At 43.5% G+C, this 137,500-nt stretch overlaps 4 protein-coding genes across 4 annotated transcripts in view; 2 read left to right on the top strand and 2 right to left on the bottom strand.

Moving 5' to 3' along the window:
- Positions 1-32,331: 32,331 nt before the first annotated feature.
- Positions 32,332-54,656, bottom strand: zc3h4 (zinc finger CCCH-type containing 4). Its single transcript, XM_083773785.1, is given in 15 exon segments — positions 32,332-34,918; positions 37,772-38,035; positions 38,672-39,015; positions 39,811-40,277; positions 41,395-41,504; positions 41,826-41,937; positions 42,082-42,186; positions 42,189-42,191; positions 42,863-42,948; positions 43,315-43,423; positions 45,926-46,080; positions 47,058-47,277; positions 47,783-47,896; positions 48,130-48,433; positions 54,374-54,656. Coding segments are annotated over 15 exon segments (4,197 nt in total). The 5' UTR covers positions 54,454-54,656; the 3' UTR covers positions 32,332-33,194.
- Positions 54,657-58,886: 4,230 nt separating this feature from the next.
- Positions 58,887-78,330, top strand: sae1 (SUMO1 activating enzyme subunit 1). The gene is made up of 9 exons (XM_083772564.1): positions 58,887-59,074; positions 59,808-59,919; positions 60,851-61,024; positions 66,301-66,446; positions 66,985-67,084; positions 69,486-69,591; positions 73,949-74,093; positions 74,363-74,432; positions 77,810-78,330. Exons 1-9 carry the CDS (start codon positions 58,983-58,985, stop codon positions 77,900-77,902), a joined length of 1,038 nt encoding a protein of 345 aa, XP_083628690.1. The 5' UTR covers positions 58,887-58,982; the 3' UTR covers positions 77,903-78,330.
- Positions 78,331-81,608: 3,278 nt separating this feature from the next.
- Positions 81,609-99,260, bottom strand: bbc3 (BCL2 binding component 3). The gene is made up of 5 exons (XM_083774101.1): positions 98,941-99,260; positions 97,423-97,539; positions 97,081-97,315; positions 87,714-87,928; positions 81,609-84,718 (listed from the first exon to the last, which is right to left on the bottom strand). Exons 1-5 carry the CDS (start codon positions 99,160-99,162, stop codon positions 84,626-84,628), a joined length of 882 nt encoding a protein of 293 aa, XP_083630227.1. The 5' UTR covers positions 99,163-99,260; the 3' UTR covers positions 81,609-84,625.
- Positions 99,261-118,734: 19,474 nt separating this feature from the next.
- Positions 118,735-137,500, top strand: part of ccdc9 (coiled-coil domain containing 9) — a 34,204-nt gene continuing 15,438 nt past the window's right edge. Inside the window, exons 1-10 of the mRNA XM_083773721.1 lie at positions 118,735-118,843; positions 119,602-119,664; positions 120,588-120,692; positions 124,406-124,555; positions 129,156-129,343; positions 130,562-130,919; positions 131,973-132,056; positions 132,881-133,045; positions 134,072-134,256; positions 134,757-134,818. Of these exons, the coding sequence (XP_083629847.1) occupies positions 119,662-119,664; positions 120,588-120,692; positions 124,406-124,555; positions 129,156-129,343; positions 130,562-130,919; positions 131,973-132,056; positions 132,881-133,045; positions 134,072-134,256; positions 134,757-134,818 (1,300 nt within the window). The 5' untranslated portion in view covers positions 118,735-118,843; positions 119,602-119,661. The remainder of the gene's footprint in view (positions 118,844-119,601; positions 119,665-120,587; positions 120,693-124,405; positions 124,556-129,155; positions 129,344-130,561; positions 130,920-131,972; positions 132,057-132,880; positions 133,046-134,071; positions 134,257-134,756; positions 134,819-137,500) is intronic.

Here is a 137,500-nt window from a genome sequence, read left to right as displayed (position 1 = left end):
GTGTGTGTGTGTGTGTGTGTGTGTGTGTGTGTGTGTGTGTGTGTGTGTGTGTGTGTGTGTGTGTGTGTGTGTGTGTGTGTGTGTGTGTGTGTGTGTGTGTTTGCGCGTGTGTGCGTGTGTGCGTGCGTGTGTGTGCGTACGTCCCTGTGCGACTTGTGTGAGAGAGAGTCAGCAGTGTGTGTGAGTGATCTCTCTGACATGACCACATTAAGGTTTATGCCACTGGAGTGGGGTTTGTCTGAGCAACCGAAATATTGTATGTAATGGGAAGAAGAAGAAGAAGATTGCATGCAGCATATATGGCATACCATAATTGCAATAGAAGCTGTATATCTGTCTGTGTGTTCCTCCCTTCATACATAGTTTTTAAGTGTCTTTATTTTGACACTTGCTTTGGCAACGTAAACATAATGTTTCCCATAAAGCTAATTTAAATTTAATTTGATAGTTAACTGTCCTGCCCAACCCAACCCAAAGAACTACACAGTTCGTTGTCACCCTCAGCGTTGGTGCTGCTAGTCCTATACAACCCATTTACCACATTCACATGGTGGCCATTTTGCCCATATACGTCAAGAAAGTATGATCTTATGACCGCACAACCACAGGAAGTATAGACGAAAACATGCTGGGAGGGAAAGGAACACGCAGCCGCAGAGCGTAAAGGGGACAGGCGGACACTAGGGAGTGCATCCAGATCTGACCTTTCCCTTCTTTGTTTGGAGGTTATGTAACAGCCTCTCTCAACAAGGTGTCATTAATCTGTCCCCATGCAGGACACAGAGAGAGAGAGACGACACACCATTCAACAAGGACTTCATTGTTTTTGCCTTGTGTTCCCTTATCTCTTTTCCCACTAAATCCGATCAAAATGTCCCATGATTGTTTCAAAGTGTTACTGAGTGTTAATGTTTCACTTTGCTGATGCTATATGATCCATATAGTGAATCACAGTGAATTACAATGAGCATCAAAAGCCACAGCACTCTGATAAGAAAGTCACATGCTTGGTTGGAGAATATCATGTCGGTATCTAAAACTAAATATCTTTGGAAGACGTGAGAACTACTGACTTAGAAGACATTTTATATCAGCATTAGGTCTTAATAAAATCATTGAAATTTAAATCAGCACCTCCTTAGCCATGATTTGACCCCTTGCTACAGAACTCTTGGCCTACACACTACACTACGGTGCTTCAGGCAGCAAGCAGTGGTTGGTGTATACAGTACTGTATGTGTGTGTGTGTGTGTGTGTGTGTGTGTGTGTGTGTGTGTGTGTGTGTGTGTGTGTGTGTGTGTGTGTGTGTGTGTGTGTGTGTGTGTGTGTGTGTGTGTGCGTGTGTGTATCTATGTACTGGGGCACATTAACCGGCAGTGAAAGTCATGGCCGCGTGACAGCTGAGACCCGGGATTGAGCGAGTGACCTCATAGCCTGGAATTCCTGGGAATCCATGAGTATATACAACTCTACATGTGGTTCCGTTTAGAGGCCTGTGATTGGAGCGCACACTGCAGGGACGGCCGGCGGAGGGTAGGGGGCAAGCTGAAAGAAAAGAGAGAAGAGAGAAGCGGCGGAGAAAGAGAGGGTGAAAAAAGGTGTGTGTGTGTGTGTGTGTGTGTGTGTGTGTGTGTGTGTGTGCGTGTGTGTGCGTGCGTGCGTGCGTGCGTGCGTGCGTGCGTGCGTGCGTGCGTGCATGTCTGTGTGCGTGTGCTTGCGTGTGTGTGTGTTTGCGTGCGTGCGTGCGGGAGGAGTGATAGAAAGAGCCCATGCAAGAGAGGGCATAGTTAAAGGTATATTCAGTGATTTCACTCAAAAAACCTTAGGTTTCGTTTTTGGCTGGGACCTAAGCCTTTCGTCCAATCAGGATAGAGAGTCAAAAACGAAACCTAAGGTTTTTTGACCCCCAGGGGTTAACTGGGGACAGGGAGGAACTCCTATGGTCAGCACACTCTATAGTAGAGAGGATTATCACAACAAAACAAAAAAATAAGTGATATTTGAATTAAGTGAAATCACTGAATATACCTTTAATATTATGTACAGATGTAACAAAATTCCTAAATAAGAGGGAGGTTGAAAGAAAGATGGTTGTTAGGCTCAGATATGAGTGAGAAAGACATGAGAACTGATGACATAAGAGAGCGACAGGAAATTAGGTGTGTTGTGTTCCTGTGACACCTTGACTCACTGTGACTCACCAATGTCCTTAAGGTGTCACCATTGTGTTACCATTCAACTGTATCTTTAAAATCCTGAGTGTTCATAAATGTACAAATGGAACCAAATGGACTCTGGCCATTTAGTTACATTTGTATGTACACTCGCACGCAGTTATAGCACTTGGGAGCTTGCCGTGTGTGTTTTATTTACTTCAAATTTGGCTAAAAGTGCTACAACACATACAGTATAGCTTTTGTTACTGTTGTAATATTATATCATTCAGCAGCAGAACAGTTAAGTTTTAAAGCTATTAGAAGACAGGAGTCAGCTCCCTGCATTAATGAGAATAAAAACAGCTCAATCAAGTTTTGGGAAGGAACTGCAAACCTGTGATAAGTCCTTGAAATCTATGGTTTATTTTTTAATTAATTTTTATTTATAAATAGCATGTGCCAAGAGTTATTTCTTCTCTGGAACATTACTTTGATACTAGACAGTGGATATTTTACTAGTCAGACAATCGCCCATGTTTGAATAGGTTTCCATGGACAAATGATTCAGACTCAAGCTATTTATATGGTTTTCTTTGTGGATTTGTGATGAGAAAATAAATAGAAACTGCATTGCAATGCAAGTCATTTTCACCCGCTGAAGAAAGTGACGCCACTGTTTTATAATTATATAACAATATTCTTATTTTTATCTCTTTATTGTTTCCCTCTTGCCTTTCGCAGACAAAATAACCCGCTGTCTCAACTTTTATGACTTTTAATTTTGACCCACAGGGTCAAATTAAAAGTCTCTGGGCTTTTATAGAAAATACTCTCAGTTTTTCCACCAGACTTAGTTTCCAGTGAGTGTGGACTGTGGAAAGCATAACAATGAGTGATGTAACAGAGGCGATTGATGACAGAGCAAGAGAGAGAGAGAATGGGCGTCTCTAAATGTGTCAAATCTGCCTCGAAATATTGTAATGCTGCATTCAATGTGAGCAGATAGCACAGCACACGCACGCACACACACAAACAGCACATGCACACACATGCACGCACGCACGCACGCACGCACGCACGCACGCACGCACACACGCACACACACACACACACACACACACACATACACACACACACAATACATAACATTGAAACAGACGAGCCTCTTTCTGACCACGTTTCCTAATGTGTTCCTTCTCTCCCCCACCCCTCCTACATTCCTGGTCAAACGTTCCTTTCCCTTCTCCTCTCTTCCTCGTTCCCTCTCTCACCCCCCCTCCCTTTTTTCTCCTAAGGGCCGATGTGTCTGCCATTGCATCCTCCCTCAGTTTCCAGAATCTCCACATTTATACCCCCCCATACGCCTCCTCATGTGCTTCTGCAGTGGCCTCCCTTCCTCTTTCCTCTGCTCCCTCCTTCCTCCTGGGCTCCTGCCTTTCAAGGCCCAGAGGCTTGGCTCAGAGGGTCAGGGCCCGGCCCGGGGCAAGCAAGAACAAACACACAGAAATAGACGACCGACAACAGTGAAAGAGAGGAAGGGAGTGGAGGGGGGGGGGGGGGGGAGGTTGTGAGACGACAACAGGCCGTGCCAAACCTGATGGCCGGATGGTTGGGCTTCCACTTATCACCAGGCAGGGACTAGGACGTTGATTCTTTAACGAGCTAGGACACTGTGTTTGTGAGCAATGTGTGCGTGTATATGTGTTTGTGAGCAATGTGTGTGTGTGTGTGTGTGTGTGTGTGTGTGTGTGCGTGTGTGTGTGTGTGTGTGTGTGTGTGTGTGTGTGTGTGTGTGTGTGCGTGTGTGCCTCTGTGCGTGCTCGCATGCTGCGTGTGCATGTGCGTCCATGGGCACATGTATGTGTGGGTTGGTGAGATTTACTGCCATGGCCAAAGTGTGACAGAATAAACCTGGGAAACTCTACGGCTGAACACCAAGACAAACACACATTCAACTCACGCCTCATTGACACCCTGGATGGCTTCCAGCAGTGTGTGTGTGTGTGTGTGTGTGTGTGTGTGTGTGTGTGTGTGTGTGTGTGTGTGTGTGTGTGTGTGTGTGTGTGTGTGTGAGTGTGTGTGTGCGTGCGTGCGTGCATGCTTTATCAGTAAATAGAGAACCATACACTCAATGTAGTTCAAAATGTCTCCTCAGGGTATCACTTGGAGCTCCATTGAGTGTTCTGTGCATTTATACCTATACTCTGTTATGTGTAGTCAGGAGTCCGGTTGAGTCTATTGAGAACAACTATTTGTTCGCATATATGCTCAATGCAACGGTGTGTGTGTGTGTGTGTGTGTGTGTGTGTGTGTGTGTGTGTGTGTGTGTGTGTGTGTGTGTGTGTGTGTGTGTGTGTGTGTGTGTGTGTGTGTGTGTGTGTGCGTGCGATGTATTTGCAAAAGCAGCAAGTTCCTAAGCCTCTCTGGGAAACCAGGCAGCTGGAAGTCTTGAATCTCTTGCCAGTGTTTACCTCAGTAAAAGAGGAAAGCACTGTGGGGTGTGTGTGTGTGTGTGTGTGTGTGTGTGTGTGTGTGTGTGTGTGTGTGTGTGTGTGTGTGTGTGCGTGCGTGCGTGCGTGCGTGCGTGCGTGCGTGCGTGCGTGCGTGCCTGCGTGCCTGTGCGTGTGCATTCTTAAGCAACACTTGGAAACCGGTCTCTTGCCAGTGGTTACCGCACTAAAACCTAAGCAGAGATGTGAGATCATATGTATGTGTCTGCACATATGCTATGCATACATGTCAGTGTATGTGTGCGCGTGGTTGATCGTGTGTGTGTGTGTGTGTGTGTGTGTGTGTGTGTGTGTGTGTGTGTGTGCTTGCGTGTGTGCATGCGTGTGTATGAGCATACACTTTAAGAGAACGTGTACCTGGACGTGTGCCAGACGCAGGCGGTCGACGCCAGTTTGAGTCCAGCGGGGTAAATCTGTCCTACGGACTGGTCAGTCTGTTCCACAACAGGATGGAGATGTTGATGTTGTGCAGTTTGGGATCCGAGAGTAACGGAGGTTACCAGAGTTCACACTACCTCATGTGCTTTCACAATCACTTCAAATCATTCCCACATGTATGTATATAGGCCCATTGATTGTCAGCTAGATTATCTATTGTTTAACATTTCTTTAAGTCAAGGGCTCTGGTGGTGCGTGGTGGCTAATTCACACTGCAGTGACAGAGGAATGACTGGTGTTAGGGTTAGACTCTGGTTATGGACTTCGTCTTGTCCGTAAACTCAGTATAGTATAGATTTGCCCATGTGGGAACAACATGAGCATTATAGAAACAGGTATCAGTTACTTAGCTGCAAGGAAAATAAATGTATTCTGTTTTCTTCATATATGTGCTATGTGTGTGTGTGTGTGTGTGTGTGTGTGTGTGTGTGTGTGTGTGTGTGTGTGTGTGTGTGTGTGTGTGTGTGTGTGTGTGTGTGTGTGTGTTCTCGTATTTGTTACCTACTTAGGACCTTTACCCGTAAAAACAGCTTCCATATTAGGGCCGTTTGACAAGTTAGGACCAAAATCATGGTCCTTATACGTCTGACCACTGCAACAGATAGAGGGTGCCATTTTACCATGCCTGGTGTTGAAATCTTTTTTTTTTTTGATGGTCCTAAGAAGGAGGCATTTTTACATTTGAGATCGCCCCCTCTGGCCAACTCATGTAATTGCAGGTGTGTGTGTGTGTGTGTAGAACAAAAAGTGAATTTTGAGTGTAAATAATCCATCACATGGCTATTTTCACTACTACATTACAACATAAAAGGTTTTATATATATATATATATATATATATATATATATATATATATATATATATATAAATTGGCATACAAGGTTTCTGCCCGACAGCAGCCAGGGACAAATTAGCCATTGGGGCCGTGGCCCAGGGGCCCTTGGCCCTCAGGGGACCTTGGCCCTCAGGGGACCTTGGCCCCCAGGGGCCCTTGGCTCTCAGGGGACCTTGGCCCTCAGGGGACCTTGGCCCTCAGGGGCCCTTGGCTCTCAGGGGACCTTGGCCCCCAGGGGCCCTTGGCCCCCAGGGGCCCTTGGCTCTCAGGGGACCTTGGCCCTCAGGGGCCCTTGGCTCTCAGGGGACCTTGGCCCCCAGGGGCCCTTGGCTCTCAGGGGACCTTGGCCCTCAGGGGACCTTGGCTACCTTGGCCCTCAGGGGCCCTTGGCCCTCAGGGGACCTTGGCCCTCAGGGGCCCTTGGCTCTCAGGGTCCCTTCGGGGAAATTAGACCGTGAGGTACTAGGTTTGACACCCTGAAGGTCTCCTGGGGCCCTTCATTGGCTGTTGATTTTGTTCAATTTAGGTTAAAAGGATGATTAAAAACACGAAAATGTCGCGCGCACGCTCGCTATGGGGGCCCTGCAAATACTACCAGCCCAGGGGCCCTCGTGGGGGTTAATCCGTCCCTGACAGTAGCAATATGTTACACTCCGTTTAAATGTTGTTTTACTGCTCAGTGCAGCAGAGTACTCTTTTTACTGCCTTGCTTAGATTGGTCAGTTCTTGATTGAATGTTTGTGATTGGTGCTCTTTTTATTTGGTCAGTGTCATGTCAGTATCATGGTCAGTGTCATGTCAGTATCATGGTCAGTATCATGTCAGTGTCATGGTCAGTATCATGTCAGTATCATGGTCAGTGTCATGTCAGTATCATGGTCAGTGTCATGTCAGTGTCATGGTCAGTGTCATGTCAGTATCATGGTCAGTGTCATGTCAATATCATGGTCAGTGTCATGTCAATATCATGGTCAGTGTCATGGTCAGTGTCATGTCAGTGTCATGGTCAGTGTCATGCCTGTATCATGTCAGTGTCATGTCAGTGTCATGGTCAGTATCATGTCAGTATCATGCCAGTGTCATGTCAGTATCATGGTCAGTGTCATGGTCAGTATCATGTCAGTGTCATGGTCAGTGTCATGTCAGTATCATGGTCAGTATCATGTCAGTGTCATGTCAGTATCATAGTCAATGTCATGGTCAGTATCATGGTCAGTATCATGTCAGTGTCATGTCAGTATCATGGTCAGTGTCATGTCAGTATCATGGTCAGTATCATGTCAGTGTCATGGTCGGTGTCATGGTCAGTGTCATGTCAGTGTCATGGTCAGTGTCATGTCAGTATCATGGTCAGTGTCATGTCAGTATCATGGTCAGTGTCATGTCAGTGTCATGGTCAGTGTCATGTCAGTATCATGGTCAGTGTCATGTCAGTATCATGGTCAGTATCATGGTCAGTATCATGTCAGTGTCATGTCAGTATCATGGTCAGTGTCATGTCAGTATCATGGTCAGTATCATGTCAGTGTCATGGTCGGTGTCATGGTCAGTGTCATGTCAGTGTCATGGTCAGTATCATGTCAGTATCATGGTCAGTGTCATGTCAGTATCATGGTCAGTGTCATGTCAGTGTCATGGTCAGTGTCATGTCAGTATCATGGTCAGTGTCATGTCAGTATCATGGTCAGTATCATGGTCAGTGTCATGTCAGTATCATGGTCAGTATCATGTCAGTGTCATGGTCGGTGTCATGGTCAGTGTCATGTCAGTGTCATGGTCAGTATCATGTCAGTATCATGGTCAGTGTCATGTCAGTATCATGGTCAGTGTCATGTCAGTATCATGGTCAGTGTCATGTCAGTGTCATAGGGCCGATTCATACTCCTATTTTACCGCTGTTTCGGCGCTGTAGTGCCGAAATGATTTCGGCTCGTCAGAAATTTTCAGTAGCACCGAAGAGCCGACTTTAGGACGGTACCCGCCCCCCCGAACCTCAAATGACGTCAAATTGTAGGCTCTACAGAGCCGAACCGACTTTTATTCGGCTCTAAAATAGGAGTATGAATCGGCCCATAGTCAGTGTCATGCCTGTATCATGGTCAGTGTCATGTTAGCCTGATCTAAGTAGAGACATTTCTGGTCTAGAGGGGCGGGTCGCGCCTCAGAAATGCGCGCACCCTGATTGGATCTCATCGATCTGTCCGTCACCCCCGGCCCCTCCTCTCCCCCCTAGTGCAGCGCTACGTCACATCATTTAGAGCGACGCCCACCCGGAAGGGTTGACTCCCACTTTTAGACTGGTTCAGCCCACGGCTTTTTCCAGGCTTTCATCTTTCGCGCAGACGAAATGAAAGCCTGGGTATCGAGGCTAGTGTCATGTCAGTGTCATGTCAGTATCATGGTCAGTGTCATGGTCAGTATCATGGTCAGTATCATGACAGTGTCATGTCAGTATCATGGTCAGTATCATGTCAGTGTCATGGTCAGTGTCATGTCAGTATCATGGTCAGTGTCATGTCAGTGTCATGTCAGTATCATGGTCAGTGTCATGGTCAGTATCATGGTCAGTATCATGTCAGTGTCATGTCAGTATCATGGTCAGTATCATGTCAGTGTCATGGTCAGTGTCATGTCAGTATCATGTCAGTGTCACGTCAGTATCATGGTCAGTGTCATGGTCAGTATCATGTCAGTGTCATGGTCAGTATTATGTCAGTATCATGGTCAGTATCATGTCAGTGTCAAGGTCAGTGTCATGTCAGTATCATGGTCAGTATCATGTCAGTATCATGGTCAGTATCATGTCAGTGTCATGGTCAGTATCATGTCAGTATCATGGTCAGTGTCATGTCAGTATCATGGTCAGTATCATGTCAGTGTCATGTCAGTACCATGGTCAGTATCATGGTCAGTATCATGTCAGTGTCATGGTCGGTGTCATGGTCAGTGTCATGTCAGTGTCATGGTCAGTATCATGTCAGTATCATGGTCAGTGTCATGTCAGTATCATGGTCAGTGTCATGTCAGTATCATGGTCAGTGTCATGTCAGTGTCATAGGGCCGATTCATACTCCTATTTTACCGCTGTTTCGGCGCTGTAGTGCCGAAATGATTTCGGCTCGTCAGAAATTTTCAGTAGCACCGAAGAGCCGACTTTAGGACGGTACCCGCCCCCCCGAACCTCAAATGACGTCAAATTGTAGGCTCTACAGAGCCGAACCGACTTTTATTCGGCTCTAAAATAGGAGTATGAATCGGCCCATAGTCAGTGTCATGCCTGTATCATGGTCAGTGTCATGTTAGCCTGATCTAAGTAGAGACATTTCTGGTCTAGAGGGGCGGGTCGCGCCTCAGAAATGCGCGCACCCTGATTGGATCTCATCGATCTGTCCGTCACCCCCGGCCCCTCCTCTCCCCCCTAGTGCAGCGCTACGTCACATCATTTAGAGCGACGCCCACCCGGAAGGGTTGACTCCCACTTTTAGACTGGTTCAGCCCACGGCTTTTTCCAGGCTTTCATCTTTCGCGCAGACGAAATGAAAGCCTGGGTATCGAGGCTAGTGTCATGTCAGTGTCATGTCAGTATCATGGTCAGTGTCATGGTCAGTATCATGGTCAGTATCATGACAGTGTCATGTCAGTATCATGGTCAGTATCATGTCAGTGTCATGGTCAGTGTCATGTCAGTATCATGGTCAGTGTCATGTCAGTGTCATGTCAGTATCATGGTCAGTGTCATGGTCAGTATCATGGTCAGTATCATGTCAGTGTCATGTCAGTATCATGGTCAGTATCATGTCAGTGTCATGGTCAGTGTCATGTCAGTATCATGTCAGTGTCACGTCAGTATCATGGTCAGTGTCATGGTCAGTATCATGTCAGTGTCATGGTCAGTATTATGTCAGTATCATGGTCAGTATCATGTCAGTGTCAAGGTCAGTGTCATGTCAGTATCATGGTCAGTATCATGTCAGTATCATGGTCAGTATCATGTCAGTGTCATGGTCAGTATCATGTCAGTATCATGGTCAGTATCATGTCAGTGTCATGGTCAGTGTCATGTCAGTATCATGGTCAGTGTCATGTCAGTGTCATGTCAGTATCATGGTCAGTGTCATGGTCAGTATCATGGTCAGTATCATGTCAGTGTCATGTCAGTATCATGGTCAGTATCATGTCAGTGTCATGGTCAGTGTCATGTCAGTATCATGTCAGTGTCACGTCAGTATCATGGTCAGTGTCATGGTCAGTATCATGTCAGTGTCATGGTCAGTATTATGTCAGTATCATGGTCAGTATCATGTCAGTGTCAAGGTCAGTGTCATGTCAGTATCATGGTCAGTATCATGTCAGTATCATGGTCAGTATCATGTCAGTGTCATGGTCAGTATCATGTCAGTATCATGGTCAGTGTCATGTCAGTATCATGGTCAGTATCATGTCAGTGTCATGTCAGTACCATGGTCAGTATCATGGTCAGTATCATGTCAGTGTCATGGTCAGTATCATGGTCAGTATCATGGTCAGTGTCATGTCAGTATCATGTCAGTATCATGGTCAGTATCATGTCAGTGTCATGGTCAGTATCATGGTCAGTATCATGGTCAGTGTCATGTCAGTATCATGTCAGTATCATGGTCAGTATCATGTCAGTGTCATGGTTAGTATCATGGTCAGTATCATGGTCAGTGTCATGTTAGTATCATGGTCAGTATCATGTCAGTGTCATGGTCAGTATCATGTCAGTATCATGGTCAGTATCATGTCAGTGTCATGGTCAGTGTCATGTCAGTGTCATGGTCAGTATCATGTCAGTGTCAAGGTCAGTGTCATGTCAGTATCATGGCTAAAATGTAATAAAAACTCAATCAGCTCATATATTATAAAGACATCATTGCATTATGAAGTCTTATTACAGTATGAGTCGCCTATGTGGAGGTTCTTAATGTAACACATTATTACATTATAGAAAAATCTATTAAGTTATGTGCTCGTCTTTTAATTCAATTATGAGCTGATTATTACATTATAAGTTGCTACACACCCTTTAAAAATTGCCTTGAAAATACATTTAAGATTTGTGGACTGTCGGAATGGTGGGACTAAAATGTGTCGGAATGGGGGGATGTCGGAATGGCAACATGTCGGAATGGGGGCATGTCGGAATGGGGGGATGTCGGAATGGCAGCATGTAGGAATGGAGGGATGCACCCGCTCTAGATAACCTCCTAGATATTCACCCCCAACTTACTGAACAATATAAATATCAGATCCTACTAGAGACCATCTTCAGCACTCAGGTGCTAACAAATTGGCCAGATTCAGCATGCAAGACCATATTCCACTGCTTGTGACCAACTTTTTATTTTATTTTTCTTTTAAAAGCTTTTCAGGGGAGGAGACATTACATTATTTATCTGAGCATGTACATACGAAATCACAATAACTTACAGGAGTAAATGGTTTTTTTTTTAGAACACAAATTGTCCTTGTTGTTGACAACATTTTTTGTCTCTTCCTCCGATAGTGGCGGTTCTGTGGTTGCTAAGCAACCCAGTCCGCTTCTTAACCCCCCCACCTTACCTCCAGGATCGCACAGACTTTTTTGGAAAAGGGAGACACATGATGTACATAATGCATATGTTACACACTTATTTTTAGCCATATTCCACTGCTCTCTGAGCACTTCAAGAACGATATGGCCTACCAAGGCTGCTAGTTCAGAGTGAAATTGTCACATTATTGAATTCCCCTATTATTCGCATTAGTAATGTTAAGGCCTTGGATGATTTTCCCTTATCCATGTTCTGGTGGGAATGTTGCTGTGCTTAGAGGGCCCTAATGGCAAAAACATGTTGTAATGAGGATATCCTTAACTCTGTCCAACATAGTTCTTATGTTGATAATTGCCTTTAAAATTCCCCTTCATCCAAGTCCCTAATTGACAAAAATGAGACCCCTACTTGCTGATTTTTTTATGGGTTTGACATCAGATAATGGGCTAGCAATGACAGCTAACATTAGGCCTCCAACGGAACTTCTCTACTGACATACTGAGTTATAAGAACAAGTCCATTATTTACCATCAGCCTACAATGAGGAACATTTAAAAAAAAAATAGTGTCAAGCCATTATGATCCTCTGGGCTATATGACTCCTTTCACATCTTGTGTAAAGATCATAGTGCAGGATTTATGGAACCAGGAAAGAGGATGGGATAACTTCATTGAAACGAATAGCTTGTTGTTGGAGAAATGGCACGCATGGGAAATGGAGCTGCAAAAACTCCCTGACATTAACTTTGCTCATTATCTGTCCCCCTCTATCAATGCAGCCACTTCAGAATCCCACCTGCTTGTGCCTCGGAGTGTATCTATGGTTCTGTAGCCTACCTTCATACTACAGACAAACATCACCACACACACTCTCCAGTTAGAACTTTAAAACCTCACACTGCATATATGTAACTCAGAGTGTACAAATAGGCCCTCCTCATTCCTACAATAGCAACATATAACAAATGCAGGTAAATGCAAGGTTATCAATTCTCCTGTATAATATAGCCTACTGTATACTTTAGGAGCTATGTTTATTTAAAGTTTTTATTTTTCACAGCCAAAAATCCAGGACGGACACAACATATGATAAAAAAAACATATATCGGACAAAGATTGGCTCTGGGAACATCAAAATTCATTAACTAGACACCTTAAGGATTATAAAAAGATAGGTTAGAAAAATATATCTTATATTTAACAATAGGGGTGCCTTGGATGAAAAAAGTATTTATAGGGGTGTCTTGACCCAAAAAGGTTTGGGAACCCCTGGTCTAGATATGATGGCTTTTAGAAACACGTCATACCAACTGGTTGCTGGTCCTAAGAAGAACCATGGGGGAGGGTCAGTCCACACACACTCGGTCCTAACCCTCAAAGACCCAGAGTTGCTTTTTAGCAACTATTTTATTTTATTACTAATTTTTTTTTTTTTTTTCTGTTCTTTTTTCACCTAAACGTCATCAGTGATGTTCATTGCAATGCCATTTCAATGCCATTGGTCATGATATTTGCATTTAAATACCCCCCACAGAGGCTGCAATTCACACAAATAAAAAATGTCTGAACTTTGTGCAATTTTGAACATTTTTTAACCTAAGACTTTTGACCTTTACCCTAATAAAAGTAGGTAAAATAATTGTAATATATGTTTTTTTGTGATCATTAGAATGTCTAGAACATGTTTTATTCATTATTGTGAAAGATATCCTCAAAATGTAAATTATTAATTTATTATATTATATTATATAATTATTATACATTTTTCATCAAACTTTATTTTTTTATTTTTTTTAACATCTTTTTTAGTCTTAGTCCTAGTATTACAAAGTAGTAGTAAGGTTGAAATCTATTTTTTGCAAGTAGAAATTAATGCGGGTGTTAGAGGGCTAAGAAGAATCAAACGGAAGGCTACCACATCAGTCCACACACACTCGGTCCTAAGAAGAACCATGGGGGAGGGTAACACATCAGTCCACACACACTCGGTCCTAAGAAGAACAGAGCTTTTTTTAGTACTACTCCATTAGTTCCTCTTTAACCCTCTAAGACCTGCATTCATTTCTACTTGCAAAAAATAGATTTCAACCTTACTACTACTTTGTACTACTAGGACTAAGACTAAAAAATATGTTTAAAAAAATAAAATAAAATAGTTTGATGAAAAAATAATAATAATTACATTTGGTGGATATCTTTCACAATAATGAATAAAACATGTTCTAGACATTCTAATGATCACAAAAAACATATATTACAATTATTGTACCTACTTTTATTAGGGTAAAGGTCAAAAGTTAGGTTACTTAGGTTAAAAAATGTCCAGACAGTCCAGACATTTTTAATTTGTGTGAATTTCAGCCTCTGTGGGGGGTATTTATATGCAAATATCATGACCAATGGCATTGAAATGGCAGTGCAATGAACATAACTGATGACGTTTAGGTGAAAAAAGAACAGAAAAATATATATATAGTAATTAATTAAAATAAAATTGTTGCTAAAAAGCAACGCTGGGTCTTAGAGGGTTAAACATTTTAGTCTGGTTTTTATTTGTTGAAGAAATTGTCAAAATATTTAGTCTTAGTCATCACAGCTTAGTCTTCATTTGGTTTTCTTCAGTGAAAAAAGGTAGTCGACAAAACATTTTTCATCATAGTTCTAGTCGCCGAAATCAACACTGGCAGCTAATCTCTGCTCCACCAACAGCCATGACAGCTTCTGATGATTTAACAGTGTACTAGATCTAGTATTGCAGTTCAGGGCAAGGCGAGCTGCCTTATTCTGGGCTATTTGTAATTTACGCAGGTCCTTTTTAGCAGCATTGGACCACACAACTGGACAATAGTCAAGGTGGGATATCACTAGTGCCTGGATGACCAGGACAGCAGATGTTGGAGTTAAAAACTCAGCACATCTCCTAATCATGGACAAACCCCCTCCCATTTATTAGTTATGTTTTGAATACGAGTAGACCATGTTAGATGACTGTCTAATGTAACCCCAAGTAGTTTTGTTTCATCTACCATGCTAGATTGCTCAGATTCAGATTCAATTTGGGTTTTGACTTGAGCATATGCTGTGATCCAAATACAATGGATTTAGTCTTTGAGATGTTCAGGACCATCCTATTGTTCACCACCCACTCTGATATGTTCTGTAGTTCCTTGTTAAGAGCTACAGACAGATCTTCCACATTAGTGGCAGACATATACAAAGTAGTGTCGTCAGAATACATGGCTATATTGGCCCTGTCTAAGACCAGTGGCATGTCATTTGTAAATATAGTGAACAACAAAGGACCTAAGCAACTTCCTTGTGGAATTCCACTGTGAATGTTTAGTGTCTGATAGACTCCCATTATAGTATACTCCCTGTGATAAATAGCTTTTTATCCACCTTAGTGCAGATAAGGTAAAACCATAACATGAAAGTTTGTCAAGCAATAGATTGTGATCAATAATATCAAACGCGGGACTAAAATCTAACAGTACAGACCCCACTAGTCTCTTAGAATCCACATTCATTAGACAGTCATCTATTAACTGTGTCAGTGCTGTACATGTAGAAAGCCCATCTCTATAGGCGTGTTGAAAGTCAGTATTCAATACAATCTCAGAGAAATATGATTGAATTTGGTTAAATACATATTTTTCCATTAATTTAGCAAGAACTGGCAGAATGCTAATAGGGCGGCTGTTAACTTTTGTGATGTTTGTTTTAGAATCTTTTGGTATTGGAATAACTTTAGCTTCCTTCCATATTTGTGGACACCCCCCCCCCACATCAAGCTTTGGTTAAAAATGTGGGTAATTGGATTAGTTACCAGGTGTACAGCGCGCTCCAGTAACGAGGTTATCCAGGCCTGCAGACTTCTCACTGTGTATTGAAAGTAACAGTTTCTCCACCACCTCAGAGCTGATGGGTTCAAAACTAAACATACAGGACTTATTATTCATAATTCTGTCTGATATAGAGGAAACACAATGCACATCATAACAAGACATATCCTTTCTTAACCTTTCTACTTTGCTGGTGAAAAAGTTGTTAAAGTATTGAGCTATGTCATATGGCTTATTGATAAAAGCCCCATCCACCTCAATGAAGGAGCCCCTACCCAGAGCATTGTTAAAAGTTTTCCACAGCATTTTACTGTCCGATTTGATTTAATTTATCCTTGTTTGATAATAACATTTCTTTTTTCTTCCTATTCATTTTTGTAACATTATTTCTTGATTTACAGTAGATCTGCCAGTCAGCCAGACTGCCAGATTCACTTGCCTTTTTGTTAGCAGTATTTCTTAAAGCCATGCAGTCTTTAAATTCATTATCAATCCAAGGTGCTCTTACAGATTTAACAGTATGTTTTCTAACTGGAGCATGCTTGTCAGCTATTGACAGAAATAACTGCATAAACAAATTCAAAGCTATCTCTGGATTTTCCTCTTCACCTACAGTATGCCATGGTATGTTTTCAAGTTATGTCACTAATCATCAGGTCATCTATCCTCTTTACTGGAATATCATTTAAAATATAAAAAGCCACACCCCCACCATGAATATTTCTGTCTCTCCTGTAGATATTAAACCCATGTACCATTAATTCCTTATCACATGTTTCATCTAAATGTGTCAGATATGGCAAGTATGTGAACATTGTTAGACATCAGCAGACTCTCAATTTCATATACTTTGTTGCGTAGACTGCAGATATTAATATGTGCAATCTTTAACCCTTTCTTTGGTAGATTGATTGACATTCAGTCGTCTGACTGCATATCCATAGGTTAGTGTTCACCACCGACCCATAGGCCTCTACTAAAAGAGCCAGGGGGTCACCTTTGAGTCCCTGTAGAGTTGTCCATTTATATACAGCCTATCGACTGACAATCAATCAATCAGATTTATTGTTACTTCCACAAATATACACTGGGCATACAGGGGAGCAAAATACCGTTCTCCATGGCTCATGGTGCTTCACATTTAAAAACAATAGACACATTAAAAAGGGGCAAGGCCTTATTAAAAGAACATTAAGAAGGTAAAAGGAGCAGACAACATTGGCAGGAAAAAGTGCTGATGCATTCAAAGTGCATGTGTGTAAGGTGCTATTCATCCCTCCTTGGGGGCAATATGTGGCGAGTGTTCAGTGTCCTGATAGTTTGGGGGAAGAAACTGTTGGTCAGCCTGCTGGTGCTTCCTCCTAGGCTCTTGAACCTCCTACCAGATGGCAGGAGTTCAAGTAGATGTTGGGAGGGGTCGGTTATAATATTCATGGCCTTCCTGACACAACGGTCCGTGTATATGTCAGCTATGGGGGGAGGGGGACACCTGTGATCTTCTCCACTGCTCTCACTATCCTCTGTAGGGACTTGCGGTCGGCATCTGTGCAATTCCCATACCAGGCTGTGATGCAGTACGTCAGGACGCTCTCGATGGTTCCTCTATAGAAGGATGTCATGATAGAGGGGGGGGGGAGTTCACTTTCTTCAGGCTTCGCAAGAAATACAGGCGTTTCTGGGCTTTCTTAGTGATGGCTGAGGTGTTAGTGGACCACTTTAGGTCGTCAGCAATGTGCACCCCCAGGAACTTGGTACTTTTGACCCTTTCCACAGCAGCACCGTTGATGGTAAGTGGGCTGAGCACAGTGGGGCCTCTAATGACCATCTCCTTGGTCTTGTCCACATTCAGGGACAGGTTGTTGTCATTACACCACATGGCCAGTTTCTCCACCTCCTCTCTGTATTGTGTCTCATCGCCGTTCGTGACTAGACCCACCACTGTCGTGTCCTCAGCTAATTTGATGAACTGGTTGGAGCTGGACCTGGCAGAACAGTCGTGGGTCAATAAGGTGAACAGGAGTGGACTGAGCACACAGCCCTGGGGGGAGCCAGTACTCAGTGTGATGGTGCTGGAGCTATGTCCTCCTATTTTGACTGACTGCGGCCTGCAGGTGAGGAAGTCCAAAATCCAGTTACAGAGAGGCGTGTTGAGACCCAGTGTGCTCAGCTTCCCTATCAGCTGCTGGGGGATGATTGTGTTAAAAGCGGAGCTGAAGTCAATGAACAGCATTCTGACGTATGTGTTTCTCTTGTCCAGGTGTGTAAGGGCCAAGTGCAGGGCAGTAGACACAGCATCGTCAGTGGACCTGTTGGCCCGGTATGCATACTGATGGGGGTCCATGTTGGGGGGCAGGGCTCTTTTGATGTTCTCCAAGACCAGCCTCTCAAAGCACTTGATAATGATGGGTGTCAGTGCTATGGGGCGATAGTCATTTAGGCAAGATACAGGGCACTTTTTTGGGACTGGAATGATGGTGGCAGATTTGAGGCATTTTGGGACAACAGCCTGACGCAGGGATGTGTTAAAAATGTCTGTGAGGACATACTTCAGCTGCTCCGCACAGTCTCTGAGTACCCGCCCAGATATATTGTCTGGCCCTGCAGCCTTTCGGCGGTTAATCTGTGACAAGACTCTCCTCACACTGGTAGGGGTGAGACACAGAACCTGTTCACCAGACTGTGGCACGGCTTTCTGAGCAGGGGTGTTGTTTGTGGCCTCAAATCGTGCATAGAAGTCATTCAGCTGGTTTGGGAGGGAGGGGTCACTGTCACAGACCTGTGGGGGAGGTTTATAGCCTGTGATGGCTTGGATCCCCTGCCACAAGCGACGTGTGTCACTGGTTTCAGTGAAGTTGTTATGTATCCTCCTGGAGTGCTGTTTCTTCGCTTTCTTGATTCCCCGAGACAGGTCGTTCCTAGCCATGTTCAGGGCTACCGAGTCCCCTGACCTGAAGGCTGCATCTCGAGTCCTCAACAGAGAGCGAACCTCTCCCGTCATCCACGGTTTCTGGTTGGAGCGCACAGTAATTGTTTTGGTGGTTGTTACATCATCCGTACATTTGCTGATGTAGTCCATCACGACCTCTGTATACTCCTGCAGGTCCGTCTGATGATTGTAGGTAGCTGCTTCTCTGAAGATGTTCCAGTCTGTGGTTTCCATGCAGTCCTGTAGGGCTGATGTGCTCCCTTCTGGCCACACTCTAATCTGCTTCTTGACTGGTTTCACCAGTTTCACCCGAGGTCTGTATGTGGGTGTGAGCATGATAGAGATGTGGTCAGAGGAGCCCAGTTTAAGAAGGGGAAATGCCCTGTATGCCACTGTATGCCAATGCCACTTTATGATCCAGGGCCCAGTTTTCTCTCATTATTGGTCGCAGTATTTTCCTTCTGTTATTGATCTCTGCTGGAAAGTGTTCATTTAGCCAAAGAGAGCTCCCTTTCAGTTTATTACCTCTGCTCTTCACCAATTCTTTCTGTTTGTAATGCTCAAAACAAGCTATTATTGGACGTGCTTTTCCATCCACAGGTCTGCCCATTCTGTGAACCCTAGAGAAGCTTATGTCTCTCACCACCTCAGGGGACATTTCGAGGTTGTTGGTCATAAAGTGTCTTACAGTTTCTTGAGGGTTGGCAGCGGCATTATCCTCTGCAATGCCAGCGAATATCAGATTATCTCTCATCGATCTGCACTGCATATCCAATAATGTCTCTTTCATTCTCTTGTTATCCACAGTGTTGGAGGTTACAGATTGTTGTACCTTTTCTACCACACCTTTAAGGAAGGTATTTTCCTTCCTCAGGTCCTCAATCTGCTTTTGACTGAACTCCATGCTGGTTCTCAGCTCACGGAGGTCATGTTGTAATGCGTCCAGCATATCCAACTTGCTCAGTCTGGCATTGATTGATTCAAACACTGATGCATCCACCTCCATGACACCACCCGACTCACTCACACTCTCCGACCCAGGTTGATGGGATCGGAGTTGTTTCTTTGGCAAAGGTTTATGAGCTACCTTTTCAGCTGCCCCTTTGTCACCACCTTTAGGCATCCCACAGCAGGTTGGAGGGTTTGCACAGTGTAGGCCTCAGATAGGCCCTGGCTTCAGCAGGAGAGGCTTCAGGTAGGCCTCAAACAGAATCCACCAAATATCACCTCAAGCAGTTGTCGATCCACAGCCACTTGTTGCCTTAATCCACTTGACTGCTAATATCAATATATTAAAATATATATTGACAAAGAATCTTTAAAAACAGTATAAATATCTTTAAAAATTAAGCAACAGAACATCCCTTGGGTGCAGCAAACAGGAAGTCACAAGTCCCATCACGTGTACAGTACTATACAGCACAAATTGGTACTTATTTGATTGTGATTAAGTAAACTAAAGCTGTTTTTATTTGTATCACATTAAAAACGGGTGATTCATTCTATATCAGGGGTGCCCAAACCTTTTTCACTGAGGGCCACATACAGAAAAATATAGGAAGGGCTGGGCCACTCACTAGAGATGAGGTATATCGCCTCACCTGTCGTGTATTAAAGCAGGGTTTCCTGCACAATGTTGTTGGCATGGCGCTGCAACATGCTTGAAATAAATCGCGCCATGACAAGCTGCCCAAAAAAATAAAAATAAATAAAGAAGGGGGCTATTGAATCATGGTGGCTATTGAATCATGGTGTGTGTGTGTGATATGATATGTCCAGTACCTCCCCCAGTGCCACCCCAGTGTCTGCCCAGTAGCTCCCCAGTACCTCCCCAGTGTCCCCTGAGTACCTCCCCAGTGTCCCCTGAGTGCCTCCCCAGTGTCCCCTGAGTGCCTCCCCAGTGTCCCCTGAGCTGTGTCCCCTGAGTGCCTCCCCAGTGTCCCCTGAGTACCTCCCCAGTGTCCCCTGAGTGCCTCCCCAGTGTCCCCCTGAGTATCTCCCCAGTGTCCCCCTGAGTACCTCCCCAGTGTCCCCCTGAGTATCTCCCCAGTGTCCCCCTGAGTATCTCCCCAGTGTCCCCCTGAGTGCCTCCCCAGTGTCCCCCTGAGTGCCTCCCCAGTGTCCCCTGAGTATCTCCCCAGTGTCCCCCGAGTATCTCCCCAGTGTCCCCCGAGTGCCTCCCCAGTGTCCCCCGAGTGCCTCCCCAGTGTCCCCTGAGTGTGTCCCCTGAGTGCCTCCCCAGTGTGCCCCTGAGTGCCTCCCCAGTGGCTGCAGTTTCTCCCCAGTGCCCCCCCCCAGTGCCTCCCCAGTGTGCCCCTGAGTGCCTCCCAGTGCCTCCCCAGTGTCCCCCCAGTGCCCCCCCAGTGTGCCCCTGAGTGCCTCCCCAGTGTGCCCCTGAGTGCCTCCCAGTGCCTCCCCAGTTCATTGTAATTCAGTTCAAAGTTATGTCATCAAATACCCTGACACAAATGGACCAAATGAGGATTAGACCATTCGGACCAGAGTATATATTGCATTGACCTACATATCTGCGACTGCCATTATTTGACAACCTTGCATCCCTCTTTTTGGTATATCAATGACGTTATAGTTGACATGCCTTGTAGATCAGCTGTTTACATTCAGAGTGCAACACCCAGGGGACAGTGTTGTACAATCCCAGCTCGCTACTGCCAGTGTCCCCTGAGTATCTCCCCAGTGTCCCCCGAGTATCTCCCCAGTGTCCCCCGAGTATCTCCCCAGTGTCCCCCGAGTATCTCCCCAGTGTCCCCCGAGTGCCTCCCCAGTGTCCCCTGAGTGTGTTCCCTGAGTGCCTCCCCAGTGTGCCCCTGAGTGCCTCCCCAGTGGCTGCAGTTTCTCCCCAGTGCCCCCCCCCAGTGCCTCCCCAGTGTGCCCCTGAGTGCCTCCCAGTGCCTCCCCAGTGTCCCCCCAGTGCCCCCCCAGTGTGCCCCTGAGTGCCTCCCCAGTGTGCCCCTGAGTGCCTCCCCAGTGTGCCCCTGAGTGCCTCCCAGTGCCTCCCAGTGCCTCCCAGTGCCTCCCCAGTGCCTCCCCAGTGCATATAGAGATGGTCCTAACAAGTAGGGTAAAAATGTGGTAATTTATTTTTTAATTTTTAATTTAATCTGAGGTGATTATATTAAAATAGATTTTTTTCCACATCCAGGAGTGTATTTTATATGTTTCTACTATGTCTAGAAATAATAGACCAATAATTACTTACCTACTTAGGACCTCGTAGCTGGTCCTAAGAAGGTAACAAATACAAGTATGTGTGTGTGTGTGTGTGTGTGTGTGTGTGTGTGTGTGTGTGTGTGATTTGATGTACTGTATGTACCTGTGTAATGTCATAATAAGAGAAAAAGTACAATAAACATATTGAGAAAACAAAATATTTTCCCTCATTAATTAAAAGGTCGAGAAAAGAGCTTAATTTGTGGCTGAAATCTTGGGGAAATGTGGCTTGGGGAAATTGAGACTTGCCTTCCTCTCTGTCAACAACTACTCTTGAGTTGGCCTAAGGTACTCACAGTTAAATACTCAATGTTAATTCTACTCAGAGAGTACAAATGGAATTACAAAGTTACAAATGCATGGAATTAACACTGTCGAGAATTTTACTCAGGGACAAATTAGCCAGTGGGGCCGTGGCCCAGGGGCCCTTTGGGGAAATTGGACCGTGAGGTAATAGGTTTGACGCCCTGAAAAGGGCTCCTGGGGGGCAAATATTACCGGCCCAGGCGCCCTCATGGGGGTTAATCCGTCCCTGATTTTACTGTGTACTCACACCCACAGGTCCTCTCCTCATACTCCAAGTGAGATTGGTATTTCTACCAGCCAGAAAACGCCAAAGTGTTTTAGGTAAAGTGATTTAAGTAAAGTGTTGTACAGTAAATATCACATATACACCATAGTTTGACTTTGACAGGAGTTACCCAAGATCACCCATGTGTCAGACTCAGAATTAAGATAGAACACAAGGATAAGTCTACTGGATCAGAAGGAGTTTATAATTAAAAAAAAAGACTACCCATGTAAACAAAGATTAACGAAACAGGACCACACATGAACACCAGCAGGAGAGCATAATCAAGTAACTCTCTATTCAATCAATGAATGTATATTAAACAAATAGAACAACAGCAAATAGAAACCAGTTATGCAACATGAGATATTAACAACATTTAAGACAGACAGACAGACAGACAGACAGACAGACAGACAGACTGACTGACTGACTGACTGACTGACTGACTGACTGACTGACTGACTGACTGACTGACTGACTGACTGACTGACTGACTGACTGGGGCTTGGCATGGGGCCAAGTGAAGACGGCAGACCGTATTGAAGTCGTGTTTCCCTTTTACAAGAATACGGCACATTGTTTATAAATTTAGCAAAGCAATCCATCTTGGAGTTGACATTGGAGTGTCCCTCCCTGTCCAATATAGAAGCTAAAGAGGAAGACCGCTATAGGGGTTACGCAAACAGTGGGACAGTGATCAAGGCTAGTACACATACTTGCAGTAATGTGATTTACTTTCATTCATTTGCACACTGACAGTGATTTGCTTATCTTGTAAAGTGTCATCATCCTATCACTGTCCTTCATAAAGTGATCCAGAGTTCTGAGAACATGAATAATTGCCAATTGAACAATGAATCAGTACAATGAATTAATTTGCCAAAACAAATATTGGACTTACATTGACTCACTGATAACAGACAGGATCAGAGGTACAGTAACTATGTCTGGTACTATTACAGAAAGTTAGAGTGGGCGGTGGGAAAACCTGGGTTTCTGTGGAAAGTTGGAAACCCAGCTTGCAGAGTGAGACGGGATATGTGATGTCGTTGGTGTTATCACACGGGCTCCTCCCTTTACACATGTTTCTTTAACTATAGGAAACAGAGTACAGATTACAGATAATGTTGAGACGAAGGGAACAGAACACACACAGTGTGTGTGACATGGAAGAAATGACGAGGAATTGTGGAAGTGGGGACAGTCTGTGATCGTAATTCTTTGATAAAGGAAATTAAGGGATATATTAAAAAAAAAGAAAAGTATTACAAATAAATATATTTTAATTTTAATTTAAGGGTATCATTTATTGATTTTCAATATTTCAATAGCTTAATAGAGATGAGAGTCAGAGAAGTCAAATTTAGCCTACTGAGGAGGTGAGGGTATCAAAGATGGACATGTATATGACAAGAGGGAGAAAAGGGAAATGGAGAGGAGAGAGAAGGGGGGACACAGTCCTTCCCAGGAGCAGTGCACATGACAAGAGGGAGAAAAGGGAAATGGAGAGGAGAGAGAAGGGGGGACACAGTCCTTCCCAGGAGGGAGAAAAGGGAAATGGAGAGGAGAGAGAAGGGGGGACACAGTCCTTCCCAGGAGGGAGAAAAGGGAAATGGAGAGGAGAGAGAAGGGGGGACACAGTCCTTCCCAGGAGGGAGAAAAGGGAAATGGAGAGGAGAGAGAAGGGGGGACACAGTCCTTCCCAGGAGGAGAGAGAAGGGGGGACACAGTCCTTCCCAGGAGGAGAGAGAAGGGGGGACACAGTCCTTCCCAGGAGGAGAGAGAAGGGGGGACACAGTCCTTCCCAGGAGGGAGAAAAGGGAGATGGAGAGGAGAGAGAAGGGGGGACACAGTCCTTCCCAGGAGGGAGAAAAGGGAAATGGAGAGGAGAGAGAAGGGGGGACACAGTCCTTCCCAGGAGGGAGAAAAGGGAAGAGGAGAGGAGAGAGAAGGGGGGACACAGTCCTTCCCAGGAGGGAGAAAAGGGAGATGGAGAGGAGAGAGAAGGGGGGACACAGTCCTTCCCAGGAGGGAGAAAAGGGAAATGGAGAGGAGAGAGAAGGGGGGACACAGTCCTTCCCAGGAGGGAGAAAAGGGAAATGGAGAGGAGAGAGAAGGGGGGACACAGTCCTTCCCAGGAGGGAGAAAAGGGAGATGGAGAGGAGAGAGAAGGGGGGACACAGTCCTTCCCAGGAGGGAGAAAAGGGTAGAGGAGAGGAGAGAGATTGGGGGACACAGTCCTTCCCAGGAGGAGAGAGAAGAGGGGACACAGTCCTTCCCAGGAGCAGTGCAGTGATGGGTGGAATTCTTTCAGCATGGGGACAGGAAATGGGGGCGGAAGGGGTTGAAGACTTCATGTACTTTGTGTGTGTGTGAATTTGCAGCATTTGCAAGCCAAGGCCACGTGGGAATAGCAAATGTGAAAATCCCAGATATTTAGCATAACACACACAGAGCATATCATTAAAAGTTCTTAAACGCACACGCACACACACCAGGCCCGGCGCCACGGTGGGGCAAAGGGGGTGTTTGCCCCCCTAAATCAACCTCTTTGCCCCCTTAGATCAAATAGTTACAGACAAAACAATGGTACATTTCCAGGCATTCAATTAAATTCCATTTCTTGAAAGCCCTCTATAGATATGGCGCATTGTCTTCATGTCCAATACCTGCCCCCGATTGCCCCCTCTGTCATTTCATCCTGGCGCCGGGCCTGACACACACACACACACACACACACACACACACACACACACACACACACACACACACACACACACACACACACAATCAGTCATAATTGACCCCATGTGCGTCAGACAGACAGACAGTGGGACGGGTTGACTCAATCCAGAGCCATGCTCTGCTGTACTGTTATGGATATGAGTGATCATAATGCTGTGAGGTCTCATTGTACATGGAGGGGTTACAGAGGCCCTGCCTGGGGCTCTATCAGACATTTACAGAAACACACAAACACAAGCTGTCAACTGTGTGTGTGAGGGGCCAGCACTGTCCTATAGAGGGACACACGCACGCACACACACAGTCACACGCTGACGCACGCACGCACACACACACACACACACACACACACACACACACACACACACACACACACACACACACACACACACACACACACACACACACACACACACACACACACACACACACACACACACACACACCAGAAGCACCAGAAGCATGTGGACACCACAAAGAGCCCTGTCACATGTAGAACAGATACATACCAACACAGTGATGTCAGTTTGTTCATCCTACTATACACTGAACAGCTATTCAACACAACTGCTACAGCTGAAGGCCAGCAGCTATCTGTTCTCAAACTATCATCGCAAACGGAGATATATGTGCATCATCCAGATTGTTGAAAAGTGCTTTAGATCTTTAACCCATTCTGACCTGAGATCAGATTCTAAAAATGCCTATTACATCCTGACAGTTTCATTATTAACCCATTCTGACCTGAGATCAGATTCTAAAAGTGTCTTCGATTTTTCAAAAATAGCAGACCTACAAGCTCGTATCGCGCCACTCGGTGGCGCGATATGAGCTTGTAGATCTGCTATTTTTAAATAGCTAAAGCACGACCCGATGCTAACACCAAAATGGGTGCCCGTTCAGAATGGGTTAATTTAATTTGGTCTGGATAATGTAATAATAACTGCAACTGTCCAAATACTGATCTGATCTGGTTCTGTATAAACTGTATCTTTTGTGTTTTAAATGAAATCTATACTTTGAGTACAACTTTCATGGGTGTATAGGCTACTGTGGATGGGATGACATAATACTATTATCTCAAAAATACCAATTGTCCCAGAAGTGTTTTAGTACACTGTTAAGACAAAGGAGCAAAAATATGATAAAGCTGTGTCTAAGACAAAACAGATAAAATAAAATAAAGAATGATCAGACCGTACAATTCTATCAGGTCAAGCACAGTTCCTACATTCCACTGACATGAATACGAAATGCTACCCCCTTAGATAGCGTTTCTGTAGACTTAGATAGCATTTGATAGACTTATAGCATGTTATGTAGACAGCACTATAATTGCATTGTATGTAGTCATAGCACGCCATAGTACATATGTATAGCATAGTAGTATATATGTATAGTTTATATGTATAGTAGTTCATTATATAGATATTCCACTGTTACTTTCTTAGCTTACGCATGTTTCATGATAAATGCTTTTATGTGATGTATTCCCATGCTTTTTTGTTCCTGCTTAATGTAAATCGCTCTGGATTAAGAGCGTCTGCTAAATGCCTAAATTGTAAATTGTAAATTGTATGTTTTCACCCTGGTCAAATAGTACGCTATTTTCCAATGCTTTTTCTTCTTCTTCTTCTTCTTCTTCTTCTTCTTCTTCTTCTACTAGGGGCCAACAGTGGCCGACGGCCGTACAAGTCCCACAAAGGTTAGACTAATTATTGATTTTACTTACACCAAGTGAAAGTGAAATTCAACTCCTTTTACAGCAAACATTTTGATTCATTTAGATGGAGGACGTGCAGCTGCAGATATATATACAACTAAAGCTGGGTGTGTTTAATTTGGGTGTTATTTTGTGCACCATATAACACTCAATTATGGGTCTGTTTAACACTAAATTAAACAGACACTCCAATGATGGTGTCAGCATCATGTTATGCTTTAGATATTGAAAAATAGCAGATCTACAAGCTCATATCGCGCCACCGAGTGGCGCGATACGAGCTTGTAGGTCTGCTATTTTTGAAAAATCGAAGAGCGACTGACATTTTTAGAATCTGATCTCAGGTCAGAATGGGTTCATCAGACCAGTGTGTGTCCGGCGGAAACCTTGTATGAATCTGATCTCAGGTCAGAATGGGTTAAAAGAAATTGCATAATGAGAGACAGACAGATGTTAGAGAAATAACCTACAAATGGAATAAGAGAGAAGCTATTGAGAGAGGCCTGTAGAGAGTGGCATGGGTAGAACCAAAAACACCAGTGGCTAAGCAGCACTATAGTAGTAATCTGAGAGCAGCTCTTCATAATCCACTACCAGTCAGAACAAATTTCCATTATTTCCCAACTTCCTTTTCATTAAGTGCAGTGGGTGGGAATCTTTTAGGTTATAATGACTTTTTAGACGGAGTGTTTTCTTTTTTTTTTTTCACTTAATTTTTATTGAAGGAAAAAACACACACAACTGACAAGACAATACGGAAAGAAAAAAGACAAAAAGTAAACGGGAAAAAAAGGCTGCATTTCTCATATTACAAAAAACTTTCAATTAAATCCAATTGCAATATCGCTAGGCTGAGAGAAGAAATTCCACTTTTCCCACTTTTTATAGAATTTATCCTCTTGTAGTCTAAGTATGAATGTTAGTTTTTCCATAGAATACAGTTCCTCAATAATGTCCATCCATTGATCTTTCGTTGGTGGGTCCTGCTGGCACCAGCGTCGTGTGATTGCTATTTTACTTGCTGCTAAGAGGATCTTGATTAAATATTTATCATGTGTTAGAAACTCTTCAGGGATATTTCCCAACAGTAGAAAAGAAACAGACAGAGGTATCTCAAAACACAGAATGGTCTCCAAGGTGGAATGGATGTCCTGCCAGTATTTCTGAATTTTAGGACAAGACCAGAAAATATGAGCGTGGCCCGCTCCCTTGTGGCCACACTGTCTCCAGCAAGGCTGATCTGTTTTCAGTTGTCTCGATTTAATTTTGGGGGTAATAAAAAATCTCATTAGGTTCTTCCAACAGAATTCTCTCCACATTCTTGAATTGGTGGATGTAATTTGTGTATTGCACATGTTTGCCCATTAGACGGAGTGTTTTCAAGGATAATGAGAGAGAGAGAGAGAGAGAGAGAGAGAGAGAGAGAGAGAGAGAGAGAGAGAGAGAGGGTGGGATGAGTGAACAAGAATGACTCAGACCAAGAGGCCCCAAATCTGGAGAGATGAGGGTGTGTGGGTGGGAGAAGGAAAAGTCAGTATCTTCAGAATTCACACAGGGTGCCCCCATCCGTCTACAAGCAGTACTGTAGGTACAGTACAGTGGCCCTCTCCAAATCCTAGCTAGCCCATGTCAGCCTTAAGAAGATTATCTTTTCTATATATACACTCGCCACAGAGAACCTGTCTGAACACAAAGCAGATTACTGGCAGAAGATACAACACTCACACAATTACAGGCCAATGTGAAAAGGGTGATAGCCTAGTAGAAAAGTGCGTGAACGAGCCAATTAGGTTGGAATATGACATATCAGACAGATCCATCTTGAACACATGACTATAGAGATAGTGTGTAACGATGTGCAGGATTTTTTGGACAGAATCTGGAGGAGTAATATCACAAAATGTGTTTATCAAAAGTCGGCGTCCTGGTGGCGCTATAACAGGCCGGAAATTTTGGGGCAGAGGTTCATGTTGGCATCCAGGGAGTATGTGCAAAATGTGGCATGGACCGGGTTAACGGTGCCAGAGATTAGCTGTTCACAGACGGACGGACGGACACACGGACGGACGGACGGACGGACGGACGGAGTGCAAAACATACTCTCTCCCCATGCCTTCGGCCTGGTGGAGACAAAAATAGTGTATGTGCAGTGTGTGGGTGTAAGAGTGGAAGATATGTTCAAGATATTAAAAAAAACATCCATGCACAATTATTTTACTCTTCAGAGAAGAGTTGCGTTTTCTTTCTTTATTTCATATTTTTTATAGAGGGACAGATAGTAGGCTGAGGGAGAGAGAGATGGGGGGGGGGTGACATGCAGTAGGGGCCGTCGGGATCGGGAGTTGAACCCGCGGCACACTGCCAGACTCGGGCTACCGGCCAAGGTGCCTGGACCGCTGAGCCACGGCCCAGGCCAAGGTGCCTGGACCGCTGAGCCACGGCCCAGGCCAAGGTGCCTGGACCGCTGAGCCACGGCCCAGGCCCTTAAGGTGCCTGGACCGCTGAGCCACGGCCCAGGCCAAGGTGCCTGGACCGCTGAGCCACGGCCCAGGCCCTTAAGGTGTCTGGACCGCTGAGCCACGGCCCAGGCCAAGGTGCCTGGACCGCTGAGCCACGGCCCAGGCCCTTAAGGTGCCTGGACCGCTGAGCCAGGGCCCAGGCCAAGGTGCCTGGACCGCTGAGCCACGGCCCAGGCCAAGGTGCCTGGACCGCTGAGCCACGGCCCAGGCCAAGGTGCCTGGACCGCTGAGCCACGGCCCAGGCCCTTAAGGTGCCTGGACCGCTGAGCCACGGCCCAGGCCAAGGTGCCTGGACCGCTGAGCCACGGCCCAGGCCCTTAAGGTGCCTGGACCGCTGAGCCAGGGCCCAGGCCAAGGTGCCTGGACCGCTGAGCCACGGCCCAGGCCAAGGTGTCTGGACCGCTGAGCCACGGCCCAGGCCGCCAGTTGCGTTTTCTATTTGGATTTTGCACAATAGGGGACAATAATATTTAGCGGGGTCAGGTCTATGGCTCTATGGTCAGGTCTATGGCTCTATGCCAGACATACTTGCTGTGGAAAGTGAAATGGTGTCACTGGGTCGCCTACATTAGAGTCTATGACAACCAGATGGTTGAAGGTTTGCATCCATGAACTTATTGGACTATCTATTCTAGAGGACATATCTACGCAAGTACAATAAATGAGCAAGGCAGTTAACCACAGTACTGCCCAGTTGCTAACAGTAAAAATGGAAGTCGTATGGGAAGCTCATAGGAGTTAATAGGTATATCATAGTATAGTTGCGACCGAAGGCATCCTTCCTCTTCGATATGTCCCTTTTGACTGATACCTGTGCATTTAAACTCTAGACGGGCCTGCCCCAAAGTTATTTGTGCAGCCGCAGCTGGCAGCCAGCGAAAACTAGAGTTCTCAACAGGCCCGAAAATGAAGGCCCGGCCCGGCCTGGGCCCTCATCAAACCCTGTACACTCAAGACACTGACTGCCCGTGCCCCCGCTGCCACCCTTAGATCTCCATATATTGTTCTGACATTCCATATGTTGATCTGACCTCATCAAACCCTGTACACTCAAGACATGCTCCATATTTGTCCAGTACACGTGACCTTGCCCTTTAGGGCGAGGTCGCTTCTATGCCCTCAGGCGTCTTACTGGTATACTGTCGGTATAGTATAGCATACTGTAGGTATAGTATGGTTAATAGTATAGCTATAGCAGTGTGAATGGATGGATGTATTGTAATGGAAAAAGTTACTAGCTTACTGTTCTTAAGATAAAATAAATTCTGATAAAGTGAGGCAAAACTGTGATTATGAGACTTGCTTCAACACATGTTTTATGTTGTTGTCACAGTTCACTGACTCACTGCCAGTCAGCTCTGTCCAGAGACACTGCTGATCAGTGATGACCAGAGAATAAGCCACTGCTGTTGTCATCATCAAGGACCATGTCTTCAGAATCAACTCAATGTGAAACTCAATTCATTATTTTAGTCACCAGTTTCACCGCCACAAAAACAACGTGGGTACTGTACAGTGTTTCCCCTGGACAGTCTGTGTATATAAGATTACCTGAGTGAGTCACAAGGAGTGTGTTAGTTACAGTACATGTTAAGACAGTGGGGAGGGGGGAGAGTGTGTGTGTGTGATGTGAGCGCACGCGCACACACACACACACACACACACACACACACACACACACACACACACACAATGACTATTTAGAAACTGGGTGAATGACTACTTCGACTGGTCGCTCTGGAGCCAGTGTTGTAGGATGGGAGAAGATCAGGAATTGAGTCACACACAGGGAGCATGGCATGACTGGAAACTGCTAAAACAGGTTATGTGAATGATGTCTTGTCCACATACACCCCCACCAAGACTCCAAGCGTAGCATCATTTGAAAGTCCAAAGCTAAAATCACCACCAATACATATCGCACCACTTAACACGAGAGAAAAAAGAAGAAAGAAACTCTCACATTTACCTTGAAGTGGTTGATCATGTATTGCTTTTATTTAGATACTTTCACAACCTCACCTATAGTGTACAATTAGAAAACGCAACCCTTCTCCACAGAGAAGTCAGATTTACAAAGGGCGAACACGGCCCTCCCAAGAAATCAAACAAAAACAATAAAACAAAGGAACAATAAATTGTACATTTTTTTTATTTGACTTACAGGCCTTTCTTTCCCCTTCCAAGTCCTTACGGGATTGAGTTAATAGTAGATGTTAGTTTGAATCTTTATACAAGTCTTTTTCTGCTTTCTTTACACTGATATAGGTTGCTGTATCCCAAGAGGTGAACGAGAGTAATAACATTATTCCTATAATAAAAAACAAATAATTTCAAAAGGTCAAGTGAGTGAACATATTAACCAGAGTATAAAAAAATAAATTAGAACAATATTTTACGTGAGATGGACAGAGCACGCCGGTAGCTTCTCAACCAGCTGAATGACTTCAACTGGTCGTACAATCTACGCCTTGAACTTATTAAAGCAGGATAAGGAATGGACAAAATAATCATTTTCTGAGAAAAGTTTATCATTTTGTCACTGGAGACTGGGGGCTTAAACTTCTCAGAATCATGAGAAATTAACCATTCCGAATTCCCACATTCCTCTTCATCTCAAGTGTGCAATTAGAAGCATTTTTGCAGTTGCATAGTAGCTAGTACTACCTAGTAGCTATACATATCAAATGGAGTGTTTAGCCTGATTTCATTGTACGGCCGACAATAACGGAGTTTCGGGTCAGCTGGAAGAATGTCTCATCTTTCACTATGATGGCCCCCCGACAATAAGCTTGCCAATTCTTACATGAGAGATTTGAAAACACCACTCAACTGAAAACTTTTGTAAGGCTTTATTTGAAGAGAATTCTACTATAATCCATGATAAACTTATAAAGCCAAAGGGTGAATGAACTGCACATCACTAAGATTAAAGACTTGGAGGACCAATTGGTCATTCATTTTGAGGAAAATACATTCCTTCATGAAGCATCAAATTCTGTAAGTGTACAGTAGATGAAAGTCCCAACAGGTTCGACTTAGTCCTACAGCTAAATTGCGGATCTGCCTTTTCCCAGCTTGATGCATATAACCCATTCTGACCTGAGATCAGATTCTAAAAATGTCAGTCGTTCTTCGATTTTTTTCAAAAATAGCAGACCTACAAGCTCGTATCGCGCCACTCGGTGGCGCGATACGAGCTTGTAGATCTGCTATTTTTCAATAGCTAAAGCACGACATGATGCCGACACCAAAATGGGTGCCCGGTCAGAATGGGTTAATGACAGCCTATGCTGACTGGCATATAAGAGCACACACAAGGTTGAGAGTATTTTATGGGATTTTTCTGAGGTATGAACAATGAACATTAAACAAACCAACAAAATGAACATTAAAACGTTAAATATTCCTCAGAGTTCATCCTCAGAGTAAACAGTCTGACGGCACAAATGAGTAAAACAACTTAAAACAGTTTAAGTAAAGCAGAGAGTTAATTTTTTTTTTAATGTCTAATTATTTCCACAGGAAGATGATGCATGGCAGTGTGTGCATGCTGATGTGATTTATTAGAGTAGACAAAAAAAAAGATTCAGAACGGCAGTTCAGACCGCGACAATACGTAGGACTCAAGATGAATATTGCAAAATAAAAGAGAAGCAAATGAAAAAGTCAAGTGCATCATTGTCGGGAAAAACATGAACGCGTGAAATTGATGAAAAGCTATGAAGAGATGGCTAGCTAAAGGTTCAATGCATTTCTGCTGCCTGTATAGTTGTAGCAATTAAGCATGGAGATGATTAAGAGAAATCATTTATATATATACATCTTTCGGTTTCCTTTAAAATAGATATTTGTCATCCAACCCTCCCACCCACAAAACCTAACTCTTTTATAGAATCTGCTCTGCAACACTGTCGTAGGTTATGTGTATGTCTGTATGAGATGTGTGTGTAGGTGTGCGAATGACGTCATCAAAAAACGTTCATTAAGGTTCGTTTTGAACCAGTCCGACAGGCAGGTTGTTGCCTCAGTGCGCTCTTCATCTCCCTCCTCTTCCTCATTGTTCGGAAATTCTAAAACCACACGCCTGACCGACCTGCAACATGGACGGGCTGCGAACTGGGCTGGCACAGTCAGGGGTCACTGACAGAACGGTGACGCGGTGGGATCAAAGCCCTTGAAAACCTCCTTCAGTGAGGCATTGTCCTGTTCCACGGTGGCCTGGTCGGGCTGAGCCGGGCTGCTGCCCCCGAACGGACTGCCTGTCCCGCTGGGCTTGGCGGCCTGTTTCACCATAGTGAACAGAGAAGACACGGGCAGGTTGTGGACCCCGGCAGGCGCCTGGTCTGGAGTGACTCCAGGGGGGCCCTGAGCCCCGGCCGCGGAGGCCCCAGCTACAGCAGGCCCGACTTGAGGTGCAGTGTTAGGTGACGGTGCAGGCTTGGGCCGCGGCCTGTTGTAGCTGTTGTATCGATCTGTTGCTTGCTCTCCGCTTTTCTCTGGCTCTGGCTGATCCAGTGCAGACTTCCGCACAAACAGGGGCTCTTTAGACTTGGGTTTGACTGTTGTGGTATCAGCAGGCTTGGAATCAGCACTGGATGAACCAGGAGAACCATTACTAGTACCAGGACTGTCTGGTTTGTTAGTCCGTGGATCATATAGACTGATGCCACTTAGAACGCTTGCACCCCCTGGCGCCCCTGCCCCAACTCCACGACCTGCCCCACCTGAGGAGAGCAGTCTGGGGTCATAGGGTGCAATTGTTGCAGAAGAGCTGCTGGAGGTCGACGCCGGAGGGGTAGAGGAGAGAGGAGGGCTAGGCGAGGGTTCTGAAGGCTGCTTCAGAGCTGATTTCTGAGGCTGCAGACGGGGGTCGATGGGGGGCTTACGGGCCATGCGTGGGTCAACTGGCTTATCTACAGGTGCAGGTGGCACCGAGGGAGGAGGACCCAGTAATGATAAAGGAGGAGGCGGCGTGGGGAGGAGGGGGGTTGAGGACGTTTGAGACGGGCTCGAGTTAACCGTCTTCAAGATTCGCGAGAGCAGCTCAAAGTCCGGGATAGCAGAGGCTGAGGGGGCGGCAGGAGTGGGAGGATCGAGGGAGGGAGCTGGAGGGAGGACAGCGGGGGGAGGCTGGGTGTGAGGGAGCGCCGTGTGGAGCTGCTGCTGGGCGCGTGAGAGACGTGGGTCGAGGGATGAGATGGGAGGGATGCCCGGTGGGAGCGGCAGGAGGTCCTGCTTGGGCATGGGGAGCGGAAGGAGGTCCTCGGGTGACCAGGTGATGTTCTTGGCGAAGGCTGGGACATGGAGCATGATGTCTTTTTTGATGTGGCTGAACTGTTGGAGCCGGCAACGGGGGTCTCTCAGAGCCATGCCCATCAGAGGGTCTAAGGGGATGGGCACGGGCTTGTCCCTCAGAACCCTCTCCGTCTCCTCTTCCTCAACTGCGGGTGTCGTGAGCGGCGGTGGTTTGTAGACTAGTGGAGGTTCCGCTTTAGAAGCAGCAGGAGGGATTACAGTGGAGGCGGAGGAACCAACTGGGACTGCGGCCGCGGCTAGCCGGGCCCGTCTGGGGTCAGCTGGGGGCCCGGTGGATGACGGGGTTGGGGACAAGTGGACAGAGTCCGACGTTTGGCCAGATTCAGATGCCCGGGAGAGCCGTGGGTCCCGGCCCAAGCGGGGGTCCGCGGGCCGGGGCGGGGGGTGAGCGGGAGACGCCTTCTGCAGACGAGGGTCGCGAGGGTCACTGGGTGGGCCTTCAGGTTTGGGAGGCGGCTTACTCTGCTGCCGTAGTGTCTTCAGGATGGAAGTCACACTGCTACCGCCATCCTCATCCTCACTGGAGTACCAGTTCCCTGAGTCGCCTGGGATACAACCAGAGAGAAACATTCACTATTAGTTGTTGGCTATAGTAGTTGTCATTGTCTCATATCTTACTCTACGGCCTCAGAGTGTCAATGTGTCCACAATGATTCTATATGCTGCCATTATCAAATCACAGCACATGTCCATGAACATCAGCGACTATGCAGGGTCCAGTGCAGCGGAAAGCCAAAGTAAATGGTAGGAGTTAGAGTAGATGCATGGTGAGCTGGGACTATTAATGAAAAAGAGACATCTGACTGTTCTAAGTTTGTCTATTCTGCCAACTGCAGGTGGGTCAAATATTTTAACCCATTCTGACCGGGCACCCATTTTGGTGTTGGCATCATGTTATGCTTTAGCTATTGATAAATAGCAGATCTACAAGCTCATATCGCGCCACCGAGTGGCGCGATACGAGCTTGTAGGTCTGCTATTTTTGAAAAATCGAAGAACGACTGACATTTCTAGAATCTGATCTCAGGTCAGAATGGGTTCATCAGACCAGTGTGTGTCCGGCGGAAACCTCGTATGAATCTGATCTCAGGTCAGAATGGGTTAAGCAATGATTTTACTGTAAATGTACACAAAGCACAACTAAGCGACAAATGCTACCTTTTGTTCACTTGAGAACAAGACTCATTGTTGTCGTCGTGACTCTTCCTGATATAAACTCTTTATATTGTTATTATTATATTATAATAAGCTGTTGGGAGCCAGTAGTCTGGTGTCTGGGACACAGTTACACAACCAAAGGGATGTTTACATTACAGAGGTCAGCAAAACCAGTCACAGGCCAGTCAAGACGTGTTTCCTGCTAACAAAGCGATATGTATAGATTTAAAGCAGAACTACCCAATAGAAATGAAAGTAATACCCAACAATGGCCAGCTGTAACAATGTACAGACACACAAAACAATTACAAATACAATATTATGTTGTGTGAATTTACCAATACACACAGATGTCTAGGTTATGTTGCAGTTGCACACCTGCATGTGCATGAGACACATACACAGACAGTAAAATCCTTTGGTTTTATTTAACTCAGGTGACTGTATAAATAAGTTAAATTAAAAGGATTTTACGGCATATACACAGACAAAAAACAACATTCATCAGACCATGAGTCAACATATCCGTGAAACAGCCCATGAAGGTCCCTGCTGTTTCAACAAACTATGACTGGGATCCGCGGGTTGGATGCTGGCAAATCTGTACTACTTACTCAGAATTCTTATAAAACTGCTAATAACAGGACACATGGTGCCCTCTAGGCCGCACACAGAAGCCTGTGAACATAGACATTCCGTGCATAGATGTATCACGCAATGGTAGGCCTCAGGCCTGGTATGGTAGGCCTCAGGTCTACCATTCTGAATGTACCACGCAATGGTAGGCCTCAGGCCTGGTATGGTAGGCCTCAGGTCTACCATTCTGAAATTAAGTTTTATATTTGGACTGCTGGACAGCTGGCAGTAGACTCTCTTTACTCTTAAAAAAAGAAGATATATATATATATATATATACAGTATATATATCATTTTTGTTTGTTTTTTAAAGGGATTGTGACATTTAAAACACATTTATGTAGATATTTTGGCTTTTCTTGACATCAATTTCACCAAAAAAAACGAAGTTTGAACATTCAGTGTATTCTCTGCTGTCTGGACTTTTGTGAATAATTATGCAAAAATGTCTCATCTGGTTGGACGGCAGGCATATACGTAGATCCCTGCTAAACCTCCACCCCCTCCCCTCTGCTCCCTGCCTACCCTCTCTTCTCCGCCCCTCTCCTCTCCGCTTCCTCATTGTGACCACGACTTTGTTTCTTTGTAATACTTACTAATAATGGCTTCTAGAGAAAAATCAATCTGTTCTGTTGTTGGCTGTGTCAATCAACACAAGTCCTTACACTGGATACCAACTGGCCTAGATGACTCTTTTATTTTTGACGGTGACGTTCCTACTAAGTTGTCAAAGAAGCGCATCTTGGGTTGACAGGAAAGGGGGAATTACCGACATCTACAGGCTAAAAGAATGTGTTTTTCCATGGCTTCTCAGGATGCAGATTACACATACACAAAAACTCCTGGCAAGAAATACTGGAGTGGAGTTGAGTGTTCAAACTTTTTAGACACGTTTGAAGGACCATGGCCAAGACTTTTAATGTTGTTAAAATTATGTTATAAATAATTTCATAATACCTTTAAGAGTAAAGAGATCCTACTGTCAGCTGTCCAAATATTATTACATAAAATTTCAGAATGGCCTGAGGCCTACCATACCAGGCCTCAGGCCTACCATTGCGTGGCACATCTATGCACGGAATGTCTATGTTCACAGGCTTCTGTAGAGGGCATCTGAGCATGTGCTACAACGTCACCACACCTCTTACACCATGTGTCCTTTGGGAAACCGGGCCAATAACTGCTCCTGTTTTTCATTATGGCATCAATCAAGTAAACTGAACTTTCAAACATTTATGCATGGACCTGATAGGAGTCAATGGGTTCAAGTTACGTCCAACTTCTCAAAATGGTAAACTAAACTTTCAAACATTTATGACTGGACCTGATAGGAGGCAATGGGTTCAACTTAAATTCAACTTCTCAAAATTGTGGTTGTGATAATACATGTTTATATCCATGATATTGAGTGAAGTTTGGGATTTAAAGAAAAACAACACAGAGCCTTTCAGGCCCGGTTTGAGGCTGGGTCATCTATACCAGTGAATCTCAAAGTGGGGTCCAGCTAAATGACTGTACAGATATTTATGGTGGTCTGTGGCCTATAACGCATACAGGAATGGGGTTCCTCGAGTGAAAAAGGTCTGTGGAACACCGATCTATACCTTCGGTGTCTCTGCTCTTCTCGGTCCCGCCCTCGGCCAGCCTGCGCGCCTCCTCCTGCTGTTTCTGCTGGATCCTCATGAACAGAACACGTTGGGCAGGAGGCAGGAAGTCAGGAACAGACATCCCTCCCTGACTGGCAGAGCCGCCATTTGCAGAACCATCTGGGCCTCCTGAAGGCTCCAATTTGACTGGATATTGACCGCCGCCGCCACCTCCTCCTCCTGGCCCTCCATCCATTCCCCCATAGCCCTGGTAGCTGTCAGCTGGGAAGGAAGAGAGAATCATGATACTGTTCTAGCTTCATTTTCTCACCGGCACAAACTATGTTTCCCCAAAGATAAGAAGTATTGGAAAATACATCTTAAGATATTACCTATCAGCTCCCCTTAAAGGGACACTTCACCCTTTTTGCAAAAACATATATGTTAATGACGTTTAGAAGCTTTAGAACACTTTCCTGGAGATCTTTATGTGTGTAATATGTGGTTTTAGATATTTTAGATTGTAGCAGTGAGCCTGTTGTCTCTGATGTCATGGACACTGGGCTCACTACCTTCCTGGACTACATGTTGTCTCAGTAAGACAGCTCTCCCCCTATCCACAAGGAGGAGCAGTGCACCAAAGAATTATGGGAATTGTAGTCCAGGAAGGTAGTGAGACCAGTGTCCATGACATCAGAGACAACAGGCTCACTGCTACAATCTAAAATAACTAAAACCACATATTACACACATAAATACCCCCAGGAAAGTGATCTAAAGCTTCTAAACGTCATTAACATAAATTTTTTTGCAAAAAGGGTGAAGTGTCCCTTTAACATGCCTCCATATGTTCATGTTTAGATTTCCGCTCCTTCAGCCACATATCATTTAATTACATTGATAAAGCTTTATTCTCACCTTCCTCCATCTTGACATTTCCTTCCATATTCATGCCCTGCTGCTGCTGCTGCTGGTTGAAGAAGTTTTCAAAGAAGTTTCCTCCACCCGGGGGACAACCTGGTGGCATCATGCCTCCATGAGGTTGCCCGTCGGGACCAAAGCCTCCCATCATAGGCGGTGCCCCGGGGCCCATGTTAGGTGGCCCCTGGTTCATTCCCATGCCCGGGGGGCCCATGTTCTGCATGTCCGGGGACATCATGCCCGGGGGTCCCGGTGGGCCAGGAAAGCGGGGCGGCGGTCCCCCAGGGGGGGCTTGGGGCCCGGGTGAGCCATCCCCACTCTGGTTTGTAGAGGGAGTCTGACTTCTGTGACGACAGGAGAATTTGAATTAATTATAACAATAGAGGTTTAATGATTGTACTATCAATATCCCACTCTCTGGTGTTCCCTTCAATGGCATCCCGTTTCTGCCCGCACCCAGTCCAAAACACAGGTTGCCTACAAGGCAACCAAGGGTATGCCACCCCCTTACCTTCAGGACATGATCAAACCCCACACCCCTTAATGCAGCTGAAGCCACTTTCATAAAACACCCTGGCCAACACTCCACAAGTATTAAGGTCCCAAGTTGTGTAATAAACACCCCCTCACAGTCAGGCCTGCAGCCATTCTCCATTCACCACAGCAACCTGAAAACGCTCTTCTTCAGACTCTACCTCAACCCCTGACACTTCTCTTTCCTTGTAGCCTTTTGAGGGGCGCTAGCCCCTCCTATATACAGGTTTAATGTTTGTTTTTAGTTCAATGTTTGTTCTAAAAATGCCATTGACAATGAAGGGAAAATGTACATCATCTTGTCCCTAACACAAACATTAAACCCCATTAACAATAAAGAGAATTTAATGTTTGTTTGACACCATTTGTTTTACATCATCATTACATCACCTAATCATAGCAACATCAGTTAGACTTTAATATATTAGCGCCCCTCACTTCACACGGGTGTGATTTCTTCACACCTATTTTGATCTATGGTAATAATATGAATGCAGCTATACTCATGGTTAAGGCCTAAATTTTGGCAAAATGTATTAATTTAATACTTTTGAATGACCTGTGGAACCCTTGTAATAATAGATAACATAACGATCTCTCACCTGGCAGACAGTTTCTGTGCCAGCTGTCCAGTCGGCTGGACTTTGATCTCAAACAACGAGGGAATCTTCTTTCCTCCACCTCCTCCTCCTCCACCACCACCACAGGGAGGTGGGGGGCCCATAGGTGGAGGAGGACCGTTTGGGTTGGGGGGACCTCCTTGGTAGGGACTCCCATCAGGGCCAGGTGGAGGGGGACCCTGACAGGGATTGGGACCAGGCATAGGTCCCTGAGGGCCCTGGTTTGGTACGGCTGGAGCTCCAAATTCACCAAATTCCCCAAATTCCCCCCCAACGGGTGCACTGAACTCCCCAGGGCCAGTGCTGGCATCTGAGGGACCAGGTCGAGGAGGGGTGGGGAGGAGGCCGACTCCTGGAGGGGGTTTAGGGAGCGGGTTAATACCCTGCTTCTTCAATTCCTCCACCTCCTTCTCATCCTCTGCTCCAGCCTCTGCATCCTCCGCCAGCATCTGTGTCATAGACAGAAACTCATACAGTTCACTTACAAATATAAAATGAATGTAGCCACAAGAAATACATGTGAAATCATAAATCTAAATAATTATTGTAAAATAATGGATGTCGAGATTGATTTCTCATTGGAGAGGTAAGGGTATTGAGAACATATTTATAAATCTTTAATACTTAACCACATCGTAAATCCTATATATTTAGTTAAACGGGCTCCACCAGGGGTCTATACTATTTTCGCCAAATATTATGACAAGCCCAGAAATGGGCATTGGGGTTCATGTGGTTAAAACACTGCAATTCATTGGAGTGACTGAGGACAGCACTGAGGGCAGAAGTGGGCCTTTATATGGCACATCCCTGGCGTCCAGTCACGTGACTCACGTCCCTTCCTTCCTGGCACCAACCAAGGAAGCTCTTAGAAGGAAGTGAAGTGGTCACGTGACTGGGCTGCGCCATGACGCTTTCATGGACACTTTCACGGGAGCCAAACTACACCCGGAAGTTCGGCAGAATGCACTGGAGCCAATGAGAGCTCAGTGACCAGCTCATGAACAAACATTATTTATTTACTTTTGTAAAGTGATCGCTTCTGGAAAATAAAATAATATATATAACACGTTATTTTAGGCTGTCTTATTTTTTGATGTGCATACTACTTAATGTGATTTATTTTTTCAAAGAGCAGAGAGCAGCCCAGGCAGAAAACTTACTATGTGCTCTTCTATAAATACCTCAATAAAAATAAATAGTTATTAAGTCGAAAAACAACCATTCGGAAAAAACGTGTGATATCACTTATGTCTTCTTTCATATTCCTGAACCAATTATATGACAAAGCTCGCAATCGTTCATGTATAATGTTTGTTATGAGCTGGTCCAGCCAGCTCCATTCACTGCCATGTATTCATTGCACTACCGGTGTGAGTTTGGCTCCCATGAAAGTGTCCATGAAAGTGTCATGGCGCAGCACAGTCACGTGACTCAAGTCCCTTCCTTCCTGGCACCAACACGGAAGCTTTCCCTCACTTGAGAGCATAATGCCCCAGAGCCGAAGAAGGCGTCTATTGGTTAGAACACTGTATTGTGCAGGATTCAACCTCCTTGACATCCTACCTTGTTGAGTAGTTCTTGAGTGTCGTCATTGAGGGAATCGTGGGAGAACATGCACTCGTCCCCGTTGACGCAGTTCCCGGTGGTGTGGAACAGCTTACAGGGGAAGTCGCGTAGCAAGGGGAGTCAAGGATCTCATTCAACACAAAGTTACAAAGTTGAAATTTCGCCTTTTTGTGGTTGTCCTAGTTTGATGCTTGATTTGTGTCACACAACAGGCTAGGTCTGTCTAGGTAATTGAAATGTGGGTAAGTAACACAAACACATAGCTCCTAAGCCCTTGTAATACCATCACCAAATACTTGTTGATTACTTTCGATCTATACTTTGAAGTGGCATGTCCCTTTTCCCCATTTCTATAAGTAGTGCAAACATCTGAAATGCATACAAAACGTTTCTTTGAGTTGAAGGACAATAGATGCAGTAAAGGATATCATGCATGTAGGGGCAGTTCTCAGCCCGGGCACAGTACCCAGTGATGTAAAACTTGCACAGCTCCTTCTTCCTGGGAAGCTCAATGTCATGGCTGAAGTTGCAGTGGTCCCCCTGGTGGTTGAAAGAGGTCATAACAAAGAAAATGCATTTAGGAGGTTTTCTAACAAAACATGAAATAAATAAATAAAAGATTTTTCTTTTTCTTCTGTGTTGTTAGTTCTTCAGTATCTTATGTAGTGACTTGTTTTGTCTTACCCAGGTACACCGGCCCTCGATGTAGTACTTGCAGATGGCCTTGCCCTTCTTGTCCTGGTGCTTCTCATTATTCCTCCTCCCACCTCCTCTTCCTCCTCCTCCTCCTCCTCCTCCCCCTCCTCCTCCTCCTCCTCCTCCTCCCATTCCTTCTCCATCCATGCCTCCTCCACCACCACCACCACCTTCCTAAAACACACACACACACACACACACACACACACACACACACACACACACACACACACACACACACACACACACACACGCAAGGAGGAACAGAGGGGAAAGAAAGAAATAATATAATAATATATAATATATACAATGAGTAATTTTATCCAGCAGGTAATCAAATTTGTATGGAATGACAATAAAACTCCTTGAACCAAAAAGTGAATAGTGGCTGGGTTGCAGTCAGAGACATTGACATTCAATAGGAAATGCTCAGAGTGCTTACGTTTTGGAAAAGTAGACCAGTTTAATTCATATAAGGAACGGTCTGACATATTTTGTTTGCTTTATGATCCAATAAAAAGCAAAAGCTTTTGCACACCTGCAGGCGACAGGAGAGGGTACGGTGCCCGAGAATGAAAAAGGAACAAACACCCGCACACTGTCCTCAAATGCTATCTTTATGTACATAATGTTAGCCTGATGAAGGCCGCACAGGCTGGAACGTTGCCGTTTCCCTATTTAAGTTGGTTCACTGCATTTTGAAGACAGTGTGCGGGTGTTTGTTCCCTTTTCTTTGCTTTATGATCCAAAACACATCAGAGAGCCTTACCCCATTGTCCATGTCTCCATTGTTGTCTTCATCATTCATCCCTCCTCCATGGTCTCCTCTTCCTCTCCCTCGGTTGCGTTTACCGCCTCGGTTCATGCCCCGCCCCCCTTTACCCCGGCCCCGCCCGCGGCCACCTTTACCGCCTGGAGTGAAGGGAATAAGAGGAGAGGATCCATGAACACGTCAATGTGTACAATTCAGAGTACAAACTTGCATCAGGTTTGTTGTGTCATTCAGTTAACAGACAGCGTCCTCCAGACCACAGTGTGACATATCTTTAATATAGAACAGACCACAATGACATGGGACTGTTGGGACAGTGACGTGACTTCTGGGTGGAAGATTGGACCAGTAGTTAGTTTCAAGTGATTTCTCTATACTTGCTCACACATGGAGAACACAGTCATATCTGAAATGGAACTATTAAGCAAGAAAGAAAGTTGTGAGCTCACCTCTCCCTCGCTCCTTGAACTTCCTGAACTGGTTGACATCATTATAGTCGTCATATTCATCATCTCCCATGTTCTTGTCGAACTTGTTGTCGTAGTCTTCTTCGCCACCCTGGAAAAATACATTTAATCATGTGTGATTATTATCACCTTTTAAAACAATTTGTGTAGATTATTAGCAAAGTAACTCATTTGTTGTTGGGTTTTTTTTTTGCTAAAATTGCACTGAGGGCCCAGGCCGTAGCGTAACGGTCTGGGCACCGGACTGGTGATCCAGTCGCGGTGTGCCGCGGGTTCGACTCCCGGACCCGACACGGCCTTTACCGCATGTCATCCCCCCCATCTCTCTCCCGTTTCCTGTCAGCCTACTTTCTATCCCTTAAAAAATCAATAAAGGCGTAAGCCGCAAAAAAATATCTTAAAAAAAAAAAAAAAAAATTGCACTGAGACGGCTCAGCTATCGAACTACTACCAGTTTGTTGATGATAATATGTATTATTGTGTACATTTTGTATGCTATGTTGATTAATTGAATACATACAGTAGGATCACAATGTCCCCAGGACTTTTTTGTGCTATCCTTTTAGATTTAACCCATTCTGACCGGGCACCCATTTTGGTGTTGGCATCATGTTATGCTTTAGCTATTGAAAAATAGCAGATCTACAAGCTCATATCGCGCCACCGAGTGGCGCGATACGAGCTTGTAGGTCTGCTATTTTTGAAAAAAATCGAAGAACGACTGACATTTTTAGAATCTGATCTCAGATCAGAATGGGTTAATCAGACCAGTGTGTGTCCAGTGGAAACCTCGTATGAATCTGATCTCAGGTCAGAATGGGTTAATGTCTTACTGTAACGTAATGTGCAGTCTACATTTCGGACTACTAGTTGCCATAGTTTGTAGACTTATCTCCAACAAGCTGATAGTACCTAAATACAGTGCTCACTGCTCACCTCAATGTCATCTCCCCCATAGTACCCCCCATAGTAGTGAAATACAGTGCTCACTGCTCACCTCAATGTCATCTCCCCCATAGTACCCCCCATAGTACTGAAATACAGTGCTCACTGCTCACCTCAATGTCATCTCCCCCATAGTACCCCCCATAGTACTGAAATACAGTGCTCACTGCTCACCTCAATGTCATCTCCCCCATAGTACCCCCCATAGTACTGAAATACAGTGCTCACTGCTCACCTCAATGTCATCTCCCCCATAGATAAATACAGTCCCCATAGATAAATACAGTGCTCACTGCTCACCTCAATGTCATCTCCCCCATAGTACCCCCCATAGTACTGAAATACAGTGCTCACTGCTCACCTCAATGTCATCTCCCCCATAGTACCCCCCATAGTACTGAAATACAGTGCTCACTGCTCACCTCAATGTCATCTCCCCCATAGATAAATACAGTCCCCATAGATAAATACAGTGCTCACTGCTCACCTCAATGTCGTCTCCCCCATAGTACCCCCCATAGAACTGAAATACAGTGCTCACTGCTCACCTCAATGTCATCTCCCCCATAGTACCCCCCATAGAACTGAAATACAGTGCTCACTGCTCACCTCAATGTCATCTCCCCCATAGTACCCCCCATAGTACTGAAATACAGTGCTCACTGCTCACCTCAATGTCATCTCCCCCATAGTACCCCCCATAGAACTGAAATACAGTGCTCACTGCTCACCTCAATGTCATCTCCCCCATAGTACCCCCCATAGAACTGAAATACAGTGCTCACTGCTCACCTCAATGTCATCTCCCCCATAGTACCCCCCATAGTACTGAAATACAGTGCTCACTGCTCACCTCAATGTCATCTCCCCCATAGTACCCCCCATAGTACTGAAATACAGTGCTCACTGCTCACCTCAATGTCATCTCCCCCATAGTACCCCCCATAGAACTGAAATACAGTGCTCACTGCTCACCTCAATGTCATCTCCCCCATAGTACCCCCCATAGAACTGAAATACAGTGCTCACTGCTCACCTCAATGTCATCTCCCCCATAGTACCCCCCATAGTACTGAAATACAGTGCTCACTGCTCACCTCAATGTCATCTCCCCCATAGTACCCCCCATAGAACTGAAATACAGTGCTCACTGCTCACCTCAATGTCATCTCCCCCATAGTACCCCCCATAGTACTGAAATACAGTGCTCACTGCTCACCTCAATGTCATCTCCCCCATAGTACCCCCCATAGAACTGAAATACAGTGCTCACTGCTCACCTCAATGTCATCTCCCCCATAGTACCCCCCATAGTACTGAAATACAGTGCTCACTGCTCACCTCAATGTCGTCTCCCCCATAGTACCCCCCATAGAACTGAAATACAGTGCTCACTGCTCACCTCAATGTCATCTCCCCCATAGTACCCCCCATAGAGTACTGAAATACAGTGCTCACTGCTCACCTCAATGTCGTCTCCCCCATAGTACCCCCCATAGAACTGAAATACAGTGCTCACTGCTCACCTCAATGTCATCTCCCCCATAGTACCCCCCATAGAACTGAAATACAGTGCTCACTGCTCACCTCAATGTCGTCTCCCCCATAGTACCCCCCATAGAACTGAAACACAGTGCTCACTGCTCACCTCAATGTCGTCTCCCCCATAGCCGTCCCCGTCATCATTGTCTCCTCCCATCATCTTTCCTCCGCCCCGCCCCCCTCGTCCTCTGCCTCCCCGCCCTCTCCTCCCTCCCCTCATCCCGCCACGGCCTCTCTGGTTCTTCATACGACCTCTGCCCCCTGCACGACAGAGAGATATAGAGAGAGAGAAACATTGTAAAAACTGCTGTGAGAAAAGTCCAGGTGTGCCTGAAGATTTCATTGCCAACACAAGTTAGTGCAATATACAACTATACAAAAAGTTATTATTTCTTTTTTTTCAGTCCTTTCACAATACAGAGGCAAATTCTATACATTCAAAAATATATTTTAACCCTATTTTCCTCCCTATTATATGCATGTCATTATAGGATCTACAAGCTCACAGTGCATTGCATCTCTACATATAGTGACCTGGTACTGTAGAGTGTAGATAGGCAAAACAAAATTGGCATTAGTAAATATAAATAAATGAATTTTCATTTAGTGATGAGTGAACATGTTTTAGGTATTATTTTTGCATGGATATGAATAGATTTTGACTTGACTTTGAAAAGCACCTGTACCACAAGTAAGACGCGCAAACGCGGGAAGCGAACGCAGCTCGTGTGTGTGTGTGGTTGTGTGTGTGTGTGTGTGTGTGTGTGCTACAGCTGCGCCCTGTGTGTGTGTGGGTGTGTGTGCTACAGCTGCGCCCTCTGGTGGCGGGCGGGTGGTGTCACAGCGGGACAGACACAGACACACACACAGACATGATCTGCAGGGTCTCATAGTTAATGCTCATTGCGTTCGCAATGAGATGCAGTGAAATTTGGGTTGCTATTGATTTCATTTACTTTTATGCTCTTTTAATCAGTTCACAAAGGTGGAGTGACGTTTTGTGTAAAGAAAGGTTTGCTATTGCACTATGTGCAATGTCTTTCATTTTCTACAGTGCCTGTTAACTCTTTAGCAAGCTGTGTATAGTTAACAGACTGCACAAGCTTAGTATCTATGTACACAGCAGCACATAACATATCAGACACTCCCAGTGTTCAGTTACACAGCTTTAAGTATATAAGTATATTATAGTCAAACATTACCAAAGGTTTTGGGGGGACCAACTGTCCTAGACCCACCTCGGCCTCGAGGACCTCCACCTCCTTCCTTGGACTTGCGGTACTGATTCAGCTCCTTGGCAAAGTCATCATCGTAATCATCTCCTCCCATAGTATTCTCCTCCTCCTCTTCTCCTCCTCCCTCAAAGTTCTCTTCTTCATACTCGTCATAGCCTCCATAGCTCTGCTTGTCCATCTTCCTGTAGTTGCCCTTCTTGGAGCTTCCATAGCCCCCGTGAGACTGGAGACCACAGAGAAAAGGACAGTTAAGTCTAGGCCGGATGCTGTGCTATGCTCTTGGAATGAGATACAATGACTAGGGCCGAAGCACTTTCGCATGCATCACAGAAGGAGCATTGTCAACTTACTACAATCGGGTAGAAAAACGAAACAATTGCCCGAGAGAGTAGACCACTACAATTTAGGCACACCACATACATAGAAATAGTCATCCAAATCTAACAGTAGAATATCTGTACAATTAAACTATACATATACAATACACTATAGAATGCTATGACTACATAATAGGCTATCTAAATTACATATTTTAGCCTTTGCATATGCCTGCCAAGGTCGTCAAGGCTAGGGCACTACTGTACTATGAAGTAGTCTGGTTTCCAGGACTGGAGTTGAAAGGAAATAATTTAAAGATGCTGCTGTTACATAGAGAAGGGGACAGACAGTAAGATACTGACACTATGTATTTAACAGTGTATGGAAATTGGCATCCTGTCTTAACTCACAGGGGGAGGATACGAAGGACTGTATTCTCTGCTGTACTTCGGTCTCTTCTCACTGGGACTGTAGTCAGAATCATCACTGAAGTCTGATCGGTCGTCATCAGAGGACGCATGGCGCTGGAACACAGGAGAGGCAAAGAAACATACAAAATATTTAGGTTGAAGAAGTGTGAAGTCTACTATTTGGTCTTTGAGATGTTCTTATCTAGAACAATTTTGAATAAATGCATGCATGTAAATGCAAGTAATTGCACAGCCCCAGACAGACAATACAGAAAACCCAACAGTAATAAAGAGAAATGTATTAACACCACAAAACATAATCATATCGTGGGCGGCACTCAGCTTACTTTGTGTTTCGATTTACGCCTCTTCTTGGACCTCCTCTTCTCCTTCTCTCGCTCCCTTTCTTTCTTCCTCTTCCTTTTGCGGCGGTGGGCCTTCTCCTCATCTGAGCCTGTGCTGGCGTGGCGCTCCCTGCTCCGCCGCGACTTCTCCCCCACCACCTCCTCTGCTCCTACACCACCTCCCCCTCCTGCATCGCCTTCCTCCTCTCCACCTGCTGTGCCTGTGGTACCTGGTGCCACCTCCGCCTCGACCACCTCCGCCCCGTCATCCGACAACTCACCCTCCTCCAGTTCACCATCCTCTTTTCTGTGGATGCGAAGAAAGACCAAATGGGGACATTATGGACCATGCAATTACATGGAGTGGCATTTGATTTGAATGTAAACTATGCATTTTCATCATTCATCTCATTTGAGCTCCTCTAACGTGGCCGCTCTTAATTATTCATAATTCAGCAAAATGTTTCTAATGCATGTTCTCAACATTATAAAGCACATTAACCTTTTGCATCTGTGTGAAAGGTGTTATGTAGAGGAACATGGAAGTTTGTTATTATTTTTTCATATTTGCAAAGCAACTAAGAGAATGTAGAATGATTTTAGACTCTAGAACACTTTTCAAAAGAGTGTTATAAGGTCATGTAGTCTTGAATATAGAATGTTATTATTTTTTATTTATTTGTAAGCTAGGTGAAATGTTATGAGGCGATGCAGTCTTCGGTCAGAAATTAGGGGAAAACTGAAAGTGTACTATGTCATGGTCATTCTTTGTTTTGTTTATAGTGGCATTGTTTCAGACAGATTTGTGCATTAACAAACCAATGATAAGTCAAGTACCAAAATACTTTAAGCTGAGAAAGTAGGAAAAACAATTACGTTTTAGACACCATTAAGGTGTCTTATGAGCCTAGCCTTTGGATTTTTACTGAAGCTCCCCTCTTCATTTTCATAACCATGACCCATCTTGTTATTGAGTGCTTGTGGAACGGACAGCACAACAGAAAATGAATAATGTGCCATTACTGGGGCCAAACGTTTTGAGTCTTACAAGACAACGTGAGCAAAACCCACATGCTCCTAATTGACATGGATCACATGTTGGCCCGGCATCATGCCATGTGGTGAAGAGAAGGCTATAGGGACTGGTGGGTGTGACTACAGTCTGTTCATAGCGGGACACATTGTATAGAGGATGGGACATTCGGGAGGGGAGGGGGGAAGAGAATTAAGAACAAAAACACAGAAAATCAGATAGAAGGTGCTGTTAAGTACATCAAATGAATATCTGACAAAAAATATAGTTTGTCAGACAGAAACCTTGTATCTCCATTTTTCAACTTTTTGTTTCATAAATGAATACTACATACTACAGTCTCACACAAAAGTAGCAAAAATAGCCGATCTACATATAGATATGCTATTTTTGCAATGTTTTAAAGTTACAGTGGTTAAATCTAGCTCTGTGGGTTTTATAAATATTGAACCAACCATTTGTGGGTCACGAGTACAATTTTCTAATTTAAGATATTTTCAAAGATTCAAAAATCAATCAACAATGCTCAGAAATAAAATAAGGGCAGAATGTTTCAAATGAAATTTACAAAATCAAAGAAATTGCATATTTTCTTTTTTTAAGTAGTGATCACAGATCGCGATGCGACATGTTGTGAGCTTGTATATCGGCTATTTTCACTGGTTTGGGTCCCGGGAATGAATTAAATTTCTCTTTTGGGTCTCGACTCTCGAGTTAAAAGGATTGGGAACCACAGGTAAGACATTGCCTGTGTTGACTAAATACTGCACAACATTACGCTTGTGTCACTGTTTTGTGTGCTTGAGATAACATACACAGCTACTATCCTTGCAGACTGCTGCGTTTTTTCGGGAAAATGGCGGAAAGAATCCGAAAAATGCAGCAGTCTGCAGGGACATTTAATCTCCTGTAGGCCAGTGGTTCCCAAACCTTTTCGTGTCAAGGACCCCCAAATCAACATTTATTAGGCCACAGACCCCCCATTTGAAAACATGCCAGTGACCCCAATAAGGGAGGATTTTTACTAGCAGTGATTCCGAAACATATTAATTTCATGGACCCCCCAGTTTCACACGCATTATGCTAAGGACCAACGATTTAATGGCATTTCTATCTCTGGTAACCCAATTTATATTGTAAAACCACTGTTAATTTAACTGAGTTACAGACCCATAAGGGTCCATTTGGTTCCTAACTATCTCTAATTGAGCTACTGTAGGTACCCCCTGGAACTCCCTCAAGTACCCCTAGGGGTCCCCGGACTCCACTTTGGGAACCACTGCTGTAGGCTATTTTTGCCAGAGGGTAGTGGAAGGTTTAGCCGCAATTTGCCAATCTAGATTGTTTTATAATGGGATGAATCTAGAGTTGCAATACCCTCCATTGACTCCCCACTCATCCAATTTGCGTTTGCGATCTGCTCTCACTAACTCACCAACATTGCAGCTGTAGTCCACGCTTAAATTATCCTTTCAATCTGCCGAGCTTGTTTTTCATAAAAATCCACTGTAGACATATTATGAGCTACTTTCTGTCAAGACATCCTCTGCAGGTGATTCTTTGAAGTGTTGCAGTTTGGAAGCACTCGTTTTTGTTAACGGGTGGCACTGCTGCCTCCTGTATTATGTGCAATTTCGAAACAGGTGGTACGCAAGGCCGTTCAGTGACTTACGACGAGTGCTTCCAAACTCCAGCACTTAGAAAAAGAATCACCTGCACAGGATTTCTTGACAGAAAGTAGCTCATAACATGTCTACGGTGGATTGTTATGAAAAACAAGCTCGGCAGATTGAAAGAGGATAATTCAAGCTTGGCCTAGAGCTGCAATGTTGGTGAGTTTAATGTCGTTTAAGACAAGCAGATCGCAAACGCAAATTGGATGAGTGGGGAGTCAATGGAGGGTACTGCAACTCTAGATTCATCCCATTATAAAAAAAATCTAGAGTTGCAAATTGCGGCTAGTGGAAGGTTCTAAATTCAGTAACAATGCAAAGATAATGACCAATGGTATAATTTGCCATTTCTGAATGACTAGACCCCAACCCTCCAAAACACAAGCATAAACCCTAGTAGGCAGCATACAGTACAAGCAACAACTGAAAATTGCCACAAGCAAGGCCTAGGTGTGAGCATTCTTCTTGTTGTTCGATTTGCAATGATAACTATTCACTTCCAGTATTTGACTATCCAAATAAAGACCAGAGCACATTGTGTACTGCAGCCAATGCACACAAGAACTACAGCAGGCAAGGCGGTGGGGAGAGTCAAACTGTTAGGCCTCACATGTCAACTGTATGTTGAAGATACTACAGTAACTACACTGACTGTACACGACATCCTCAAACACAACAGGCCTCACATGTCAACTGTATGTTGAAGATACTACAGTAACTACACTGTACACGACATCCTCAAACACAACAACTCCCTGTCAAAGTGGAAAGTAATTAAGCCGATCTTATCTACAAAGTTATACAGTAGAGAAAATGTCAATCTAAAGGGTAAACACAGCCAGGGCATCAATGCATCGTTTTTATCTCACCAAAACTGCAATATTGCCTAATGTGTATTTAATTCCCTGAATAGAACAAATACATATAATTATGTTAATGTTTTTGTAGTTAACTTAAGATATACCATTTAAAAAAATAAAAATAAAAGATCTCACTATCTGCCTGTCCAAATGCACTTGTCTAGACTTGCATTTTCTCTTTACTGTTCAAGTTCAATAGTTATTGACATGTCCCATCCAGGGCCATTCAATATGTTATGGCTGCTGGTACATTTTCCTGAAGAAACTGTAATGAATAAAGCAGACAGTTTTATGTTCCGCTTCTCAAACAAGAATGCCTTGTTAATAACTCTGTCAATGTCAATAGACAGAATAAAACATGACATATAAGGTATTATATTGGCTATTGTGAAAACGATCACGTTCTAGCCAGCCACTTATCTCCTACAATGCTGTACCAGTACAGCCTTGAGAGACTACATGCTGACATGTCCTTCACCAATAAAGGAATTCTGTGTTGATAAGGATGGAGTGTTCAGTCATACTGGGGGGGGCTGTATAGAAAGAGGCCACGATGGGTGGGTAGAGGCTGCAACGAGGCTAGGACTCGTGAACAAAGGCTCTACTGACACAGCTGTTGACTGTTGGCCTCGCTGTGGATATAGTGACCCATACACACTCACACTATCAATACAGACTTCAACCACACCTGTGACAGCCTACACTGAGCTTGGAGATGTCAAGTGTTGTATAGGTGAAATTAGATAGATAAATCTGCAAGATTATCACCCTGAACTGGGGGAAAATAGATATGTACAGAGAAAGGTGTAATTTACTCACAGGTGACTTGTTATTACGCCAACATAACTAGATAGATGCTGCTATCAACTGAACTTGTAGAATTCTGAGACTATGAGTATGAGCTATCCTGACCTTAGAAGTATGGCAAACAATCTTCCCATTTTAAGCCATTAATATTGAACCACAGAAATAATAAACAGTTACATGCATTAAGTGCACCACTACAAATGTCAACTATGTGAACGTTAAAAGCTACAAAATAACAAAATAATCTTCTGATCGATTACCAAGTGGGACTGTTCCAAAAATATTTACCATGCATTAAGGGGCAATAGTTAGCTGGATGAATCAATAATTAAGGACTGTTTACAACTCAAGGGCCCGGATTAAAGTGATGGGGAATACTTACTGTGAGAGGCTTTCTTCACATTTTGCACTTAAAACCATTGTCAAAGGTTTTCCTTACGTTAGGCTAGGGGGACACAAGTGGGGTTTTAGGGATTTGAGAGTGGGGCCAACTGGTAAACAGGGGAACACAAAATTGCTAACCGGGGACTTTGGAAAGGGAAACTTTGTGTTCAACTTGAAACTCTTCTGGGATGCTTTGCAAACGTTGAAGCACACTTTGGGGACTGTTGTGGGTGTTTTGACATAAGTCCGTGGAAAAATGCACACGGATATATATATATATATATATATATATAAAAAAAGGATAACTTAGCATTAAAATAAAAAACTTTGCGTGCTGAATCGAGGTTAAGCAAACGATCAAAAAGTACGACGTAGATCGTAAAAACGATACTTTAGTTGTGTGGGGGGGAATCCAGAATAACGGTAGTCGTTTATATACAGTAAACGATTAATGGCGAGCGCAAAGATAACATATTGTCGGTGCGTAGTGAGATGAGGCTAACTAATGACAGGAGCGTTGGCTAACGTTCGCTTATCATCGTCAACATAATGTGACGAACTGATCGATCCAACTTCGCGTCTCGATTTGAACTGGACATTAATTACAATTATTTACTCAAAGTTGCGTTTTGATTGTTGTCCTTTTCCACAGCTGTATAGCTATAGGTCAAACGACTGTTAGCTTAGCTTAGCTTGTCCTTTGCCAGCTGTAGTTATTAGCTAAGCTAACCAACAAGCTAATGGTGCTAAGTTAGCTACCCGGCCGGAAAAAGGCCCTTCTTTACTTAGGCAAATGCAAAAAAAAAAAAGAGGAAATAATTCGCCCCTATGTAGTGTTGTTTTGAATTTGAACCCTGTCGTAACAACAAGCCAATCTAACTAAATTAAACACGGCCGTTAATCAATTAGTTACCGATTGATAAGGATGTTCACACAATTAAAACGACGTGTCGGTCATTAACGTAGTTGATTAAAGTTTGTCTTGTCAGGTCAGTGAGACCAAGGCTTTTCTTCTCTTGTAGTGCGAAGTTTGCGAACGTGTCACTCGACAAAAAAAAACGTTTGTTTTCAACAGAAAAAAGCGTACACACTCCTCAATTGAAAAGGAGTTATTATTTTTAAATAATGTTATTTTGTGTCGCCATCGAGTGTTTTTTTTTCTTTCTCTCTCAGCTGGAAATGCGTTGTTTTTGTCGCTCGACCACTATTAAATGAAGCATTTCTTTCGCCTGTGTCGATTTGGTCCATGGATGTTTGCAACGTTAATAAAATTGGGGAAATAAATGTCCCAGCTTGTATTTGAGAGCTCCCAGATGTCGTTGTCGTGTCAACATGGCGTTCGTTCGTTACCTCTTGTTACTTGTTTTCCAGAAAAGGCGAGTTTAATCCCTTTGAAAGAAAAAAAATGAAAAAGGACCCCCGGGCTTTGTGTAAAAAAGCACAGGACAGATACATAATTTCATTGAAATGATTGTAGAGAATTACTCGACCTTTCGTCAGTCAGAAGACTGTTGTGTTCGTGGTTGGTAGTTGGGGAGTTTGGATGGACAGTCATGCTTTCCACAGCCATTTTCCTCTAGCTTACATTTAAGGTGCCAAAAAATTACAACTCGACACTGGATTCTACTGGCTTATGCGTCACTTCACTTGGATCTACTGGTTATTTTGGATTTAGGACGAAGTTTCAGTTCATAGCAGTCACTTCTCCACTAACAGTTGTAAGAGAAATATGATGAAATTGGCTCCTGACGTTCTCCGTCCTACAGTAGCGATGTGAAATGAAGACTAGTGTACTTAAAATGGCGGAGCGTCTTCCCCAAAAGACAAAGAGGGCGGATTTATCTCAGCGTGACGTCAGAGCGTATTACGTTCTCGTGCGCTTCTCACGGAAATTACCGAATTGATGGTGGTATATGCGCACGATTACTGTAAATTGTAACATTGATTGATTGATCTTAACCCTTTGCAGAATAAGTACAGTTCAATAGATCTGCAGTGCTAAAGACTATTAAAAATAGAAACCCAAGAAAGCATCAATGCTTGTTTCCATCAGGTCCTCCATTTTCGTTTCACCATATCATATTTAATGACACAAATGTACAGTAGCCTACTTGCAAAGGAAAAACAAAACTTCATATAAACGGTTAGAAATCAAAAGTAATAATATGTACAGTAAAGGGGGCTGGGGGCTTTGACTCTGCCATTAGGACTTTGTCGACTTGCATGCAGTTTGAAAACAGTACGGCAGTACAGTAAAAATATTTCATTTCATTTCATATTTATTTATTTCATTTCAGTCATGGTTTTACATGATTATATTCATTTTACTTTATTCCACATCAGAAAAGAAAAGGAGCAGGAAGAAGATAAATCTTATTTATACCTGCCCCTATCAATAAAAAAAATCTAACCCTAACCCTAAAAAATATATATATATCAAAAGGAAAAGGTTAACAATAAAAAATAAATTAAAAAAGGAATTGTTATGAGCTTTATTTTTAATGAACACATGTGCAGCAGCAGTCTACCTAGAGAAACGTTGTCCTTCCTCAGCGTTTGAAACAAATAAAGAAGCTCATAGGAAACTATACTCAAGAGAATGTGGATATTCCTTTTTTCATTTGTATCTTCAGGAATCTGCACCAAGCTACAGAGACTACTCCAAGACTCTCCCTGAGTTCTAACACTTTTTGTTCTAACAATACAAAAGCCCATGGAGCGGGGTGTTTCTAGCTCAGGTCCAGTGTTGGCAACTCTACTCTCTTGGCCAGAGCTATGTTGTTTCATTGTGGTCCATTGTACAGTACACAGTTAATCATCATGACGAAACAATTATACAATACATAACAACACTAACTAGAAAAAGTGCCCTTCTGGGCACAGGTCTCCACCAGGATAGTAATGTAGGACATTGCAGCTTGCCTTCATCAGGTGGTTGGATAAAAGGGCAACAAAAGTAAACTAGGGAGTTGTCATACAAAGTTATCCACAGATCCGTGCAGTTAAAGGTAAAAACACTTTTCGGCCAGTTATAGCGCCACCTTGAGGCTGAGTTGAAATTGTTCATGTGGCATTTCTTCCTCGGCCTAGTGGGAATGTGCGTGCACAATTTCACAGAAATCACGCGATGTGTTCATGATTTGCAGCATTTTGTTTGAAACTGAGCACTCCTGTGAACTTTGGAAGCCAATCTTAACCAATCAGGATGGAGTCTGAGAAATCTGAAAGACCCGTTTCGTTGAATGGCTCTAGAGAGACTGTGTACCAATTTGCGCGATGTTTGGACAAAATCTGTAGGTGTACTGTGCAAAAACTTGTTTTGCACAAAGCGGCCTCCTGGTGGCGCTATAACAGGCCGTTCTGGAAAGTTTGGGGCAGAGGTTCATCGTTGGCATCCAGGGAGTGTGTGTGCAAAATTTGGCATCGACCGGGTTAACGGTGGCCGAGATTAGCTGCTCACGGACACACACACGGACGGACACGCGGACGGACACACACACGGACGGACGGACGGAGTGCAAAACATACTCTCCCCCCATGCCTTCGGCCTGGTGGAGACAAAAAGCAAGGGGGTGTAGGGGCAGGCAGGGAGGTCACTGTTGTTTGCATCTCTGGGGGCAAGCAGTAGTAGGGGATCAACTCTAAGTCCGCATTTGGACACCAACTGTTGGTGTCCAAATGCGAAAGTAGACCATTCTTCCGGGTGCTTCAAATTGCCACTGAGCAACTTCCATTGTCCAAAACTCTCAGTCTCTGTAGTCATCTCTGTAATCAAGATGTATAATCAGATTTTTCAAATTCCATTCCGATTGGCTACGATTGCCATCTAAAGTTTGTGAGAGGGACCACAAATCATGAATTCAGCATCCGATTGACAAATTTGCCATGACATTTTGCAGGCACACTACTCCCAGTAGGCCAAGAAAGAACCACCACCCCAAATTCCATCCATCCATCCATCTGCAACCGCTTATCCTTAGTCGGGTCATAATAAATGTGTCGATGGTCTGCGCCTTGGTCTGCCCGGGGGTCTCGAGGACCTCCCTAGGGAGGCATCCCACCTAAGCTGGCTCCTTTCCAGACGAAGAAGCAGCGACTCTACTCCGAGTCTCTCTCGCGTGATTGAACTTCTCACAGAGCACGATGGAACGAACGCCTAATCAAAACATAGAAATCAGCTGCTCCATTCCAGTGCTTGACAATAGTTAACTGTTGAGTATATGCTATATATATTTGGGTGTGGCCTTTCCTCCCAGTGCTGGTTGCGCCTCGGTGATGGCTGCGCACGGGGCGCCCCTCCGTGGACTTGTCTATAGCTGGAAGCCTGGAGGAGAGGAGCAGTGACTTGGCCAATCACTGCTGACCCGCCAACTGGAGAGTGTAGTGGTTTAGGGTTGAAACACTCTAAGAAGGTTGGAGACCACCGGATGACCTCTCTTCCAGGCCAAGGCATCCATTAGAAATGGATTATATCCGCATCTTCGATGTATTTACAAACTATCTGGCTGCTATGGTGCAACTGCAACCGTGCATCTTTCACTATTGGACTCATAACTGTTGTAATATACAACATGCTGTGTACTGATACTTGGTACTTGTACGTGAATATGCAATGTACGGTGTACATGTATGGTGCACTGCCTGAACTGTAACCTACTTTAGAGCTGTGTTAGGGCACGCTGAAGGCTGCGTGCTGCAGGCAGTGATTGTGATGTCTAGTCAGTGACGTCATTAGGACATGAAGTATCCAAGCTATATATGATTCTGCATGTGTAATAAACTGTGTGAATGAATTAATGTGACCAAGTCTTCGTGTCATGTTAATCTCTTCTCCCGGAGCAGGCCTGCCCGTATGTCCGTCTGTCCGAACCATGGAAGGGTCAATAAGGTCGTCACACACCAGAACCAGACGAGGGTCCAGTACTTAGTATATAATCATAACAATAACTATCCCTGCTTTCTGATGGTCATTGACCCCAACCATGTTTCTCCATGTTTTTTACTTTTTTACACCAGATTTCTCAACAGTTTTCACCTGGCTACCATTAGACTTTTGAACAAGCCCTGAACACGACCTGGCGTACAGGCTGTCAATGCCACACGCAGAATCATTAAAGGACCACTTCACCACTTTTTAACCTATCTTCATATGATATCGGTTGGCCTATGTATTTGAGAATTATACATTTTAGTAAATTTTCAGTAAGCCTTCATGTGGCCCATGGCTGCCCTGGTAGCCAATGGCCCCTGTAATCCATCCATGGAGTTAGCAGATAAAAATGACACAAGACCGTTAAAATAGCAGGTGCATAGATTAAAAAACGAAAAAATAGCATATATAGAAACATTTCCCCATGGGTCAAAAGCTAGAGAAAGAATACTGAGGCTACTGGATGGCAGGTACAGGACCAACAGTGCACGGATAAGGCAATATAAAAAATAAAAGTCTGCACACTGTTCGTATTGTAAAGCTCCAAGCTTCAAAAGCTATATTAGGCTACACATAGCTGGCTATAATGATTTCAATGAGAAATCACAGTACCCTATGATTCTCTGTTCTAAGTGCTGGACCCTCGTCTGGTTCTGGTGTGTGACGACCTGTTTTGATGAATTGAACAATGTGGACCCTCTTGTAAACAAGTGTAATGCTTAATTGGGTCGTCCACTCACAGTTAACAGTCTTTGTATTGAGTTTGTGCTTGAAATGTACTGTAATTCTACAAACTGTTAAATATTTCAATCAATTTCAATCAATCAGACGAATAGGTACACACAAATTATTAGTTCCGAATTCCGATTGGAACCTCTAGCAGCATAGACCTCGCTTCATCAGGCTTTCCACCTCGGAGGAAAATGTTCCACTTCCAATACACTAGGTCTACAGTAGGCAGACAGACAGTAGCCTAAACAAAAAGAAGAAGAAAAACTTCTGCAAGGTTTCAAGACAAAGTTATCTGTGTTGCATAAACTCTGCGTGTATTTATTACGTCATCATACAGCGACTGTAACACCGTTCACAGCGGGACTCCTGCAGCGTTTCAAACTAGATCTACAAACGTCTACAAGTTGATACATCTAAACTTATTTTAAACGATAGGTATGATTGAGAAGGAGGACCCGATCATCAGCGAGGAAGAGGCGGCACAATATGATCGCCAGATCAGACTGTGGGGGCTGGATGCACAAAAGAGGTATCATTAGCTAGCTCGCTAAGCTAAATAGCATGTCATTAATACGGCAGTCGGCTAACTATTGTGCTCCAATGCATGCACTCATGCATATAACAGAACAGTATCTGATTCTGATCCCTAAGCATGCTACTTTTGTTTACATAATACTTTTTCACCAATTTAAGAATGGCCAAACGTACTGTGAATAAACCTACCTTCCCAATTAAATTAAAATGTGCATAGCCCTACTGTTGTATATGATACAATACATCATACATCAGACATCATGGTGTAACTATAGCAACAGTTTTCTGAAATTTCGTAACGGAGTGAGACCCTTCTTTTGCTTCCTATATGATGAAATCCTGTTCTGTTCTTTAGCTACATAGAAGTGTCTATTTGTATGTCTCTAAATGTTTTGATGAATTGAACAATGTGGACCCTGTTGTAAACAAGTGTAATGCTTAATTGGATCATCCACTCACAGTTAACAGTCTTTGTATTGAGTTTGTGCTTAAAATGTACTGTAAATTCTACAAACTGTTAATAAATATTTCAATCAATCAATGCTTCCGATTAGCCTAAGAATTAGACTCTCGTAGATGTATTTATCGATTCTGACTTGGATTGAAAATGTAAGAATCGATAAATACATCTACGAGAGTCTAAATCTTAGGCTATAGCTTCAGAAACTATACAGTATACTGTCAACTCTCCACTTCAGTTGTTCATACTTTGCACGTCTGTTTAACAGGTTGCGAGGGTCTCGTGTTCTCCTTGTGGGTCTGGGTGGTCTCGGAGCTGAAGTGGCCAAGAACCTCATTCTTGCAGGAGTCAAAGCACTGACGTTGCTGGATCATGAAAAGGTACTACTCTTAGTCTCTTACAGAAGACTTGCTCCACTTCTACAGTAGGCTCAGGCCGGGGTACGTATACGTTTGTTAGACATGCTAACAGTCCGACAGGCATTAGTTCGACAACACCGTCACTCCCGTCATGTGTCTGCCGGTTACAACTAACCCATGCTGCGGGTTAAAACTCACCCATGGCTCCCAGCATGCGAGGCAGGTTAAAACAAACCTGTGGCAGGTTAAAACGAATACGTGGCTCCCGACACTTGTGGCAGGTTAAAACTAACTTCTGTGAGGTTTGGGTTTTGGGTAGGGTGTCGGACTCATGACTCATGACTGTAGGACTGTACGTTGGACCAAACACATGCACCCCTCAGGTCATGGGTGATGGCAGGTGTAGGCTATGCCAATAACATGCCGTGACCAGACAACTCGGTTTGTCTTGGATTGTTTCGATTTCAAATTCAATCTGGGTGTCCCAAGTCCTGACAAATATAAATAAAATAAAAAGTCTCCATTTCAACATTCAGTACCTGGTTTTTACCAGGACAATATACTAGAGTGACATACTGTACTGTATACATACAAGCAGGTCAGATTTTCTGTAAGATATTTGTCTTTTGTATGTTAATACAACTGAATCGGTATACCATGCAAAATTCCAGTATCAATCACAGTATTGCAAACATACCAACATACTTTGAACAATCTTCAGAAGTTTTGAAGGGTGCTAGCCCCTCCTATACCCAGCTTTCCGGGTTGAACATTGAAGATAAAAGTAAAGACGGGATGATGTATGATGATAAGAGCCCCTCACTTCACCTTTTTTTCCTCTGGCCACTCGGTAGGTTCAATGTTGTATTGGTGCTTAGTACACCAGGCACCCAGCCAGTGATCACCCAACTAGTCATTTATTACCATCCATATTCCCCATCATGTCTTTTAGGTGACGGAGGAGTCGTGTCGAGCCCAGTTCCTGGTTCCAGTGACGGCTCAGGGCCGGAACCGAGCACAGGCCTCTTTAGAGCGTGCTCAGTACCTCAACCCCATGGTGGAAGTATGTGCCGATGTCGAACAGGCTGAGGACAAACCAGATGATTTCTTCTTTCAATTTGATGCTGTAAGTTGAACATTTCACAACCATGGGGGGGTGTGGCGGCCCTGGCGGGACGGTTGAGCTTCCCGATACGATGATGTCACGCATAGCTTCTATTGTAACAGCTGAAATCAATAATATATCAGTATTCATATTATATTACTCTGCATTAACAGGCCACCAGGCAGTTGCCCATGTATGATCTAAACTTCCAACTTCTAAGCCTCTATCCTTGCAATATTCAATCTGACCACTAGATGGTCTCCATTGTATGTGTAATATATTCTTCCTCAATGTTTTTCTGTCTTGCCAAGTTGCCATGGAGATCCATACACCTGACCCGTATATAGTTATGGCTTAATTATTGCACCATTTTGGCTTTGACAACCAACAGAGAGTGATTCTTTTGGAAGCCTTTCATGAATATATTTTCTACAAAATGTAACAATTTAATATATACAGTCCCAAAAGTGTTCATGTCAAGGATCCCCAGAATGATATGTATTTGACCACTGACCCCCATTTCAAAATATGTCGTTCCACTTTTTGCTTCTGGGGGACAGAAGCAAAAAGTAAAAAAACGTTTGCTGTGACGGCTCAGCGGTCCAGGCACCTTGGCCGGTAGTCCGAGTCTGGCAGTGTGCCAGGGGGGGGCGTCTCCAGTAGTGTGTAATTTCAGGGAGGAAAAGTGGACTCGTTAGCATACATAGCTTATTAGCTTAACCCATTCTGACCTGAGATCAGATTCATACGAGGTTTCCACCGGACACACACTGGTCTGATGAACCCATTCTGACCTGAGATCAGATTCTAAAAATGTCAGTCGCTCTTCGATTTTTCAAAAATAGCAGACCTACAAGCTCGTATCGCGCCACTCGGTGGCGCGATATGAGCTTGTAGATCTGCTATTTTTCAAGCATAACATGATGCCGACACCAAAATGGGTGCCCGGTCAGAATGGGTTAAACAGCTTACCATTTGTGATCTAACTGTGGGTCAGAAAGTACATTATTTCAAGTATTTTCACGTCAGGCTGACACGAACCTCCCGGGACAAAAAAACGAAACACAAAAAAACGCTCTCTCTCGCTGGCGGTCCGCAACTTCTCCCTTTGAATCACAACGTTGCAGTCATAATAGTAGGAGTGGTCACGGCATTACAGAATATTCAGAAATGATGGAAGAGCACATCCTCCCCAGATCCCAAAAAGTGAATGCAAGATATGGTATAAATCGTGTCTGGATGTGTGGCGGCAAGAGTAAATAAGGGGACAAACGGAAATGGGCATGGGACAGCTTTGTGGCTTATTGCGACCAAAGGTTGCATTTACTATGAAAATCTGCATCTCCGTTTGTTAAGTCATGCCTCCATATATGGTCACGCCTCGAGACATCACACCTCCATACATGGTCACGCCTCGTGACATCACGCCTCCATATATAGTCACGCCTCGTGGCATCACGACTCCATATATGGTCACGCCTCGAGTCGTGACACTACCATATATGGCCATCTACATATATGAAGATCACTACACTGACCTCATCTAACCCTGGTAATACATGGAGAAGACATCACCTAGAACGGGAACTTGGGAAGCGGCTGGATAAATTGTCAGTCTGTAACGGTCAGATATTACTATCACTGCTACGAATTATTTAAATCACGGGTTGTGAATGATCTCTTCTTAAGATACAACTGATAAAGTGGAATGTAATGAAAATAGCCTAAATAAGCAAGCATAAAACAGTCAGAAGCAAAGCTCACGTCAACCTTTTATCTATAGTTCAAAGCAACAGTTATACAAAGTTGAATGAAATTAATGAGTAAATTAATGAAATCGAGTGTCCGTGTCTCACACACGCACGCCCGTTCTTATTGTTTCTTATCGTTCCGTCATCTGTGGATGTTTACAACCAAAGTCTGTTGCCCCCAGAGTTCCTTTCACAACGTAAAACTTAAAGTAAAACCAAAGTAAAGTAAAGGTGATAAAAATAACTTAATCCATCCCCGTAGCGAACGTAATCCAGGTATCTGCTACTCCAAACGAAGAGGAAGAAAACCCTCGGATCCTCGCGGGATGTTGAAGTAAATAAATAAATAAAAGACGAACGATCTCACCAGTAGAAGAAAGTCTTGAGCCTCCTCATATAGGGAGCGCAATCGTTCTTGTAGCTATAGCTTAGTTAACGAGATGTTTAGAGAACAAACGTGTCCAGGTCCCTCGTAGACTCCCTGTTTGTTTGTTTGTCTGTCTCTCTCCGTCTCCCTGACAGGCCGGTAACCTCCGCCTACTTTATGGGCGTCAGTCCAACTCCAGACCCATGTCACTCAAAATATATCAAATCATAAACATAGTGTTTAAAACCCCCCAAATAATAACAAAATCACACAATAGACAGCACAGAATTTATAGGACCTTACCCTTGACAGATGGCGTTAATTAGAAATATTAAATAATACAACATGTACTTTTAAATGTTGATATAAAAATAAATCATCTTTAACTTGTGTGGCAGTTGCTACAAGTCCATTCCCTCTGAGAGTTTCAGGGAATGGTCAGACTGGTGGGAACAAAGGGTGTGGGGTAGACCATGGAGGAGAATGGAACAAGGCAGAGGGATGGATGAGACTATGGAGTTGGAACTAGTTTAAAATATGTTAAAACTATTCATTCAGGGTAGGAACCCTCACAAAAAAAACATGCAGTAATCCTGGTTTCTAAACTGCCTCCCCCTGGCCAGCCGGGGCGCCTGATGGAGGGGAAAGGAACTGGTTGGAATAACGTGTTCCTTCCACGCGCTACGTCTAACCAGGGAAACTCCCCCCTGTCAGGTGAAAAGAAGCAGCTTGGACTCCTCATGCATAGAAGCCTAGAAGGAAGCATGAGGTCAGTCCGCTGCCCCCCCAGGTTGGCGGAGGGTGTGTAGAGCCCAGGATCACATTAGATAATTGACACAGGGGTGAAAAATTGGTTACAAAATCGTGGGATAAAAAAAAAGATAAAAAAAAAATATATATCTGGTGTCAGTATCGGCATATTGGTTTCCATATTTACTGTACATTACATATTACACATAATCCTTTCCGCACAGGGACTTCTACTAGTTGATCAGAGATAGGAACTAGAACAAAGGAATATGTGTAAAAGTGTAAAAACCAAATCACTCAAACTCGTCTAAACTCGTCCTTCTTGCCTTTTGGAAAATCACCTTTGCCATTGACTTGAATGCCGATCGAGAGAATTGAAGAGAAGGAAGGGAGTTTAGATGACCCTAGTGGATGGACACAAGGACATAGAGATAGGTACAGAATAGAACAGTTAGAGCAAGATAAGATGTGAGCAGTGAGGGAGGAGTGTCATGCCACCACTCTTGTTCATTCCTGTTAGCGCGACGCCATTATTAAAATGTCCACCGTGCATGGGTTCATGAAACGAGAAACAAGGTTTTCTAAGGACACACAAAGTATTTTGCTGTGTGGAGTAATTTCAGATATGTCTGTTTGCAAGGGAAGAGTACAAAGAGAGAAGAAAGGCGGGTGCAGAAGGATGTGAAGGAGGCGACTCAGGCGAGAAAGAGACGTTATTAATACAGTCAGCTGTCAGTCAGTCTCCCATATTGACAGCAGACAGTGAGAAGTTGTAATGGTAGACTAGAGTGAGGAAGGGATCATGTGGATTGTTGGGGAGGAGAGATGGAACTGTTTTAAGTCTGGCCATGCGAGGCTAGAGATGAAGAGTGGAAAACCTCTGATGTGGATTGCTTGGTCCTCCCTTTTATCTTTTTCCATGGATATGTCTCGTTGCACAGCAGGCCATGGGAGATCATAAGAGGACGGGTTGAGAGGGTGTGGAAGATTCTTTCACGCTGAATCCAACAACAGACCATCTGGGTAGCTGTGGGGTGCAGCAATGTCATGCCACCGCTCTGTTCATTCCTGTTAGCGGGACGCCATTATTAATTATTAAAATGTCCACCGTTGTTAACAATCGTGGGTTCATGAAACGAGAAACAAGGCTTTTTAAGGACACACAAAGTATTTTGCTGTGTGGAGTAATGGATGGATGGGTTTACCACAAAAGGGTAATTTCAGATGTCTGTCTGATCACGGTCATTAACTGCGGTCTTGCCTCTGTATGCTGTAATAATACGATGTACCAACAGCCTTATCTAGTGTCTGTCAGCCCAATTTATTGGCCATTATTCAACATTTTACGTGATCTTGAAGATTGGCTGTTTTCTTTTAGGGCTGACGTGGTTAAATAAAATAAATTCAGTGTAATGTTTTTAATCTATCAAGAATGTTATTTAACCCATTCTGACCTGAGATCAGATTCTTACCAGGTTTCCGCTGGACAACACACTGGTCTGATGAACCCATTCTGACCTGAGATCAGATTCTAAAAAATGTCAGTCGTTCTTCGATTTTTCAAAAATAGCAGACCTACAAGCTCGTATCGCGCCACTCGGTGGCGCGATATGAGCTTGTAGATCTGCTATTTTTAAATAGCTAAAGCATAACATGATGCCGACACCAAAATGGGTGCCCGGTCAGAATGGGTTATGCGTATATAATCGGGTTCGGCATCTGACCCAAAGATCTGGCATCGGTTGGGTTCTAGTGCTATCTGTGTGCTGGGGGTGTCGGGGTATGTTGGGCTTGGTCACTAGGATAAGATGGACCCAACCCTAGTATTTACAGTAGCCAGCTGCTGATTCTGTCTCTTATTTGGTCTACCACACCCTGTTAAGAACTGCATGATCCAGGCAACAAGTTGGTAAACAGACCTTTTTGGTTTGTTTGTCAGGCCTACTGCTAACATGGCGCTAATTCTGCCAGGCGTAGGGCCTCCAGCGTCTCTAGCACCACACACACACTATAAATAGTGCACTGCATTTAGTGGTTTGAAAGCCTCTGCCAAATAATGCTTGCCTTGTATGGCATCATACATGGACAAATTAAGCTACACTGATATTGATATATGATAATGATATGATAATCAGTTGACAGATTTACTATCTAGTGTATGGCTCAAAACACCTGTGGTCTCCGAGGCTTGTTTTCGTTATGTGTTTCCCGTAAAGTCAATCATATTTATTTTGCCTTTGTGTGCAATATAAATTATGTTGTACCCATCCGTGGCTGTCTTGATTTACCTTTGTATCCTTTGGTTTTCAAGTTTGATCTTTGTGTGCAGTCTTTTGTTTCATATTTTACGGTATGGGGTTTAATACAGTGAACTTATTCTACCAGCATTCGCCCTAACCAACTTACCAATCTGTTGTGCCTTTCTTCAGGTGTGTCTGACAGGATGCTCCAGGGATCTGATGGTACGCGTCGACCAGCTCTGTTCTAAACGCAACATCAAGGTGTTCTGTGGTGATGTCTATGGCTACTATGGGTACATGTTCTGTGATCTTGGACCAGAGCACAATTATGTGGAGTAAGTAAGTGTGTGTGTGCGCATGTGTGTGTGCTCGCGCTCACATTGGTTATTTCTGTAGTCTAATTGTGTCGATAGCCTTAGACCTGTTTTTATAAATGTTAGTGGCTTTCGAAGAAAACTGTCAAACAGCTGCAAGATTCTCCTCAATCTATGTTATAATTGGGTGGGTAGCCAGGCTGTGTGCTCTATCATTTGAATCTTATACTGAATAATTGAATTGATCCCTCTACAAAAAGCATGTGTGTGCGTGCATATTCTCCTCAGGCATTTGTGTGATGACTATCTTGCTCAAGGGCAATCCAAGAAGTTCTAGACATGCCTCGCCCAGATATCCAGCTGGTCTGAGAAGCTGTACCAGAAACCTTATAATTCAAGCCCACTTCTCTAACCTTGATGCTCCTACTTCCTCTAAGAGTGTGCGTGCGACCGTGCGTGTGTGTGTGTGTGTGTGTGCGCGCCACATGCCTTAAATAACAAATTATGATAAATTCTTACCATTGTTCGTACTTATAATGTCTTATCTGTCCTCCCCCAGGGAGAAGCTAAAGGTAGTGAAGCCACCTGCGAATTCCAATGACGGCCCTGAGGCAAAGAAAGCCAAGATTGACCCCACCGAGACCACCATGGTCAAAAAGGTAGAAGAACTCTGAACTTCATTGTATGACTGGTGAAAATGCACAGCATCTCCCTGTCATTTGTTGTGATGTCTCGTCTACAGTCAGTACATTTACATGTTCGACAGTTAAGCATCCACTAACCCAGCCGTCTCCAAACTGTTTTTGTCCATACACCCCCTGTTACTGATGAGGGTTGTTGGTCATCTTTCGTTTATTCAGTGACAGCCATAGCACAGATTCTAAGGTGCTATTTACACGAGGATGGTGTTCATAAAAAACGGCAAAATAAAGTATCGTTTGCTGCTGTCATTTAGACGAGAACCGTGTTCACAGGAGGTGAAAACGCAAAACGCCGTTTCCTATGGTCTCCATATAAACAGGCAAAACGGTGGATCCGCAAAACTTGTGACATCATGGCTTACGTCAGCTCTGGTCGGCTCGCCCCGTGTCCTACGTTTTTACATGGTGTCATAGGCAGGCGTCAGTTGCTAGGGGAAACGAACAACAACAACCATGTCGGATAGTCCGGTTTGCTGGAGGTGTGATGAGGACGCGACGTTTGTTTACTTTCTGTGTAGAAGAAGAACGGAAGTAGTTCTACGCATGCGTGACTTATGTCTATGGTTTATATAAGCGCTGCGTCACACGGACCCCACAAGCACACGCGCCACCTAGCGACCTGGCATATATATGCATGCACTTTGTAGCGTGTTCATTCAAGTGTGCGTTCTCATGTAAATGGTCCAAAAAAATGAGAACGCAACGGGACTTTGACGTGTTATATGAAGATGGTCGCCGTCTAAAAGAGGCCTTAGACCCCAAAAAGGTGTCTCAGACCACCAGCTATCTCTCTGTGATGTTCACTCCGCTCTCCCACCAGTCCTCCTTCTCATCTCGAGAGCTAAAGTCTTTATATACAGTTGTCAGATGTTTACAGAAATATTCATGTCTTTAATAATACATGTAACTCTCTCAATCACTTTTGTTCTTTAAGCTATTGGCTAATACACCTCAAATTTGTTTAATCATCATAACCGACAACATTCTAGGCAATGGTCAGTCCATCCATCTTCAACCGCTTATCCGTAGTCAGGTCGCGGGGGCAACAGCTCCAGTGTTCCAGACTTCCCTCTCCAGAGCAACATTAGTGACTTCCTCCTGGGGGATCCTGAGACGTTCCAAGACCAGTGAGTCGATGTGTTTCCTCCAACTGCACCTCGGTCTGCCCCGGGGTCTCCTCCCAGTGGGCCGTGATCCTTGGTCTGCCCCGGGGTCTCCTCCCAGTGGGACATGCCTCGAGGACCTCCATAGGGAGGCGCCCGAGAGACATCCTAACCAGATGCCCGAACCACCTCAGCTGGCTTCTTTCCAGGCGAAGGAGCAGCGGTTCTACTCCGAGTCTCTCTCGTGTGACTGAACTTCTCACCCTAAGGGAGATGCCAGCCACCTGTCGAAGAAAACTCATTTTGCCTTATTCTTTCGGTCATGACCCACACTTCCCCGGCTGATCTCCTTCTCCGTCCTCCCCTCACTCGTGAACAAGACCCAGAGATACTTCTTCACCTGGGGTAATGCCTCATTCCCTACCCGGACTGCACAATCCACCGGTTTCCTGCCGAGAACCATGGCGTCAGATTTGGAGACACTGATCCTCATCCCCGCCGCCATACACTCTGCTGTGAACCGGTCCAGTGAGAGCTGAAGGTCTTGGACTGATGGTGCCATCAGCACCACATCATCTGCAAAAAGCAGTGATGCAATATGAATTATTTCATATAATTGAACTGACACACCCCCAACGCTCAGTATTTGGCTGAAAATAATACATTTTTGAATATGATTATGGCAAAAATAATCACAATGTCACTGCACTGAGAGACATGCAGCTGCTGTATACTCCCGCAGCTGCTCTATACATCTTCTTACAACAGTGTTTTACCATAAAACGACTTTACCCTTTACCCCTTAAGGGCATTCATGCACCACAAGGGGTGCACGCACCACCGTCTGTGAACCCTGACTGACCTTATCGTGTTTGGGATTTTTAAAATAAATTTGGCTGGTGAAGTGGCCCATGTGGCTTGGGAATCCTCCATGCATGTAATGGTCACTGGCTGGGGGGGGAAATAAAGATCCAAACCAATAGAAGCAAGTTGCACTGAATAGGGGGTGGGACAGTTAATCAAAGTAATTGATTATAAATAAATAAATAAACCTAGGCCGATGCCTGTTGGGGCCGCAGACCCCTCTGGTCATAACGCCTATTGTGTTGTACCCGTTGTAGTACTTTACTTTACTTTACCCAGTGTGCATTACCCATTTTCATTGTACGTTAAGAGATCAGGTGATTAATTCATTGAATATGCCGTGGATACAACCTTTACTGTGTTCAACGTTTTGTCTTTGTCCATCCAACCAGACAGCCAATTTCTGCTCGCTGAAGGAAGCTCTTGAGGTGGATTGGACGAGTGAGAAGGCCATAGCCAGTCTGAAGCGCACACCTGTGGACTACTTCCTCCTCCACGGTATAACTACTAAGCTGTGTGCCAGTTACATACTACTGTATAATATCATACTGTATTTTTTGTTTCTGTCGGGAGGAAACCAGCTAACTCTATTTTTGAGGTTTTTGTTGTTGTTGCATAAATCAGTGCTATCGAACACCGTTCACGGAAAGGTTGGACAAAACCTCTTAACTCCATTGGACCCTCAAACTGTCTGCTAAAGCAGCTAGCTCCACCACCTCTCCCCCTCTCATGGAAGTAATTGACAATATATAAAGTCACAATACCAACTTTGAGGCAGTATTGCATTGTTTTCAAAATAATAAGGTTTCCTGAAAAATGGAGTTGTGTGGTTTCTTCCCGACAGCAGAGATATACTACATAAGGCATCTATAGTGTCCTTCAGTAATGAATATAGAGACAGCATTACTTCTTAACATTCAGCTTCTCAGTATACAGTCAGAATGCAACAAAAGTACTGCTGTTGTGCTTGGGCAGCTCCCAGGAAATATTGTATGAGGTTGTTCATCTTTCTTTATGCTCCTCCAATGCCTTCCTTGAACAAATGGAAGTTATAAAAATCGTTGCCCACCACCTTCACAATGCCATGAAAGGCAGAACTCAAGGTTATCGAACAACTGTTAACTGTTAACATTCAGCAAAAATGGATGGTTATTCCATGAAAATAGCAGGGCTACAAGCTCGCAAAACATTGTGAGCTTGCGGATCATCTGTTTTTGCAAAAGAGATTTGGGGTTGATGGAAAAAAGTATAGACCGACCCGCTGTGGGAGCCTGGTCAACAAATGATATAGGGTTATGACCCGAAGTTCCTCTTTTTCATATTATTTTCAGCGTCTGATGACATTTCTATAGAGTTGCTATTGTCCTTTCATCACCGTTCCCTGTACCCATTCGTTTCCATCACAGGCTGTCCATGGCCAGTTGTGCAGTCGTGCACAACACCACAACAACAGCGCCACGTGACATCAATAGATACACATGCCAAAGCAGATAAGAACAGGAAATAAAGTAGGATATGACTAGCTAGCGGGGTTTCCACTCAAACAGGTGTTGTAATGTTGGTAAACCACATTGAAAATGTCCTTCCATTCCTGTTTTGTTGTTTCTTTTAGTTAACCTGTCATGACGCTACCGTGTCACCTTTTGATGTTTAGCTCTTCTATAGATCCTAGTATACACTGTAACTTGGTAATGCTAAAAGTCATTGTATAAGACTGGCAACATTGCAGTTCATTTTGGCCTGGAAAGACTGCCAATGCATATCTATGTCTACTACTGCATCCATAGGAATGGGAGAGGAAATTACACCCAATACTAGTCAAATGACATTTGTCTTCTCTCTCTCTAAAGAGACCTATTATAATTATAAAAGCATATGACATCCTAGCCATGGTTCATGACTCTCGTATTCATACCAGAGTCATGAAGAAACTTCACCCTGTTTTTTGCGCTCGCTGCATTTACAAGATCTCCGTATATATAAACATTCAGATTTCAAATATAAAGTACTCACAATTTGTCCCACGGGTGTTAGTTAGTTGCAGCTCCAGCGATTAGAATTTCTGCATCCCGCGTTGTTTAATAAAAAGCATGTTTATCCGAGGTATTATTTTGCCATTGGCTTTCAACTACGTGCCCCTATTGGTCGGGAGGAGGGTGGCACTCGGTGTGTTCGATATAGGTACGCTGACCGCCCTGCCAATACAGACTAATAGGCGAGTGCGCTCCCGGTGTGCAACTGTGGATTTCCCAAACTAACCCAGTTTGAAAAAAGTAGCCGGGGAGCTCGGACAAAAATGCTTTTTATTAAACAACGCGGGACACAGCAATTCTAATCGCTGGCGCTGCTACTAACTAACACCTGTGGGACACTTTGTGAGTACTTTATATTTGAAATCTGAATGTTTATATATACGGAAATCTTGTAAATGCAGCGAGCGCAAAAAACAGGGCAAAGTTTCTGCATGACTGTCATGATAATCATCATGGCAGTCATGTTCCAGGGCTAATGACATCCTAATGATAACCGCTACAACAATGACAAAGTAGCAGATTAAATTCGTTTTACCATCCACTGTGGCCTCTTGTTGCCATGTTCCCGTCTTACCACCAACCTGTCATTTGTCTGCAGTTTATCAGGCTCACTTTATGAATGAAAACAGCGTAATTGTTATTTAGCAATCGGGGCAGTAATATGCAGGGTTGCATTCCTATAATTGGAGATGGCAGATATTTTGGGTGACTGAAAGGAAGTGGTTCTTTCTCTTTTACAAACGGTTTTCCTGTCTCACTACAAACGGGTCAGAGGATGATGGCAGGGCACTGAGGTGGTGATAAGATTGACATTTCACTGATACTGAGCGTAGGTGAAGATATAAAGGTGTGTGTGGTGTGAGTGATGGGTGGAAATGGCTGTAGGAGTATGAGGCTTCCTGATGTGGTTAATGGACAGACTGAATCAGGATATAAGGGGGTGGCGTGTGCACAAGTGTGTGTGCCCATCAGCGCTCTTGTGTAACAAAATGCTAAATGCTTTGTCCTACCCTTTATCCAAGTCAAGTGTGCACTTTTGGCTAGGCTCAATCGGTACACTATCAAATCCTTGATGCGTGAGCAAATGGACCCATGTAGGTCCATTTGTAAAGTCATCTCTACAGCTCTCTGGTACCACCAGGGCTCCTTCATTCAAGATGAAGACTCTGAAGAGAAGCTATAGTGAATTACACATTTATCCCACAGTAAAGTTGTGTGTTCACTCACGTTTGACAATGCATTTTGATGTTGTAGTGGTGAGACACAGACCTAGAATAATAGGTTTTGATAGTACAACATTGAGGCGTTGTCTTACAACATCGAGATGACATGAGGTCTTTCCCTGAGAAGATATTCCACCCTGGAAACCACTTGCACGTACAATACCTTAATTTGTGTTTGATTTGACTCATGGCTCAAAGTCACTACAATGACTATGTGATGAAATTATAACTGACAATTTATATATGAGAAGACAATGTCCGTGGGCAAGTGTTTCATAATTATGTCTTCTATTTTGGGATGCCGAATGTTGAGTAAATCCAGTCACTCAACTGTCGTTTCTCTCTCATACGTGTCTTTCATTTTCTTTGTTGTCGTCCTCTCCGTTTTCCTGTTCCTCCTTCTGTGTTTCCCCCTTCCTTCCTCTGTGATTCACTCCTCCTGTGTTTCCCCCTTCCTTCCTCTGTGATTCACTCCTTCTGTGTTTCCCCCTTCCTTCCTCTGTGATTCACTCCTTCTGTGTTTCCCCCTTCCTTCCTCTGTGATTCACTCCTTCTGTGTTTCCCCCTTCCTTCCTCTCTGATTCACTCCTTCTGTGTTTCCCCCCTTCCTTCCTCTGTGATTCACTCCTTCTGTGTCTCCCCCTTCCTTCCTCTGTGATTCACTCCTCCTGTGTTTCCCCCTTCCTTCCTCTGTGATTCACTCCTTCTGTGTTTCCCCCTTCCTTCCTCTGTGATTCACTCCTTCTGCGTTTCCCCCTTCCTTCCTCTGTGATTCACTCCTTCTGTGTTCCCCCCTTCCTTCCTCTGTGATTCACTCCTTCTGTGTTTCCCCCCTTCCTTCCTCTGTGATTCACTCCTTCTGTGTTTCCCCCTTCCTTCCTCTGTGATTCACTCCTTCTGTGTTTCCCCCTTCCTTCCTCTGTGATTCACTCCTTCTGTGTTTCCCCCTTCCTTCCTCTGTGATTCACTCCTTCTGTGTTTCCCCCTTCCTTCCTCTGTGATTCACTCCTTCTGTGTCTCCCCCTTCCTTCCTCTGTGATTCACTCCTTCTGTGTTTCCCCCTTCCTTCCTCTCTGATTTCCTTTTCCTTCCTCTGTATTTTCCAACTTTCATCTGTTTTCTGCTCTGTTTTTCTTTTCCCTCCTCTGATGCGTACAGGCTTTAGTTCCGACATACTATTGGTCCGAGTGTTAACCCATTCTGACCTGAGATCAGATTCATACGAGGTTTCCGCCGGACACACACTGGTCTGATGAACCCATTCTGACCTGAGATCAGATTCTAAAAATGTCAGTCGTTCTTCGATTCTTCAAAAATGGCAGACCTACAAGCTCGTATCGCGCCACTCGGTGGCGCGATATGAGCTTGTAGGTCTGCTATTTTTCAATAGCTAAAGCATAACATGATGCCGACACCAAAATGGGTGCCCGGTCAGAATGGGTCAATAGCAACCTACCTCAAACCCTAACCTAACCATAACCGCCAGCATGGGAGCAGCGCATGTTCGACCGCATGTCCAACCGCTGTTCCAGCATGTCGGATCATTGGTCCGTCAGATCTGTGTGTGCACCCCCCTCTGATTCTGTCTTCTCTCCACAGTTCTGTTGAAGTTCCGTACTGACAAGAGCCGTGACCCTGACCCACAGTCCTTTGAGGAGGACAGCCGGGTCCTGAGACAGCTCCGGGATGATGTCCTTGGTGACATGGGATTGTGCGGTGACCTGCTGGGAGACGACTTTATTGGGTAGATATTAAATGTCTCCAAATGTGTACCAAATTACTGTAAATGGGTATACAGAAATAATGATATAATTTCTATAATGCCATTACAGGATTCAAATTTCAACTCTTCAGTTAAAAATAAATTATATATATATATATATATATCACAGTTTCACTGTAATGAGACGTACAATGACATTGTACGTCATTTAAGTACTTCAGCAAGACTGTTCCTGCCCTTCAAAAGTGCCTTGAAACATTTCTTCATCTTTTCATTTTGTTTGTCGTTAGCTACTGCTTCTCTGAGATGGCCCCAGTCTGTGCCGTGGTGGGTGGGGTTCTGAGCCAGGATGTTGTGAAGGTGAGGCACACGCAGATATTAAACACGCTTCTCTTGACATGTGTAGTTGAATATGCAGAGCCAGGCTTAACCCATTTTGACCTGAGATCAGATTCTAAAAATGTCAGTTTTCTGAAAAAGCTTTGTTTCTATGTCGGTCGTTCTTTGATTTTTCAAAAATAGCACAAATAACACTGCGTAGGGCATTACCACTGCCCGGCTTGTTGCTAAATGGTAAGATCTTGTTGGTAATACTTGTGTGTGTTGCAAGTACCAGGTCTTATGACTTGAGACCTGGAGGTGTGTTTGGCCACTCAAAATAGCCAAACGGCTACCGATACGATCCGATCAAAACATGGATTAATCATTAAAGAATATAAAATAAATGATAAAGGTGATAAATGATAAATAAATGTAAAGGTAATTCAGAGTTTGCAGACTTAAAACAAGGTTATTTTCATGCTCATTGACTGTTTAGACAAAATGTATTCTACAATCAGTGTCATCCTTCTGATGATGATAGATAGTATACTTAGTCACTGCATATATATATGTGTACATGGCATATTATGTACACAGACAACTAATTAGGCTCTTAAAAATGATATTGTACTTGGAAAATGTCAAATAACAAAATGGTATGAAATATTCATACGATGTGTACTCAAAGAACAAACCTCAGTCTCTTGTGTAAGTAAGAGACATCACTTAGCAGCAGATATAATCAAATATGCATGAAACGTGTCAGGAATGGAGTATTTTCAGTCGTACACATAAAATGGTAGTGCAGGTGTATTTTTCACTGGCATGTATTCGAACACAGTCATACAGTATATATACGTGCATAAAAGTGACAGTGCCAATGTGATGGCCGGTGTAAGTGTATCACCAAGATGGACAATTTGTGTTAATAGTTATCTAGCATACTGTATCTGTCTACATCCTGCAACTATACTCTCTTGGCCGCGCCTTATCCTTTATCCCTAAACTTCTTTGCCATATAATTTTACTTTTTTGAAACTAACCGATCTACATCGACACGTTGTGAGCATATAGATCGGCTATTTGAACGATTTTAAAATGTTTTTCAAAATGGTAAAAAATGGATAAGGGGTAAGGGGTCGTACAAGATATAGCAGTGTGTACCTAGTGTTTGTGCTCTACAGTGTATATATAAATGAGAAATCGCCACCTAATCATCAGCCAAATGTTGGCCAATTCAGACTGGTTATATTGTTGGGTCTTTTATAATGCTTCCTTGACAGAGAAACAAAACATCATTTGGAGGTGTTTTTCTATTTAGAAACTCATATCTTTTCTGCCTTCCAATTTGGCGTGCGTGTCCCGTGGTTTCAAAAGTTGTATGTTTTTTTCCTGCCATCATAGTAACTACGTCTGAGTAGTCTGTAGGACTCTGGGTTAGGTGAGGGAACAACTGGATTCCAAAAATCGTTTACTTTCATCTACCCCCCCCCGTGGAGCAGGAGCAGGGGCATGGTCTGACTACATGACCTGAATTAGACTTGACTACAAACTCTGAGTGGATTACAAATAATTTAGCTGAGCTGTGTTGTTGTCGGCCTCGGGCTAGTTTAAACACACATGGGGTCAAGTCAGGATAAGGTCTGTTGTGTCTGCCTCTGCCTGGGAGGAGAGTGAGTGCGCATGTGTGAGAGAGGGGTAAGTGCACGCACGTGACTGTGTGGGTGGTTAGAAGTAGTGTTCGTTCAGAGTCTCGTCATTGTGTGGGCACAAGGCCAAGCTTCCGTCACCATGGTGATGATGAAACTTACTGCAACTTGCCAAGTGATGTCTTACTGCGCAAAATTATCCAATTTCACACAAATACATTTTGGAGCTAACCTTATGGTCTACTTGCCAGCCCATAGAGCCCCATTGTGAAACCGGACATTTTAAGTACCCCAAAGTTTAGAAATGTTGAGTATGGTCCCCAGCATTTTCATAATTAGCATAATAAGATGGGGTACCATTGACAGAATAATGAAAAACCCCTAGTTTGACACGTCACATACTACTTAAAGGACAACTGAATGTGAAGGTAGCCTAGGGGGTGGAAGCCACACTGTGGGCTGTATTTAGTACCAGGTCTTATTACTTAACTTAAGACGTGGAGGCGTGGTCAATGCTCTTTGGCCACTCAGAATAGCCAAATGGCATTGATCACGCCTCCAGGTCTTAAGTTAAAGGGACACTTCACCCTTTTTGCAAAAAGATATATGTTAATGACGTTTAGAAGCTTTAGATCACTTTCCTGGGGGTATTTATGTGTGTAATATGTGGTTTTAGATATTTTAGATTGTAGCAGTGAGCCTGTTGTCTCTGATGTCATGGACACTGGTCTCACTACCTTCCTGGACTACAATTCCCATAATTCTTTGGTGCACTGCTCCTCCTTGTGGATAGGGGGAGAGCTGTCTTACTGAGACAACATGTAGTCCAGGAAGGAAGTGAGCCCAGTGTCCATGACATCAGAGACAACAGGCTCACTGCTACAATCTAAAATATCTAAAACCACATATTACACACATAAATACCCCCAGGAAATTGTTCTAAAGCTTCTAAACGTCATTAACATATATTTTTTTAGCAAAAAGGGTGAAGTGTCCCTTTAAGTAATAAGACCTGGTACTTAAGACACGCAAAATACAGCCCTGTGTGAGTGTGTGTCATAGGCCCAATATGTCAGTTTGACACATTCAGTAGATCCCGTGATCTTTTGTGGCCAGATGTAATTTCCTGGGGTCTAGTAGGACTATAGTAAATAATAAAAAAAGAAATCGCTGTAAATAAATACATATTTAACCCCAAGCTCGAATGCCCCGCCCCCCTGTCAAAAACAGCTAAAATCCCTAAAACGAAAGAAAGCAGCAAATGAAAAAATAATTATACTCATCTTTTACTTTGTCTAAAAACAACTTAAAACATGTAAAACATTTTAAAAAACTGAAGTTGTCCTTTTAAAGCATAATGACAATTTGACATGTTTGCCTTATAGAAGTTGTCAATGATACCCCATCTTATTATGCTAATTATTATGAAAATTGAACATAATTATGCAAGTTAGCATCCGGCAGTTTCTAAATGCTGGGGACCCATACTCAACATTTCTAACATAAAACCTTAGGGTACTCAAAATATCCAGGTTCATTTGTGTGTGTGTGTGTGTGTGTGTGTGTGTGTGTGTGTGTGTGTGTGTGTGTGTCAAAAACATAATCCCAAGTGACAATTTGTTGCATGCCAAAATGGCTGATTAATTTACCATTCAAAGCACAGGTGATGCTTGTATAAATAAAGCACAGTACAGTACAGTTGACAGAATGGTGTGAGAAACTGGGCGAATGTGTTTTGATGTATTCCCTTCCTCTGGTCTTCTCCAGGCTCTCTCCCAGAGGGACACTCCACTCAGGAACTTCTTCTTCTTCGATGGTCGCAAAGGCAACGGCATAGTCGACTACTTTGGCCCCAAGTAAACTACACACACACACCGACTGGGACCGGACCAAGAGATTTCCGCACAGGACAGTCACATACACACTCATGTGACTAGCAAATTTGGTTCTTCACTTTCTTTTTTGTTATCAGACTATTTATATTGAATAAAAGTAAGAAACGTACTGTAATCTGTTGCCTTAGCTTTTTGTAGTTCGTTATTTACTCACTACTCATTTTGGTGTTGACTGTGTAATTCTCTAAATGTTGTTTTGTTTTGTTTGTTCTTTTTTTGGTCCATTAAGTCTTGAGCACACAATGGGATTTTTACATTTTGTAATAAAATAAATGTTTTGATAAAAGGCAATCTTCACATGCTTCTTGGGTTATTGGGAATTTCACAGTGGTGAGGTTTTTTGTTTTGCATTTGTTTTGCCGAGATGTATTATTAAAGAATACTTGCTCAACATGGTATGTCAGGCGTGCTACTGTACATGACCTGGTTTTCTGCAACTTTGTATGCCTGGGGCTTGTTGGAGGATTGCAGGCTACCATTGCTCTTTTCTTTGGATTAGGAAAGGAGATTAATTTTGGACTGTCCCTTTAAACCTATTCTGGGCCTTTTAATTAAACCTCAACCCTTATCTTCCTAACACAAATACATTGACACACACGGACATCACTGCACTTTCACACATACGCCGTGCTTAAGCTTTCGTTTACGTCATCCTGACTATTGCTGAGGTGGAACCCAATGCTTACACACATACACAATACATGCACACATATGATATTACACTTGTTCATCACAAATTCAGTCTATTCTTTCTTGCTGAATGGTAGAGAGGCCGTCAGCGGAACAAGGTCTGCGGTTCGTGCCCTGGTCCAGGTGTCGAAGTGTCCCCAAGCAAGACACACAGGGCTCCATGTTCGTCACCGCTAAACCCCTTATCCCTAAACTTCTTTGCCTTTTTTTACTATTTTGAAAAACATTTTTGAATAGTTAAAATTGCCAGTCTACAAGCTCACAACGTGTCGATGTTGATTGGCTAGTTGAACTATTCAAAAATGTTTTTCAAAATAGTAAAAAAAAGGCAAAGAAGTTTAGGGATAAGGAGTTTAGCTGTGATGAAAATGGAGCCCATCTAGTCCTCTAGTCTAAATGCTCCCTGGGCGCATGCAGAGCAAAATTCACGTATGTGCAACTTTACAGTGATAAAGAAATACTCCAGGAATGGGGTCCACTGAGTCCATACTGTTTTATATCCTACTTTGTATAGACACATACACAAGATTTGGACCTTGCCATGGCCCTGCTGTGTGGTCATCGTGCTATCTTCTTTTCAGAAAGTAACAAATGGTTGTTCCCCCTACTCCAGCCAATCACATTCCTGCGAGGGGATTTGTAATAGGCTCATGTGTTAAGTATGTTATAATCCAGTATAGTACAGTATAGTCCTAATGCTCATCCACTGTGTGTGTGTGTGTGTGTGTACACGCACACGCCAATAGAAAATATATCATTGCTACTACATCCCATTGTATGGACATACGTATGTGTCTTTGTTTTGACATTCCAGGTAACAGAAGATGCCAGCATGTATTTATTTTGTAAAATAATTACAATCCTATTCACCTTTGAAAGATAGTTCTCAATTACACCCATTGTGATAGTCCTATTTGCCCCATGAGCAGATGTTGGATGTTATAAGCTTAATAGAATCCCTTTTAATGGCTTATTATACATCATCTATTCTACATCATAGCTACTGAACTCTCATGAAATAAACCCATCAAGACTATGTGGGATTTAGGATGGTAGTTATTGTAATGTTATTTGACCTTTAACGTGTGTGTGTGTGTGTGTGTGTGTGTGTGTGTGTGTGTGTGTGTGTTTGTGTTCATTCATGCACACTTCTTGACCTAATATCTGCTAATCTGTGGTAGTGGTCTCCAGATGTGATGGAGATAACAGTGGCCTCTGCTCTTATGGTGTAAAAGAAAAGGATGTATATTAGTTTATTGAGGAAGAGGAAGACCATCCGCACACCAGTTTGTAGAGCTTACTTTAATTTATTTTAAGGCAACAATTAAATGCAACGTTTCGACCGACAGGCTAATATAAATGTTAGTTTATTTAAAACACTGACATAATAGTGGCAACGTTTCGGCCATGACTGGCCTTCATCAGGTGACAATCTCCCTTAGGTGTTGTGGGGTCACATGACCACCATATAGACAGGCAGGTCATTGTTATCGACACACATCCATGTGAAATATCAACAGATAACCACCACATCAAAATAGTATAACAGAACTTGCTGGTTTGAGCTTTGTTACACAGGATATTTTAAATATTTTTAGTAATTATACCGTTTTTTTCAATATTTTTTGCAATTTTACAAATTGAGTTTACCGCAAATTTAAAAACTTTTGGTACCAAAAGTGCTTGAGATTTGGGCAGTCTGCCCTAAATCATACAGTACAGAACAAGTTGGAGGTACTTTAGAGATCAGGTACAAGGGCAGTGACGGCAGCAACATAAAACATAAACATAAAAGCCATCCTCACAGTGTGGGCAATAAGCCCACGGTCGTGATCAATGATGAACAATGAAGGCAAAGATAGGTATAAATATAAGCAATAGTTCACAACAGGCGTATCACAGTCCATCTACAAGGTTACAGGGGGATTTAGAGAAAAGCAGATCATTCATAGTCCTCATTAACATTCTGACCTGAGATCATATTCTAAAAATGTCTATTACATCCTGACAGTTTCATTATTAACCCATTCTGACCTGAGATCAGATTCTAAAAGTGTCTTCGATTTAAAAAAAATAGCAGACCTACAAGCTCGTATCGCGCCACTCGGTGGCGCGATATGAGCTTGTAGATCTGCTATTTTTCAATAGCTAAAGCATAACATGATGCCAACACCAAAATGGGTGCCCGGTCAGAATAGTGTGTGTGGAGGGTGTATATATCCAGTAGGCCCCCCTTCTCAGGTTATGGATATCCCCACCTCTACGGAGTAACTGCACTCTCTCTATGCCTACATATCTAAGTGATGCAACTGTGTGTGTCCCATTTTGTTGAAGTGTAGCCACTGGGCTTTTAATATTTTTGGTTCTGATGTTGGATCTGTGTTCACTTATGCATGTTTTAAGCGCTCTGCTGGTTTGTCCAACATATGAGAGACCCTGACTCTGCTCTTATGGTGTCCTAAATGAATGCTCCACACACTACACTTTCACAACACCATGTATGACATCATACCACTACAGTTTACCACAAAACACCGCTACACCCAACACATGACACCCCCCCCCCCACGCACACACACACACACACACACACACACACACACACACACACTATTTTGAGTGAAATGAGCATAACAAGTGATGCCTGCTCTCAAAATGATTGACTGTTCAGTAAATAACATAAGTAAATCACTAAATAACAGTACTTTATAATTGATGAATACATTCTTGGTTCATAAAATGAGGAATCTTTTACAGACCGAATACTTTATATTTTACACTGCATTATGAACCTCCCAAACCCCATTATAAACATGCAAATGTTAATCTACACATGCATCCAATTTAGCACACCACACTTTTTAATATGTTGCTATTATATTATATATTATATATGTTATATGAAAGAACAAACACATGAATACATTTATTTTCTTTATTGTATAAAAACGAAACATTTACAAAATTGTGTAGAAGTAGAAAACAGTTGAAAAAAACAAACAGCAAATGAATGTACTGCATGAGACTTAGATTTAGAGACCATATGAGTCTGTGGCAGCCCAGCCCGTCACCAGGAAGTGCACTGTCACAAGAAAACTAACGAACAGGTAAACTCACAAGAGTGGCCCATAGTTACAGTATATATATAACTATATGGAGTGGCCTCATTAAGTCATCCAACAAAGGAAGCTGCACGGCTTTCACAGGAAGAAACCTAGTGTACTTTACTTGCTCAAGAGTGCCAAGTTGGCATTCTCCAACAGGTTGTACTTGAATTCTCACTATCTGCGTACTCAGAGTACAACTAATGTGTTGATTCATGCCTGTTAGCATTGCAAATATTTCAGATAACATTTTACAGTTTGTTGACAGTAGAGACTTATCAATATACTGTATGTCATATTATTCACCAAGACCAAACAGCACAATGGGCTAATACAAAATATAGAATTGAATGTAAGGTTTAGCTATCAAATACTCAGCTGGGGAGTCTAAACGACTATCCACCCTGGGAGCAGGTTTTTGTCCTGCGTAGCCTGGTACCTCCCTGTGTAATCTCACAGTGTTATCATTATGACTTTACAGCGCAAAGCTCAAAGCAATTCAAAAAGTGGGACCTGAATTGAAAATGTGATTAGTGGTGTAATTGAATGGCAACAAAAAGCACACAAGAACAAGCTAGCCAAAATGGTAGTAATTTCCCTTTTGACTATTGGAAGAATTCACGATTATATTTCCAATCTGAAGCTTTAATTCAAGTCTTGGGACGTTTAAATTTGGGGGCTTAAGCTTAGTCTTAAAATGGAAGTCTTGTCAATGAAATGGGTTTTCAGTTCAGTCATTGATAAGTGTATTTGAATATTGCTATAACTCAGCTCTGTTAAAGAGCAGATTTCTATATATTCTTTGTGCATCTGTGTTTTAATGCAATGAAAGTCAATACGTCTTCTGCATATTTCTAAATACAATTTGGATACAACACATTCATTCAATGTCATTTGATCAAATTAAAAGAGCTAATCAAAAAGATTTATCTCGCAATAGATAACTTTTTCACAAATATCTCCAGCTGGGGTGAGCTTTATCAAATTTATTAACATTTTAACAGAGTGACTCAAATTGCATAATGTGACATCTTTAACTTAATGTGACTCTTTAACCAGCTTATTCAGTCCTGTTTTAACTTTTAACGCAACAGTTTTGGACTATTAAGTACAACATCATCCATGGTTTCGAATCGATCATGAATGTAAAGTAAAAATAAATTAATAATCAAAATACAAAAGTAAAAGAAAAGAAATAGAAAGCTACAGTGGCTACTTTTCAAAATAAATTATGCTCCTAATGTGAGCGTCAAATGTGTTATTGTGCTCTCCCAGACTTCAACAGTATATAATACAACTGAAAGGGTCATTTCATCATCATGGAATACTTCTCAACAATTGAAAGATCGAAATAATTATTTTTTAATTATTATTTAAATGTTTTGCAATTAATTGAATACCACCTCAAATCCACTGGATTTAAATTCAAACTCATTCTAATGTTACCAACGGTCGGTTTCGAAATACAAAATAACTGCATTTGCAGCAATCTCCCTAACAAACTGAGAACTCTCATTTCAATAAGTACTTCTTTAAAAGATCATCACATATTATTTATCTATCTCCCGAATATATACAAATGATCAAGTACTATAAACACTGAACACATATGGGTGAGCCCCGACAGTTATGAACACTGCCAATGGGAACAGTTTGAAGGAATGTAGTGTCATGTCCATAACTTTCTGTGTGGGTGTGTGTGTGTGTGTGTGTGTGTGTGTGTGTGTGTGTGTGTGTGTGTGTGTGAATGTTGTGAGTCACAGACATTTCACTGGCAATGGAGTGGACATAGGTGAAGGAATTATGTGTGAAGCGATTAATTTTCACGACACGTTTGGTGTGCATCTGTCCGTGTGTATAGGGCGGCGATTGTCATAATGACAATGATTAGGCCCCATACCAGGAATTAACAAAAAGGCACATTGTCCAATGATATGGTTTTCGGATTGTAAGAGAGTTTTCACTCTGTGCTTTGTGGGACAGTGGAACACAACAGCCTTTTCCTACAACACTGCCACAGGACATATATTCCTAACATGGCAATTCACAGTTTGCGAGAATGCAGTCACTCACCAAGACATCCTGAACCATACCCACGTCACATAACATGGGACAGTAACTCGGAGCATTTGGTTTTAACATCCCTGAAGCACCATATGGGTGGGGACAGTACAATACAATATTAGATAAGACAATCCCTGGAGAAATATTTGACTGTTGTTAATTTAGCATACTTTAGGTTACTGACAACATACCCGCCTGGTCGTATCTGAATTTACAGACGCAGTGAACCCCACTCAGTTTGGTGTTCAACCATGTTGAAACAAATTGAAATGAATAGATCCAGATCTGGTGTACAAGCACACACGCACACACACAGATCTGTACACACTTGGGAAACGGTAGCTACATCAAGAGCTTTCCCCCGAGAACTTGATAAAGACAAAAAAAACAAAAACAACGTGTACATAAAGTAAATGACAGCCAGCCAGCAGACTGCAGTCTGTACCAGCAGACTGGCAGACATAGAGACTGTCACACTGACTGACAGACTGTAACATTGATTGACAGACAGATAGACAGACAGACAGGCAGGTTCTAGTTCACAGGCAGCCCTTGATTCATCCCATTTATGTGGATGTGCCAGCACCTCCATTCATTGTCATTGGAGCTTAATCCGTCCCAACTGTCCAAATGAGGGTCCAGTTTCAGATTCGTCTTCAACTTTGTCTGCAGAGAGACAGTGCATTGCCAAAGCCACAGAGGTCCTCATTGGTCAGTAGTACTGCTTTCAGTCGTGCGTGTGTGTGTGTTCACCACCACGGCACGACAGCCAATCAGAGTCCCCGGCTGTGACGAGTAACCATAGTAACCAGGCCAGGGGAAGGGGGTTCTTATGTCAGCCTGTAGAGCGTGCTCAGTGTCTCGCTGACAAAGTTGATGAGCACCTGGCACACACCTCTCCAGTCCAACCACTGGGGGGCAGCCTGTTGACAGAAAGATGGAGGGATGATAGAGGAGACAAAGGGAGATAGAGAGAAAGTGATTGACATAGGAAGATAAATAGGAAAGGGAATCATTAGTTAAATTGCCAACACAGCTGATTATTCAAGATTTGGCCTTTTCAGCCAAGCTACAGTAGACACTAAAATATGTGAATTTATTGTTGACTTAGTGACCTTTGAGGGGCCCAGTGCAATTAGCGTAATAAAATCCTTGTGACTTTATGCGAGGGACAGTGGCAGAGTTGTAGATGTTCGTTGTGTCACTACAAACAAAGACAAGACTTTTTATTTTGTCAGATATCTACAACTAAGTCCTTGTCCCACTTGCACTGAAAGCAGCAAATCCATTGGCAATGTTCAATACTGGCATCGTAAATGACCCCACTCTCGCCCCGGAATAATTTACGCAAATATTCACCCATGGCTGGAGTGGGAATGTCAGTGTCGGATTTGCTGTATGACGGTTCTTACATACCGACATTATCGGCATAGCTGAAATGATATTGTTTAGCATTGATTAGCATGATTAACATAACAGACCCTGATCCACAGGTGCCATGTTGCTTAACCCATTTTGGGCGGGCACCCCTTTTGGTGTTTTAAACATTATGTTATAATTTAGCTATTGAAAAATAGCAGATCTACAAGCTCATATCGCGCCACCGAGTGGCGCGATACGAGCTTGTAGGTCTGCTATTTTTGAAAAATCGTGAAAATGTGCCTCAAATTTGGAATATATTTTTTCAGAACGAACGTTTTTAACTCAAATCTTTGCTTCTGGAGAGGTGGTCCCTGGAACAACATATTTTCAGATGGGGGGTCGGTGGCCAATTACATATCATTTTTGGGGTCCTTGACATGAAATATTGAGTGATATAGGCCTAGAAACATAGGTATTTCAGAAAACTGTCAGGATTTAGAAGGCTTTTTTTTATTTCGATGGATGGGTTAAATTGCATGCTACCACCTTGTACATAATATCCTGTACTACATGGATGGCCTTGTTTGCTATTTGACACCTCCAAACTAAAATATGTAGCGCAACATCCTCCATCCTTTGGTGCTGAGCCAAACTGTTGAAACTGTAGCAAAAAGCAGGGGCTCGCAACTCACTTTATGATGCTCCAAATTTTTATGATGCTCCAAATTTTTATTCACACAGCAGGCAACAAAAATACCTATTTGACACCTATCGCGTGAGCATTGTAGCCGTTAACAGTCATCTCACTGTGGGAACCGACACTACACGGAACCTCTCCATAAATATGTGAATACACTACGCCGGTATCCACTACCGTGGCTGGATATGTTCTATCCAGCAATTCTATGGATCCCATTGGGATAATGGGCTTTATTTTCATCAGTGCACAAACAAACGTTTTCTGCTCAGTATAATCACTGTGTTGTACTGTGCTGTGCTCTTGATAGTAGTTTATATAAACCAATATGGTCAAATTAAACGTGCATTTGTGACACATGCGCATCGCGCGCACACACACACACAGTCACAGTCACACACGCACGTAACCTCAAGTGCCAGCGGTTAACCCCCAAGCCCCTCCCTCACCCCGTTCTTTTGTGGTAATGTACTCATTTCTTTAAACTGGTCTAGTTGTAAACAACACACACATTTCTCCCAGGGGCCACATCGGCACGTTTTGAGTAGTAGTTTAGGGATAAGGGGTTTAGCATGGACGAAAATAGAGCCCCATATCTGTTGATAACCCCCCCCCCCCCCACCACCACCACACAAACACACACATGCGTGTGTGTGTGTGTGTGTGTGTGTGTGTGTGTGTGCGTGCGTGCATGCATGCGGCTACGCTTGCACGATTCTGTGAGCGAGAGCCCAGTCAAGATGACGTCACCTTTGTTTATGTGCGAGAGGGGGTTGGAGAGGGTTGGAGAGAGAGAGAGGCAGAGAGACATGCACGGGGAGAGAGAGAGAGAGAGCGAGAGGAGAGGGTAGAGGTGGAGCGGGGAGAGGCTGACAACTGCTGCTCACGCGATCAAGTGGGGAGAGGTAGGGAGGGAGGGAGACAGACAGGAGAGGGGAGGGAGGGAGGGAGACAGACAGGAGAGGTAGGGAGGGAGGGAGACAGACAGGAGAGGGGAGGGAGGGAGGGAGACAGACAGGAGAGGGGAGGGAGGGAGGGAGACAGACAGACAGGAGAGGGGAGGGAGGGAGGGAGGGCGGGAGAGAGAGAGGGAGGAGAGAAGAGAGATTGAGGGGGGAGGGAGGCAAGCAGCAGGCAAATGGCAAAAGACAGAGAAATAAAGGCTTAAGGGAAAGATCATGGTAGAAAGAGCAAAAGAAAAAAGACAGAAAGATGGATTAAGGAAGAGGAAAGGGCCATCAAGTTCACGCCACTTTAAGCTCCAGTCACAACACTGGCAGAAGGCCAGAGATATCACATTGATTTGCATGCACGCACGCGCTCACACACACAGTCACACACACACACACACACACACACACACACACACACACACACACACACACACACACACAGAGTCACAGACACACACACACACACACACACACACACACACACACACACACACAGAGTCACAGACACACACACACACACACACACACGTATTGATCGCATTTCAGTTCAGCCCAAGCTTACACTGACACGCACATGTACTCATCCATGCACACTTCCATGTTCACCCATGCGGGTTAGCTGTTATAAAGTTTATTTGTCGGGTAGTTTTCAAGAGCACGAGAAGTTGTGCACATGCACGGCCAAACTGGTTCTTTAGCTCGAGTGCCAGGGCAAAGACTAGAGTCAATACTAGGGCTGCAGGCTATTAATCAGACCAGTGTGTGTCCAGTGGAAACCTCGTATGAATCTGATCTCAGGTCAGAATGGGTTAACGAAACATAAACTACAACCATGTTGCACGTGTCTCTTTCCCATAAGGACAACCTTTTCCATTTGGCATAGTGGGGACCTGATCAGTTGCTTACCGCTCTGTGGAGGAGGGCGGTGTTCAGGTCATCTCCTATTTCCCTCAGCTGATGGCCTACTCTCCTGGCCTCCAACTCCAGCCCTGCCTCGGCTACAGGGGGCCTGTGGCGTGGTACGGGTGGCCAGGACGGGTGTTCGTTTTCGGGTAGTAGCAAGTCCGGCAGAGGGCCTCTGCCCAGGCTGGAAGCCTCCAGGCTCTCCTCGTTGTCTGAATCTGCAGGAAACGAAAAGCAGATGAGAATGAGATGGTTTGTGTCTTTGTCGCTCTTTGTTGACCCTCCCCCCTTTCTCTATTCATGTTGTTTTCTTCCATTCTGAATGTTAAGGCTTGTAAGTGTTCTACATTATGCATAGGGCTAAATGCCTCTACTTAATTCATTCTCATCATTCCATTAACAAATGGCACACAGCTAATAGCCCTTTACAAACTCTCACATATAGATTGGTAACCAGCCAAGTCAAGGAGGCTCATGTGCACACATGCATGCACGCACGCACGCATGCATGCACACACACACTCACACACACACACACGCTCACACACACTGGCTAGGCTGCCTAGCAACAGAGACGTATTGTTTACCAGAAAAACACACAACAACAGCAAGCTCGCACCCCAAACACACACTGTCTCCCCCCAAAAAGCCAAAGAGGCGTGCTGCTGATATTATGACTAACACAGTTGTTGGGTCACTAAAGGCACAGTGCCATTCTTCTAACTGGTCATTTTGGGGGGTAGACTGCTTTAATACATCTTATTGGTTACTTATTTTCTTGGAACTTAGGGTGTAATCTTTTAATCTACTTAATGAGTCTGGTATGGGTCTGAAGTGTGTGTTTGTATGTATGTAAGGATTGACAGTTGACACATGTAACTTCTGTCTGCACAGTCCTGCTGCATCGCACCAGGCATGTTATCAGTGTGGGTCAACCCTTTATTGTAGCTGACAGTTTGTTAATATGCTAGTTTGTGCTCTTTTATTTTACAGCATTTAATATTACGCTTTGTTAGGAGAGGTGTTTTTGTTGTTGGGGCACCTGCTGGCCAAGTGGTCCAGGCACATGTCACATAATTATAGGCTTTGGCCTGATAGCGTGTTGCGTGTTCGAGTCCCGTTCTTGACGACCTTAGCTGCGTGTCCCTCCCCTTCTCTCTGTCCTGTCCATCTTCACTTGATACTATCGATAAAGGCAGAAAGGCCAGAAAATGTAGTGGTGTTGTTAAAACACAGAAGCTCGGCCTGGGCCGGCGTAGCAGTCCAGGCACCTTGGCTGGTAATCAGTGTCCCGATCCCCACGAACTTTGCTGTGTGTCCCCCCCCCCCATCTCTGTCCCCTTTCCTGTCAACCTACTGTGATCTATCAATAAATAATAGCATGATATGTAGACAGCACTATAATTGTATTGTATTTAGTCATAGCACGCCATAGTACATATGTATAGCATAGTAGTAAATATGTATAGTGTATGTATAGTTTCATTATATAGATATTCCACTGTTACTTTCTTAGCTTACGCATGTTTCATGATAAATGCTTTTATGTGATGTATTCCCATGCTTTTGTTCTTGCTTAAATGTAAGTCGCTCTGGATTAAGAGCGTCTGCATGAGCTTGCTTAAAGTCTTGAAAGTGTTTGCGGTCCACCAATCTGACCACCGATCTTAAAGGACCACTTCACCACTTTTCAACTATATATATATTTTTTTAAAATTGCTGGTTCAAGTTTTGTATGGTCTAATCTAAGATACCATCAAAGCCAAGAATTTTTGCACGACCCACTATATCGTTTTTACTGGGCTAGACTTGGTTGTTAAAGTCCAGAACAATATGACTGAAATAATTTAGAAGATTCGGAATTCTTCGATTTAAAATAATAATAATAATAATAATAATAATAATTCATCGAATCGTGACCCCAAGAATCGGAATCGAATCGTGAGATAGTAGAAGATTCACAGCCCTGCCCCCAGCCCCGTCGTTGCCAAGAGACAGGCACCCCTGGCAACCACTGCATCTGCTTCACAAGGAGGATTATAAGCGATACTTATAGAGACAGGTGATTAGTAGAGAGGAGGAGAGGAGAGACATACTGTAGAGGGGAGAGAGGAGGAGAGGAGAGACATACTGTAGAGGGGAGAGAGGAGGAGAGGAGAGACATACTGTAGAGGGGAGAGAGGAGGAGAGGAGAGACATACTGTAGAGGGGAGAGAGGAGGAGAGACATACTGTAGAGGGGAGAGAGGAGGAGAGGAGAGACATACTGTAGAGGGGAGAGAGGAGGAGAGGAGAGACATACTGTAGAGGGGAGAGAGGAGGAGAGGAGAGACATACTGTAGAGAGGAGAGAGGAGGAGAGGAGAGACATACTGTAGAGGGGAGAGAGGAGGAGAGGAGAGACATACTGTAGAGGGGAGAGAGGAGGAGAGGAGAGACATACTGTAGAGGGGAGAGAGGAGGAGAGGAGAGACATACTGTAGAGGGGAGAGAGGAGGAGAGGAGAGACATACTGTAGAGGGGAGAGAGGAGGAGAGGAGAGACATACTGTAGAGGGGAGAGAGGAGGAGAGGAGAGACATACTGTAGAGGGGAGAGAGGAGGAGAGTAGAGACATACTGTAGAGGGGAGAGAGGAGAGGAGAGGAGAGACATACTGTAGAGGGGAGAGAGGAGGAGAGGAGAGACATACTGTAGAGGGGAGAGAGGAGAGGAGAGTAGAGACATACTGTAGAGGGGAGAGAGGAGAGGAGAGGAGAGACATACTGTAGAGGGGAGAGAGGAGGAGAGGAGAGACATACTGTAGAGGGGAGAGAGGAGGAGAGGAGAGACATACTGTAGAGGGGAGAGAGGAGAGACATACTGTAGAGGGGAGAGAGGAGAGGAGAGTAGAGACATACTGTAGAGGGGAGAGAGGAGAGGAGAGTAGAGACATACTGTAGAGGGGAGAGAGGAGAGGAGAGGAGAGTAGAGACATACTGTAGAGGGGAGAGAGGAGGAGAGGAGAGACATACTGTAGAGGGGAGAGAGGAGGAGAGGAGAGACATACTGTAGAGGGGAGAGAGGAGGAGAGGAGAGACATACTGTAGAGGGGAGAGAGGAGAGACATACTGTAGAGGGGAGAGAGGAGGAGAGACATACTGTAGAGGGGAGAGAGGAGGAGAGGAGAGACATACTGTAGAGGGGAGAGAGGAGAGGAGAGGAGAGACATACTGTAGAGGGGAGAGAGGAGGAGAGGAGAGACATACTGTAGAGGGGAGAGAGGAGGAGAGGAGAGACATACTGTAGAGGGGAGAGAGGAGGAGAGGAGAGACATACTGTAGAGGGGAGAGAGGAGGAGAGGAGAGACATACTGTAGAGGGGAGAGAGGAGGAGAGACATACTGTAGAGGGGAGAGAGGAGGAGAGACATACTGTAGAGGGGAGAGAGGAGGAGAGTAGAGACATACTGTAGAGGAGAGAGAGGAGGAGAGGAGAGACATACTGTAGAGGGGAGAGAGGAGGAGAGTAGAGACATACTGTAGAGGGGAGAGAGGAGGAGAGGAGAGACATACTGTAGAGGGGAGAGAGGAGGAGAGGAGAGACATACTGTAGAGGGGAGAGAGGAGAGGAGAGGAGAGACATACTGTAGAGGGGAGAGAGGAGGAGAGGAGAGACATACTGTAGAGGGGAGAGAGGAGGAGAGTAGAGACATACTGTAGAGAGGAGAGAGGAGGAGAGGAGAGACATACTGTAGAGGGGAGAGAGGAGGAGAGACATACTGTAGAGGGGAGAGAGGAGGAGAGACATACTGTAGAGGGGAGAGAGGAGGAGAGGAGAGACATACTGTAGAGGGGAGAGAGGAGGAGAGTAGAGACATACTGTAGAGGGGAGAGAGGAGAGGAGAGGAGAGACATACTGTAGAGGGGAGAGAGGAGGAGAGGAGAGACATACTGTAGAGGGGAGAGAGGAGGAGAGGAGAGACATACTGTAGAGGGGAGAGAGGAGGAGAGGAGAGACATACTGTAGAGGGGAGAGAGGAGGAGAGGAGAGACATACTGTAGAGGGGAGAGAGGAGGAGAGTAGAGACATACTGTAGAGGGGAGAGAGGAGGAGAGGAGAGACATACTGTAGAGAGGAGAGACATACTGTAGAGGAGAGAGAGGAGGAGAGGAGAGACATACTGTAGAGGGGAGAGAGGAGGAGAGGAGAGACATACTGTAGAGGGGAGAGAGGAGGAGAGGAGAGACATACTGTAGAGGGGAGAGAGGAGGAGAGGAGAGACATACTGTAGAGGGGAGAGAGGAGGAGAGACATACTGTAGAGGGGAGAGAGGAGGAGAGGAGAGACATACTGTAGAGGGGAGAGAGGAGGAGAGTAGAGACATACTGTAGAGGGGAGAGAGGAGGAGAGGAGAGACATACTGTAGAGGGGAGAGAGGAGGAGAGGAGAGACATACTGTAGAGGGGAGAGAGGAGAGTAGAGACATAATGTAGAGGGGAGAGAGGAGAGGAGAGACATACTGTAGAGGGGAGAGAGGAGGAGAGGAGAGACATACTGTAGAGGGGAGAGAGGAGGAGAGGAGAGACATACTGTAGAGGAGAGAGAGGAGGAGAGGAGAGACATACTGTAGAGGGGAGAGAGGAGGAGAGGAGAGACATACTGTAGAGGGGAGAGAGGAGAGTAGAGACATAATGTAGAGGGGAGAGAGGAGGAGAGGAGAGACATACTGTAGAGGGGAGAGAGGAGGAGAGGAGAGACATACTGTAGAGGGGAGAGAGGAGGAGAGGAGAGACATACTGTAGAGGGGAGAGAGGAGGAGAGGAGAGACATACTGTAGAGGGGAGAGAGGAGGAGAGGAGAGACATACTGTAGAGGGGAGAGAGGAGGAGAGTAGAGACATACTGTAGAGGGGAGAGAGGAGGAGAGGAGAGACATACTGTAGAGGGGAGAGAGGAGGAGAGGAGAGACATACTGTAGAGGGGAGAGAGGAGGAGAGGAGAGACATACTGTAGAGGGGAGAGAGGAGGAGAGGAGAGACATACTGTAGAGGGGAGAGAGGAGGAGAGGAGAGACATACTGTAGAGGGGAGAGAGGAGGAGAGGAGAGACATACTGTACAGCAGTGGTTCTCCTTGAGGGGCTTCCAGGGGGTCCCCAGTTAAATTAGTTAATACTATACACGGGCAACTGGCGGCCCGGGGGCCACATGCGGCCCCCACCATCACTTAATGCAGCACGCAGATTAATATCCGAACATTGATCATTATTGATTTAAGCTAATTACTAGTATTAAAATGTTATTGTCTTTTATTTATATCCAATGTATTTGTATTTAGTTCATAAAGTTAACATAACTATATAACTAAATGCATTTGAAGAAAATAAAAGTTACTTTTCAGGATTCCAATTCAAAAATAGCAAATAATTATTCAGGATTTCAATTCAAATATAGCAAAGATAGCTGATCTACAAGCTCAAACCGCCGCAACGCGTTTTGAGCTTGCAGATTGGCTATTTTTTTGCTATGACAGTAATATGCAATGTGGCCCTCTGCAGTGAGTGTGGAAATAACTATATGTCCACACTAGAGCCATTAGGCCTCTCCATTGTCAAAGTTTCCCACCCCTGAGTTAATATACCATCAAAATCAGTTAGTACAATAAATCAGTTTGTACCAGTACATTGGCTATTTGAAATGAGTCGATCTACTACAGGATCTTCTTGTAGAAGCATATTCATTTCCATAACATGAAAATCTTTGAAGAGCTATACTGCTGTAGAGAACGAGAGAGGGGGCAAGAGGTCAGAGGATAGAGAAAGAAAGAAAGAAAGAAAGAAAGAAAGAAGCGAGCAAAAAAGAGAGGAAAGAATTAGAAAAAGAATAGGCAAAAAGAGAACAGTAGAAAACATGAAATCTTTGGCTTGTTGCCAAGGTAACTCTAAGCTGGCACTCTTGGAGATGTTGTTGCCATGCTATTGGTGGACAGACCACGGACCAAGCTATGATAGGGTGGACAGGATGGTTGAGGGCGGAGCTGGAGTTAAACCTGTCTGTCTGATAGGCTGAAAGACTGGCATGCAGACAGACAAGGAGATCACTGGTCAGGAGAGGAAAGGGAAGGAAGGGTTGAGGAGTGGTATAAAATGTTGCCTGTCTACTAGAAAGAGCATGAAATGCTTCTATAATAACTAGAGTTACAACGCTACAGTGCCCTGGAGCTCACTGCTACTGTCAGGGTTGGCTCATGGGGGAAAAATGAGATGGACGGACCCAGGATTTACTGACATTATTACAGATCAAGTTACCAATCTGGACTGATTGACCAACTGTCTGACTGACACATACTGAGTGATTAACTAACTGTACAATTTAAGCATTTAGAAGATGTAATGCTCTTATTAAGTGTGAGATTGAAGTAATGAACCTCAGTTATGGTAGATAATCAGATAAAGTAGTCTATTTATCTTTAACCCATTAAAACTGGGAAATCATCTGTGTCATTTTAGATTTAATACGTTGGCTATGTACATCTGTTATTTCTATTTTTTATTTTTTTCATTGACATTTCTCAATTCTCTCTCTTTTTTAAACAAGACATACTGGAAAATAAACAAATAAAAACAATAAAAAAATAACTGGAAAAATCCTCCCCCTCCCCCCAAACCCCTAAAAAAACTGACAATTTTTGAACATTTTTGAATTACAAAAAAGTTTGAGATCTACTGATTTAGAGGGCATTTGTAGAATCGGCCTCAGGTCTTTAATGGGTTAAGGAAGAAGGGGGGTGGGGGGGGGGGGGGACAGACTTGTTAACTGTCTGATAGAATGATTGTCTAGCAGATAAACTCACTCACTGGCTGTGTTTGTTTGATTTGAAAGGCCCAGAGCAAAAAGGAAGTGTTGTAGTATGTCGCCTGTATAGAAACCACAGAGCAGAGACAAGTCTGAACATGTCCCAGACAGGCTGCACAGATGACCCACAGCCACAGCCAAGGGCGGAGCTAGGAAGGGGGTAACTTATCTGTTTACATTGTTACACCTCTGTCATAATAACAGTGCCATGTGTATAAACCTGCTTTTTCCTAGAAGCTTTAACTGAACACCATCCTGTGACAAGCTGTCAGTGCTTTCTATCCTTTATCCCCTATCCTGTCCCCTTGCTAAAATGACTCAATGACTGAAGTAGGATTTTTATCATATAATTTTATATTGCACAAGGACATGATGATATTTAATTAACTTTTTTTTTGTTTTTTATCAATTTCAATGAGTGCAACAATAAAATCTGACTTGATCAACAAGACTGCAGGCAATGCAAAGTAACCCAAGAATCAGCGCCACAACGTCATTATCATAATTGTAAGTAACACTGATTTGATTCTGATAAACCAATCATACACATAATGATGTTAAAGGCTAAATCCGACATTGAGCCCCACTGTTCGGATTCCCGTGCTTATAATTCTGTTATCTGTCCTACATGCACCTCATAATGCCAGACAGACCGTGTGCATTGTCTTGCGCACAAACCAGACAGGAGCTGAATAATGACTGTCTATTGACTAGTGTCTTCAGACATCTCATGATCTGATACCACAGCAACATGATAGCCTGGAAAAAAAAACTGTCACAGACGCTCTTGAATTTCCCAGTCCCCCTTCTAACAAAGAATAGATGAAACTAGCAACGAAACTATTGCCCCACATTGTATATCTGGTGAAATAAAAGCAATAACCATCTAAACTTAAAGAAGTCAAAGTATCTCTGGGCGTCCCTGTAGCTCACCTGGTAGAGCGCATAAGTCCCTGGCCTGTGTTCGAATCTGACCTAAGGCTCTTTTGTCTATTCTATTGTCACTATCAAAATAAAGCTTGGAAGAGAAAATGCTGGGAAATGATATATATATATACACATATACTGTATAAATATCATTTTAAGAAGCCAATATATCACATCTAATCCCTGTCTCTTGACAAATGTCATGAAGAATGCCTAACAACCAATACTCCTGCCAAACAGCTGCCATATGTATGTAAAGCTGGAAGTGTGCAGGACATAATGGTTCAGCATTATCAAGTGACACCTACTACTTTCCCTTTAAACGAGAGCTATTGTTGCTGGTGGAAAGTTAACAGTTGAGGAGGTGTCTCCGTCACATGCACTTGCATCAGCATAAGCGGAATGTGACCAGGCAATTACTACCTGGTAAAAATGTGTCTGCTGCCATGTCACCAGCCATAATATAGCCCGGGTATTGTTATTATTTAGAAAAAGGGAAAATGGTGGTTGGTGATATCAACACATATGCATTTGGCCTACATGTTGGGGGGCCTAAATAGGGGGGGGGGGGGCTCCCCCAGAGTTAGTCGAAGTGTCCTTTGTTTTTATATCCGGATACCCCGTCCAGGACAGGTTTCAGACGCGCCTCTGCAGGAGACTTGGCTCAGATCTGAACCCATTTGATTTGGCGTTAGGAACCCATTGCGACTGCATGCCCGTGCTGACGTCGACCCCAGGCAGGGTTCTAACCCACAACCTTCCGCATGAAAGGCATATGTGCTAACCACTACACAATACTGTCACTAATAACATGCAGTTACATACCGTAATCATGAAAGGCATATGTGCTAACCAGTAACCACTACACAATACTGTCACTAATAACATGCAGTTACATACCGTAATCGTGCGACCGAATATAATTTATTTTTTATCAATTTTCAAATTTGTATGGCAGCATTAATTAATACACAGATTATGTGTGTTGCAGCAGACTGACTGTTGACATTAAGATATGCGTTTGTCTCCCTGTAATGACCTCATACATTTCACTGACCCCCACCCCCCCATGCCATGTCACAGATGGAACTTTCCTATATAGTACAGGGTAAATGTCATTATGTTGACACACACACACAGCCTTTGAAGAATTGTGCGTACAGAGTTTTGTTTCCGAAAGTAGACATCCAACATTTGATAAACAGATCTCTATGGAAAATTGTTTCAAGCTAACATTATTGCACAAAGTTATGCACAAATGACAGCCTAACATTTTTGGATTGCATATCTGGCGTGGAATAGATTTCATCCACACAGAAGTGACAAAACATCCTCAACACTTTAATTCTAGTCTAGAATCAAAGCTGTGTTGACAGTAGTTATGCTAATAAAATGTTAACAAACAGAAACTCAATCCCGCCAATGATTTTTGTTTTCCCTACTCTGCCAAACGATACTGCCCAATGTATGTTTTGTTATCACTTCAACCTCAAGACACCAAAAGAGAAATTAACACACAAACTAGTGGAAATAGAAGATCTGCAGTGTAGTTCTGGAAAAAGTGATCTAAATAACAATAGCATCAATATTTCGGGTAAGAACAACGCTTTCTACCTGTCCTCTCTCCTCTGAGCTGATCTCCAGAAGAATAGGCACTGGGCGGCGTCTCGCCACCTCCGCCCCTCTCCTCGCTCTGGCTGTACGACGGCGAAGGTGGAGGCGATGACGCCGGAGATGATGATGATGATGGGGATGCTGGTTGGAGGTCCTCCTCCTCCTCCTCCTGAGGCCCTTCTACCGCCCCCGGGTGGAGAAGCCAAGGCAAGGGAGGACAGGGCAGGTAGAGAGCCTGGAGGAGAGAGGGTGGAGAAGACGGTGGTGATGTTGTTGATAAGGCTGGTGGATGGTTGTTCACAGTGACCAAGCAGGCCGTGTGAGCCGAGTGCGTAGTCTTACCGCGTGGGGAAGCTCCATGCGGCAGGTGAGATGGCGAGGAAGGGAGGAAGCTGCGCCTGCATCCCCCCCGCTTACAGCACTCTCCATGGTCTCTGCACGGGCCATGTCACAGGCAGCCTGCACACACACACACACACACACACACACACACACACACACATTGATTAGGATACCAAACAACACAAAACGTTGCCAGGGTTTCTGCAGGTTTAGACAAGTTGGATTAGATTTGAGACTTTTAATTTATACCTTTCTAAGTTTGTCCTACTTTATTTGTATACATCATGTAGGCTACATCTTTATGTAAAAATTCAATAAAAATGTTATTATAAAAAAAAATCATTGTATTAATAATTATTATATTTACTGTACATTTTAATGATAAAAAGGTGTTGATGAAAGCAATCTATTAATAACATTAAAAATACACGATTCCTGCCTGCTAATTTAGCAACATTGACCAACCAATGACCAAACACCATCTGACCTACCGACCTATATTTCAATGCGGCCGCTAGTCGGCAGCCGAGGGCACTCTGCATGAGCACGAGACTGAATGTTTGTAAACAAATCCGTGCTCGACGGTGCCGTACGTGCCCGGGCAACACACGCACACACACACACACACACACACACACACACACGTCTCCCTCTCTTTCTGTTACTTTCTCATCCCTTGCTCTGCTGCTACACCCTCTCCCTCTCTCTCTCTCACACACACACACACACGCACTGTGCGTGACGCACACACACACACACACAGGCAGACATTTAAGTAAATGTACTGTAGTACTGTAGTATTTAAGTACATAATTAAGTATTGCACTTACAGAATTTGTACAGTACTGATTTAAGTCAAACATATGTACTGACTTAAGTAAAAAAGCTGTACTTACGTACAGATTTACTTAAGTAAATATCTTGTCCACTCTGCACACACACACACACACGGGCCAAAACGCAACAGTCACATCAGACAATTTGGAGGGAGAAAGGTGAAGAACGTAAAAAGACACATTGGAAACCGGCTCCTGCCTGCGGTGCATGAAATCATCATAACATCCATTGGAAAAAAGAGATTTCAGCAGGGTCCCGAGTCGACTCCCTAATCACACACTCAGTTCTATGAAAAACATCTTTGCTCGTACTTTGCAACTGTCTATTAACCTCCGCGACGCGATGATGTTGTTGTTGGTGCAAAAATGTTGACAATAATTGAAGCGAATGTCACTGACACAAAACCGTTTTGTCAACCCAATTCTAGCGACAACCAATGGGGGCAAAACAACCTAAAACTACAAGAAATAATAATACAACTTGCAAAAGTTTTCTGACTAAAAAAAGACAGTCCTATCGAAGTCAGCCTGGGTGATAGACAGCTCAGCTGCGTGCACGGGCAAGCGGTCAGCGGATGATGCAATTCATTTTACACTGTGTTGTCGGTCTGTCAACTTCATTTATACGTGCTGGCCGGGGGTCAAGTTCTAGTTATATCAACTCCAAAAGTTTCAGACTTACTTGGTCAATATGATGATCCGTGGTGACAAAAGTATTCGTCTGCAGTTGAGAACCTGGCGGTGATAATAACAACAGGTTGACATCAGAAAATGTGCTGCTGCGGTGCTGATTTATCTTTGCAGATGATGATGATGATGATGAGATGAGGAAAATGATTGATCCACGTGTCCCACCGGTGCGATGATTGTCTGCCGCAAAATAGCCACTTAGACCTATCTGCATTTAGCTGTTATCGACGGTTAATCCATGTACAAAAATCGATCTTTATTTAATAGTCGAGTTGAGTTGTCAGTCGCGGTGCGATTGTCGAGGATGTTCACATCACGGATGATCGTTCACAGTGGTGGTAGGCGGTAGCCCTCTGCTTTCACTCCCGCGGTTGTGTGTTTTGGCCACGCCTCTCTCTCCACATCTCCAGTTTTCACAACAAGTGCTGACATGCTCGGGGAATGCCCCCCCCCCCTCCCCCCCTCCTCCTCTTCCCCCTTGGATGAAGGGGCTTTAAACATAAAAGAAACAGAGATAGAAATATGGTTTTGCATGCATATGTGTACATATTATAAACACATATACATGTATGTATGTATGTGTGTATATATATATATATGGGTCAGTGACGTGACACCCCAAAAAAAGTGTTTTTTTAAAACCTTTAAATAACAGGAATAAAAATGATTTACTTTTGTTCTACTCACTCTCATCTTTATGGAAACATATTTTGTTTTTAGATATTTTATTGGAATCAGAATTTATTCAGCATTTTGTTGTACTTGTGCCTAAAATCGTCATAGGGTGTGACATGACAATAATTGTTTATAAAATGAAAATGGAGTACAACTTTCTTAAGTTGCTCACTTTATCAAAGTCCTTTATCATAACTAACCTGTGATCCACTATAGTTTTGTGAAAATGTATTAAATCTGTATATTATTTTCGTAATCAACACTCAATGTGAGGCCCATGTTATCGGTCTTTCAATATATTTTGCATTTATTGTGACAAAACTTTCTCTAAAATTACACAAATATTTGTGACTCTTCCTTAGACTATTTGCTATGTAATCCATAAACATGAATGGTTTCATCATTAATAAAGGTATGATTTTTTCACTATTTGGAACGTCACACCAAATTATTTAGTGTCACACCGTATGATCATATCTTCATTTTTCAAAGCAAACTGTGTTTTAACCTACTTATTAGTGAGTACTGAACTTTACAGATTGATTAAACAATTACTCAGGAAAAACAGCAACAGGAAAATTGCTTTAACATTGAATAACATGGCAATGACTGAATAAAATGAAATTAAACACAATTTATTATGGATAGTTGCAGATTTTAGGTGAAAATGTTTAAAACAAATGTTTAAATGGACAAAAGAAACATGGGACTTTGTTATGTATTGCTATATCTGTAGGAAATTACAGTTTGTATCATATGGTGTGACAAAAAAGTCATATGGCGTGACAGGAAAACAGTCACACCATTATGATAAAGTGTCACACCATATTACGTTTTCTGCACTTAACATAACCTTGAGGCTACTAGCTACACATTAGCATGCTAACAACATGCTAGCTATAACAAAGCAACATAGATTTACATGTAATTATGACCAAAAAATCTAATACCTTAAGCTTTTTTAATGAAAAAGGTGTCACACCCACAGACACTTGGAAGAGTCGCATTTGTCAGCGTTCCAACAAGATCGTATTTTATGAAAATGTTAAAATGATAATTCACCACAGACACCTGTCATGCTATTGTAATGCAAGTGCTGAACAGCCTTACTGAAGAAGTACCTCTCTATCCCAATGGGTGTGTAAACAATTGCCTGTTGAAATTTCCCAAAATGGTGTCACACAATATGATTTTGGTTTGGGGGACAACATATTTTTGATCAGAAATGACTGAAAACATTATGCTTGGACTTTGAAAAGATTAGGCTCACAAATAGACATCTATATTATATTTATGGATTTTTTTAAAGAATTTTAGCATTTTTTTTTTTTTTTTAAGATATTTTTTTGTGGCTTACGCCTTTATTGATTTTTTAAGGGATAGAAAGTAGGCTGACAGGAAACGGGAGAGAGATGGGGGGATGACATGCGGTAAAGGCCATGTCGGGTCCGGGAGTCGAACCTGCGGCACACCGCGACTGGATCACCAGTCCGGTGCCCAGACTGTTACGCTACGGCCTGGGCAATTTTAGCATTTTTTTCCTTAGTTTTATTTAAGTTCCTACTTTGAGAAACAAGGCCAGGACAGTCGCACCATATGAGTTTTGCTGTGTTTGGTTGACAATTCTGAAGAAATGAGGAATGAAATGTTTTAATCTTGAGTATGTTCACATGGACCATAATGTCCTGCACAATATTCAGAAGGTTTTTGACAAATATATTTCTTATTTATACATGAGTGACACTAAGGACAGCCAGGGACACCATGTCACGTCACCCACCCATATATATATTTGTATACTTTTTGTATTGTATACTTTTCTGAAATAATCTTTATTTGTCTGTGTGCATGCATGTATAGGCCACAATAAATATGATAGCACATTTGATTTGACATAATATTATGTAGGCCTATTTATAAAAAGGTATTTGCTCCATGTAGCCTACAGTAGGTCAGCACCTTGCACAGGCTTGCAGGTCATTAGTGGAATACACATGGTTGTAATGCATTGCGTTTCCTGTCACAAGTTCACAACACTCTCTCTGTCTCTCTCTCTGTCTCTCTTTGTGTCTCTCTCTCTCTCTCTCTCTCTCTCTCTCTCTCTCTCTCTCTCTCTGTCTCTCTTTGTCTCTCTCTCTCTCTCTCTCTCTCTCTCTCTCTCTCTCTCTCTCTCTCTCTCTCTCTCTCTCTCTCTCTCTCTCTCTCTCTTGCACACCATTTCATCTGAAAAGGAATTTCCACATCATGTGACATACCAATCATACAACCTGAACCATACCACCAAAACAATCATGCACACCTCCCCCCCCCTCTCTCTCTCTCTGTCTCACACACACACACACACACACACACACACACACACACACACACACACACACACACACACACACACACACACACACACACACACACACACACACAGTCCTGACACACACGTGCACGCACACACACACACGCGCACACACACACACACACACACACACACACACACTCCTTCCTTCCTACCGAAGACAGTTCCGACCTTCCTCTCACCCGCTGGCTTTTCCCAATTTCCTTCCCTGCTTGACACATCTGTTGCAGCTGCTGATTGTAAACTAAACAATGGCCAGTGTTGACTTTACACTTCACTGCCTAAACTTGAGTCAGCCTTTTGTACAGCAAATCACCACTAAATGCATTATAAGTCAATGCTACCCATTAACTGACACAATAAATCTGTTAAATTTCAAATGCATTTGAATGATTTGCTCATATAGGTAAGCCTCTTACTAAATGCCAGAGGAATGTGCATTATATTTCACAATGCACATGTATTTAATACAGGACTTGCAGTGGGCTAAATAGGCTGGCCCGTATTCTTCTATTTCTGTTATGTTTTGTAGCCTAATAATAGTGTTGTTGTTGTTGTTGTTATCCCACGATTTTGCAACCCATTTTTTCATCCAGTGTGAATAATGTCTTTTCACCTGACAGGGGGGAGTTTTCCCGGCTGGACGTAGTGTGTGGAAGGAACACATTATTCCAACCAGTTCCTTCCCTCCATCAGGCTGGCCAGACGGAGGCAGTTTAGAGACCAGGATTACTGCATGCTTTTTGTGAGGGTACCACTGCCTACCTACCCTGGAGGACACAGGAAAGCATGCAGGCTCCACACAGGGGGTCCCCATTCGCCTCGGGTATGGGCAATGATGACACGGAGGAAAGAACACACCACCAGCGGGAATCGAACCCAGGACCTTCTAGCTATGAGGTGACAGCACTACCGACTGTGCCCCCCATATTGTTGTTGTTTTAATTGTTCTATGATGTTTGTTTGTTTTTTGCAAGGCTGCATTTCCTTGACAAAAAAACACTCCGTAGTTTACCAAAAGGATCAACCAAAACACATGAAATTATAATTATAATCCAGGAACACTGGAATCCATTTATGAGAAATTGCTTAATCCAATCTGCAGTAGCCTTACTTGTGCATTGTGGCAGTACTAGCCTAGAGACAGAGAGCTATTTATACAAAGAAAACCAGTTTCAAAGCCTTATTAATTCAATGTTTTAGACTGTAGCAAATATAAAATAGGCCTATATATATAGTTCATGTTTTATTCATGCTGGTTGGTTCTCTAATCCCATTAGAATCATTACAAGATTATCTCCACAAATCACAGATGAGGAGGGGACTGCAGAATTCAAGACTACATGTTAAAATCTACAAGTCACAAGTTAGCAACACTGTCCTAATTGGCCAGCCGTATAATCCTTTGTCTGAGACGCCTGCATAACATTTACATCCCAAATGACTTGTGAACCCCCACTGCTATATCCCCTTTTGACCCCCTGAATCTAAAGCGCGTGACCCAAGACCATTGTCTCGTGGGCTTGCTATTCAGCCGAGGGGCATGAGACGGTGGCGTGCTCTGATGTTGCGGTTGCCTTTGGCTGAAATGGCAGCTTGTCTTGGTAGCAGATTTGGTGCACCACGCCCCCTAGTTGGTTTAGGGAGGGGAATCCCCCCCTGTTCAGGTGACATGCCCGGGCGAAGATCCACTGTCAGCAGCTTTCAGACACATGGACGACAGACTGCCTGGCATCTGTATGGCGAGGCTGGTGAGCCCTAAAACACGCCCATTTGAGTTACAAAGAGCAGTTCTAGACTATGGAGAGTTGAAAATGCAACCTATTATTGGAAATACCCTGTTCAAACTACTCCCCTCCAAAAAACGCTACCAGAGCATCAAATCTCGTACCACCCGTCTCAGTAACAGTTTTTACCCCCAGGCAGTCAGGCTGCTGAACAGCTGACCTTGAACTGTATTGCACTACACTTCACTTGCACTTTTCTTTTCCTGTTTTTTGTCTTTTCTTGCACTATAGATGTTTGTTTATGTCCTGTGTATGTAAGACTGTGAGTGCTCTGAGCAAAACAATTTTCATTGTATGTATACTCTGTATCTATACAAATGACAAATAAACCTGAACCTGAACCTGAACCTGAACCTGAAAACAACAAAAACACAGTAAGCACAGTGATGAATATGAGATTCCATAATTCTGCAATATTACATGCCCTTGTGTTCTAGAGTTGAGTAGACCTATTTTTGGTGATTAGCACCTAGGGTGTCGGCCTTCTCAGGGTGATATATCCTGGAGCCGAATTCCGGTGGCTAGCCTATCTGTATAACAAAGGAGTTTGTTGACATGAAGAAAACAGACGGGTTGATCAAAGACTTTGGTTTTACATATGCAATAAATGTCGACACCCCACGCCAATGTACAGTGATTAAGTAGTGACCAAGAATACAATCATTTGGTCAGTTGGGGCGCAAGCCTTGTGTGGAGACGTCAGCCACTCTGCTGGCTGGCGTGAGTCTGTCTATGCTGTAAGCTGTACTTCGTTGAAATAAACAACTCATGGAACATCGAATCTCGTCTGTCTGCCTTGCACATTTTCTCCTCTGTATGGTATAAAATATACATCAACAGCAATGCATGTAAATCTCAATTTACATGCGTTACAACCGTACACACGTAAGTACAGACAGACGTACAGAGACATGATGCATTTATAGATGTCTAAAATGAAATGACAACTTTTAATATATAATATATATATATATGGTTATGTCATCCACCCAACAGTAACTCAGTTCCTCAAAACAGGCCTAATTAAAGGCATGCTCTGATGCTGCCCCCAAACTTTGGAACAGGCAGAAGTGTTGACCACCATGCACCAACCACATCATGCCACTACACCTGCTAGTGATGATCTCATCCTCTAGGTTTAGTGTTCCAAGCTGCATCAACAAATTGCCCGCCCAGCAAAGACAATAGGTAGGTATTGGTGTGTGTGTGTGTGTGTGTGTGTGTGTGTGTGTGTGGGGGGGGGGTAATCTGAGCAGAGCCCTGCAACAGAAGAGACTGGATGACACCATCAGATAAGGTGTACACTGTACAGAGATCCCCTCACAGCACAGAGGTTCCCTGCCCTACTGACCTGTCCGGTCTAGGTCTAGGTTCAATTCATTTCATTTTCAAATTCATGTCCAAACGACACATGCACGCACATACGCGCGCGCACACTCACTCACGCACGCACGCACGCACGCACGCACGCACGCACGCACGCACGCACGCACGCACGCACGCACGCACACACACACACACACACACACACACACACACACACACACACAGTCTTATCAGACCTTATTGATCTGTACTTTCCTGTGCTTTTTTTCTTAATATGTTCAGCTGGTTGTTAATTTCAGTTTTCCATTTCCCGAGTTCTTCGACAGAGCAACATCTAAAGCGCATGATTGTTTGTGAGTTAATGACGATCAATAATTATGTATATGTTTTCAGTTATTATTTCATGTTTGTATTGTTGATAAATATTTATTTTATTATGTTTTATTATTTTATACTTTGTGTGATCACATCTTATAACAGATGTTAAAAATACCATATGTCTGTATGTGCAGGACTGCTCTGTCATATACCATGTACAGTATACTGTTTACTCACTGTAATGTTTTCTGAGTCTACTATCAGCTGCCACCCACTGAAGATTGCCACGACCTATACCAATGGAAAATAATAATACCCAGTCCCAAATGGCCTTAAGATGAAATCAACAAGAAGGAAAACAAATGATTTAAAAGATGGCAACAACAAACAATATAAGCTCTGACCACCAGTGATAAAGAGACAAAACTGGATTGAGCATGTTATGTTTTTAATCAAGGACTCTGGAGACTGGAGATAAAAACAGACTTCAGACAAACTGTCGCCGGATGACAACACTATGACACCTCTCTGTGTTATGTTATTTCAACCTACTGACATTCGACAACTGTGGACTGATATGTTGGACATTTCCTTGGTATGAAATCATTGTGCAATTGATGTGATATTATTCAGAGCTGCATCTTGAAACTTTGTGGACATATATCTCTCTTCTGTCTCTGTGCAACTGTATACCCCTCTGAATCTGAACTTGAGATAAAAGTAACTATCCGTCCGGGTGGAATCTTTTTCATATCTGGGTTAAAGGTTGACCTGTGGGCTGAAGGCAGAGGACATTAATGCAGCACAGTATGCATTATGAGTGGAATGTTGGTTATGTTGCTGAGGAACAATGGTGACCAGCAGACTTTCACTCCAGTCTGATATGGTAAATGGTGCATTTATATAGCGCCTTTATCCAAGGCACTTTACAGAGATTGTGCATTACATTCACCCATTCATACACACATTCATACACCGATGCTGGAGGAAACCATGCAAGGCATCAACCTGCACATCAGGAGCAATTAGGGGTTCAGAGTCTTGCTCAAGGACACTTCCACACTAAGCCCGGGTTCGAACTTGGAACCGCAACCCCTGAGCCACTGCCGCTGCAGATGGCACTGGCAGTGCTGCCACCAGAGCGGGAACAAGGGCCATCCTCGTCCTTCCATCAACCCTGTGAGGATCCTGAGCCTCAGTGGCGCAAACAAAGCATTATTATTATTATTATACACCTAATGAGTTGACATCTTGTGACCAGCCTGCACAGAGGGCTCATGCTCATGGTGTTATCTTTCATTAAGACAGCGTCATTAAGTGCCTGCACCTATATATGCTGCACCACCAGATTACAACCTGCAACCAGCTGCAACTGCCTCGTCAAGATGCCACTATACACCTGGTGCCAGTTCATATACTTACAACCGATAACCCTCCCAGAGCTTACAGCAGTCCAGTGGATCCAATTAAGCGGCCTGCAAGACCGGCATGAGAGAGCAGCCCTGGTGACCTCACTGAACAGTTGATGAGTGAGTTACTGTATAAACCTATGAAGCGATATCAGTTCTGCCTTAAGACCCAGATTTAGCTGACTGTCTGTTCACTTCTCCATCATGCAGAAATCAGAGCAGATGAACGCCCCTGCAGTGACATGGAGAGGCTGCTGGCAGGTGGTCTTACCCGTAGGTGATGATGAGAGTCACTGCAACTTGATCAGTGCATGTGTGTTTGTGTGTGTTGTGTGGTATCCAAAACAGTGTGTGTGTGTGTGTGTGTGTGTGTGTGTGTGTGTGTGTGTGTGTGTGTGTGTGTGTGTGTGTGAGACTGTGTGTGTGTGTGTGTGTGTGTGTGTGTGTGTGTGTGTGTGTGTGTGTGTGTGTGTGCGTGCGTGCATGCATGCGTGCATATGCAGGTGTGTGTGTATGTATGCACATGTGAGCGTGTGTTTTGTGAACATGTCTGTGCGCGTGCGTGAGCGTTCCCGTGTGTCGGTCTATTTGTCCGCTAGTAACCAACACAGAAGGCAACAGCATGTGTCCTCACAGTGAAAACTGAGCCAGTGTTTGGGTTGCTACAATGACATCATTTGTTTACCCCCCACCTCTACCCTCCTCCTCCTCCTCCTCCTCATCCTCACCAAACCATGTCCTCCATCCACCCGTCTTTGTCCTCACCTACACCCTTCTTCTCCATCACCTCCTCCTCCTCCATCTCCTCATCCACCCCCCCCCCCCCCCCCCCTATTTCCTAGGAATAGGAATTAGGAGTAATTCCTATTCATATTACTCCTCCTATTACCACGTCCTCTTTCTTCTGAAGACAGACAGACATATTATGCCACTCTACTTTTGAAATCATTTAAGTTTCCACTCGGTCCACTCCTTTCAAAATATTTTTAGACGGTGGTTTGCATTCATTCATGTTGTTTATTCATGTCTAACCTATATTGCCCTTTTCGGAAAACACATTTTTCTCCCTGATTTGGGTATTTTAACCAAATGGACCTATAGCACCCCTACTCTGGGGCTAACATTCAGCCACAATAACATCACTTTTGGAGAGAGAAAAAAGAAGATAAAGTGTAGGAAGAAAACAGTAGGGGGCCTAGTAAGGAGCCCTTGGGAAATGGCCGACAGTGTTGGAAAAAGTACTCAATTGTTTTACTGAAGTAAATGTAGAACTACTCCATTACAAGTAAAAGTCTGGAATTCAAAATGTACTTGAGTAAAAGTACAAAAGTATTGGCATCAAAATGTAGCCTACTTAAAGTGCCAAAAGTAGAAAGTACTCACGATGCAGAATGTCTCATTTCAAGTTTTGAAATGTATAAAAATATTTTGAAAATAGCAGATCTACACGCTCACAATGCCTCACATCATGACGTATTGTGAGCTTGTAGATCGGCTATTTTCAAATGGCCGAAATGTATATAGGGCTGAAGTGGTTCATGTATGTTTTGTAATAATTGTATAGTGGTAAAAGTACAATAATTGCCTCTGAGATGTAGTGGAGTAGAAGTAAAAGCATAGGAAATTGGAAATGCTCAATACAAATACCTCAACGTTGTACTTAAGTACAGTACTCATCATCCAGGTTCCCATCCTCCCTCCCTCCGTCTTACCCCTCCTCTATCTCTCTGTTCATCATCACAACCACCCCCCTCCCTCTCCTCACCTGCTGTTGACAAATTAGCTCACCTTGCTGCTGAGATATAATGATGTGCTAAAGAGGTGATAGCAGGGACTGATGCAAAGGAACTAGCAGGTGTGTGTGTGTGTGTGTGTGTGTGTGTGTGTGTGTGTGTGTGTGTGTGTGTGTGTGTGTGTGTGTGTGTGTGTGTGTGTGTGCGTGCGTGTGTGGGTGCGCGTGCGTGTGTGGGTGCGAGCGTGCGTGCGTGAGGGACAGTAGGGAGTTGTGAGAGAGAGTTGTGAAGCCGCATTCTATAAGTACAGGCTTATCATTTGTTTAAATTGAATACATATGTATTTGCTATGTATTTATGATTTGGAGGAACATTTTTAAATCACACTTGTGTGAAGTGAGGGGCACGCTTATCATCATACATCATCATCATCATCATCATCATCATACATCACATGCCGTGCTCATCCAATCAGGTGAGCACATTCCGTGCTCATACACGCACAAAGCTGTGCATAGGAGGGGCTAGCGCCCCTCAAGACTCAAATCATATTTATCACCTGCACGGGATCCGCATGGGAACACCATGGCTCTTCTGGGACTTCATATGGCAGGCCTGTGACATCAGTCTTCTGTGACATATCTCTATATGACTTCATATGGCAAGCCTGTGACATCAGTCTGCTATGACATATCTCTATATGACTTCAGATGGCAAGCCTGTGACATCAGTCTTCTATGACATATCTCTATATGACTTCATATGGCAGGCCTGTGACATCAGTCTTCTGTGACATATCTCTATATGACTTCATATGGCAAGCCTGTGACATCAGTCTTCTGTGACATATCTCTATATGACTTCAGATGGCAAGCCTGTGACATCAGTCTGCTATGACATATCTCTATATGACTTCAGATGGCAAGCCTGTGACATCAGTCTTCTATGACATATCTCTATATGACTTCAGATGGCAAGCCTGTGACATCAGTCTTCTATGACATATCTCTATATGACTTCAGGTTTTGGCAAGGTTTCAGCCTGATCAAAGCACCATTGACATTATAATATTAAACTAAAGTTAAATGTTTCAAAATGTGTAAAACATATGAAAAAGCATAAGAGATTTACAACCCTCCCACCCATGTGAGAGTTAACTTGAAAGCCCACTTCTTTAACTTTGAGGCCAGCACAGACTCCTTGGATAAACATTACATTACACTCGACACAAAACATGACTCATGGGCTTTTGTTGACTCATAGTTCCCTTGGTACCCAGCTAACAATACTGTATCTGATAAAGTATCAGTGAGCCCTGGGGGCTACACCACATATACCTTTACCTTTACCTGCTAACAGGTGACATTGTGCCCTGTGCCACGTCAACGGACGGTTACCTGAAGACCAGCAATCTAGTAGAGATTAGAGAAGCACCTCCACTTCACTGAAACAAATTAGCTCAGCCTCATGGGTGCAGTGATAGGCCAGACTTGCTTTGGCGACGTGAGAGAATAACAACAAATAATTTAAGCTACTGACTACTGTTGTCAACACGGTATGTTATTCCTCCTAAACTGTAACAAAATGAGGAACGATTAAGATACTGAGAAATGTTGATACATGTGTGATGGAAAAATAATGGTAGGCTTCTGTATATGAACCCATTCTGACCGGGCACCCATTTTGGTGTTAGCATCATGTTATGCTTTAGCTATTTAAAAATAGCAGATCTACAAGCTCATATCGCGCCACCGAGTGGTGCGATACGAGCTTGTAGGTCTGCTTTTTTTGAAAAATCGAAGAGCGACTGACATTTTTAGAATCTGATCTCAGGTCAGAATGGGTTCATCAGACCAGTGTGTGTCCGGCGGAAACCTCGTATGAATCTGATCTCAGGTCAGAATGGGTTAATCATTTATATTTCCGTATAAGTATAAGGACCTTATCATTACATAGCTGGACCTCGCCAGGAGAGACAGAGAAAGTCAGGTAGTTAAGCTACCGGCCCTTTGACCAGAAAACTGTATGGATCCATACATTTAGCCATTAAACAGAGTGGATAATGTAATCGAGTAAAAGTATTCTTAATTCAAAATAATACCTATCCTGCTATGCTACTTTATCCTGCTATGGATAAATATTCTTACGTATAAGTCATTATGCCTTTTAGCAAAGTGTGAATAATATTTTAGAACCTTAAAATACGAGGCAGAGTATAAAAGTAAAAAGTAGGCTATACCTGAAGAATTCAGCAGAGTCAGACACCGATTAAAGAGTTTGAGTTGGATTTCATCTTTTGTTCTGTTCTTCAATGGAAAACACGGGACTTACAATGAAGTACAATCACATCCAGTATCCAAATAATGAAGTATAACATTGTTTAACTATTCTATATAAACTGATGATCACACAGCTTCTGACACCCTCAGCATGAGGCTACTTGGGGCTTGGGGCCTCTCGATTGGTTGATGAGGTGGGGACAGCGTGACCAGCTTCCTCTTGAGATGAACTGCATGGCGTCTCCTAGGGCGAGTGACTGTCCTTGACTGGCTGGCTAGGGCCGTATCTCAGTGTGTCCAGAGAGATTGTTTTGGTTCTGAGTTTCTTTAAACCATAACATTCAAGCCGCAGACTGCACCACACAGTTATTTGCCAGTGACCTTGGGGTCACTATACACTTACAGGGAGAAAGGCTACAGAGAAATATCCGATTCCTAACAGACATTTAGTTTCATGTTGAAGGGTCATGAAGCACAAATCAATCCTAATGATTAATTATCTATTTAAAATACCTGTCAATGTCATATCAATGAAATAGCAATACATTTGGAGTTGTAGACATTATTAATCCTAAGGAGCTCGGGGGGAGCTGTTAGAAGAAGTGTCTTGCTCAGGGACACTTCAACACTTCAACACATTAATGTGTTGAAGTGCCATTAAGGCCACCTCCTGGCCAGGAGGCCAGGAGGTGGCCTTTTCATTACTGGACACAGTAATGTGCCCAGTAATGTGTCACCTCCTGGCAGGCCAGGAGGTGACCTTTTCATTACTGGATGCCTGGCCTCTGCTAACGAAGCTACAGGCTACAGCTACACCAATACATGTCATATAATCTAATCTATTTTTCCAGTTGACTAGGACAATATGAGCCCATATATTGCCAAGCACAAGCTTTCCCAATCGAGAGTGAGACGGTGCATTTTTAACCGGCCTCTCACTGGGCGGCATCAGTGCTAACCGAGTCATTGTTGTTCCACCCTCAAATTTGCGTTGATGAGGGATTTGTTTCCTTTTAGGCAAATTTATCAGCAATTACAATCATGAGAAAGAAGAAAAACAATGATAGCAAAGTTGAGTGCTTTAAGTTTAATCTTAGGAATTTAGTGGCAGCTTAAAATTATACTGCAGTTGATTTGCTCAAGGGCACTTCAGTTTGTAAGCAAGGCTGCTGATGGACTCTTTCTTTCTCGATATATCAGATATTAAATGTGATTATTATTTTTTAAATAATGGAGGGGGAATGGTTTTGGATTAGGGTTAGGACTCTGCTGACATAGTGATACTGGCGGGTTGCATGAGGTCTTTATGTAAATATGGGAGGCTTGTTGGGGGTATATCAGGATTCTGAAGACCGAGACTCATTACCTCATCCTCTTCACTTCAAACAGAGTTGGACAGATGGACCTGGTGTGGTGTATGTGTGTATGTTTATGTGCATGGTTGCATTTCATTACTGTGTGTGTGTGTGTGTGTGTGTGTGTGTGTGTGTGTGTGTGTGTGTGTGTATGCGTGCGTGCGTGCGTGCGTGCGTGCGTGCGTGCGTGCGTGCGGGCGTGTGACCTGCAAGACCTGCAAGCGTTTGTTCGTTCGTGCATGTGCGCACACGCGTGCGTATCTGTGGGTCATCCATATTCTGTTCCCATCATGCCTTGCACCTGCCTTTCTCTTGTAACCCACCAAATCCTTGTTGTGATAAGACCAGTCACCACAATGCAGAGGAATGTGCCTCTCCAGCATATGATCTGTGGTTCACACACTGCTTTGTCTCTCATGCAATACCGAGCAATATGGGAAACTAGGGACAGCCCTGGTTTGGCTTGAGGATCTGTGGTTTGAGATGATTTCGTGCCGTAAGCATTTTCAGACTTGCTCCTGCGAATGAGCTATGCAAGTCAACGTGTCTGTGTGTGTGTGTGTGTGTGTGTGTGTGTGAAATTCTTTTTTTTTAAAGATTTATTTATTGATAATGCAGATATTTACCACAATGAGTTACAGAATCATGATTATTTTTTATTTTTTTTTAAACAAGACAAGACAAACTCAAAAAAGAAAAGACAAAAAACAGTAAAAACAAACCCCCCCCACCCACCCGCCACCCCAACCCCAGAAAGGAAAACTACACAGCTCTCATTACTCTGTATTGTACACAACACCTCTTGACAGCAACAACTCGGATAAATACATGAAAATAACAATATAAATAAAAACTCAAACTAAATCAACCCAGAGGAGATATTGAAGGTAGAACCTCAAAGAACCTGCCCCATATTTTTTCAAAAGTAGCAGGCCTTCTTCTTACATTGTACAGTATCTTTTCAGGGGTACAGTATGATGAAAGCTCATTCAGCCAGTGTCTCTGTGAAGGTGATTTTTCAGATTTCCAATTAACCAAGATGATTTTCTTCGCAGCTGTACTGGCGAGTAACACAAAGTATGCTTTGTTGAAATTTGTGTTGATCAATGTAACGTCACCCAGTAACCAAATTCTTGGATCATGTGGTATTTCAACCTCTATGATATCAGAGACCGTAGACAAGATGAACTTCCAATAATCAATTAAAAGTGGGCAGTTCCATAACATATGTAATAGGCAGCCTTCTGTTATCTTACATCTTTGGCACATAGGGGAAATGCTTCTATATCAATCTTGTGTAACCTGAGCGGAGTAAAGTAAGTTCTGTGAAAAATGTTAAATTGCATCTGTCTATGTTTGGTGGAAACCAGAACCCTCTGAGCTCTCTCTAAAATTATCTCCCAATCCACATCATCATAGGTGCATCCCAAGTCTGTCTCCCATTTATGTTTAATGTTCAATGTATTGTAAATTGGTAAATTATTGTTTAGAATACCATATATGGAGGAAGTTAATCCTTTAGTTGAGGTGATAAGAGTACAAAACATGTGATCCTCCAGGGGGGATTTTTCCGGAATATTCGGGAAATCTATAGATTTTGCTTGAATCCAATGTCTAATTTGAAGATATTTAAAGAGGTCATGGTTACGTAAATTAAACTTGGCCGATAATTGTTGAAAGTTTGATACTACATTGTTGCTGTATAAATCACCCACAGTCCTGATTCCATTATTAACCCATCTCTGCAATACACCATCAGCTATGGGGTAAGGAATATTAGGGTTTTCCCATAATGGGGTCTTTCTCATTAGATATGTATCTATCCCCAATAATTTATGAGATTGAACTTTCAAAGCCAAACTACTGCAGAGAAACACTGCCATGTGAAAGTCTGAAAAGTAATAAATTAGGTCAAATCTCCTGCATCCAGCCGACTGATCAGCGAAAATACCCAGAATGAGATGAGAGTAGCTGGATAAATAAATTAAGGCCTCGCTGAACAGGCCATGAGTGTGTACTGCTGTCTGTCGTTGTATGTTATTATTATTGTATTTTATTGTGTGCTGATGGTATGAATATGTACAGTGCTGTGGAAGGAAATGTTCCCTTGGGGACAATAATGTCTAAAGTCTAAAGAGACCTTTATTTATTTTTTAAACATTCCCTAACAAGACGAATGAACTTTAAATCATGGTGATTTCCTCTCCCATCTCTGATGACTACTGTTCCATGCACCCATCTTCGCAGTCGCCTCCAGAGCCTTGGTTGTTTGTAACAAACAAGAAAAGCTGCCATCACTTTGGTGTGCTCAGCCTCTGGGGTTCTCTCCCTATGGGAGCAAGTTGTTTGGCTGTCACAACAATGAGCTCATCACCCTGGGTCCTCTTCGGGAGGTAGACATTACAGAGAGATGTAAGGGGATCCTACCCTATCCCAACCTCCACGGTGCCTTGCTATGTGTTGGACTTTCATTACAGACTGGCATATATGTACGGTAATTAAACTGCATTTGATGTAATGCACTTGGGGTGGTGACTCGACGTGACGCATGGTGAATTAGTCAATCAAGAGATCCAGCAGATTCCAGCTTGAGTTAATGTCACAATAAGCCCTCTACAAAGATGCATGTTTGCGGATGTTTACTTATATGTATACATCAGGTGATGAGATAGACGTTACAGGGCAGCCGTAAGAGGATCCTGACCTAAACCACAGCTTCAGACTTCAGATGTGTTGTTTGTTTACAAACTGGCACATGCAGCTCCATGTTAATTTAATTGTGGTTGATGTAATGTACACAGGATGATGCTGCTTAACAAAAACAACAAATACACTTAATAATAATAATAATAATAATAAAATAATCCCAGGAACAAGTCAACCGGAACTCAACCGGAAGATAAGGAAAGGAAATATCATCTTGCGCTGATTCAACTGAACTGAGGTTTGATTTGACCTTTCTGAAGCTGTGCCAAATGGGAGGTTGCTCCACATACCTCATAATTATAGTTATGAGTTAAAAATCAACACCCTATAATCCTGATCATGTGCATTTCGTTCTACTTCATGGAATCTTGTTGATTCCCACTGGATTCATAAAACAGGGTGAATTAATGAATAAAAAAAAAAAAGCAATTAAGACTTAAAATTGACCTTTCAATTGATGTAAGTGTATAGCTGTAAAAGTGTGTGACATGAACACCGAGTGAAGGGATACAAGATCCCCTTAGCACACGCAACACAACAGGCACACCAGACTGTTAAATAACCTGACTGTGCAATAGCCCTCTGTACTTTGCACTATGCACTTTCATTGACTGATATTCATGCCCTGTTTTTTATTGTTTATTGCGTGTTTTATGTTGTTTTATCACGTTTTTTGTTGTATTGGAGCTTCCATGCAGCGTACAGTACGTACCTAACCTAACCAGTGGATGATCTAAGTGACAATAAAGTGAATCGGATCAGATATTAGGTATTAGGATTTACAGAGCAGTATGGTTATATAGAATATTATACTACTACACTACAGTATTCAACCCTCCACACTGAGAAATTGCCGGTATGTGTTTTTACAAACTGCCATATGGAACAAAAAATACTCAAGGGCAATACAACAAGGACAACCCAGAGATGCAGAGCTAGACATTTTAAATACAAAAAAAAAAACTAAATAAAGACACAAAAAGAAAGGACATCACTTTTCATCATTCCTTATCTTGGAAACTTTATGGAGGAATGTAAAATGGCTTGGGGCAAGATTTTAAAATGCAACCAATCTCATCCTTCCACAATGAATACCGGTACTTACAGAAGTTATGTAGACTAAGACTAGTACAACGGGTTTATCAATAATTGACCTTCTAAATGGGACAATCTTGGTAATAACACTAGCTAGAGTCTGGGTTTTCATTCCGTAGCTACGGTAGCTATGAAAATATAGCCGTGATGATGACACTGCAAGTCTGCAAGTATTATGGTGCTAGACACAGTCACAGACACACACATCACAATGGATTGAGCATGACGTAACCATTCCAGAATGGGGTAAAGGTAAATGTCTGCAGACTTGGGTGTGTGCATAGTTCAGTTCATTGACTGGCTTGGGACAATTAGAACTTGTAGGCCACAAAATTGCACCACTGGTCAGATATTGAATTAGAGAACTTTATACTGTATATGAGATTTCATAGCCTTGTATTGTGATTTGAGGATGATACAGTGAATTGCGTTATTGTGGACAAAGTGACATGCATACAAACTGTTAGTTTTTTTTTTTAAGATTAATGGCATACTTTATCATACAAAAGTCAAGATGGCAGATCTACGAACTCACAACACGTTGCATAGTGACTCGTGCACTTGTAGATAGGCTATTCTCACAAATGTAAAATGTTTTAAAATAATAATAATAATAAAAAGGAATATATGGTTGGACGTACCGTACCCGTCACAATGTTATGTTAATGTGATGGAGGCTCCTCATGACACATACTTTTTATCATCACACAAATAATTGTAACATGACACCACCAACAGCACCTCTAATCACACTCACTACATCTACTTTGGCAGAGCCTCTGCTCTGCACGTCTACTGGTGGCACACTGGCACTAACACCTGTCTCGGGTTGCCTGGCCTGATCAAGTGATAAACAAATCCTCCTAGACTTCTGCCTAACAACAATGTTGCGTATCTGTTTTGACTAGTCTGTGTCTATTGAAACAGGAGAGGATACGGCGTGTGTTATGTGTTTGTTTGTGTTTGTGTGTGTGTGTGTGTGTGTGTGTGTGTGTGTGTGTGTGTGTGTGTGTGTGTGTGTGTGTGTGTGTGTGTGTGTGTGTGTGTGTGAAGAGAGTTTCTTTTAACTTAAGCTGTATGAAATACTTGCCAATTAATATAGTGGTTGCAACTGTATTAATTGATTGCCAGAGTCCTGTGGTGGGAGTTCTGCTCTGGATTTGGTGAAATATTACTGTAAGTAGTTCCAGTCATTTTGTGGGGGGCACAGGGGGGGCGGGGCCACACATTAAAAGTAAATTAATCCACTAAACTAAAGTCATTTGTATTGTTGCCCTTTTTCTAAAATATTAGTGCAACTTTTGTTCATTTGTGACCCCTCTATCACACGGAACTATGTTATTTGTGTCCATATCACTTCGCCCAGAAAATAGTTCCATGTGGGGTCAAAGTTGAATGAAAGTTGCACTAATATTTTAGAAATAGCTAGGTCAACAATACAAATGACGTTAGTTAATTTACTTTTACTGTGTGGCCCCAATGCCCCCCACAAAATGACCGAAACTACCAAAACCAGAGCAGATTCCCACTACGGGAAACGGGCAATCAATTAATACAGTTGCAATATGCATAAGTATTTCATACAGCTTAAGTTTAAAAAAAAATCAGAACTATATCCCTTTAAGTTATTAACAGTTAATTGTTATTACAGTAAATTGTTATTACAAAACATATATTAACATTAACCACTCAATCCTGCAGTACTTATAGTTTTGAGTAAATTTTTTGACTGAGCAACTTTGACTAATGTTTGAGTAATATTTGACCTGGAGAATCTAGGCTTTCACTACTTTGTCAGTGAGTACTTTGTCCGCCGCTTGCACGATTCTTGAGTTGTGTAAATGTATGCATTTGCTTGTGTGTGCATGTGACAGAGTCAGAAGGAAACGCTAAACTGGATAATTGTAGTAGGCCTACATTTCAATAACACAAATAATTCCATTCCTTTCCATTTATAATATTCACAAAATATCCTTTCAAATGGTTGCCTTATATATATTCCTTTCTGAAAGCAAGGCAAGTAAACATATAGCCTTACCCTTAGCCTAGGCTATTAAGGGTATTATTACAGTCTATGTATACATGACATCACTCTCATGACAAACTAGACTCACTTGTTAGACCTGAAGGCTGAAACAGCTGACTCATCCTATTGAACTAGATAGGGGAGAGAGAGAGAGAGAGAGAGAGAGAGAGAGAGAGAGAGAGAGAGAGAGAGACTGAGAGAGAGAGAGAGAGAGAGAGAGAGAGAGAGAGAGAGAGAGAGAGAGAGAGAGAGAGAGAGAGAGAGAGAGAGAGATTGTGTGTGTGTGTGTGTGTGTGTGTGTGTGTGTGTGTGTGTGTGTGTGTGTGTGTGTGTGTGTGTGTGTGTGTGTGTGTGTGCGTGTGTGTGTTTGCACGTGCGCGCGCGTGTACCGATCCCTTCCTTGACCCCGTGCAGCGGTAGGTTGTCATGGTGAGATATATTTATGTGGTCACTAGCGCCATCTGGTGGGTGTTTCACATCCGTGTACATTTAGTAGGCTTTACTAGGCTAAATTAAACTGTGGTAAATGTTTGTTGTCATTCATTCTGGTGTGTTTTTTTTCACTCATCTGAATGGTCGATCATAAACGGCATCATGTAGGCCTATAATAATACAACTATTATTGTATTTTATTAAAAGTGTTATATTCATGCCTGGTGATCATGTCGCTTTAAACTTAAAGAGAGGAGATAGGTCACCTATTTGGCAGGAAGTTGAATACTGGCTACAGGAAGCCTAGCTCAATAATGAGGACACATTGTCGCCGGAGTGTTATAGAAACATTGTAACGAGTTTCCAGCCACCTCGTTACTGTAACCGCCTCCCTCTGATCAAAGGTAATATGAAAACACCTGCGACCATTTACGATTGTATATATAGTATGTGCCCAAACCCGTCCATTGTTATACCGTAGCGCACGCGTTACTGAATAATAACAACACGTTTCTCTAGCACGGCGGTCCCCCTTTGTACCGAGGCGCAGACAGACATGGCCCAGTCAGTGTGGCTGCATTACTTTCCAAGTCCCCGTGGGAGAGCGCGTAAAAAGCCTGTGCAACAACAACAACAACAACTGCATGACCTCGTCGAGAAACAAACGTATATTATGGATGATGGTGGCACAGTACTGTAGTATCACTCAACGCACAAGATAATCGGTGTGGTGCATGTTATGTTAACCTGCATCATGCACACCACCAGCACTGTGTCTATTAAGACGCTTAGAGGCTTTTGGGATCGCATTTGGATTTATGAATTAACATAGCGGAGTTGCTGTGGGACGTGTCAGGGGGTCTGACTCTGAAGTGAACACATCCTTTTTATGTCAGTGAATTTAAGTGGAGACACGGTCACCTGTCTCTTCATGAACACATTTACAGAAACCGTTAATGCCCTGATTCCCGGCCAGGTCGACTACCGTGTACCGGGTATCTATAAGTTATAACAACGTTAAGCTGTTATGTGTAAGGCAGACTGCTTGCCAAGAGACTGTAGAGTGCATTGACATACTCCATAAAATAAACCTATGACAGTCTTGGTCTAAGCCAGGCTAGCAGATTGCCACAGTTGAGGATCTTTGTTTTCTATATTTCAGGAACACGGGGCAGAAGTGTACAGTCCTCTGTCTGAGTGTGAAGACAGGCTAGAAGCAGCCATGGTGAGTAGTGAGTTGCTCAAAATCAGGAGCAGATTGTAATTATGACATTACCTTACTTAAAGGGAAACTTCGCCCTTATTGCAAAAAAATATACGTTAATGACGTTTAGAAGCTTTAGAACACTTTATGTGTGTAATATGTGATTTTAGATTGTAGCAGTGAGCCCAGTGTCTCTGATGTCATTGACACTGGGCTCACTTCCTTCCTAGACTACAATTCCCATAATGCTTTGGTGCACTGCTCCTCCTTGTGGATAGGGGGAGGGCTGTCTTAAGGCTCATACATACTCCAGTTTGAGGTGATAGCTTATTACCGCGGTGTCGTTTTTTAAGGGTTAGAAAACTACAACATTACGTCCCTCGCGACGGTGATCAGCCATCAGAGAAACTAGGCTCACTGCTAAAATCCAAAATATCTAAAACCACATATTACACACACAAAAACCCCCAGGAAAGTGTTCTAAAGCTTCTAAACGTCATTAACATATGTTTTTTGCCAAAAGGGTGAAGTTTCCCTTTAACCCATTCTGACCGGGCACCCATTTTGGTGTTGGCATCATGTTATGCTTTAGCTATTGAAAAATAGCAGACGAGTGGCGCTTAAAAACATTAACTTTGAAAGAATATATATTCAAAGATTTGCGGCACATTTTTACGATTTTTCAAAAATAGCAGACCTACAAGCTCGCTATGAGCTTGTAGGTCTGCTATTTTTTTAAAGCTAAATTATAACATAATGTTTAGAACGCCAAAAGGGGTTCCCGCCCCAAAATGGGTTAAGGGTTGCTTGCTAAATTGCCACAGTGGAGCTGGACAGCTGGTCAATGCACTGTAGATGGTACCAACTACACATTCCCTCCGGTATACGGTTTAAGAGAGTTTTGGTAAGGGGATGGCTCCAAATTTCCCTCTTTTCCCTCTCAGTCTTCAGGGGTGGATCTCAAGACCAAGGAGGAGAAAGATGCTGAGCTGGACAGACGCATCGAAGCTCTGAGGAAGAAGAATGAAGCCTTGGTCAAGAGGTACCAGGTATGGTAGGCCTCAAGTTAACACATATTAAACATAACATTTTATTATGGAAGCTCTGAGGAAGAAGAATGAAGCCTTGGTCAAGAGGTACCAGGTATGGTAGGCCTCAAGTTAACACATTAAACATAACATTTTCTTTTTACCAAAATGGCAAAAGAAACAGTGTTGCTAAATCTCGTAAGAGAAATAAGCCCCCGAGAAACAAGACAAGTCTTGCTAGAGAAATAAGCAGCCGGCGGAAACTAGAGTTTCTCAACAGGCCCGAAACTTAAGGCCCGGCCCTACCTGGGTCCTCATCAAACCCTGTACACTCAAGACACTGCCCCCGCTGCCACCCTTAGATCTCCATTTATGGAGCTGACCTGTTCTGACATTCCATAAATGTTGATCTGACCTCATCAAACCCTGTACACTCAAGACATGCTCCATATATGGCCAGACCTCATCAAACCCTTTACACCTAAGACACTGCCCCCCGCTGCCACCCTCAGATCTCCTTGTCAGACAGTAAAGTCGAAGTTGAGTCGATGCGTCGTTTTATGACGTGGGACGTGGGACGGGGGGGTGGAGGTGCGCACAGCCGCACACTCAAATACGGATGTCAAACGGAACACTGCGCACACAGTGGCCTCTCCAATCTGGCACAGAAACCCATTAGAAAAGACTAGGCTAGGCTGTATGTATCTATGGCAAAGCGCTGATTATCAAAACATATAAATGTAATGTAATAGTAGTAAACACTAAACAGTGCAGTACAGAGACCAGAAAAGAGAACACAACGGGGCATAATTGGCACACAGCGCAGCACAGCGGCACCGGCCAGGCAGCCATAAGAACACCTTACAAAATATAACATTAACACTATTAGTGGCAGTACAGCAGCCCGACCTTCAGAACACAATAGAAGACAGTAGGTCTATATTAAAGGAGAATTCCATACTAAAAGGCTTTCTTACCTTTCTTTGTAGTTGTTACGTCCCCATCAAAGAGGTCCAGGTGTTATTTTGTGCAAAAGCTCCTTATTGGCTATTTCCCCTACCATAAGACCTAAATGAATTGCATTGAATTGAATGGGATGTATGGGGTGTTGTGCTAATTTGCTTATTTCCATCGCTCAAAATGATAATTCTTTTGTATATATCCTCTCTTCATAATGTAAATAATAACCCAAGCGGCACACTTTACTACTTATTTCGATGGAAATAAGCGAATTAGCACAACACCCCATACATCCCATTCCATTCAATGCAATTCATTTAGGTCTTATTGTAGGGGAAATAGCCAATAAGGAGCTTTTGCACAAAATAACACCTGGACCTCTTTGATGGGGAAGTAACAACTACAAAGAAAGGTAAGAAAGCCTTTTAGTATGGAATTCTCCTTTAACATTATAACAGCCAGCAGCAGTTGGCACATCACCAGAATACAATCTGCTGTTACCTTCCACGTTCACGACGTGAACATGTATTCCTCCTCCTCCGACAACCACTCGATAACGTATTCATGTTACTTATTTTCTGAGCCATGCAAATGAACAACAAGTAACGTGCACTGACCGGAGAGGGAGAGATTCATGCGTCCCGCGCGTAAATCTAAACCAGAAACGGGACAGCCACTGCGTCAGCACGGAGGTAAGGAGGGGGGGGATAAAGTTTGCGCGCTTCTATCTGTTACTTCTCTTACGCAGGGCAGTTCAACTTCGGCCAGTCAATTAGTGGGACATCGCTGAGAGCCACACACAGCTGCAGTTAGGTTTTTTAATTAAGGGCGCGTTCTGAAATAGCGAGCGCATTGTGCAATGCAAACTAATAGGCGAGTGCGCTCCGGTGCGGTATGCAAAGGAAAGAATGACTTCTGTCCGTGACAATAACCAATCCTACAGTTTGAATTATGTACACACGCACACATAGAGCAAAAAATATGATATGGGGAAAACAATTGAAAATGTATTTTCTTCTTTTTCTTCGACTTCTCCTAATTTGAATCTACTTGTATTAATTAATTACTTATTAATTTTATGAATGCCCTAATATATACAGTATACCCACCAGTGTTTGTACCATTGCTGTCATGGCCGTTCCCTTTTATTTTTTCCTCTCGTTCCCTTGTTTTGCCATGATAATGGCAAAAGACATGATTACATTTGTCATCACAACAAAACAATAGGTTACGAAAGGTAACCCCGATTCTTCAACTATTCGGTTTCAGCTCTAAAAACAACCGAACCGAATATGCATTTTTGCAAATATTTCACTGAGGGACTGCCATTGGAATGTTCGCAGGGAATCATAGCTTCAAATTGACATTGGTTGTTCAGTTTGACCCACCAGTTTTGGAGATATGGCTTATAGATTAAGGTCTTCCAGAAAACAGCGAGTTGAGAAAACAGGCTTGACACCATAGACTGTAAAAAATATGGACAAAGCGTTCCCCGGGTCTAACATGAACGTAAAATGAAGCCTGAAATCCATGCACTGTAAATCGCCATCTTTCTAGATCCGTTTTGGACCAGCTGGCCATTGGCTGGCCCCGTTTGGGTCCAGCTGGCCATTGGCTGCCCAGACAACGAGGCGGGACTTCCCCCCCTTCTTCTCCGTTGGTTTTTATTTTGACTCGAGTGGGAGGAGAAGACTCTTGAGTGGGAGGGGAATGCCGATCATAGACGGTAACGGTAGCCACGCCCCTCAGAACATACGCGACTTTATGGTCATCTTTTTAATAAATGGGACCATAATTTTCCAAAAAGAATATTATGACATTAGAAATGAGACATTAAACTAGTGACTGGAAGCAGAAAGTATTCATGACCATGTTTATTAAGGTAATACAGTCTAGGTGAAGTTGGGCCAAAATACATGGGCCTCTATGGAGCTATGGGGCTTTTTGGGTCCAGTCCAGCGCCACAACAGGCCATTATATGAACTACCGATTTCAAATGAGGCTTCACGAAATATCTGGCTGACTGCCCCCCTGCTTGACACCTAGCATGTATCAATAAATGTTTAAGCATGTATTTCATATTTACACGATTTCAGCTCTGACACTTGACATGCTCTAGTATGTGAAGAGTCTGCCTGTGCTATTAACTCATTTTTGAAAAAAAGAAAAAAAAAGTTTTTCTCCTCTGGTGAAAAGCTGGAATTTGCACGATGGCAGGCTCTCAGTCAAATCTGGTCTCATATCTTTGATTTTGTATCTGTTCTATCCTCTTTTTCTTTGCTACCGATATCCTCTCCCTACAACATGATATGAGAAAAAATAATTTAACCCACTTCTTTACACCTGTAAACCTGTGATGTGACACATAAAGCTCTTAGCTGGCATCATCATTGTGACACTTAAAGGTATATTCAGTGATTTCACTCAAAAAACCTTAGGTTTCGTTTTTGGCTGTGGGACCCAGCCTTTCGTCCAATCAGGATAGAGAGTCAAAAACGAAACCTAAGGTTTTTTGACCCCCAGGGGTTAACTGGGGACAGGGATGAACTCCTTATATGGCCAGCACACTCTATAGTAGGGAGGATTATCACAACAAAACAAAAAAATAAGTGATATTTGAATTAAGTGAAATCACTGAATATACCTTTTAAGGTTCTTGCAGTTCTGGAGGGCGCGTTTTTCGGAAAACTGGCGGAAACATGCAGTATTGTGCAAGGACCTTTAAAGCTTGGCATCATCGTTCTCTCCCTTTTTCTCATGGGATATATCAACAGGAAATAGAAGAGGACAAGAAGAAGGCGGAGCAGGAGGGCATTGCTGTGACCACGGCCCGAAAGGCACGGCCCCACGACCAGGAGGTCGACAGGAGGAAGACGGACAAAGAGAACTTCACCGTCACAGTAGACCTCTCAAGACCAGCTGGGGTAGGTCAGGGTTAGGGCCCGTGTCCAACAAGATGCTTTGGTTCTCGGCTGAAAATGCCATAAAACGCTTCCTAGCGCCCAAGTTGAACATTATTTCAGTTCCCAGCAAGCAGATAGAAGTGACACACGCGAGTACCTTGTTTAACCCATTTAGGCCTGACCTCGAAATTACACTTAAAATCTTCTAAATCCTCCAGTTTTCTGAAATAAATATCTTCATGATTTTTCAACCGATCCGATCATTTATTAATTTCTAATCATAAGAATCATGATTAGACCTTCTGGTCTACTGATAGGACAACCACACTTCTCAGCTGAGCGCACACACACACGCACACACTCACAGCATGTGGAGGTGGGACCTTTTGGCACGTTTCACTTTCATCATGTCTGGATTGTTTTGAAGCAGAGATTGGGGGTCGTACATAGTAGTATACTGTACATGCTTAACCCATTCTGACCTGAGATCAGATTCATACGAGGTTTCCACTGGACACACACTGGTCTGATTAACCCATTCTGACCTGAGATCAGATTCTAAAAATGTCAGTCGTTCTTCAATTTTTCAAAAATAGCAGACCTACAAGCTCGTATCGCGCCACTCGGTGGCGCGATATGAGCTTGTAGATCTGCTATTTTTAAATAGCTAAAGCATAACATGATGCTGACACCAAAATGGGTGCCCGGTCAGAATGGGTTAACGAATCGCAACTTTAGTCCATTAGAAAGACTAGATACATTTGAATTGATTAGATTGAATTGATTAACATTTTGAAAATGTATTTAATAAAGTAGCTTGTTGGACTTAATTGAGTAGTCAGCCGTTTGGCCAACAGCCAGTGATATTACAATAAAAGTTTTATTTTGACTATGCAGTAGGAAAATAGTGCCGATAGCCTACATGTAACTGCCTCAACAGTAACTGAAATTTGGCTAATTCATAACAACATCGGCAAGTTGAAATAATCTAACTAAACCTAACCTGTTCATTCCGATCAAGGTGGTTAAACAAGACTGGGCTGCTATACAGATTATTAATGGAATAAATTCAAAATATAAATGTGACCTCATGAAGAATATTAGGTTTCCAAAAGATTCCCCAATCCTTGCAATGTAAGATTGGATGAATAAAATATGAATAGGCTGTAATGGATGTTTGCTATTGCTTGATTAGAGTGACTACTCTTAGTTGGGTACCAGCTGGTTTTCACTGGCGAATAGAACGTTACTGGTCTAACCTTGGTATTAGCCTACCAAATCCATTAGAAACATTCTGGAAAAGTTCTGAAACCTCTGGTCACACTACAGTGAAAACGGTGTCCTATTTCCTGCTCTAACCCATTCTGACCGGGCACCCATTTTGGTGTCGGCATCATGTTATGCTTTAGCTATTTAAAAATAGCAGATCTACAAGCTCATATCGCGCCACCGAGTGGCGCGATACGAGCTTGTAGGTCTGCTATTTTTGAAAAATCGAAGAACGACTGATTTTTTTTTTAGAATCTGATCTCAGGTCAGAATGGGTTAATCAGACCAGTGTGTGTCTGGCGGAAACCTCGTATGAATCTGATCTCAGGTCAGAATGGGCTAATTGTGCACTGCTTGCTGCAACCAATGCAAATGTGTCAGCCCACAGTGAAGACGGCACAGGGGAGCTGAACGGAGACACCGTGACGGCCTGTCATTTCACATCAGCATAAACCAAAACCCCAAACACCATTAACCCATTCTGACCTGAGATCAGATTCATACAAGGTTTCCGCCGGACAAACACTGGGTCTGATGAACCCATTCTGACCTGAGATCAGATTCTAAAAATGTCAGTCGTTCTTCGATTTTTCAAAAATAGCAGACCTACAAGCTCGTATCGCGCCACTCGGTGGCGCGATATGAGCTTGTAGATCTGCTATTTTTAAATAGCTAAAGCACGACATGATGCTGACACCAAAATGGGTGCCCGTTCAGAATGGGTTAAGCAAATGGATGTTTATTTCCCCCCATGAGATTGTGGGCCTGGGGAGAAGATAACATGGTTATCTCTGTAACGTGATGACCCCGGGCTCCTTGAAAAGACAGACCACGCAACTCATAATCTTTGACAGCTCCTCATTACCCAGTTAGGTTAACAGGCCTGTTAGGCTAAGAACCACACACCTGCCTAGTCATGGCTTAGGGTCCTGCAAAACCCTTCTTTTTCTACCCAGGCAACCCTGACCTGAAAACGGTTGCACTTGTATCTGAGGGGATTGGGACGGTTATGATTGAGGCATACGGAAAGATTCTAAGTCTAATACAATCAATGACCCCAAAGGTTGGACCCAGTCTGCCACCTGTGGACTGTAGAGGCCTAGAGGGCAGCGGGACAGACTGAAATCTGTGTTAATCAGTCTTCAGGAGACATGAGTGTAGCAATTAAATCAGAGATCCTAGTGTGTTCCAGAGTTCCTGTGCCAGGGACGTCATCCCGTATCTAAATCAACTATGCACTGAGTGCCATGCCCGTAAAGACGTATATATATATATATCTTTTTACAATATATTTTTTTTTTACAATTTTATTAAAAACGCCCTCTTTTTTTTAATAATGGGAGATCTGGCACTCAGAGCCTAAACTGGTGACCACTAGGTGGCACTGAAGGAGTTTTAAGAGCAGTGGGCCTACTGGGTCACTGCTGGCAGGATCATGCCATCTACTGAACTGATGTACCTTTGGTGGTGCAGTGATTAATGACAGAAGGGTGAACTTGGCTGATTAACCTGTCCCTAAATCCTGGTTATTAATTAGACTTTGCTTATTGTCTCCACCAGGCCGAAGGCATGGGGGGAGAGTATGTTTTGCACTCCGTCCGTCCGTGTGTGTGTCCGTCCGTGTGTGTGTCCGTCCGTCCGTGTGTGTGTCCGTGAGCAGCTAATCTCGGCCACTGTTAACCCGGTCGATGCCAAATTTTGCACACACACTCCCTGGATGCCAACGATGAACCTCTGCCCCAAACTTTCCAGAACGGCCTGTTAAAGCGCCACCAGGAGGCCGCTTTGTGCAAAACAAGTTTTTGCACAGTACACCTACAGATTTTGTCCAAACATCACGCAAATTGGTACACAGTCTCTCTAGAGCCATTCAACGAAACGGGTCTTTCAGATTTCTCAGACTCCATCCTGATTGGTTAAGATTTGCTTCCAAAGTTCACAGGAGTGCTCAGTTTCAAACAAAATGCTGCAAATCATGAACACATTGCGTGATTTCCGTGAAATTGTGCACCCACATTCCCACTAGGCCGAGGAAGAAATGCCACATGAACAATTTCAACTCAGCCTCAAGGTGGCGCTATAACTGGCCGAAAAGTGTTTTTACCTCTAACTGCACGGATCTGTGGATAACTTTGTATGCCAACTCCCTAGTTTACTTTTGTTGCCCTTTTATCCAACCACCAGATGAAGGCAAGCTGCAATGTCCTACATTCCTATCCTGGTGGAGACCTGTGCCCAGAAGGGCACATTTTCTAGTCTTTTTAATACCTTCTTCTTTGAAATTCTTGCACTCTCCCTTTTCGGTTCAAACAGTCTTATAATTCTCTCTTAACTTGTCTGTCTCCCTGTCTTACTCTTTGATCGTCTTGCAATCACAATCTTATCCGAAGAATCTTAAACAGAATTAGATTAAGAAGTAATGATTAGCTGTCTTCTAGAACAGGGTTTGTATGCATGTAGTGTGGCAGTGCCAACAGAAGCACCTCTGGCTGAGAGAGTCTGAAATAGTGTAAATGATGTGTCTGAGGTCATACTGTAATTGAAAGTCTGCCCATTTTTCTGAAGGGAAGACCTCGACTTACTAATAATAACAGGTGCGTCGGCGACAAAGTAGCAGACTGCAGACACGTAGAGAAGGAGGGAGACCCGCACACTGTCTGGTGTGTTTGTTTGCTGGTTCAAGAGCTTTTTTATTGTCAAATGCAACGTTTCGGTCCTTCGACCTTCCTCAGGCATGATTCAGAGTAGGCTGACATGTCACTAAATACATTCACAGGTATAGACAACTAATCAGAAACGCATGTAATCATCAAAACAGGTAGCAGCTGCATAGTCCACAGTCATGTGACTCTTAAAGTTACAGTACCTCTGTGACTTTCCTCAGATACTATTGAAAATAATACAGGGACAGATATATATGTAATGCCATACAGTACAAGAAAATCAACATATAAAATAAATGTCACATTACCATGACAGGAGTGGACAGTAAAAATAAAAACAACACAAATCTGCCCATGTAAAATATACAAATGTTCAGTGAATCTCACCAACATTGTTCTTTTGAAACACTTTTGTTATTATTTGTGAAATATTTATAAAGTTCATTATTTTTATTTGGCCAAATGATGACATGGTGTAATGCAGATTTGCCACTGAAGATCAATTTATTTGTGTACTGTGGCTACACAAACTGCACACACATTCTAGTATCTTACTTTCCATGGCTAAGGATTGGTCAAGGATGCCACAGCATTATTAAATCCAACCCTGTCTTGTTTGGTCAAATAGTGGCTGAACTGAAGGAAAAGTGATTTCATATTGATTGACAAGCATGTCTTTTCCCCCACAGGACAATAGAGTGGTGAACGATTGGAAGCCCGGAGCGCCACCCGCCAGGAGGTCGTCAGAGGAGGGTGACAACCACAGCCCCCCCAGGAGGGCGGCGGGGTCAGGGCGTATGGGACGAGCAGGTCAAAGAGGAGGAGGTGGACGCCAGGAGAGGAGGGACAGAGAACCCCGTCTCGACAGAGAACTAAGGTTGGGCGATATGCCAATTTCTTTCAATCGCCAATCGTCTGACCAAAAATCGGCGATTGACGATGTATTCGTGTCATAAAAGTAAAGTGAGAACAGCTCACTGCAGGTCGCAAAAAAGCCAGATCTACAAGCTCTCACGGCGCCGCGTCCTGCCTGTTTTTGCCGCTCCGTTCGCTAGGCATTGAGAGCTTGTAGATCAGTCTGTTTCTGCTGCGCAGCCAGGGTAACTTGCTCCCTTGCCTCCCCGCACCGGTCCATCGGAGGCTCGGAGCGGAGCAGCGGAGCCCACAAGCTGCTGCGGCCGGGCTGATCCACAGGCTCTCAAGGCATCGCGTCCTGCCTGTTTTTGCAGTGCCGTTCGCTACGCGTTGAGAGCTTGTAGATCTGTCTATTTCTGCAGCGCTGGTGTCGGGGTTCATTCACGTTGTCAATAAAAAAAACTTAGATTACAGGCGGAGATGAAGTTCAATCAGTGGGTTGCACCAGTAGGGGCTACACGCTAAGCTAAGCGCTAAGCTAACGAATGATCCCCGAGCCTATACAGTGGAGAAGTCTTGCCTCCCCGCACCGGCGTCGGAGGCTCAGAGGGGTGCCCACATGCTGCTGCTGATCCACAGGCTCTCAAGGCGCAGCGTCCTGCCTGTTTCTGCAGCACCGTTCGCTACACGTTGAGAGCTTGTAGATCTGTCTATTTTTGCAGCGCTGGTGTCGGGGTTTGTTCACGTTGTCAATAAAAAAATAACTTGGATTACAGGCGGAGATGAAGTCCAGTGTGTTGAATCAGTAGCTACACGCTAAGCTAACGCTAAGCTATAAGCCTATACTAACACTAGCAGCCTGTTTTTTATTCCCCCCCCGACTTCACGGGTGGCGCATTGGGATTGTGACTGTATATTATTAAACTGCATGGGTCTGGACTCCGGAGCTTAAACAACATGTAGGCTACAGCCTTCCTCAGCTCCCAGCCTTTACACTGGCAGGCGGCTGCCGTAAGTGCCGTTCCCCGATGCTGCTGACTGCTGAGTGCGGGGACTGTGGAGGAGGGGGATTTCCACCCGGCCGCTTGCTGGCCCAAATTGATTCACATGTTGCTCACACTTTACAGGTTAATTGGGCTAAATCGTCCCGAAAAATCGCCTAATAAAAATATTCGCCGATTGGATTCGTACAGTATATTCGCGATTGACGATGTATTCGTATCGTCACCCAACCCTACAGAGAACCCCGTGGTGACAGAGAACCCCGTGGTGACAGAGAACCCCGTGGTGACAGAGAACCCCGTGGTGACAGAGAACCCCGTGGTGACAGAGAACCCCGTGGTGACAGAGAACCCCGTGGTGACAGAGAACCCCGTGGTGACAGAGAACCCCGTCTTGACCGAGAACCCCGTCTTGACCGAGAACCCCGTCTTGACAGACCACCTAGAGAAGGAGAGACTGGAGAGCCAGGGGGAGGAAGAGGAGGAGGAGGGCGCGGTAGAGGTAGGAGAGGGAGAGGAGGAGCCAGAGAGGGCGGCAGGGACGGGATGAGAGAGGGAGGAGGAGGCCCACAGTCTGGCATGGACAGGAAATCAAAGGTGAGTGAACAGGAGCAAATGTTAATCTAAACGCTTTGCGATTACAGATGAGTTTTTGGCAATTTTGCCTCAATTACAAAACATACTGTACTCTTTGAAATACATTTTCTACCAAATATCATTAAACATCCTGACGCAGTAACGCGGGCCAGACGGTGTGACCATTTCACTCATGCAGTAAATTGCATGTTGCCAGCATCAACAAAATTATCTCGTTTCAGTGCTCATTTTCTGAACCGATAACGAGATGCACTTTAAAAATTTCTCTTCTTACGAGTGCACACACATACTGGACACACACTGCTGCACTGCTCCCCCCCCGCCTTCTCTCACACACTCACACTAGCTCATTAGCTGGATGGCAAGTGCACTGCCATCGCCGAAAAACACTGGGCGACATAACCCTGTTCCCATAAACATGTCCCCTATTCCTTCATTAAGGATTGTGCCCATAAAATCTTTTATGCACCCTTAAACTTTCCACATATGAACAACAAAATTCAGCTTCAAGCTATGGGTAAACCGGCCCATCGGATTCTTAAAGGTGGTTACAACAACAAGCGATCGACACGATTTGTTCTGGTTCTATGTAATTGAATGAATGAATTGCCATCCAGATGCTTTAAAGGTTTTATGACATTCATTTTCATTTATTTTTATTTTTATTTTTTATTTTAGGTTTTATGACCTCAATTACACCCAAAAAACCTGAACTTTGAACATTCAGTGGATTTTCTGTGGTCTGAAGTTTTCTTTGGGGTTTTTTGGGCCTTTTGAGCTACAATGAAAACAGGCAACACAGTGAAACAGTGACATCTGCTGGCAAGTCCCATTGACATATATGGGATTTGCAGTAAGTGATGTCACTTACTGCCGGCAAATCAGAGCACCTGTTTGAGCCAGAAAACCCCAGATCACAGAAAATCTACTGAATGTTAAAAGTTCATGTTTTTTGGGTGCAATTGAGAATAGAAAACCTAAAAAAAACAAGAACAATTCCAAAACCTTTTTTTTTATGTCACAATCCCTTTAACGGTGCTTGTTCATGGACAGGAATGGGAGGAGAAGAGGAGGCAGAACATTGAGATGATGAACGAGGAGATGGAGAAGATTGCAGAGTATGAGAGAGGGCAGCGGGTATGTATGGGAAAACATCCTCCATCTAAAGTGGGAAAGACTGTTTTAACTGTGTTCAGAGTATGTTTAACTGTATGAGAGAGGGCAGCGGGTATGGGTTTTAACTGTTCACACCACTGTCCATGTGAGAAAATGTGATGTAGAATAGATTTGAGTGGACATTAGCTGGGCATTTACAGCATCTTGCAATGGGTCTGGTCTACAAGATTCGATACACCACCAAGATAGCCATGTACCTGTCTAAATACTTCCTTAATGTAAACGAAGTCCACACCCACAACACCAGAGGGAGTGCAACAAACCATGTACAACCCAGATTCGGCACAAACAAGGGACTAAATTATTTTCGCTCCTATGCCACCAAAATGTGGAACTCCCTACCAACAGTCATTAAGACATGTGAATCCCTTGACTCCTTCAAAACCGCTCCTACGGATGGCTGCAATTCGAAACTGGCCTCTGTAAAATCTGAATCCCCCACCCCCCCCCCCCCATTTCCCCTCACTGTACTTCCCTTTTTGCTTCCTATATGATGAATTCCTGTTCTGTTCTTTAGCTACATAGAAATGTCTATTTTTATGTCTCTAAATGTTTTGATGAATTGAACAATGTGGACCCTGTTGTAAACAAGTGTAATGCTTAATTGGGTCGTCCACTCACAGTTAACAGTCTTTGTATTGAGTTTGTGCTTGAAATGTACTGTAAATTCTGCAAACTGTTAATAAATATTTCAATCAATCAATCAATCAATCAATCACAAAACCTATCCTGTGGAGGTTGACTTTGGAAGCTATTTCGGACATTTCCTTCTTCTTGTTCCACAGATGGATGGAGACAAGCCCATCCGTAACTTCCTGGACGACCCGCGGCGTTCTGGCCCGGTTCCCGACTTGGACCGCAAGGAGGGCAGCAGGAGACACGTCCGTAACTGGGGCGGCCTTGACTTTGACAACGTTAAGACCGGGGCTGAGCTGGAGAAAGAATGGACTGTGAGTGTGGCGTTCTGTGGAACGCACACAATTATGTGCCAAGTGTGTTGCACGGAAGTTGCAGTGGTATTGGAGCTTAAACACATATTGACCCAGCAGCCAAATATGTATACAGTTTACGATGCTACATTGACAGCAGGGCTGCATACAGTACAGTACAGTGATGGATGGGTATTTTGGGCTAGTTCTCAATGGAGCACCCGAAGATGTAGTTTGGTAGGGGGCGGGGGGGGGGGGGGGGGGGGGGTGTGCGTGCAGACGTCTCTACCACGCCACAATTAGATTATACATGAACCAGGGGCGAATTCTTCTTATAACTGTCTTATAACCTTATTATAATTCTTCTTATAACCCTCTCCCCACATGCACATGCAAGGAATGTCTCCAAGGAATCCAGGGGAAAAAAGTGGGCTGTTATAGTGCCACCATTGAGGTCGACCGATATAATTATAAGATATAGTAATTTTTTGTAATTATTATGAATAATTCTAATGAAAGTGTTTTCCCATTCATGTCAATGGGGAAATTGTATGCACGAATAAATTAATATCAATTAAACTTTACAACTTTTCTCTTAGAATTAGCAAGCACACGATTCCCGATTTCTCCGGTCGATTTGACATATGGCTGAAGTGCGTACAGTCAAAACTGTGGGAGGAGTAGTGCGTCAAAATAAGTTACTCTAGAAATAATAAAGTGTTACAATTTCTATAGGTGGGAAACCACACTAATTATTCATTTAACTAAGATAGCAGTTCCATTCATTTAACTAACATAGCAGTTCCACAACAGAAAACTGTCTTCTAATGTATCCTAAATGACCTAACTGAATGAAACCCATGAATTACAGTGAGTGAAAAAGGGTAAAGAACACTATATTCAGTCCTAGGCCAATGATCCTAGTGCTTCCTTCTGCAGTGGGGTTTCCCAAAATAGGGAGTTTTTCCCAATAAGAATACCATTTCTGTACGCTTTGTAGCTGGTTGATATCCATCCTCATATGCTCCTTATCTGTCCTCTGTTCAGAGCCGAAGGCCTGGTGGTCAGAGGGGTTCTATGGACATGACCATGTCCATGACAGGCCGGGAGAGGGCGGAGTACCTCCGCTGGAAGAAGGAGCGCGAGCAGATTGACGAAGCGAGGCTGGCACGCCACCGCAATGCCACAGGAGAGTGGAGACGGGAGTGGGACGCACAGAAGACCGATACCATGTGAGAGTGGAAGGGAAGAGCTGAAGAGGCACTATTATAAGAATGTGGGGAGACCAGTAGAGTGGATAAGAGAGGAGGGGAAGAGGGGCCTGCAGCAGCATTGACACTCGTCTATCAGAGATTAAGCTGCAGAGAATTTGGCTGTAGATAAGGCCTAGAGGATTTGCCTGTCGAGGGGAATGGATTCAGCAGAGGATCATGCTGTAGAGGGGAATGTATAGAGGCATCGTGGATTCGTGGTACTGTAGCACAATGATGAGGCATTACGTGTGTGTGTGTGTCAAGTGGTAGAAAGTGTGCATAAAAATGACATTTTGTCAGACCTGACGAGGGTGTTGCTTTGGGAAAAGAGGACGTGACCTTTTGGTGACTGTGTGTGTCTGCCTCAATAAAGGCATGTACTGTAGTGTAGCTGATGTGACAAGGATGCACAGCGACACGGCATATTGATCTTTATGTTTGTTAACCCTGTGGCGTTTATTTTTTTCTTTCTTTCACAGGTTCAAGGAGGACCCATCTGTTGCTACAGAGGGCTTGATGGATGAGCATGGTGGCAGAAGAGGCAAGTCACCTTCCACGTACCCACACATCATCATCAAAAAACAAAACGCACACTTTTGTGTGTGTGTGTGTGTGTTAGATATGCAATCAGAAGGATGCATCACCAGGCCCCTCTGCTCCCAGTTCATTAAGCTTGTTGTGTCAATGCGACCTGATTAAACTCATTATGTAAATGTTCACTGTATTTCCCCGGTGGCCATCCAGCCCCCTAAGCTAAGGCTCAAGGCTGATTTGAGAGACTTTTAGAGGTCTGGGATGTACAGCAGCACTGCAGTGGAGCAGTGGTTGTCCAAGACCTTTTCATGAAAAGGATTTCATGTAACATTACTTTAATAGGGGGAGTTTGTCTTCTGCCATGTGTCCTGTTCAAGATGTCCCGCTGGTGTGGAAGACAGTTAGGCTATGTGATGGCACTCTTGTGTAGTTTTAATGTCTGTGATTGTGTGTGTGGGAAATGTTTGTCTTCTCTGTGTGTGTGTGTCTTCCTTGCAGCTAGGGGCCGTGGCTCCCGTACAGAGCCTTGGGGCAGGGCCTCAGGTTAGATGGCATGTGATTGTGAATTACTGTGTGTTTCCTTGTCTATTTGAGCATTACATTCCATACACCCAATCTGAAACACCTGCCCCTAGCGTGGAGTTTATTTGAACCCCCTTAATCCTATCCTTGAATTTGTCTCTTTGTTAAGCTCAAGTTTAGCAACTTAATGCGTTGTGAGCTGCTTTTTATTACATGCTCAGAATATGGACAGTTTCCAATTCAATAATATTTTGGCGCTATTATACCATTACATCAGTCCAGGACTTTCTTCAGGCTCTGGATCAGCTATGTAACTTAGCGTCTGAACGTTTACATTTGACCTTCTAACCATTGAGCCTCACCTGGAATGGAACTATTTTGTGGATTGTCTTTAAAATATTGGTCAAATATATTAGCCAGTACTGTGATGATGTCATGCTTTTGTATTGTTAAATTTAGCTTTTTACTAGGGGAGTTGTTTTGGATTTGGGTGGAAATAATTGCCATACAATCCTCAGTGGTCAGTTTTCCATTTGTAACTCAGACGCACACTGAACGGCCCATTTGATTCCAGTTGTAACACTGAGGATTTTACCATGTAGGTTCCCAGTGCACCAAAAGATCGGAACCTTACCCAAAACATGTCTATAGCTGCCCTGGATCAAACAACACTGACTGATCGTACTTAGTCTGTGATTAACCAGCTCCGGATACCAAATGGGTGGGGTTGGTCAAGCATTAGAAAGTAATGATGACAGTACCGTTTTTACTATATACTCTGTGGAAATGGGCACTTACCCACCACTAATTATATTAATCATGTTGAAACCCCATCCATCTGGCACTGCCAACTCCATTAGAACAAGCAAGCAATCACTTGCGAGTGTCATGTGATTTGACCCAGGTGTGTCTATCCTCACTGGCTGTAACAACGTGTGTGTGTGTGTGTGTGTGTGTGTGTGTGTGTGTGTGTGTGTGTGTGTGTGTGTGTGTGTGTGTGTGTGTGTGTGTGTGTGTGTGTGTGTGTGTGTGTGTGTGTGTGTGTGTGTGTGTGTGTGTGTGTGTGTGTGTGTGTGTGTGTGTGTGTGTGTGTGTGTGTGTGTGTGTGTGTGTGTGTGTGTGTGTGTGTGTGTGTGTGTGTGTGTGTGTGTGTCTATAGTTTCTGATGTTGCACCTGCCAGGCTGCCACATCATAACCTTCATTAGTTTTGGCTGCGTTTGTGTTTGTGCGAGCGTGGTGATTTCACAGATTCCAATTTGTAGAATGTGAATGTCGTGACTCCTCACAGCTTTACAGGCTGCTCTGTGCTCTCTCTTTCTCCTCCCACTTCTCTGCTTTGCTCAGCCCTTCCTCACTTCTTTCTGTCTGTCCTCTCTTGATCTTTTCCCTTCATTTCTGCCCTCTCCCTCCCCGTCTCATTCTTTTCTTCTCCCCTTTCCGCTTGCTGTTGTTTCTGCTGACCTCCTGTTCTCTCTCTATGTCCCTTCCTCCTTCCCTCTCATCTCCCCCTTTTACTTCTGTGATCATTCCCTCTGGTTCTCCACCTGCCTCTCCTCCTCCCAGTTCTCACTCTATTCATCTTTGGGGATTGGGTGAGGTTGGCTTCTGTCTCTCTCATCCATTCCATTATCTCTTCCTCCTCCCTCTTTCTGCCCCCCTTGAGTCTTTCTTCATGTGAGATCATCCTATGAGTCATCCCATGTGTTTAGCTTGCACTGCAGACGGTTTTATCTTAACGCTGGAGGTCAGATGGAACAGGGGGCAAGGTCAGCCCCAGAGTCATGGGATTGGCTTTGAAATGGCCACTTAATTCTGCTGTTACATAACACGCTGACAGCGACTCTTAGCCCCTGGCTTTATTGTGATCGCTGGACAGGAGTAAGAACAGATGAGCTTTATTGGGGGGGGGGGGGGGGAGTGGTGAAGGCCTTTGATGTGTAGAATATGGAAAACTACCTGTATTTGGTAACATTTGAAGAAACTATTTAAATTTTGCATTTTGGGCTTGTTTTTATGTTATTAAGCACTTTGTGACTTTGTCTAAAAAGGTGCTATATAAATAAAGTTTATTATATATTATCGAGTGTCTTACAAAGACAAGATTGGCAGTGTATATGAACCCTAGTCAACAAACTGGTTAATGGTCAAGTGAATTGAGTGCTACAG

This window comes from Protomyctophum parallelum (assembly GCF_964188405.1).
Source record: "Protomyctophum parallelum genome assembly, chromosome: 9".
Taxonomy (NCBI): domain Eukaryota; kingdom Metazoa; phylum Chordata; class Actinopteri; order Myctophiformes; family Myctophidae; genus Protomyctophum; species Protomyctophum parallelum.
The sequence above is the reverse complement of the archived record's forward strand: the minus strand, read 5'-3'. Positions and strand labels throughout refer to the sequence as shown.

Excerpts from the sequence above, each read along its gene's own strand:
- sae1 (XM_083772564.1), top strand. The coding sequence starts at position 58,983 with ATGATTGAGAAGGAGGACCCGATCATCAGCGAGGAAGAGGCGGCACAA. Across the intron at positions 59,920-60,850 it reads CGTTGCTGGATCATGAAAAG|GTGACGGAGGAGTCGTGTCG; the intron begins GTACTACTCTTA and ends CATGTCTTTTAG. Across the intron at positions 69,592-73,948 it reads GGACTACTTCCTCCTCCACG|TTCTGTTGAAGTTCCGTACT; the intron begins GTATAACTACTA and ends TTCTCTCCACAG.
- bbc3 (XM_083774101.1), bottom strand. The coding sequence starts at position 99,162 with ATGCAGATAGGTCTAAGTGGCTATTTTGCGGCAGACAATCATCGCACC. Across the intron at positions 97,316-97,422 it reads GCATGGAGCTTCCCCACGCG|GCTCTCTACCTGCCCTGTCC; the intron begins GTAAGACTACGC and ends TCTCTCCTCCAG. Across the intron at positions 87,929-97,080 it reads GCTCAGAGGAGAGAGGACAG|ATTCAGACAACGAGGAGAGC; the intron begins GTAGAAAGCGTT and ends CGTTTCCTGCAG.